We start from the raw sequence: 141,680 nt of genomic DNA on the forward strand, positions 1-141,680 counted from the left end.
GTTAAATGTACCGAGGGTAAAATTGTTTGTGTGGCTGACCCTGCTCCCCCCTCCCCTTCGTCCTTTTCATCCTCCCCATGTGATGAACTCTGCTCTAGCTTTGTGCTCCTGCAGGGTTCAGGTGCTCCTTCACGTGTAGATTCTTCTCCTCCAGGTGAAGACCAGCCGCCATCTTTAAGTTCTCCTCAGTTTCATCAGTCTCCTCGTTTGTTTCTGATGTCTCGTCTGATGTCTTCTCTTCTGCTTTTCTAGTTTTTCTTCTGTATTTTCTTGCAGCATCCTGGTCCTTCTGTTTTCTTCGTTCCTTGGTCGTTTCTCTTCTTCTTCGCTTTCTTTGCAGGTCCATCTAATCAAAGCACTACTTTACCTCCTTGTTATAAACCACACCTTCCTGCTTTAGCAGCTGCTTTCTATCCTCTCCTCCTCCTCCTCCTCCTCCACCTCCTCCTCCTCAGCAGACATCTTTGTTTTTCTGTTACTGACCGGTCGCCGACGTCCTTAGAGTCAGAGGAAGCGGGTAACTTTGACATCGTCCTCGTCCGTCCAGCCTGTAGCAGCTAGCGAGAGGAGCTCGCTCTTAATATCTGAGTCACCTAACAAACCAGCTGGCAGATGATCAGCAGCAACGTCACGAACGCTCCCGTCCGTCTGTTCCAGCATGAAAAGAACCATTCATCCCAAAACTTCGTAATCCAAGAGAAGAGTTTATCTTCACCAGCGCTCACCGCAGAGAATAGAGGTACTACTAAGTTGTTTAACTTTTAACTAACTTTTAAAAGCAGATCAACAACTCCGACAAACCAGAACACTTGCCTTAAATTCATCAAGAGTCCAAGTTCTCACTGTGAGGCTCTGAAATACATCAAGTTTAAAAATGGAACGAGGAGTCCAAGCTCTCCATCGCCTCCACTCCCCACCCTCAGCACACAACTTAGCAGTACTCTACCTCCGCTCCTACCTCTGCACAAGGAACACAACAGAAAACCGTCCTTACCAATTGACCCCACACATTTGTTAGGTTATGCCCCCGGCGTCCCTGCAGAGGCACATATATGATCCCGGCTGCAGTTTTTTCCTCTCGCACTAGAAGCTTCAGCCAGGAAGCAAAAACAAACCTGCTAAATAATAGGAGGCCATGAACGGCCGGGGGGGGGGGGGGGGGGGGGGGGGCTTTAAAAAGGAGGGTCCACTCAGCACTTCTGACTGCAAACGGCAACGGGTGATCCCAGGACACGCGGCCAATCGGGGAGCGGACTTCGCCTGTTGCCATGACGCCCAGCACCGACCGGTATAAAAAGGTGGTGGTGGGTTTGGAAAGTGAAGGAAGGGGTCAGCCCACCTGCCGCTGAGCCTGCAGAAGTGTCGCACGTTCCTCACCCCAACATCCTGACGCACCCCCCCCCCCCCCCCACCACCACCACCACCACCCAGTGGCTGCCTCTTTATCATTATTATTAAAAACGATGGAAGAACACGTGTTCAACCAAAATGTGTTTCATGTTTTAGACTCTTCAGAGTAGCGAGTGTTTGTCCACCATCATGTAGTCTTTAACTGGACAACGACCCAGAACACACCTGCAGACAGTATGAGGGCTGCGTCACCTGGCCGGGTCTCCACGGTCACCTGACCTGAGCCCTGCTGAGGTGGTTTGGGATGAGCAGGAGGTCAGAGTGAAAGAAACGCAGCGAACAGCTCAGCATAGACTGATGGAGAATAATTCCAGGTGACGACGTCATGAAGCTGCTGAGAGCGATGGCAGAGAGCAAAGCTGCATCAGAGCAGCAGAGACGACTGTGATTCAACTCACCATGTGTTCCCTCATTAATATTCACACGAATGAAGGAGGAACAAATGGAGGAACTTATTGAAGTGCTCTGTGATGGTCGGTCTCAGTGCATCAAACTGAGTGAAAGCAGCTGAAGTGACGTCGCTCAGCTTTGTGAAGCCTGAAACTTGACCTCATTTAATTTTGGGCCATTGAGCGACTTCCTCCTGTTCAGCACAAAAGGGCCTGAACCCAACTTTATTTATATTTACATCCAGCATTTCATCATTTCCTCAACACAACAGATGTGATGAAATGAAAGCTTTTGAAAACATGTCGAGCTTCATCATATTTAACTGACAGAAGGTTTGAAGCATGTGTAAACATGTGACATCATCACCTCAGTATTTCTAACAGGAAGCATTTCCTCCTCATGCATGTTCAGTAAATCCTGTTTCATCTGGACAAGTTCTGACTCTCTGGAAGGTTTCCTGATATTTTTAAGATTTTTCCCCAGACTGACTGCAGAGTGGAAGAACTCTTTAACGGATGGTTCTGCATGAAGAATAATAAATGAAGCTTCATCACCAAATATATCCTGGACTTGTTTAAGACATTTGACAGGAGGACGAGAGTCTGAGGAGATCCAGAGCTGCAGCAAAGAAGTCTGAGCTGTAAAAGCCCTGGAGGTGAGAGAAAGTGTGAAAGGACTGAAGCAGAACCTCCACAGCAAACATTTACCATCTACCTGTGATTCACCTTTCAGCCACAAGGAGGCACAACTGCTTTTAATTTGAGTTTCTCCTAAACGTCATGTACTGTGGTTAGAGATAATTCAAATGAGAACAACTAACAAGAGTTAGAAACAACTTTGTACTCACCAAGTGAACAACTGAGATCAATGAAACTGTGACAGTTTAAAAGAAAAGGATGAAAATAGATGCAGCAGATTCATCCTCTTCATCATTCCACGCCATCTTCTCTCTCTTCTCTCTCAATGCAACACCACCAGCAGTTCAGTCAGAGATGCTAATGCAGCCTGGAGCCTGGAGCAGAGCTACAGAGGTCAGGTAGGCTCCTTCACACCATACACCTGGACACACCTGGAGCCACCTGGACAGACCTGGAGCCACCTGGACACACCTGGAGACACCTGGACAGACCTGGAGCCACCTGGACAGACCTGGAGCCACCTGGACACACCTGGAGACACCTGGACAGACCTGGACACACCTGGACACACCTGGAGCCACCTGGACACACCTGGAGACACCTGGAGACACCTGGACACACCTGGACAGACCTGGAGCCACCTGGACACACCTGGAAAAACCTGTAAACCTGTGAACTTTAAATCATGAATGTTTTTCTCACCGCCTCCAGGCGTCTCCGTCAGCTCTCCTCCACCGTGTGACTGTGAACTCTGGAAAGCTTTTATTTTGTTAGTTTGAGCTCGACGTCGCCTCTAAGCAGCATGAAGGGATGAAACGAGACATTTTAAAGGCTCCAGCGGCCTGGAAACATGTCATCATCAACACACATGATGAGCGACGATGACGACTGGTCTGTACTCACATGGCCGACACTTTCAACAGAACTGATGGAAGGTACTGATAAAGCAGTTATATTACTACTCATTATTCTTATTATTCCAAACATCCTGTTGGGTACTTCATCTTTATCGATGAGATGAATTTTGAAATTCATTTTAGTTTGTGACGTCTGTGAAGTAACAGCTGCAATTCCATTATTTATCAATTACTAAATGAATCAGCGATTACTCTGAGAATCAATTGATCAGTTTGAGTCTTTTTTTCTCTGAGTCCAGCTTCTTTAAATGTGAATATTCTCATTCTTCACTCCTCTGCAGCAGCAAACTGAAAGTCTTTGGGTTGAGGACAAAACGAGACAACTGAGGACGTCAACACTGATCGACATTTAATGGACCGAATAACTAATCAATCAATTAACCAAGAAAATGATGGACAGATTGGACGGTGAATGTAACAGAAATACAGAGTGAAGTACAGCAGCAGAGTAAAAGTACTCAGTTACACTAAAAGACGCCGTCGACCTTCATCAGGAAAACAGATAAAAGCCATGAGAGTATTTGAGTGTTTCTGTCTCAGCTGACGCTTTTAGACATTTAACAACTAAACTAAAACAAAAGAACAAACCAAATGTCCTTTAATCTTCTCATCGCCATCAGTGCTTCTTCCAGTGAGAAAGTTTAGAATATGTTTGAGCAGAAATGTTTCCATATTTGTTTAGTCAGTAAAAGCCTGTGATTCAAGACACATGACTCAAACCTTCAGAACTGCAGTTCATAAGAAAATGCACAGTAGCTCAGCCGGTGCTCGTCTCACACTTACACAGTTTAAAGTATTTAAAGTTTAGAGTCCATTATTCCAAAACCAGATTGTCACAAATCAATCCCAGCATCGCAGATAATTGTGACGAATGCCACGCTTCACCTTGTAACTTAACTCATGTGTTTTATTCTTGTTCATTTCTCTCTCGTTTCTGGCAGAATTATTTTGAAACCATGTCAAAAATATTTTCAATCACCATAAAAGTCTCCCCCCATGTCGCCATATTCGGGTTCCCTGAAGACCACAACCGGTTTACCTCTAACCAATTAGATATTTTAGCCTTTACCTCCTTACTGGCAAGACACCATCTTCTTCTTCACTGGAAGTCCCCCACAGCCCCCCCCCCCAGCACCCAGTGGATCAATGACATCATGTCTTTTCTAAAGCTGGAGAAGATCAGATATTCAGATGGAGGGAATTCTGATCAATTTTATAACAAGTGGCTTCCCTTCTTCACATTCTCTCTGCAGTCTGTGCCTTCTGACTGATGGACCCCAACCTCCTCTCCTTCCTGTTCTTCTGATCTTTATCTTTATTATTATTTATTTGTTTTGGTTGTTTTTATTTTATTATTATTAATTTTCTTTTTTTATCATTATTTCTACTTGTACATTGTTTGTTTGCTGCCCATTCATGTTCCTGTTAGGCCGCAAATACAAAAAAAGAAAACTTTCTAGGAGGCGGGCTCTGTGCCTTTTCATTCCTCTTGACGCACAGTGTTTCTATTGTATCAACAGTTTAAACTGTGATGCAGGCGTGATGTGATATTCAATGTAATTATGACATTGGTTTCTGCTCTAATGTGCCTTCCTCCTAATAAAAATATTTTTTTAAAAAAGAACTGCAGTTCATTTTTATTCAGCTATATATTTAAATTATGTCTGATTTGATGTTTTTTTGGACGTGCAGTTGTTCCAGAGGGTAAAACCTGACTGCTGTCTGCTCTGTAGAGGGCGCTGTGGTGCCAGGAGAAGGCAGAGGGCTGCAGAGGAGGAGGAGGAGGAGGAGGAGAAGGAGGAGGAGGAGGCTGTGCAGGCATGTTTAGGCTCAGACTCAGAGGATCGCCCGGCTGTTTGTTCGCTGCTGCAGAGATCAACCTGGAGGAAGACAGGAGGGGGGAGGACGGCTGGCACTGCAATGCAGAACATCAAATGAGGAGGAGGAGGAGGAGGAGGGGGGAGCTGCCGGCTCTGCAGAAAGCAGGTTTTTTCCGGAGGGGGGGGGGGGTTCAGGGATTCCCTGTTGGCCTGGAAAAGATCCAGAAGGAGAAGCAGCGACACGAGAAGATTTAAACCAGATTAACTGAATCTGAATCTGATAAAAATCTGAAGTTCATTAAACACAAAAACTGATAAACAAGATAAATCAGAACCGAAACAGCAAAAAGATCTGAGTCCTCACATAAAAAACACGTTAACGATAATCTGAGATTTATCTTTAAAATAATCAATACTCACTGAACCATAACCATACCATGACCACACCCAGTGCTGGCTTCTGATTGGTTGGAAGGCGGACAAATCAAAAACAGCTGAAGCTGAAGCAGGTGTGTGGCTGCTCGTCCTCAGCTTCATACTGTTACTTCAGGAACACGTTTACATGCGTCATTATTGATCTCACTCTGCTGCAGCGCAGCTTCTCCCTCCACAACACGCTCCAGTCCTCCGTAAAGCTGACCAATCAGAACAGCTCAGTCTGCTCTGATTGGTCACTTCCAACAGGCCTATCATCAGGGATCAGCATCTGAACTCTGAACAGTGGTCAGCACTCACTCGGACCGCCCTGCTGATGAAGGATGCCGTTCATTAACAGATGGAACACGCAGCCTCCGAACACCTGAGCTCACCTGGACACCTTCACACTGACTCAGAGCTCACTGCCTACAGCCTGAGCTTTAATGTGGCTGCGATAGCCACTACTCCCCCAACAGCTGATGAACTACGTCACACTCACAAATTTAGGAAAACGCTGACGACAAACGGACTCATAAAAAATGATTCCACAGCGCTATCGTACAGAACTTATATTTTCCACATGTCACCGTCTGGGGTGACTCTTACAGGTTGGGGGGGGTGGTTGGAGGGACCTCTTGTCTTTGACACCACCCTGCCTCCTGCCAACAGCAGCTGTTGGTTTAATCCCGCCATTTTTAACCAGGAATGTCCCTAAACTTCATCATGTGGATTGAGTCGCCTAAACTTTCCCAAACTGAAATCCAGAGGAGGCAGATCAGTGACGGAACAAATGAAGATACAAAAAGTACAAAGTATAAAATAATTTATTGTTGACATTGGATGTGACTTTTTATAAATCCTCTTTGTGCTGATATAGTTTTCATTCCCATGTGAACAGAGATAAGAAGGAATATCTGTGGTTACAAGTTTTCTCTCAAGCTTTTCCTTCAGTTGTGAATTTCCACACGGTGCATACATGATATTGATGAAGACGTTGTACCATTTCAACATGGAGGTGCTCTTCATGCGCAGACGGCGGTCGTTACGTACATGCCACCGACAGAAGAAGGTCAGAAAGTTTACAGAGAGGGAACCTAAAGTCCTCCGAGATATTTAAGCAGCAAGGCAAATTCAGCTTCAGTCCTTCCTCAAAAAAAAAAACAGTTTGAGACACCAGCGTCATGCGGAGACAACAGACGACCAAAGTGCATCAGTGTCGACGCCGGCGGCGCTCGCAGAACAGCGCGAGGTGCACGCAGCAACGCAAGCGACGGCCGGCCTCTCAGTACAAACAGCATACATGGCAATAATTGCATATTATGACGCTATATTATATCACAGCTACACAGGATACAAAGATACGGAAGTCAAGACGAACTTACATCTCAGATTAGCTTCTTTCTCCTCAGGTGACGTGTTTAAATGACGGCTACATTTCCTCTGAATAGCAGGAACATTCCACCGCTAGCCTTCAGCCGTCGACAGGATATGATCTATATTAAATGATAGTTTCTAGTTTCTGCCAGCGTTCTGTTCATGAACCCGTCGCCTTTCTGTTTGTGCTACATTCAGCCGTTTGTTTCTGCAGACGAGTTCGTGCAGTCACAAATTTGTGCACTCAAACATTTGCAAATGCAGAATTCACGTCGTCACATTGGAAAACCTCATTTCTCTCCACAAATACAAAGACCATAGAGCTTCTACACAAGTTCAGATCTCAGGAGACCATCACATGTTCTGACGTCAGCGAGTCTCAGAGTCGACGTGCCATTAAGAGATAAGATGATTTAAGTTTTAACATGTTTTTACCTTGATTGACAGCCTATCACACTCTGCCACGACGTTACTGCTCATCTGTTCTCAGCTTGTTGGCCACGTTGGATTTTCAGTCTGCGGCAGCTGAAAAGGACGCTGACGAGAAGAAAACCCAAACTCCAGGTTCCAGGTTTCCTCAGAAATCTGTGAGCAACTTCAGAGACAAGTGGAGAAAAGTTTATACAGACTGTGGTGTCGTATGGCTGGGACCAGTGGGTGTTGAGGGGTCCAGTACATGTTGTGGCGACCAGTACGTGTTGTGGGGACCAGTACGTGTTGTGGTGACCAGAACGTGTTGAGGCGACCGGTACGTGTTGTGGGGACCGGTACGTGTTGAGGCGACCGGTACGTGTTGTGGGGACCGGTACGTGTTGTGGGGACCGGTACGTGTTGTGGGGACCGGACCAGTACGTGTTGTGGGGACCAGTACGTGTTGAGGCGACCGGTACGTGTTGAGGGGACCGGTACGTGTTGTGGGGACCAGTACGTGTTGTGGTGACCAGAACGTGTTGAGGCGACTGGTACGTGTTGTGGGGACCAGTACGTGTTGTGGTGACCAGAACGTGTTGAGGCGACCGGTACGTGTTGTGGGGACCGGTACGTGTTGAGGCGACCGGTACGTGTTGTGGGGACCGGTACGTGTTGTGGGGACCGGACCAGTACGTGTTGTGGGGACCAGTACGTGTTGAGGCGACCGGTACGTGTTGAGGCGACCGGTACGTGTTGTGGGGACCGGTACGTGTTGTGGGGACCGGACCAGTACGTGTTGAGGGGACCGGTACGTGTTGTGGGGACCGGTACGTGTTGAGGCGACCGGTACGTGTTGTGGGGACCGGTACGTGTTGAGGCGACCGGTACGTGTTGTGGGGACCGGTACGTGTTGTGGGGACTGGACCAGTACGTGTTGTGGGGACCGGTACGTGTTGAGGGGACCGGTACGTGTTGAGGGGACCGGTACGTGTTGTGGGGACCGGTACGTGTTGAGGCGACCAGAACGTGTTGTGGGGACCGGTACGTGTTGTGGGGACCGGTACGTGTTGTGGGGACCAGAACGTGTTGAGGCGACCGGTACGTGTTGTGGGGACCGGTACATGTTGTGGTTTGTGGTGGAATTAAGTGAGATCATTTGTGTTTAAAATAGAAAATGATGAAGGTTCACTGAGCTAGAGAGCACAGGAACTTTGACCGAGGCACTGATGAAGACACAAATGCTAAAACCAAAGTTAGACCCGGCAAGCCACGTAGACGGAAGGATTTAACCGAGCCAATCACAGCTCTCCTGGGGGATTATTGGCTGTCGTGACTACCAACTAAACGGAGCTTAAATCTGCCCGGTTACAATTTTCAGACGAGCGAACAAACGTCTTCGTCAGTACAACTGACAGCAGAGTGAACGAATGACAGCGGATCAACAACCGCTGCTGCCGGAGAGGAAACAACAGCGACACACGGGTGAACGAATCGAACTCGTGACATCACAAACGGACCAATAGGTTTATACGAAATAAATGAAACTTCATCGGGCTAGTACAGTCTGTGTGTACGAAAGACTGCAGCGTCCAGGTTCAGAAGGTCATATTACTGTTTACTGAGTCCTGTGATGAAAAGTGTCTGTCACATGACACGTTCAGATGAAAAGTTGATATGAACCGTCTCTTTCTGAGTTAAAGAGTACATTAAAACGTTAAAACAAACAAACCACCATCAGAATTTGAACCATCCAACATGTGGGACCTTTCATACTGCAGTAATCAGATTACTGTTGTGTTAACTGGCTCAGAGCTGGAAACAAGCACAGACTGATTTTTATAGAAACTAAAGATCAAACATGAACATCAGAGTCATTGGGCGCCTCGTCTTCACTGTGCTGCATTCAAATCTCACATTCATTCTGGACATAAAGACGCTGAAGTCTGTGCACAGTGTTCAGTGTGCGTGAAGCTCGGGACATTTTGACAGCTTTTCTGTGATAAATTCAAACTTCTCAGAAGAAACTGGTGCTAATGTTGGTTAATCTGGTCAGTTAGCATCTCAAACCACTGACCATCAGCTGAAAGTCTGGTCCACAACGTCCTCCGATGAGTTCACTGACCTCCTGCTTAGACTGAATGCTCATCTTTTGATTGATACACTTCAACCAATCACAGACCAGTGCTTTGATACGATGTCATGCAGCCATCAATGAAAGCGGACCCTTCAATATCTAGAGCTTCTGAATCGCTAAACAGACTTTGTGGACCAGACCTCGTGGAACCGGGCTAAAGCCACTGAATCAACCCTTATTAAGCAGTTTCCTTCATCACAGTGCCGAAGTCCTATTTAAAACAACAACTGTTATTATTGCCAAAGGTCTGAAGGCTCCAAACCTTCCTGAGGACCAAAGGTGCCATCGTGACTGTCGTGACTCTTCCTGTAGTCTCTGATCATCTTATCCTCAGTCCAGTTTGACGTCATTTCGGTCTGTAACGTCTCGCAGAGTGACGCTACGAACGTAACAAAGTGCTTTCATTATCATCGTCGACCACCATCAGCACAGCTTCACGCCGCGGTCCGAAGCTCTTCTCTGACATCCGGAGGCTGAGTTCAATTCCTGCGAACTGACTCCACGTCCCAGTTAGGAGAAGCTGTCCTTATCGGAATCGGGGGAAGGAGGCCGTGAGATGTCGAAGAAGGAGCCTGACGACTTCCTGGATTTGAGAAGGCGCAGCATCTCGGCCAACTGAGCTTCCAGCGCTGCCATGCGGCTGTTCAGAGATCTGATATCTCCTCTTAGTTCTTGTTTTAGCTCTACAAACGAGGCCTGCATGCTCTGCTCCGGTATCGGACAGAAGACCCTCTTCTCGTCAGACTGGACCGGGCTTTGCTCCTGCGGCGTTCTTGTGCCGCCGACGTTGTCCAAACGAAGGTCGCTCTTCGTGATGCCACTGTCACAGGAGTCGGTTTTCTTCAGGGACATCTCGTCGTGAGACTTAGTTCTATCAGGCAGCGTCTCCATTGACTCGGCCTTAGAGACGCTGCTCCACGACTCGGCCTTCACAACCGACTCCTTGAATCGTCCCCAGCCTTTAGCTTTGGGAGGCTCTGCGGATTTGCAGCCGACTAGGTTTCCGTTTTGGGTGGCGGGAGCATGAAGCATGACTCGGCTGGAGGTCCTGGACGAAGAGGATGCGGTGGATGTCGAGGAGGTGGTGGGCGTGGCCGGGCTCTCAGTCACCATGACTATACTGGTGGAGGCCAGGACCTCCGGACCTCTGGGCGGCTTCGGGGGAACAACGCCTTTCTCCACGTCACCCTGAGCGACCCGCTCGCCGGCGAGCCGCGCCTCCCTCTGCTGCCGGAAACGCTGGAAGAGTCGTCGGACCGGATGATCCGGAGGGAGGTTCAGAGGAGCCTCATTCTTCCTCTTCAACATCTCCTCCTCCTCACGTTTCACATCGCTGATCTTCCGGAAGACGATCTGTAAAAAGACAAAACAATCAGAATGGCTTCACCTCGTCAAACAAATATCTTCACTTCTTTGTTAGCAAGAAAACCTGAATTTGTGTTGGAGGAGCAACTTCCTGTGAGCGTTATATTCCACATTAACAAAATAAAATACCTGACTTGATTCTTCTCACAGAACAATAAATGGATACGAGCTGACGCAGAAGCTGAGTAACTTAACCCCATCTGAAAATGTCTCTTGACCTGGAGTGATTTAACTGATCTGGATAAAGAATTTAAAACAGCCTGATTGATGATCAGTGATCAGAGGATTCACTCGCAGGGGTGAAGTCAATCTGTGTGAATCTTTAAAATCAAATTACACACATTCACAGTGATGCAGAAAGACCCGAACCACATCTGAACCAGAACCACCCAGAGCCTCAGGCCATCAATTAAAAGCAGGATCAGCACTCAAAGCTGAAATCGTGTGGATTGAGCATCTTGAAACGAGTCATTTATTATTAAAGAAACATCTCTGTGCTGAACAGCGCTCTGATTCTGGAGTCAGTGGGATCATCCTGTATTTAAATATAGTTTCAGTTTCCTCAAGTATTGATTTGATTAACTTTTAACACACTTATTTTAAGCTCTGAAGTTTTAAAAGTTCAGTCTTCTGGCTCGGTGGTTGGCACACATGCCTCCAGCCTCGACAGTCAGATTGAAAAAGCAGCTTTGCTGGAGATTTTTTAGGTTTTGATGTGTGGACTTTGGTTATCCAGAAACAAGAATGAGCCTCTCGGATCTTATTTCAAGACTCTCACAGCTCAACATCCTGATCTAAAATGTTTTCAATCACGTTTGATTGGACATTTTCACTGTGTTGTATAAGAGTTATAACAACTTCCAGTTTTCTGTAAAGTCAAAAAAACAAACACAGGGTTTCCCCCCCGGAGGCAGCGGTTCATGTCCCGCGTGAAGCAGAACATCACCATCGACTCATTCTAACAAACAGAATATACTTATATACTTCTATAACACACATATGCAGTTGTTTAGGTTTGAAGACGTGTTGGACAGAAAGGTTGGGACTACATATAAACAGCGGCTTCAGTCTCCTGAAGCAGCAGCAGGCGTGTCAGTCGTCCAGGTGTTTTCATATCCTCTCTCCAGGCTGCTTGTGCTGCAGGTGAGGCAGGAAGCGAAGGTCACGTCACAGCTGACCTGTGAATCCATGAGTTCAGTTCGTCAGATGAACAACTTTAACGTACATGAACGTGTCGGGGAGCGTCGGCCACATGTGACCTTCTGAGTCTTCATTCTGCAGCGACAGCGAGCCCCCCTCCCCTCCCAGCGATGTCATCAGTATGTTGAACCCTGAGCCAATCATTGAGCTCCTGACCTGCTGAAATTGGATCATGTGGGCTTGTATCAGAGCGCTCTGAGAGGTGATGAGAACAGAGGAACATAGAACATGAGAGAACTGTTCTACCACAACAACAACACATCAGACAGACTGAGGCTGCTGCATCCAACAGGAAACACATGAACCCTACAGAACGCAGGTACCACAACCTCCAACCTGCAATAACTGATGATTTATTCAGAAGCTCTATAGATCAAATCACCGCTCTGCTTCAGGGGCTTCACTGGCTCCCTGTTAAACAGTTTCTGCTCTTCATCTTTAGTCCTTCCGTAAACCAGCCTCTTTCTGAGCTCGTTCATATCTACACACCCTCTGATCCTCCTCTGCCACCTGACGACCACGAGGTCTCACTCCTTCAGCCGTCCTGCCTGTAACCCTCCTCCACCAGACATTCACAGTGTCGACTGTAACGGCTACAACCACACTGAGCTTTATACAGACGATGACTTTATACCTACTCGTTGTATTAAGGTGTTTTTCAAGAGCTTTTGAAGGCACCATGAATAAAAGAAATCATTATTATTAAAGCTGCATTCAGGGGTCAGTGCGTTTCAGTCAATGTTTCTGCTGTGTCCTCACAGTAGAAACTGTGGTCCACCTGAGACCATCTTCTCCTTCAAACAGCTCCTGATGCTGGACACCAGAAAGCTGTTTCTGAGGGTTCAGCTTCTTTAGAGCCTCTGAGAATCTCTGGTTTCACTTCTACGTTTCAGTTTGTGCTGTTTTATCTTTCAGCTGTGTCAGAGCTGTGTCTGAACTATTTCCTGCTGCTGCTGCTTCACATTAAAAGCTGGCAAAACAGCCAATTAGCAGGAGGCTTTTATTGTGAAATGCAATGTGTTTACTGACGTCTGCATCTGTCAGGACCTGAAACTGTCCACATCAGCCAGTGATTCCACAAACAAAGAAACATGTTTAAAATGTCCTTATTGTCTTGCAGTGAAACTTTCTGAAGACAAAGTGGGGAAAGTGAAACCACATCAGTTCAGGTTTTTATCCAGTTCAAGAGAAGAAGTCTCAGTGTGAGAAGAGAAAGCTCCTGTTTGAGCCGTGATGAGCTCGGCTGCTTTCAACGTGTTGTGATGCAGCTCTCAGCTGAAGTCGGAGGGTTTGGAGGTGAGAGCTGCCGGCAGGTCGTTTCTCTCCTCCGCCGTCATTATTGCACAGCCAAGCAGAACAGGACACGATGGCTTTCACATCGATTTACAGCCGAGAGAGAGGCAGAGGCGGAGAGAGCCGCTCACAGCCAGCGTCACTGCGTTTCATACCGCGGCGTAATTCAAGCGCTCCTCGTTTGTTTTCATCCGAGCAAACAGTCTCTTCATATTAAAACTTAAAGCTTGTAAAGACGCATAGACGCAGTTTCCTCCTGAAACCAGCGACAAACATCTGCAGGAACAGTCATTACGTGTCTACTCGGCCAGCGTGGAGACAGAAATGTTTCAGGAATTTTCTACAGAGACGTGTCAGTGTGTTAAAACCACTAAGACCTGCAAGAAGAAACACCTGATTTACATATTTTGAACCACTGGCAAAGAAAACAGAATTTTAGGGGGACAAACTGGTGATTTTTTGCAGTGTGTGACACAGACTCATGATCCGATCATCAGATCTTGTCTTTGGTTCAGCAGCATCGGTCAGGGGTGTGAAGGTTGCAGTCACACCCGGCCAGGGGCCAAGAGGGGCCATAAACAGTCTGAGAACAGGAGACGTAACCTAAAGTGTACTGCCCACTGACCAATCAGAAGCTTCTGACAGAGAGTTCCTGACTGGTGACTGAGAGCCCAGCGGTGAGTCACAGTTCATCACTTCTTCATTAAAAGCTTGTTAGAGGACTGTTTTTGAACGGTGATGCGTTCACTTACAGACGTACTTACAGACATAAATCCAGAAAAACACAACACGGCTCAGCAGCAGCACGAACTCCATCATCCAACAACCAGCTTCAACACAAACTGAACATTAAAACCTTCATGAAGGAGGATTAGCTGCAGGACTGTGTTAGGTTAGCTAGCTGTACCTAATAAACTGGACACCTAATACACTCAGAACTCCTCTGTTTTACTGTGACACCCAACATTCACTGTGGACGAGGTGACGGGAGTTAGAGGTCAGACAGAGGTCAGCTCTCTGGATGAAAACAGGAAGTGAATTTATGTCCCTCCAGCATGAACAGAGTTTCTGAATCACTGATGGAATCTGTAAATCAGTGCATTGATCGTTGCTGTTCCGATCAATAGATGATCTTATTAAATTGACCTTTCAGGGCTCAAGGACTCCTGCTGATAATGACAGAGAAGAAGAAGAAGAAGAGCAGCAAAATGTAAAGACAGGATAACAAACTGCTGCTGGTGTTGATTTCCTTCTCATCCAGAAGCTTCTTTAAGACGGGGGGGTTATCCAAACCTTCATCAGGTCCTAAAGCTGATGAAGCTATAGCATTAGCATTAAGCTAGCAGTGCTGGTCATGTCTTTATTAGGGTTAGGGTTAGGATCATTTCACAGAGATGTGCTTGGTTTTAACATCAGGTAGTGTTTCACTGTTGCCGCGTGATGATGATGATGATGCAGAGAGCATCTGTCCAGACTGCAGTGAGCTGCAGGAGGTTAACGGGATGGAGGGAACGGCCGCCATGATCAAGAGACCAACCAGCTGCCTTTGCTCAGGTAAGTATAAAGTATTAAATGTTGTGTTTTTTGTCTCCAGTCAAACGTTTGTGTTCTCTCGAGTGTAAATGAGCTGATTTAAGGGTGGAGCTGAGCGTGTTTGGACTGCAGCATCAGTTGAGGTGTGAACGCAGCGTCTGTCATCGTCCACCTACACACTGTTGGCTTAACTCACATCACACCTGCTGTGTGGAGGAGGACGAGCTGAGAACAAAGCAGCCTGCGGTGAAACCTGACGACAACACAGCGACTCTGAGCTCACATGACTCACTAACACACCTTCATGTTCCTCCGTGCTGCTTTTGTCCCTTTGCTCTGATCTGAGGAGCACTGCGGTTTTATTCAGTCAGTTTAAAGTCTCAAATGTACAAAATGTTTTTAATCAATCTGTAACTGAATCCTCGACAGTCACAATGATGAAGGATGTGTGCCGACTCACCCTCTTCCTCAGGTTGTAGGTGAGCACCAGGTTTCTGGCGAAGTGGTTTGCGAAGGCGGAGTAAAACTCCAGAACCTTCTGCAGCGCGTCTCGTTTGATGATGTGGAGGTCGCAGTAGGTCAACGCTCGCACGTTAGCGCAGGACTGAGCCAACGTCATCTCCTTCCAGAACACGTCGCCAAACACGTCACCTTTACCTGCAGACACAGACAGACAGACAGACAGACAGGTTACAGACAGACTGGTTACAGACAGGCAGACAGACAGGTTACAGACAGACAGGTTACAGATAGACAGACAGACAGGTTACAGACAGACAGGTTACAGACAGACAGACAGGCTATAGACAGGTTGCAGACAGACAGACAGACAGGTTACAGACAGACAGACAGACAGGTTGCAGACAGACTGGCAGACAGACAGGTTGCAGACAGACAGGTTACAGACAGACATGTTGCAGACAGACAGGTTGCAGACAGACAGACAGGCTATAGACAGGTTGCAGACAGACAGGTTGCAGACAGACAGACAGACAGACAGGTTGCAGACAGATAGACAGACAGACAGGTTGCAGACAGACAGACAGGCTATAGACAGGTTGCAGACAGACAGGTTGCAGACAGACAGACAGGCTATAGACAGGTTGCAGACAGACAGGTTGCAGACAGACAGACAGACAGGTTGCAGACAGACAGACAGACAGACAGGTTGCAGACAGACAGGTTACAGACAGACATGTTGCAGACAGACAGGTTACAGACAGACATGTTGCAGACAGACAGGTTGCAGACAGACAGGTTACAGACAGACAGACAGACAGGTTGCAGACAGACAGGTTACAGACAGACAGGTTACAGACAGACAGACAGATTACAGACAGACAGGTTACAGACAGACAGGTTGCAGACAGACAGACAGACAGACAGACAGGTTACAGACAGACAGGTTGCAGACAGACAGACAGGTTGGTTACAGACAGATAGGCTACAGACAGATAGACAGGTTGCAGACAGACAGGTTGCAGACAGACAGATGTGAAGGGTCCAGACCTCCACAGACCTCTGGAGCTGTTGTCTGATACAAGCTCACACTCACAGGTGAGTTCAGCTCCTTCAGGTGGAAACAGGTGAGCGTCACTGTGCTGCTCGCTGTCAGCTGATTGGTTCAGACAGCCTGCAGCTGAATGGTAACAGAGACCGAATCCCTCAGAGTGGACTCAGAGCTGCTGCCGACAGACATCCAGGATTTAACCTGAGCCGCATGGCGTCCAGCTGTTTACTCTCAGCGTCTGAGACGTTCTGATTCGCTGGAGAAACACGTTGTTGAACGGACGACAGGTGTTTGAAGCAGCGGAATTTAAAAAGTGACGCTCGGTGGTGAAATAACTGGTTTTAACTGCTTTTCACATGTTCTGTCTAGAATTTAGCTTCAGTGTCTGGAAACAAGAGTAAAATGTGATAAAGCACATAAATAAAGTGTGACGTGTACTGTTCAGGCAGATTAAATATCTGACATCACAGTTTAGTGTCGTGTTCGTCTGTGGATTAAACAGGAGACACACACCTGTGCACACCTGTGTCATTAATGAAGCAGCAGAGCAGAGTGATGCAGACTGCAGCTGCATCAGTCTTAATGTGAAAACAGGAAGTGAGGCTGAGGTGAGCGCTCTTTAAACAACGTGATGTGGAACTGCAGGCGGGGGTGTTCAGTGTTTCTGAGAGACCTGCAGGACAGTCTAAATATTTATCCAGAGAGGAACTGAAGCCGATTCACTCTGTTGATAACAAACCTCGGCTGGTGACTATCTGGGAGCGAAAGCGGAAATCTCAGGGACAGGAGCAGCTCGCTGAGGGTCGGTCAGCCATCTTTGTTTGGCTCCGGGAACAGACGTAAACGCCGCATTCACACCCTACACGTCCTGGATCAGCTGAGAGGGAGGTCACTTTCACTGCTGGTGGTGAAACTGTGCATCCACAGACAATCCAACACGCTGCTCGCTGTGATCATTAAGAAGAAGCTGGTTTCAGATGCTAAGAAGCAGCTAACAGGTAACAGCTGAAGGTAACGTAGACTTTATTTGAGCCGACCACAGCCAGAGGGTTTCCTGTTCTATCACAGGAACGAGACTGTGCTTCACTAAAGACAGAAATCAAACCTCTCCAGCAGCAGAGTGTCTGTTAGCGCTGCAACTAATGCTTATTGTCATTATTGATTACTGTGCTGATCATTTTCTCAATAAATCAATTAATCATTTGTCTCTTAAATATAAAGAAATAGTGAAAACTGTTGGAGAAGCAGGAACCAGAGAATGTTTCACAACGAATGAAGCATTTCATCGATTAGAAAAAACTGTTTCCAACGTTCACTAATGCTCTAACATTAGACTATCAACACACACGTACAACATCCATGCTAATGCTAGCATCTTGACTCAGAAAAATTCATACATTTGGTTTATATATTGACCTGTTGATGGCGCTAGATGAGAAGTCAGAGGATCAAAGGGAAGTTTGAGGAGCGTTAGTTCATCTGACGGACTGACACGAGCTGGATTTCCATCCAAATGTATCGCACATTTAAGAAAAATGGCAAAAGAAAAAGAGCGAACGCTTGTTTTCATGTCAACACTTTGTGAATATCAGCAGCTGGTTCATCCAGATGAGCAGCAGGTGGCGCCACGTCTCAGGTCGGAAGGAGGGAGCAAGGCGAAGGAATGAAAAAAACAAGTCGAAGCTGAAAGAGTGACGAAAAATGTAGAAAGCAGGATGGAAATGTGACATTTCTGTTTCATGTATTAACATGAGGAAGGTTACTGCAGACCTGTGGGAGCAGCTCTTTTTCTTCTGCTTCTTCCTCTTCTTCCTCTTCTTGTTCTTCGTTGAAAACAGCTGATCAGTCAAGTGTTTCCATCCCCTGTTGACTGTGTCAAACACCTCAAAGCGAGCATACAAACTTTTTGTGAAATTGAGGACTTTTTGTCGTCGTTTCCATCATCTTCCTCGTGCGATTCTTCAAAATGCTCATAAAAACACGCTGGAGGAAACACGGCTGTAGAGATATGCAGCTAGTTTGAGGAGAGATTTGGATGTTTTATGCAAACAGCTGAGTTTGTGCTGCCGCCTGCACGCTGACTCACGACGTCGCTGCATCTGAGGAAGCTGCTGAAGAGCTCAGAGGTTCTGTGAATTGCATAATGACTCTGACAGCTGTTCGTTCAGCCGCGCTCCGCCTCGACAGCTTCCTCCATCATCTTCACTCTGTTCGTTTCTGGGCCGGGGATCGCTCTCCCTCCATCAGCCCCAAAAACCAGGCGGCATGATTCAGAAAAACCACTTCATGCGTGAAATGATGCTTTGCTAATGAGAGCCCCGGAGCATAATTCCTACACTCGCTGGCAGTTTTGTTTTGATGTGCTGAAGAAGCAGCGGAGCGTCTTTTTGTCCCGCTCTGTGTTTTCTGCGTGGCAGGTGACTCTGCAGGGTTCAGAGAGCTCAGGTGTTTCCTCCTGAGCGAGGCGGAGGTGTGTCAGCTGGCAGCAGCAAAAACACGTTTTCAGTTCTCCGTCTAAAACACACCAACACTCCACCTGAAGGAGCTTTAAGAAACCTGAGAGAGGTGTCAGAACTGACAGCTTCACTGTCACCATGGCAACCAGACAGTGATCCTGACAACAGCCCAAACCCAAAAAGAAACTTCATCAAAGGTTTGTGTCACACCTGACACATGAACACTGTTAATTAATAATGCACACACACTAAAATCACTGACTTCTGTGTCAGGCGGTCCACCGCTGGAACACCTCAAAGAAAACATGACATGAAGTCCTTCCAAACCTTCCAGGACCAGAAAGTCCAGCACCAGAACTAAACTCACCCAAAATGGCTACCACCTCGTCGTCCTGGATGACCTCCAGTGACCCCGACACCACGAAGCACAGGCTGTCCACGCTCTCTCCGGCGTGGTAGATGAGGTCGCCTGGTGCGCTGTGGACGGTCTGGAACTCCATGGCGAGGGCCCGCAGGCAGCCGTCGCTGGCCAGCCGAAACGCCGGGTGTTCCTTAAACACCTTCCTGTTGAGGTGGACGCAGATGTCTGCTCGCATGTCCTTAGGACAAATCTGCAGCACCTGTGGACACAGAGGTCAAACTGAGGTCACGCTGAGGTCAAACCAAGGTCAAACTGAGGTCACACTTAGGTCACGCTGAGGTCATGATGAGGCAAAACCAAGGTCAAGCTGAGGTCACACTGAGGTCAAACCAAGGTCACACTGAGGTGAAACTGAGGTCACAATACACCAGAGAACTGAATTTATGATATAAGCTGATCACTGATCTGTCATGGATATTTGAAAAAGTCTCTCGTGGTCTACCAGCTGGCAGTCATTCCCTCTGTACGCTACCTTGTCCGTGTCGATGCCTCTGGACATGGACCAAGTGGACACGATGTAGTCCATCACCCGCTCGCTCAGGCCTTTGGGGACCTGGTAGAGTTTGAGGAAGTCTCGTACACTGTTGAGCATCTCGTGGTAGCGGTTGGTGTTGGCGTACATCTGCTGGAAGATGGTGGTGACGTTACCGAAGATGGTGGCGTACAGCAGCGCTGTCAACAGGAAGAAAAGAACTTTTAGACAGATAGACATTTAGATGTCGCACAAATTCGAAATCCAGTGATTGATGCATGATATGTCTATTGATCTGTTTGTAAAATTATACCTAAAAAATCATTTTGTAAGACAACATCATATATTGTGCAAGAAATCATTTACATTTTCCAAATTAAGTTCAGTCTAATGCTCATGTAGTGAGTTCTCATCACAGACTTTCATGTTTTTTTCTGTGAATAAAACTACTTAACTGGAACCTGAAGACCATCAAGTCAAATAAGTTTAAATTAAGTGTTGTATTAATAAAACAAGGAAAGATTTACATTGAACATTTATGTGTAGATCCTGTCATGGTGCTGTTCTCTTTGTTATTGCAGAAACATTTGATTCTTGTGGCAGGTGGTGCAGAGTCGAGCCCTCTCAGGGGCCTTGTCCACCGAAGTGTTTTCTTCCTGAGGCCAGCGTATGTTTTCAAGTGTTTGTAAAGGGACTGCTGTGTATCTACAGCACGCTCCAAATGCCAGACACAGGAGGAGGTGCTGAGCTTCTATTCTGCACTGAGTGTTTTTCTGGTTGCTGAAAGCTGAAAAATGTTCAGTTTGGGGTAAAACACGACATTCACAATCGCTTTTTGATCAAGTGCTGAACAACAAGAGCAGCGATGGAGGAGAAATTCATACTGCTGGTCTCTGAGAATCAATGGGTGTATCTGATGATGTCGCTGCGCTACCACAGTTAATTTAAACACAAGATACTTGTGCTCAAAAAGATGATTCATTCTCAGTGAAGAACCTTGGAGCTCTAATCTGCCTCTATACCTGCCAAAGAGCAGTGATTCCTAACACGTCTCTGGGAGTCATCAGGTGGAAACCTCCCTTCAACGGTGTTTCGCCTACTTAGTCCCACGACACCTCCAGGAGGCTAGGCGGTGAACTCCGGCGTCCCAGAGTCACAATCCAAACAGCACTGCCACGTTCAACTGACCCAGAGATGCTCCAGGTAGTGGCCAGTACCGATGCTACCATTTAACTATTGCTAATGCTAGTGCTAACCGCTAATCCGATGCTACCATTTAGCTAATGTTAAGTGCTAACCGCTACCTGCTAAGAGGAACAGAAGAAGACAACGAAGCTAGATTCACCTATACTGTTAATGTTAACTACTAGCTACCAATGCTAAGATACTATCATACTACCACCGCTTTAGCTATTGTTAGCTGCTACAATACTACCACAGGCCTAGATGCCACATGTAACTGCCGATTGCCACACTACCATCATCTACCACTGCCTCTCACCAACTGCACCAATAAAAGCCCTAACATTCCCTTCAAGAAGCAACAATATCAATATGCACTTAACCCCCCTAGTATGCTGATGCGGCAGCCCACTGCTCCTGTGTGTTTCACTGCATGTTGCATGTGCATGGGCGATGGGTGAAATGCAGAGACTAATTTCCCAGTTTGGGATTAATAAAGTGAATAAAATTAAAAAAAAAAAAAAAATGCTTCATGCACACAGAATGTGCAGTATGTAGATCAATGTGTGCAACAAGTAATCAAAGGTCTGTGATTGTGTTCAACACCAAAGCTTTAGGCACAAATGAAACGCTGCTGATAAGAGCAGGGTGGCGGTGTCACTCCATTCCTGAAGGACGTCTGATTGGAGACACGTCGAACATATTCACACAATTCAACCTTTGACTGAAAAAATGAAAAATCTAGCTGGGCTTTCTGTGCAGAATTAAAATGCTGTCTTTTCTAAACAGTAAGACTATTGTTCAGTCAAAATGTATTTCTTCATACCCTGCCTCGTCATTACTGCAGCAGCTTAACCTTTTTAGTTTTATCTCTGACTCAGATTCGTCATCATTAATCACCAGACTGTAAAGAGTTTTGTGAATCAGACAAAGATGTTTGTTACTTGAATTCCTCGAGTTTGTCAGACCATCAGTTTGGCCCTGAAATACGTCGTCGTTACCCAGAGTCTCAGTCTAAGAGGCTACGTGATTGGTCAGATGTGTCTCTGTGTCCACACAGTAACTGTAAGTGTCTCAGCTCATCAATGCAAACTGCTGCAGATCATCCCTGATTCAGCTCTTCTTGCTCACAGCCTGTCAGCAGTATGGACCCGGGGTCAGCGGATCAATACCGACCCCATCCAGCAGCAGCAGAAACCTGCCGCCGTCCAATCAGCAGCTTAGGACTGGAAGTGTCGGAATCATTCACTGTGACCTTCATAAAGGTCATTGTACAGAGTTAACACACACATTACATGTAACTGCACAGCGCCAACGCAGCGGCGGAGCTGAGCTAACGCAGCAACAGCAGGTCCAGAACCTGAGCCAGGTCTGGAGGTTCACTGCTGAGAAGCTGAACACAAGCTGTTTGTGTTATTTTTATCCTGCTGGACAAAAGAAAATATTCAGAAGCTCAAAGCTACAAACAGACGTTTCAACCCAACACAGATCTACAAACAACAACAGACTTTTAATGTTAGGAGAGGTGGAGGAAGCTCATACACACAGCTGGTGAGTGTTAGCATGACCCACAGAGCCACATTCAGGAGAAACACCAGCTCGAAATAAAACAGAAATTTGCTTTAATGTAAAGAAAATATTAACTGCTAAAACTAACTTGGTGGTTAAATCTCTGTGTGTTAGAAAGCAACACACAATTTAGTGTCTAAGAAAACCATTTATAATGTTAATAATCAGTCTCCTGGTGTCATCACAGAGGTTTGGTCTGGTCCAGACTCTGAGGATGTTCTGGAAAGAAAAGGGACCAGCTATTTCTGTCCTTCCTCTCAGACCCCGTCCCGATGTCACTGAAAGCATTACAACACTCACACTCTCTATGCTAATGACCCAAACTCTCATCCTGGATCCGGGATGCTGGCTGTCATAGCAACCGCTTTCCATCAGCCTCCAGCGGCTCTCGGCCTTTTTGTGTGCCAGGAAGCTGACAGGAGGGGGGTGTGGGGGTTAATCCAATACTGTGCTTCCTTCAGTGTTTCTCATGAATCCAAATAGGAAACCAAAAGGTTTACTCACACTGCATTGCACCATCAATACATTCTCAGTACAGTGGCGCTACAGGAGCCCCAGAGGGACAAACTGTCAGAGCAGGATGAATCCCTGCACTGCAGAGCTCAACCCACAAACAGGAAGTCAAACTGGGTTAGAAGTTTACTCTTACTGGACACTCTGTGACCTCGTGATCTAATTCGAGGAGCGTTTGACTGCTGCTCAACAATCTTATTAATGACTTGTCATTTTGAGTCATCTACAGGTGAGCAGATGAGCAGGACACATAGTTTTCAGCTGTTGGGAGCCTCCGTCTCTTGTTGGAGGTGATGTCTGATGAAGTTTCTCTGGAAGGTTGAGTGTGATCCAGACTGTAGATCCTGATGTGACGCGAGACGACAGCAGCTTCCGATGAAGGAGACAAATTGTCAACATTAAAGCTCTTCATCCTGCAGCTCAGTGAGGAAAAGCTTTTACCTGCAGCTGTTCTGGAAAACCTCCACACTGCCCTCACAGCTAGAAACTGTCTACATACTGTACACTGAACGCTAGCATTTTAATGTTGCTGCTAACAACCAGCTGCCATTGCAGACCCCTGCACAGATGTCTGCTCTGCTAAATGTATGATCAGCTGCAGCTGCACTGACTGCACATGTTAGTAAAAACTGTGTCTGCATGTATCCACCCTGAAGTTCACACGTTCTGGAGAATATCTGTTACTGTAATACTAGTACTTAATAGTATTAGTAACAGAACAGCAGCAGTCATTCTGAGAACAGCCTCTATAACAGCGTCTATCTTGGCTATAGCGGTCACCATGGTTACTATTATTACTCCACCTTGGTTTTGGCCCATATCTTGACACCGTTTGTCAACAGCATGACAGCGGTGTTAGTCCCGCCCACGGTGTCGACTGGATGACTGTTAGTCCCCTGTGGCGCTCACTGGATCTGGGGGGGTTTCCAAGCTGAAAACTACTTCAGGTGGTAAACTGTTGACAGCTGAAGGTTAATTTAAGACTGAAGTCCATAGTTACTTCATGGTTCAGACATGTATTACTGTCTGTGGGGTTAAACTATCACTGTGCAGAGCTGCAGGATCAGTGCAGTCACCTCCAGCTTTCAGGCTGAATCAGGCGTCCTGCTGAGCGGCTGGATGCGTGCAGACCGCAGCAGACAGCAGGGACGACGCGAGTCCAGCCGATCTGACAGTATAGTTAATATTTCAGAGAGGAACTCCACCGCAGCAGGCCGCGGTGTGTCAGGGCTCATCACATCGCAGAGGAGACGACTGCTAACAGAGAGGCCGACCGTCTGTTTGGATCGCGGCAGACATGCTTTTCTAAATCTGTAGAACGGTGAGGAGCTTCACTGGGACCGGACTGCAGGGCCGCGGGTTTTACAGTGAGATCCTGCAGACCAGGAGAGACCGGCACAGGCCAGCAGCAGCAGCAGCCAGCAGTGAAGGTCAAACAATAAACCGCTGACGGTGTCGGGCTCCTGCACACATCTGGACCAGTTTACACACTATAGCATGAGCAGCTGCAAAGCCCCTCCCTCAAACAGCAACTGTCCAATCATAGCTCAGCGACCATATACACCTTGTGAACATAGAGCTGCAGTCAGAGAGATAGTCTTCACACAAAGAGGCTGAAAGCAAAAACACACTGATGTATGAGGACATAGTGTCTATCTGGTCTGACCTCAACGCATAATGTTAGCCACGGCCGGCTAACTAGCTTACTAACAGTAACTGACAGCTACATTTGCAGAGCACATCATTGACTAACTACATTATTTTGTGGGGTTACAAGTTATTCAAGTTACTGTTCACAGCTACAGTTACATCGACTGTGTAATACTGCAACAAGCAGAAGCTAAGCTAAGCAGCCAAAAGGGGTTAGCATGAAATAACAGTCCGATTTTAGATTTCATCATACTTCTAATACTACTCGTCTGTGTAATCAGGGGGATACTTTGATCTGCTCTTGAAAGCCTCATAGCAATACTAACCAATGGTAGGCGGGGCTTAGCTAACAACCAATGAAGTTTGTCTCTTCTGATGAAATGCAGACAGCAGTGTGACCAAACTGTTCTGGGATGCATGAAGGCACAGGAACGACACTGTAGGACCTTTTCTTTTCTCAGTGATACACTGAATTTACTCTGATTAGCTCGCTGACGCTGTCACGTGACACCAACGTGATCCGTGGAATCGTTTTTATTACTTCTCTTCTTTTGCTAAATCTGTTACCATCTGCTGCTTCACCGATCCACTAACAATCAGTCAAAATCTGCTCAAACTGATCACACGACTCAGGAACAATCAACCAGACCGATTCACGATAACGCAGGATGTTTAGCTGTTTGTGTGAGCCGATGGAGGAGGTGTGTTTGTGGTGCAGACGGAGCAGACAGACGGAGCTCACAGCTTCAGATAACAGGGAGGAGGAAGCACAGACTGCCACTGCTCATCATCCTCACAGTGACTGGCAGGAACAAACACCAACAAGTCAGCCATGTTTTCTGTTGCTGCCTTTACATCAGTAACATGAGCTGTCATAATATCCGATGAAAGCTGATTTTCATGTTTAACTCGAGCTCTTTGACACGTTAACCTGCCAACTTTACATGGTGAGGAAACGGCTGATTGCTCCTTTAAATGATGATGGACAGACAGCTGTGATGTTCATGTTCACTGTGGCTGTCAGCAGTGTTTCCAAAGCAAAGATCACATCAGATGTTTGTGTTGACGACCTGTTCACTTTAATAAAAAAATAAAACAGTTAAACACTGAATTTTTCCCTCGTTTGTAAGAAAGTTAAAATTTGAAGTGAAACGCGACAGCCCTGATCTGCACCGTGAGTTCAATCAGACTCAGACGGCTCAACCATCAATAACTGATGATAGTAATTATTAGTCTGATTGCTGACTTATGTACAGAGGGACTGTGGGACGTCACAGTCAATGTGCTGAGAAAAGACAGACGAAGGACAAAGTCTGCGACATGCAAACTTTCTGTGACAGTGAACAACTCCTGCATCTCATTCATATATGTATTCATGCATAGACAACCCCCCAGATTACTCTAACACTGGAAAGAATGAGTCGCTTTGACTGCAGCAGGACGTGTTGAAGTCTGTGTTTGTGCAGAGCGTTAAAGCTGAACTAATCAATACTGTTATACAACCCCGACTCCAGCACAGCTGGGACGCTGCGTGAACATCAGTCAAACCGAATGTGATCACCTGCTGATCCTCTCTGACAGAAACTGACCTGGAAACAGCACAAAGTCGATATATTTACTGTCTGAGCTCATCAGCTTCAGTGATTCCTGTAAATATCTGCTGATTCTGGATCTGATGCAGCAACTAAAGACTGAGAAAGATGGAACGCTCCAAAAACACCTGTTTGGATCATTCCACAGGTAAACAGGCTGATTGGTAACAGGTGAGAGCATCATGATTGAAAGGCTCAGTGGTTCACAGCGAGGATGGAGCGACATGATTGGATAAAGAGATTAATACCTGGACTCAGGAACACTTCTGGAAATGATTGTTAATGACTGATTCTGGTTTTAATGATGTTTTAAACAGACTTGTTGGATCAGGGTGTATTAACGGGGGTGTGAGAGGAGTCTCTGTTAGTCTTGAAGTCTCCCTTGCTGTCATTTCCATGCATTATGTTTCAGTTCAGAGGGGGCTCACCTCTGCTACCTGGTGTGATGCTGCTTTGTTCAGATTAAAAAGTGTGAAAGGAAGCGACTCACATCCGATCATCATCATGGCCACGGCGAAGATCTTCTCTCCGTCCGTGTTGGGCGCAATGTTTCCGAAGCCGATGCTGGTCAGACTGGTCATGGTGAAGTACAGGGAGGTGATGTAGACCGAGTCTTTGCTGGGTCCCCCCTCCCAGCGGCCCGAGCCCGAGGCGTTGAACCTGTAGGGCGTCCCCACCGTCTCCCCCAGCAGGAACAGCCAGCTGTCCATCCTCACCCTGTTGGTGTCCTCGTCGATCACCTCGTAGTCTCCGATGCTGTACCAGATGCAGGCCAGCCAATGAGCCGCCAGGCCGAACACGCACACCAGTAAAACCAGCACGGCGGCCCCGTACTCGATGTAGTGGTCCAGCTTCCTGGCGACCCGACCCAAACGCAGCAGGCGGACCACTTTGAGGGAGCTGAAGAGACTGCTGATCCCCTGCAGAGGAAGAGGAGGAGGAAGAAAGAGATGACAGAGACGTTAACGAGCGTCGGTGAGTTTCAGCAGCAGGTTTTCCCTCTGACAACAGAACCTGATACGAACTATGATCAGTAACCATGACGACGTGTGTGTGACGGTGGATTTAGATTCCACTTTTGTTCTTTTCTCAAGTTTAAGTTTATTTCTAAACTCTGGTTTAATAAAAATCTCATTTCATGATAAAACTGAACTCCTTCATCATATGAAGCCGACATGACAGGAAGTTTCCGTACGACCACCACAGTCCCTCAGTCGCCCCCCGGTGGTTGACTTTATTGATTGATTGATTGATTGACTCCTCCTGGTTGGTCGTTTTGTTGATTGATTGACTGATTGATTGGTTGAGGGAGTCCTCTAACTGGACTGTAAACTGTAGAAGATCACCTGATCAGTGATCAGCTGTTTCCTGTTCTGTGATGAAGGAGCTCCTCTACCACATTCATTAACCTGATGACGACGAAGGTCTTTACATCAAACAGAATCAAAAAGAGAAATGATATCTGATGAGCTCAGTCTTCTCTCACCTGTGTTCATATTCTCAGGACGCAGTTATGAGTTGATTCCTGCTGTATGTGTAGTCTTCTTCACGGCTGTGATATTCATTTGTTTTGGTATTTTATTGCTGTGCTTTTTATTTATTTCCTTCCTCATAACTACTTAAAAATAAAAAAACTATTAAAACTAAAGCTCTACATGTTACTTATTATCTCTTGTTTTGAAGTCAACACATTTTAAAAAAGTAAAAATAAAAAACTACAGAATAAAAAGAGAATTAAAAGCAGAAATGACAAGGAGCTGAGTGGTTATCTGAAAAGAATGCAGCCAATCAGAGGCCAGAATTCTGGTATGAAGTAAAATATGAGTCATACTATGTAATCTGACTGGTTTTTAACTGAGATCAGTGGTTGTATTCAGCAGCTGCTCTTAAATCCCCCTCCTCCATCAGGAAGGATAAAGTCTGAAACATGTATGAAGGATGTATGAAGGATGTATGAAGGATGTATGAAGGATGTATGAAGCTCGTATGAAGGATGTATGAAGGATGTATGAAGCATGTATGAAGGATGTATGAAGGATGTATGAAGGATGTATGAAGCATGTATGAAGCTCGTATGAAGGATGTATGAAGCTCGTATGAAGGATGTATGAAGGATGTATGAAGCTCGTATGAAGGATGTATGAAGGATGTATGAAGGATGTATGTAGCTCGTATGAAGCATGTATGAAGGATGTATGAAGCTTGTATGAAGGATGTATGAAGGATGTATGAAGCATGTATGAAGGATGTATGAAGGATGTATGAAGCATGTATGAAGCTCGTATGAAGGATGTATGAAGCTCGTATGAAGGATGTATGAAGGATGTATGAAGCTCGTATGAAGGATGTATGAAGGATGTATGAAGGATGTATGTAGCTCGTATGAAGCATGTATGAAGGATGTATGAAGGATGTATGAAGGATGTATGAAGGATGTATGAAGGATGTATAAAACATGTATGAAGCTCGTATGAAGCGTGTATGAAGGATGTATGAAGCTCGTATGAAGGATGTATGAAGCTCGTATGAAGCATGTATGAAGGATGTATGAAGGATGTATGTAGCTCGTATGAAGCGTGCAGCAGCTCCACAGACACTTCCTCTCCATGTGTGACGGCTCTGACCACTGCAGCCTCTCATCAGACCACTCAGCCGCCTCTCCAGCTCCTCTCATCAACAACACTGTTTCCTCACTGGGGAAACACCCACAATGCACTGCTCCTCCATCAGCAGCCTTCAGTGCTGAGAGACGCGGAGCCTCGACACTGTGACCGAGGAGAGAATGAAAAGGTTGATTTGGGTTAAATCCAAACACGTCCATCTCCTTTATCAACTTTTCTCTCCTCTGCGGCAGCCCGTCCAGGACAGGACTCATTACTGCGAACACGACATGATCATCTGATGCTTGTGACGTAACGAGCTTTGTTTTCCTCCAGTGATAAAAACTGATTCTTCGATGATGAAAAGCTAAAAATCATTATTTCTTCCTCCGTTTCTTAAGCTAACGAATCGTCCGAACACGCTGAGGAATGACCTTTCAAACCGCTCTGACTGCCGCAGAGGTTACTGATAACAGGACGAGCGTCTCTTCCTCGTCGTCTCCGGTCTGAGAGGATCGACTCCACGCTGAGCTGGACCCAACAAAAACTGTTTCCTCGTGATCTTAAAATAAACCTTTTGGTGAGACGGGAGTCCTGACTGCACTGTAACACGACCTCACCGTCTCTTCATGTCCTGTGAGCTTTGAACCGAGCAATGAAAGAACTCCTCTTCCTCATTCTTCTTCCTCTGCCCTCAGTTCTTGCAGGATTCATTACTGAATCAGAACCTCTGTGAATTCTGTTGTGTGTGAACTGAAACTGTTCTCATTAGATCAGAACTGCAGGTGTGATCTGATCCGGTTCACAGGCTGATCGGGCCGTGTGAGGGTTTATTATCTGTTTCTGTTTCTTCTCAAATATTCAGCTGAAAATATGAAAATCAAGTTCAAACATCTAAATAAAAACTAATCTCAGACAGAACCACAGGTACAACATGACAAACTGAACTCCACTAGAGTCAGTTTGATATGTCTGATTTGGGGGGGCTGGATGAGCCACAGTTAAAGTGGAACTCTTCAGTGTTTGAGCAGCACACAGCAGAAAATATGTTTGGAAAATTATCATAAAACCATCAAGACATGAGGCGATTTTCTCCCAAATATAATTTTAGGCAAAAACAAAAGCAGCAGAAAATCTCTTGTTTGTGATGTGTCTCAGTTCTGGTTCAGGATCGGACCCGGTCTGTACCAGACTGCTGTGTTCTCAGCTCATCTCACAGCAGCTGAAGATAAACTGGATATTAACGAGGATCCTCGGAGCAAAGAGCCCGGCCTGATGGAAAACATATTCGTGCTGCTGCGCTGCAGGTTTTGCATTTTTGACATGTCAGCAGTTCAGCGGTGCTCAGTCAGGCCCGTCCTCTCTGCGTCTACAGGAAGTCATTACATGCTGCGGAGTCACTGGATGAATGTTAAACAGTCCTCTCCATCATGTGGATTTGACTCAGCGTCCACGACCTGCGTTCACGCTACGTTTCTCTTTCATTTCATGCCTCAGCTGCACAGACCGAGTGGCTGATCTTTACAGAGTAACTGAGCTTCACTTCAGCACAGGAAGAGACTTCAAACCTGCTGCAACATCATCTGCCATGCATTACTGCATGTTTTCAGTTCTGTAAATAATGTTCTAATATTAATTATGCATTGAATTTTAATTCATGAAAAAGTCTTATTGTTATTATACAATACAAATAATTACTGTTCATTTGTTTTTGTTCTTGTTTGAGTCACCAAATCCCACGAAAACAAAAATACCTGCAATGTACAGTATCACACTCCTTCTCTCAAGACAAAAAATACCTCATATAGATACTTCAAAGATATGTTTTTTCATTTTTTAATAAGTAATTTCCTAAAACTGCTGCTACAAACAGGAGGAAAAGGTGCATGTGATCGGGGACTATTTTCAGCGGCGGATGAATCCACATTGTGTGTGTGTGTGTGTGCGTGTGTGTGTGTGTGTGCGTGTGTGTGTGTGTGTGACGAGTCAGAATAAACTACAGTGTGTGTGTTCATGGTGATGAAGGAACATGAGTAACACTGACCTACAATCATCAGATGTGATTTGTTATTTGTGGATTTCATAGATTTGTAGATTAAACGCTCATGAATTTGTTGATTTGCTGAATCGATCAGTCTGGTCTGAAATATAGAAACTGCTGAAAGTAACAAGCTCATTATATGAATCCATCCTCAGCCAAAGATCGATTTTTTATACATTTATATACGTATTTTCCGCACTATAAGGCGCACCGGATTAAAACGTGTAACCCTTTCATCCCTCTGATGCAGCTCCTGTAAATAATTAATGAGCATTTATTTAAAATGTATTTTATTTTAGCGCGCTCACAGATGACAGTTTATCCTGCGTAAAGGTGCAGGTGACGGCGCACAGCGCTGAGGGTCAGGAGCAGAAATCACATTAACCACGTTTGATTAATATTTTAATTCCCTATTATTTAGCAAATATCCATATTCTTTCATTGACGTTTCATTCATCTTTCATGACGGCACGCAGAGAGTGGAATACCGCTGTTACTTCGGCCACGCCCCCTGACTACGATAGCCATAATTAACCAATGTTGGTTAACCAATATGCACCAAAGCTTTGATGTGACTTTTAGACAGTTTACAGTTCAGTTTTAAATGTCCAGTTTACATGTTCGCATTTTGAAAGCAATTGAAAGTCTTATTCTTTTATTATTCTTAGTCATATTTTTAATAATGCATCAATAATTCTGCCGAACATCATGTCTGTAAAAAACTCGTCTATCAATGTTGTGGGAGGGGGATTGGTCCTTGCCTTATAACCATCACTAACTGCCAATACTTCATTAATTTGCTGCCAAATGTCAATAAAAACTATTATTAATATGTTGCACAACTAGACAATCAGGAAACAGCTAAAAAAAACGGTTTTAATAACACGAACCCGAATCGAATCGAACCGATTCTTGAGATTTGAATCGGCCCTATAGTGGAACCTGGATGTGTCCTGATGGACATCTGGTGCACCAGAATTCAATTTCAAATGACTCGACGGTCGCTAACATGGTGGGCGTGTGCTGCACTTTGTTTACTTCCTGTTGTTAAAGGAAGCCGTTATTTTTAAAAAACAAAAGCCCACTGACCTCGTCAACATTCTCGAAGGCGTTGATGACATCATAAGGAAGGCAGGACAGCAGGTCGATGACGAACCAGGTCTTGACGTAGTTCATGCGGATGAGCTTTGGGTCGGAGATGACCTCTCCTGCCGGGCCGACGAAGGTGGTGTGGAAGTTTAGGACGATGTCGACAAGGAAGATCACGTCCACGATGCTGTCCACCACCAGCCAGGTGACGTTGTTCTGCTTGGTCTTGAAGGAGACGTTGTAAGGCACCATGATGGCGGTGTAGAAGGTGAGGATGAGGATGACCCAGTCCCATGTGGTCTTGAAGAGGCAGTAGTGCAGGATGATGTGCGGCGGCGTCTTCGGCGTTTCCTGTTTGTACTGAGGCAAGATTTCTGAGCCCAGCTGGAGAACCTGTGCCATGATAAACAGAGCATCAAGCTGCGGTTTGTTCTGTGCTTACAAAGTCATCGTATCCACACAGAGGAAGAAGCAGCAACAGTCATTATTCATACGACCACAGGAGGTCGCTGTAAACAACAATGGAAACGGGTCGTTCTACGTGTTTCAACGATGTTTTAATGTTTTTAAAACATTAGCTTGCTAACAGTTCTGTACTTTGACTTGTTCACCATCTTATTTTAGCATGTTCGCAGGCTAGCATTAGCTAATTAGCTGTAAACACAGCTGAGGCTGCTGGGCATCTCATGAGTCCTGCAGGTATTAAAGGTAGTAAAGTATTGGACACGTTAACAATGATGATGGTGCTGGATGACAATCAGAGGATCAATAAAGTTACTGCAGCTGGTCCTGAGGGGAACAAGAAGGTCTGAACCACATTTCACCACAACACCCTAGTCTGGACCAAAGCAGTGGACAGACAGTCATTACCACTCAGAGCTGCGTCGTTAATGTGGCTAAAAACACATTTGACTTGAAATGAAGCAAAAGAGTTCAATTTTTTGTTTTTTGAATTAAAACTAATTGTGAGAAAAAGAAACAGGGATTTATGTGGAACAGAACTTCTGATCTGTGATCTGAGACTGAGATCTGAGCAGGGTCAACATGAGCTTATTTTACAGAAAACATATTTAACAAAATAACATGTAATTAAACTAAATAAAAATGAAAAGAGAAAGAATAAATAAATTGTATAATATTATATTATTATAAAATGTCACACGCTGTGATGAAACACGCTTGAGGAATCATTTCCTCCACAGTGTCGCTGTTACAGGCCTGGAGAATACGTTGAAACTGCAGAGCTGACTGGTTCTAGTCTGTCCACTGTGTTTAGATCTCAGGTACAGAATAAATGTGATCATGCTGTCAGCTGTGGGACTGAAAATAGAACCAAACAAAGAAATATTACAGGTGATCTCCAGCTGTGTGAAGACACCTTAATCCTCTGATACATCCCGTGTCTGACAAACGAGCTCCAAGAAGAGAAATACTATAACGTGGGAAACAAACGAACGAATCAGAGTTTCAGAGAAACAGTCGACACACAACTCAACCAGATGACTGAACATACGAGTCGAGGGATACAGCACACGTGTTTCCTGAAGACCTGAGCTTCAGTCCACGGGTCAAACATGCTGGCAGACTATGTCACTAGCGATAGTGCTAGCCCGGCTAATGCTAATCAGTCACATGACCCTCGAGAGTAAACCGCCCTGCGCTTGAAGCACATACACAACATTTACCCTGTCAAACGTGATGTGGGGGGGTGAAAGCACACCAGAATGGTTCAGAAGAAAAGGAAAAGAAAACCGGACCTTTCCAAAAGGTCGCTGGAGTGTGTACATTTCTCCACCTCCTCCACCTCAAAACAACAACAAGGTGATGGAGGTGTGGGTGGAGGTGAACAGTGAGGTGTTGGTGGAGGTGAACAGTGGTGTGGGTGGAGGTGTGGGTGGAGGTAAACAGTGGTGTGGGTGGAGGTGTGGGTGGAGGTAAACAGTGGTGTGGGTGGAGGTGAACAGTGAGGTGTGGGTGGACGTGAACAATGAGGTGTGGGTGGAGGTGAACAGTGGTGTGGGTGGAGGTGAACAGTGGGTAGAGGTGAACAGTGGTGTGGGTGGAGGTGAACAGTGATATGGGTGGAGGTGAACAGTGGTGTGGGTGGAGGTGAACAGTGAGGTGTGGGTGGACGTGAACAATGAGGTGTGGGTGGAGGTGAACAGTGGTGTGGGTGGAGGTGAACAGTGGGTAGAGGTCAACAGTGGTGTGGGTGAAGGTGAACAGTGGTGTGGGTGGAGGTGAACAGTGGGTAGAGGTGAACAGTGTTGTGGGTGGAGGTGAACAGTGAGGTGTGGGTGGAGGTGAACAGTGATGTGGGTGGAGGTGAACAGTGAGGTGTGGGTGGAGGTGAACAGTGGTGTGGGTGGAGGTGAACAGTGGGTGGAGGTGAACAGTGGTGTGGGTGGAAGTGAACAGTGAGGTGTGGGTGGACGTGAACAATGAGGTGTGGGTGGAGGTGAACAGTGGTGTGGGTGGAGGTGAACAGTGGGTGGAGGTGAACAGTGAGGTGTGGGTGGAGGTGAACAGTGGTGTGGGTGGAGGTGAACAGTGAGGTGTGGGTAGAGGTGAACAGTCAGGTGTGGGTGGAGGTGTGGGTGGAGGTGAACAGTGGGTGGAGGTGAACAGTGGTGTGGGTGGAGGTGAACAGTGAGGTGTGGGTGGAGGTGAACAGTGGTGTGGGTGGAGGTGAACAGTGGGTAGAGGTGAACAGTGGTGTGGGTGGAGGTGAACAGTGAGGTGTGGGTGGAGGTGAACAGTGGGTGGAGGTGAACAGTCAGGTGTGGGTGGAGGTGAACAGTGGTGTGGGTGGAGGTGTGGGTGGAGGTGAACAGTGAGGTGTGGGTGGAGGTGAACAGTGGGTGGAGGTGAACAGTCAGGTGTGGGTGGAGGTGAACAGTGGTGTGGGTGGAGGTGAACAGTGGTGTGGGTGGAGGTGTGGGTGGAGGTGAACAGTGGTGTGGTTGGAGGTGAACAGTGAACAGTGGGTGGAGGTGTGGGTGGAGGTGAACAGTGCTGTTCCATCTTCACAGTGCAATGAGAACCCATGGTGTATTCTGGTTCGTTCGTCTCATTATGTGAACTAAAGACACTCCAGCTGTCACTTCACTGCAGCTTCACTTCCTCTTCTTAATGTTCCAGATATTTAAATCATCTCTGAACCTTCAATGAAAAGTAAAATGTTTTCTGACAGGAGCTCTGGTGGATCTCCGATGACGGATGAGAGCTCAGGAAGAAACGGGGCCAGATTCCATTTTTAATAACAGGGTGGTGGACCCGGCCTGAAAGCAGGCGGACAGTAAAGAACAGGAGCTGCTTCCATCCATCAGCCCGTCTGAACACTGTAATAACAGGAAGGCAGCCTGTCACAGCTACTTTGAGCTGCTGATGCTGTTGGCTTGGTGTCAGATCAATTCAATCCAAAGTTCTTCTCCTCTAATGACAGAATAAAAACACCAATACTGTAGGTTCACAGTCTTTTTGTTATATCAGTCAATGTGTGGTGTCAGCAGCGGTAAACACCATTACTGCCATCATTTATAAAACATGAGGTTGAGGCCTCTGCTCAGTGTTTGTCCACCGCTGCAGTGCAGCATCACTGTGTACCAGAGCAGATGAAGAATAAACAGATCTGTATCATCCCTGAATCTTTAATCTCTCCTCTCATTTCTGATCATCACAGCTGAGTGCAGACAGCGTTCAGATCGCAGCAACGTCTCGTATCAGCGGTTTGTGTGTCTGAACCCATCAGAGATCATCTGTGAGGGTGTGAAGACCCCCCATCTGTCACTGCTCTGAACGACTGGAAAGTTTCTGTACTTCAGCTCAACAGAGTGAGACGTCTTCTCTATCAGAGGAGCATCAGCTGATCACATGACAGTTTGAGGAGTTGAATTTTCATTCATATCAGATCAATAATTTAAGATGATCAGGATATTTCTGAATCAGGACCTTCAGCATCTGGATCAAGTAGCTCCTCTAAAATAAAGCGTATCAGGTTTAGTCTCCGTTATTTCAGGTCAGGTACATTTAACACTATGAGCGTCTTTGGCAGCTTTTACAGTAACCAGGTTACCACAGGAGATGGAAATGTGCTGTTTGATTGGCTGGTTTGTGGTGAGATCTCACCTCTGCCAGCCGGGAGTGTTTGTGGACGTTCTCTCCTTTATGGACGGCCGGAGCGAGCTGCTGAAGGACTCCTCGGCTGCTGGTCAATGCTCGAGTCAGACGGGCAAATTTACCCCAACCTGCCAACCAGACAGAAGACTGAGAGCTCATGAACATGAAACAGGACAGGCTGAATCCACCTCTGGTGACAAAATGTTCCCGATGATCCAGAAAAAATAACTTTAAATGAACCTGAAGCTTTAAGACCCGTCATGAACTCTGGATTAACCCTCCTGGAAATGTCTCTTCATCAAAACGACTGCTGCTATATTGTGATGCCGAATGTCTCGTTCTCACAGTTTCTAGAAGTTCTTCGCTCCATTTGAGTGTTTAGGTCCACTTTCACATGTCATAGACCAGGCACGTCAAACTCCAACCAAGGAGGAGCACACCAGGCCAACCAATCAACATCAAGGGTTCACTTAGTTATCAGCTGAAGACTGAGATCAGCTGATTAATTGATTCCAGCCTGGTGTGCTCCTCCTTGGTTGGAACGAAAACCTTTATGCCCTTTATGGAATCAGTTTGACGTGCCTGTAATAGACTGAGAGACACAGTATAAGATACTAAACCACATACACATAACACCGTCACTGCTGTTTGATGAGTGTCAAAGAGAGTCTATTATCATTACTCTTGATAAACTGATTAAAAGCTTCTGTGAGTGGCATCTTTCTGAGGGTTAGGAGACTCCGGCCTTTCATTCGTGGCCTTCTCTCAAAGGAAGTGACTCTAACCTGTTTACAGCTCAAACTATGAGACCAATTACTGTTAGAAACTGTATTTTGATGAGCTGGACCAGGGATGAGCCACCTGCTGCCAGATCATGGTGCAGGGAGACATTTAGGGTTGTCCCTCATGAGAGAATCAGTGCAGCTCTGTCCTCTACTGAAGTGTGGGCGTCTTAGTTTGACCTGTGGACGTCAATGAACTCAGAGTGTATTTCTCTTCCATCACTTTACTTCAGTGCTGCTAAAACTGCCGTTTCATGCATCACTGTGAACTATTGTGAAATGTTAAACTTGTTGGGATTGTATACAACAACACTTGGAAATGAAGAGACGTCACTATCTTATTTTATTTATATGATATGATGACAAAATGTATAATTCTTGTTTCTGTTGAAAGCCAATAAAATTCTGTTTAAAGAAAGCAGTTCTTTGCTTTGACTAAGGACACTCGATGTGGACCGACGCGGTGGACAGCCAATAGGAGCGAAGTGTTGGGCACGAGGCATCCCGCCTACCTTTCGAAGAGTCATCCTCAATCGGTTGCTTGAAGGCGGTGATGTCACTGAAGGTGCAGAGAAACAGGACAACTTTGTCCTGCTCGTTCCTGATTGGCGCGATCTTCACGAAAAACCAAACCGGCATCCCTGCAGCACAGAAATCAGCCGTCAGAAGACTAATCTGTCAGGAGGCGAGGGTCAGATCACTGCACTGATACTTCTGGACCGAATCACTAACATTAAATTCATTGTAATGAAACAGTGTTTATAGTGTCAGAAACTCAGCAGGGCAAGAAGACATCATGTGACCAACCAACATGTCCCTGAATATTTAAGGCCAGAGGTGCTGATGAAGTAAAAACATGACGTCTTATGACTGAAGATCTTCACAGGTTTGCACCCACGTAAAATAATGCTTTATTAAGGATTATGACGGATTTTACGTGAACACGAGAAAGTAGAGCCAAAGATAATCTGACCTGAGGAGCTCTGAATGTCGCCGTGCTGCCACCAGTTTGATCGACAGATCTCTGGATCTATAACCGTCTCTGAACTAAATGGGAAAGCCTCCAACCTCTTAGTAACTGGTCCAATCTGATCTCCCTTTGGTCGGTTCAGATGAACTTTACAGCCGCTGTTTCTCATACATTTCTCTCTAGCTGCACATCCCTGCTACCAACAGCACCAACAGTGCTGCTGGTAGCAGGGATGGTACCAAAACTGTGCTCACGTACTCGTGATTGTACTCTTTAAACTGCTCTGATACTTAACACCGCCCTGACGTGGACTTGTCGTCGGTGCAGCGGGGACGTTGAGGAGGAGCTCAGTCTGGAGATGTTTCAGGAAAAGCAATGATGACAAAAGCAGAGCAGAGTGTAAACTCGCTAACTGTCGAGAGGAGAGAAAGGTAGCTCCTTTAACGAGCAGTTTGATAAAACTTCTAAAGAACCAAAACAATACGCAGAATTCAAGCAGTTTGCTAATTCTAGCAGCAGGAAACAGCAACGACTAACCCTGACCAGTATACCAGAGACCCACAAGACGTAAAATGAACAGAAGCCCTGACCCAGCTCTTAATCCTGATGACCAGCCGTGGTCAGCTGATGACCAGCTGATGACCAGCTGATGACCAGCTGATGACCAGCCGTGGTCAGCTGATGAGCAGCCGTGGTCAGCTGTAGATAAAACAGGATTCAGTGACTGGAGTCACTTCATGTAGGAACAAGTTAACTGGATCCTCGTTGCTCTGCTTTTGCCTCGTGGTGATTTTAGAGCCACTGTGACTTGTCTAAATGTCAGGGGCATGTGGACAGCGGTTGAGGGCGGTGGGACGGTCCGGGGCGGCGCACCGGAACATTTCCTTTATCCTCAGATCCCAGTGTTGTCAGGTCTGCACACATGGCAGACCTGTTCTGTTTACTTGCTGCACAGCGGGCGATGTGCTGTGAGCCAAACTGAACTGCGGCGGAAACCACACCCAGCCCGCACGAAGCAGCACCGAGAGCACGCGGCACGTTTGTCCCATCCTGCACAGAGAGCGCTCAGTCATCGGCAGAGAGCAGCATTTCACATCCCGTCAGGTCCTCAGTCGCACTTCAAGACGCCCTGATAACCGAGGATCATTTCAAATAGATCCATTTTATTTTCACAACACAATCACACATGAAGGCACAGCAATAAAAAATGTTTTACAGTTAACCTATGAAGTCACTGTCCAGTGGACCTTGAGATGAACAAAGAAAAGAATTAAAACAATGATGCTAAAAATAATAATGATGAAGATGATGAGCAGCAACAGAGAGAGGAAGAAAGAGCAGAACAGCACCTTCATCGAGTCCATAATAAGTGATTCAGATATCACCCAGGTTCTTCTACAGAGTCTCCAGAAAGAGTCTAATGTTCTTATTGTTTGTGACAGAACTCTAGAACAGGGCTCAAAGTGTCTCCCCTAAAAGTCCTCAGGATCAACATTCAGGATGCATGGTTTGGGTTTGAGAGGAACTTTTGACACATAATCTGACGAATCAAATCAAACAACTTCTCACAAAAGCACATGACCTTTGGAGGCTTAAATGACGCACCCTGGCTGGAGTAATGCGCCCTGGTGGCCAAAGTGCAAACTGCAACAGTTTGCCTCCAGCTGGTGTCAGTTCCTGTCAGCTCTTTAATAAAAGGCATTAAATCCCAACTGTCCACAAGAAGAAGTGTCGTTCAACAACACACTGAAACCCAGACTGCTCCGGATGTCCAGGCCAGCATCCGGTACGGTAGCTCGTGTCGGTGGATGTATGAATGAGAGCAAAGACAGCTGGTGACTGTTCGGCTTTGCGTGCTGCTGTCAGAACTGAAAAACAACGTGCAGAAGAAAAATACAGAAAAGCTGAACTACATTAGTGAACTTGCTGATTCATTAAGCTCATTAAGTTCACACTTCTCTCTGTTACTGAAAGGCCGCCAGCTGTCAGCATGGTGTGTCCCAGTTTAGGACATGAACTGGTTCTCGAGGTCTTGAGGTCCTGAGTTTCTGGGTTTTTGGGTATTCAGGTCAGATGAAACACCTTTAACGCAGAGTATGTGACATATACAGTGCTGTACTCACGGTTTTTCTTGTACATCAGGATCTCAAAAGAGTTCATCTCATAGTTCTCAAAGGTCTGTCGAACCTTCTCGGTCATCTCCTTGTCCGTCAGCTCTCCGTACATGAAGCTGCAGGAGAAAACGCAGTCTGGTACTGACACCCGGGACAACCGCCACTGATCCAGGAACAGCGTATACGCGCACGGCGACGTACCTGCAGGTGCTGCTCTTCTGCATGACCTCGGCCCGATGGTAACCCGACAGTTTGCAGAAGCCGTCGTTGCTGTAGACGATGGGCCAGTCCACGATCTGAGCGTTCCCCAGCACGAAGTTGGTGTCTGAGCGCAGAAACCAGCAGGTTAGACTCGGTCTTACCTGAGTGGAAGAAACCTTTCCTAATGTTCTACCCATGATGAGGCTGCTCAGCCGATTCAGGCTGCAACTGACAATTATGCTCATTGATTAGTTTACCGATTAATTTCTCAAGATTTAGAAAATAAACGTAAATAGAAAATGTTTGATCAAAGATTTCCAGGACAGGTACACTCTCCAGCCAATCACAGGCGATCTCCAGGCTACAGCTGCAGGTGAGTACTTTAATAACAACAGTCTGTGTTCCCAAAGACGACTGAATAACTGGGATTAATAATCATGTTCTAGATATAAAGCAAATGAATCAGAAGTGTCATTTCAGCCATAACCATCCAGCTCCAACACGAGCAAACATCATGAATTCATGGTTTTCTGTCTACAGACCCGTCTATCCGTCTGTCCATATGAGGGGAGGAGTTTTTATTATTTAAGGTGCAGAGTGTTTGTTATTAATATTCAGCCTGGACACCACAGCACACACAGCTAGCAGCCAGTCACAATGTGAGTGTGTGTGTGTGTGTTGTTAAGTCATCATAAGGTAAATCATTAAATGTTAGGCTGAAGGCTGGGATTAAGGTCAGGGTTACATTCAGGTTAGGGTCAGGGGTAAAATGTGTTGATATTCTGTCTCTACAAACTGCTTTTGCTGTTTTTCGCTGTTTGTTGCTGCTTCTCTGATGTCGCCATCACTCTCGCTCTTCTCCTGTTTATTTCAACCAAACCAGAGTTAGTGATGATTGTTGGAACAGTGAACGATGAACCAAGGCGGTTTCGGTGAGTTTTATTTTGTTTCTGTCGGTTTGACTGAAGTGTGTTTATGTTAAATGACTGTTTTTGTGAGTGGAGTCTGGTGGCTTCAGTGACAGTTTATCAGATGTTTGTGGTTAAGCACGAAGGATCATACTCGTTACCAAGAAGCTCCATCTCTGTGGGATCCACCAGTGGCAGAAACTCAGACGCTGGTGGACGTACAGTGATGGTGGGGAGGGGTTGCATTGCAGTGCATTTTGTAGCAGCTGGCTGCAGCACTGTAGATGGGACCAATATATCAACACATTTATTCACTGACTTTCATTTACTTTAATTCCCTGCAAATGATTTACGGCATGCAAACCAGGAGAGCTTAACTTTACATTTTGATGTTTTCTAGCCAAAGATTGGCTGTGAGGATCATGCAAGACAGTTAGGAGGAAGCAGGAAGCTTTTCTTCAGGGAATTACATTTTTCACGTTATAACTTGTGGTTGTGGCTGATTCTGGAGGAGCTTTAGCAGCGAGAGAAAGGAAGCTGAAGAGTGAAAACAGAGTAAACGGTGCAGTGACGTTTACTTATTAACCTTACAAAGTACAAAGTAATCTTCGTCTCTGTCCTGAGTGTTCGTGTCTGTTACAGAGCAGATCCTGTAGATTCACCGGCGTTAAAATGACGCCTCACATTTCATTGGCCACCTCCCGCTGTCACGTTAATCTCATCCGAATGGGCGTTTAGACTGTATTCTATGAAGACAAAGTTCTTGTAACATTAAAAAATTGACAACTTTGGCTTCTACTGTTCAATAAAACAGGATTTGTATAGAAACATTATTGGTATCAGCGTTGTATTAAAACGTACCATGAACATATATTTTATAGCCGTTTGTGTCAAAACATTTCTAACAAAATTTTTTTTAGATGTATTTCATATTTTTTACTCGTGTACTTAAGTTGTCTGCTCTTTTAAATTGCTTTCAGATGTTTTCTGCTAAAATTAAGCACTTTATATTTTTTATTAATAACCCAGAAGAAAGAAGTAAATCATGATCATCAGCGTATCAGTGGATCTTACGGACTTAATAAAAATAAAATAAAATAAGTGAAGACATCACATGAAAGCAGGTTGTTAAGGAGTCAGTTGGTGTCTAACAGGCTGGATTAGTTTAGAGGCAAAAGTCAAACTGCCTCAGATATTTTAACACGATAATACTGCCCAGCTTTGAGTCTTGTAGTTTTCTTAAGAAGGTAAATGTGGCTGACGGACAGTAATTTTACTTATTCAAATGCCAGCCAACATATTTCTAGAGATTCTCTGATCTGGAGACATTTCTGTGATGAGGTGGACGTGTTGTATAGCATTTTATATTTCAAGACTTCTACAACAAAACGTCGAGTTTTACTGTTTTATTGTCTCTTTTGTCCAAAGCTTCTTACAATAATTGAACACTTGATATAACTGAAGCAGCTGGCAGATGGACTGTTTCCTGTATATCAGGGATGTTATTGTTTCTACTATGACATCACGAAGCCTGACACACATTCAGGTATGACTTCATGAATATTTCACATTCATACATTCATTTTTCAAACAAAAGCCTGAGTTGAACCCCAGCAGATGAAACGTAGCTTACAGGCTTTAAAATGCTCCTAAAATTCCTCCAAGGACTTAAACTACATGACTCCACTGAAATATACATGACTGACTTTACTGTTGCACGGGTCAGGATGGAGACAACACAGTCACAGCGGATAAACAAACTGATGTCAGTCACACTGAGACGCATGTTCTCGTGTGAAACAGCTGAATATTCTGTTTCAGATGTCATTCTGTGTATTTTAAACACCAGTTTTCCCTTTTCATTTATTAGTATCAGAAATTTATTAGATTTTTGTATCACAACAGCCTTATGTCACTACTCCAATATAACGTACTTTTATTTATGACTAATAATGGTGAATTATTCACTCCTCCTGACATGTAAAAGCCTTAAAATATGGACGAAACAAAAAACTTGAATCAGCCCAAAGTCCACGTGGAGCTGAGATTTAACACAACACTAACAAATCATCACACCAATTAGGATGTTTCCTAATATTTCCTGACCCGCTGCCCTTCCCTCTAGCGCCACCTTCAGAACAAATGTTCCATTTTCTGACCGTGTGGTGTAATGGAGACTGCAGCCTCTCGGGGACGCTAGCAGTTCTCTAGAGTTTAAAGCTTCATTTAATTAATTGGGGTGATTGGGCTGAGCATCATGATGCCACATTAATTAATTATTCAGCCATAGTTCATCATCGTTACACTGAATTAAACAGCAGCCTGACCGCCGCCAGTCTCACCATCGGGGGTCGATGGTTTAGCCTCTGGGGGAAGCAGCCAGTGTTTCGGGGCTTCTTCTGTATCCAGTGGAAATCTGGACCAAGACTTCCTGTTCTGAATACTGGTCTTTGTTTACTGTCCGATTAGCAACTTGGCTTTCAAGCTCAACAACAACTCGACATGTTGGCGAATCTCTATTAACGGATAAATGCAAATGAATGCAGATAGATTTTTCTAAAAAGCTGCTAAAAAGCTAAATCATCATCAAACGACAGCCAATGGGTTTTGGCTGTTTTGCAGAATTGACCAATCACATTCTAACGTGATGGGTCAACACTACTCAGCCTACCAGAGGAAACCAGAACACTTCAGATCCAAAGTCTTGTCCCCCGCCTACAGATTCTGCTTCATATGCAGAATCAGACTGCTGCTAACTGAACATCGCCGAGCTGCTCGTCATTTACGCCACTGCATGAGCACAAATACGCCTAACAGACAGAAATATGCTTCAGTTATCAAAGGTGTGTGTGTTTTCATGATATACACACATACTCTATGTACAGCTGTCCTGTGAGGACCTAACACTTCCTGTCTCTCTCTCAGGGTTAGCAAGGTGCTTCAAGGCAGCTCAGCCGCCATCTTTGTTTCCAGTGTGAACACAGTGGTGGCAGCTCCCGTGAACATGGAGCGCTCTCTGCCACTGAATTCAAAGGTTTATAACCGTTGAGTTTCTCCAACCTGGCACTGCCGCACACCGTGTAACCATGGCAACCACAGAAACTACAGCGAGGGGAAAAAAAAGCAGGAGCTGATTTTACAAAATGTGAGTTCCCAGATTAAGTGACAGACAGATCAATGAAAAAACAACTTTAGCTCCAAAGTCAGATTATCTGGTCATTTATGCTACTACTTAGCAAAACTTGCATTCAGTGGTATCCATTTAAGATGCAACCCACTCTGCTTAGCTGTGTGATGAGATGATATTAGCTTGATAGCATCAGCCTGTACAGGTAGGTGGGAGCCGGGGCGGCGGCGTTGCGCTCTGCTGCCGCTGATTCAAAACACAGAAAAGTGGCGTTGATGGACGACAGCCACAGAGACGACCAGTCACTGTCTGAAAGCACCTTAACGGTCTGGTTTAAGAGCCATGTAAGCAGCTCCATGAGACTGTACGTATGTTTTAAGATAAATGCTAACACCAGCATGCTAACATGTTCACAGTTACAATGTTAACATGCTGGTGTTTACTGTATAGACCGTTTTAGTTTAGCAGATTAGCACGCTAACAAGTAACAAGTCTAGCTGAAGCTGGTGGGATGTGATTAGATCTGCAGGTATTTTAAAGTGCTGCATAAATTAAAATGTTGACCTGATGATGGCGCTAGATGGAGAGTCAGATTAAGTCAAGTTATTTCAATTCATCCTGAGGGGACCATGAACATCTGAACATTTCATGGCAAACCATCCAATAATTGTTGATTTCAGTTTGAACCTAAGGGGTGGACAGACAGACGGACAGACAGACAGACAGACAGACGGACATCCCTGTCCCCAGCATGGCTAAAAACACAAAGGGCTGTGGTGGTGGAGTGTCTTGTTTCAGGTGAGACAATCCATAAAATCCAGTTTGAGTAACAGATCCATCACTTTGAGGGTTTATCACACTAAAAACTCTGCACAGCAGACCATAATACTCTGAGACAGGATTTCACAACTGTGGGACGTCTATGGTGACAGTAATTTTATCCTCCGTCATAAGCAGTGAATACACCATCCAAGTCACAACATCACCTGACCGGAATGTGCACTTATGTATTTAATTGGCTGAGGTTGAACTTTTCTGCCGGATGATGAGTCCTCTGCACCAGGACCTTCTCGTTAAAACCACTGATGAGACTGAGATTACTGAAGAGCCAGTTTGAACTCCCCCTTGGTGCAGAGTGGCATCAGTGGGGTCATTTGAAGTGTAGACAGGTAGACACACTGCGTCAGAGAGGAGTCACCTTTTCAAGAGTCTGTCTTCTTACTGGCTCGTGCTCTAGTTGTATATTACTCTGGAAAATTAGACTAGTGGCCCCTCTCGGTTTCCCGTAAATCTCCCATATTCTTAATCTCTCTAGACAAAAAACGGTTGGCTGTAACGTTGACGGGCAGCAAAGCGGCCTATCTGATGTGTTTTCAACGTTCTCTGCTAACTCAAAGTCCTGCTGTGTGTAGCACACAGATCTTAGTGGATCACACAGAGGGAAAAGTGACAAATCTACCAAACACAAGCAGAAACATGCTTCATCACTGACTGGATTTAAAGATCTGAAGTTCACTTCAACCAGCCACTTCATGTAGGAACGAGTTAACTGGATCCTTGTTGCTTTGCTGTTTTAGATTCACTGTGACCTGTCTAAATGTCAGAGGGATGTGGACAGTGGTGGGGGGGTGGAACACTTTCCTTATTCTCAGATCCCAGTGTTGACAGGTGCGGTTCTGATGAGTGATCATGACGTGAGAATTTTAGGACCTAAAATGTTGTGACGAGCCAGAAAATGTTGAGAAACTGAGAATCACAGATTTAAGATTGACAAGCCTAAACTGTAAAAAAAAAAAGAAGAAGAAGAAGAAAGAAGATGAAGAATCTACGTGCCATCATGCTTATGTAAAAATCTCAGTGGGGTTTTGTTTACTAGCATTATTTTAGTTAGCACTGTTTAAAGGTTCCTGAATGATAATCTTCAACAAAAACTGATACAGGAAGTTTGATGAACATTTCCTGGACAAACGGCTGCAAACTTGGTGTTAGCTATGATCGGTTTCAGCAGTATGACAGAATCACATTTAATTTAACATTAATACGAGAAATATAATTTTCAGTGAAGTAAAGCTAACAGAAGCTGAGGAGAGAAGGTTGAAGTTTTTCCCTCCATGTTGACGGCTGATGTGATATTCATGGCACAGAGCGATAAAAAGACATTATACAGATACTCTACTTAGGCTTTATATGCGAATCTGAAATACCAGCTAATGATTACTTACATTATTTATAAATCTACTGATTATTTGTTGCTTAATTGGAAAATTTAAAAAAACGCTGACAGCCCAAAATAAATGTATTCAACTCACAATTAAATTAAGCAAATCCTGAGACTGGAACCAGCAAAAGTTTGATTTCTTTACTGGAGAAATGAGCCCCTATTTCAAACAAAGTGTAGGATAGCCAACAAATAGCCTGTAAGACGCAGCACGTTTCCACTTTGTAAAAATGAAGGGAAATATGGGCTCAGCCAACTTTTAAAATGTGAAGATATAATTAAGATGCTATACTAACTAACCATACGCTAGTTTTTGTAAACCTTGGTTAACTAGCTGCCAGCAGAACACAGGGTAGGTAAGGCAGAGCCAGGTACAGCTTTTTGAAAAGGAAGGTGAATATGTGCTGCTGAAAATAAAACAGGTGAGTTTGACATCGCACACAGCAGGTGATTTTCTACCGAGCAGCTGTAGGCTAATCAGGACAAATACCTGTTAGCTTTAAGAAGTGAAGGTAAGCTAATGCTAGCCTACTATGCAGGTAATGAGCAGGACATGTGCGGGTTTTCTGGAATGAAAGAGCCTATCACAGTGGAGCTGTGTGATGATGAAACAACCGAACACAGCCACGAGACATTTCACACAACAAACAGGCTAGCGCCGTTGCAGTCCAAGTCTATAAACCGGACAGAACCGGACCGGACCGGATCCTACCGTTGGACCTGCGGACGATATTCTCCAAGAAAGTGTTCTGAGGGGCCACGAGACCCCGCCGTCCTCCCGCCATTCTGCCGTCCTCCTGCAGCGCGAGGCAGAGCTGCTTCCCGCCGCTCACATATCTGATGCTGCACGAGCCCCGCGCGCTGTAGTGTAGGAGCGCGCTCTCTCTCTCTCTCTCTCTCTCTCTCTCTCTCTCTCTCTCTCCCTCCCTCTCTCAATCTCTCTCTCTCTCTCTCCCTCTCTCTCTCTCTCCCTCTCTCCCTCTCTCTCTCCCTCTCTATCTCTCTCTCTCTCTCCCTCTCTCTCTCTCTCTCTCTCCCTCTCTCTCTCCCCCCACCCCCTCTCTCTCTCTGGCAGGTGGTTGCAGCAGGAGCTTTGAGAGGAGCCACAGTGAGGCTGTCTGTGGTAGAGAGAGCTTAGAACATACTGGGAGAGAAAGAGAGAGAGAGGAAGGGAGAGAGGCAGAGGATGGTAAAGAGACACCTGCAGATGGTGAGAGAGAAATAACTGGTTCATACACATTACATCACTCAGGTGGTTGTAATTAAAGGCTCACTTCACCCAAATTTCTCAGACCGTCTTTGTATATTTCGCCGCCGGCAGCCTGGCTAACGTCCATCCACCAGCCCGTCTGAGGGTCGGCTCACCAAGACAACATTTCACCGAGAGTTGACTTCAGTCCTGCTGTGGATTCACTGGGGGGGTGAAACACAACATTTTTCCAGTTCAGGCAGCAAAGCAAGCAAAGCTAACGCAGGGAGGGTTTAGTTTCGTTAGCGGTTAGCTCACCACGAAGCCCTGCAGGTAGCAACGATTCGAGCTTCTAGAGCCATGAACACAGTCACATCCGGTTTCTTTAATCTGGACAAATACCAAAGTGACAAAGTTTGTGGTTTTCTAGACGTTATGCACCTGATCATTGACTTATTTACCTGAGGGATTTATCTGATCCAGTCTGAGCTCTCATTAACAGGCCAACACAGTACTCAGGTTCCTTTAAGTCAACCTAGTTTTAAGGAAATGAGGAACGTGAGTATCTTATCTTATCTTATCTTATCTTATCTTGAAGCAGCTCAGTGTTTGACAGCTGCAGCTTCACTGTGTGGCTGTTCATTAGTGCTGATCCCATTAATTATTAATCACACCAGTAAAGAACTAAACTGAGATGGCGAGGGCCTTCAGCTGGACGCCACATGGATTGTGGTGTTGTGTAAAACGGTGCAGAATCCTCAATATATTTATATGTATTGAACTGACCATAGACTGAAGTGCAGTCCAGAATAAGGGGGCACTGTGCCCACAAAGACAGCATCAGAAGCACAGGGTTTGAGCTCTCTGCAGCAGAGCTGAATAAAAACTTATTTGTGGTGCGTTTAGCAGATGAGCAGGAAAATAACATTTCTGCGAAACATCCACAGGGACTATTTTATCCTGAAGGTGTAGAAACACTGAAAGAACTTTATGGAACAAGATATTTGGCTTTTTCCACTCATTCCTTTGCAGACTGAAGGATTGATGCTGATGTCTCCTATATTGTATCTAATGATGTTTATCGAGTGAATTATTTTAAAATGCATCCTCAAGCTTCAGCGTCCTGACATCTTGGTGCCAGAGCAACATCCTGCATCTCAACAACAGCAAAACAAAGGAGCTGATGGTGGGCGACAGGAAGCGACATGGACGTCCATCAATGGGACTATGCTGAGAGAGTCAGCAGCTTCAGGTTCTTCAGGGTTCCTCAGGGTTCACATCAGCAACGATCTGACCTGGACTCACTAAAAAAGACATGTTGAGCAGTTTACACCACTCTCTGTAGAGCTTTACAGCGGAGGGTGGTGGAAACGGCTCGGAACATCACCAGGATGGCGCGTCCTTCCATGGAGGACCTCTACACCCAGTGCAGGAACCGGACCATGACCTCACCACAAACTGCTCTGCCTGCTGCTGGATCCACAGCATGAGGTCCTGCACCACCGGACTCAGACACAGCTTCATCCTGCAGGACAAAGACTGAGGAACTCTAAAGCTCCTTAACTCATGACTGGCAGTTTAGTCACACTTTACACAACTGCTACGAGCTGTCGTTACCTGTCTACCTGTTACACATATTTACTACCACTGCTACCACTACTACCACTACTACTACTACTACTACTACCACTACTACTACTACGACTACATGTGGTCTAAGCAGAGCCTGACAGTTTGACTGTCGTCAGGCATTGAAGCAGCTTGTTGTGCGGATTGTTGAGCGGTGTCTCCCTCTGCTGGTCCTGCGGAGTCAGTGCAGGAATACTGACAGATAAACAAGGAGGAAAAGACCCAAATAACAGGCTGGATTGTTAATATTCGTCAGTTTTTGTACATATAGTGTAATATTGTGATCATATTTAATATGTGGTTAGTCTGGGCATGTTTTCATATGAAATGATGATGCTTGTAGTTTGATATATCTGTATTATGTCTGATTTCCAGATACTTTTTGACTTGATTCTGCTTTTATTTATTTTAATGTAAGTTTTACTGTTTAATCTCAGTTTTAATTTGATTTGGGATGTGTTTTATTTTTTTTTAGTTTATTAATTGTGTCGGCGGAAGGATCTGCAGCTTCAGGCGCCGCAGCAGCTGGAGTCGCACTGCCGTCCGACGGTGCGTAAAAAGCCTTCCGCCGCGGTGGTTAGACCTCGCTCAGTCACTGCTTTAAAGCGGCAAAAATCTCCCTCACATGAATCCTTTACATATTTTAACCATGTAAAACGAAGAGGAGGCTCTTCTGTTGCTGTCGGCGATGCGTTAAAGCCGGCAGTGACGGTATATACGGCGGGGGAACGAAGAGAAGAGCGCGACAGCGACACGGACGGAGCCGCGGACAGCGAGCGAACAGCAGCAGAAAAACCTCCAGCTCCTGCTGACATTTTATATCCCGACACAGCGGCCAAAAAACGGTGCGATTGAGAGGTGAGATGCCGGGAATGATGGATAAAGGCTCGGAGTATTTAGGGAAAGGCCGCTCAAACGGCACCAAGAGTCCGTCCAACGCTTCTAACGGACATTTTTCTGACGAAAGCGGCAGCGACGACGAACACGGCGAGTATAGCCTCGAACAGCCTCCAGTCGCTCCGTATGTGCGCGTTTTGATCGTGAACCTTTGAATCTAACGTCTCCTGTGTTTGTGGCTGTTTTGCAGATGTGGGGATGCGGGTCGGAGCCGATTATCAGGCGACCATCCCGGAGTTCGAGCCCGGTGAGATTTTCCTGGCTTCTACCTGAGTGACGGACGGTGGTAGCCTCGGTACATGAAGACTCCTCACAGCTTCAAACCGTGACCGTAGCGCTGCTGGACAGGCTCGGTCAGGCTTCCACTAGACTTCAAAACGAGTGTTTGGAGGTTTGAGGCTGCAGGAGAAACATGAACCGAGGCTACCTCAACCCCTGACTGCTGCGCACGAATTAGTAGTTAATGAAGATTAATGGAGTTGGTTCGTTTGCATTGCTCTTCTTTATTATCACACGGATTAAAATACTCTCTGTGACACAGTGAGAGTGGACAGCTGTGAGCAATAATAATAAGATTATAACTTTTCAACAAGCAAGTAAATATTATCCAATATTTGACTTTCAGTACCGACACTTTTCTTCTTTGTCATTTCTTTTAGATTTTTTGTGAAAGTTTGCTCAGAGTCTGATACAAACTCTGACAGTTAAAACTGGCCAGTGTTTGTTTTTCACCACAAACTGGACTTTAACATGTCTGTAATAATAATCTGAATCCCTTTGATGCTTTGTGACCAGTACATTTGTCTTGTTTGCAACATTTTACAGTGAGAAAACTGTTTGAAATGTAAAAACCTTCCACAGATTTAGTTTTTTTTCTGATCTAAATCTCAGTCAGAAAACAACCAATAAGAAAATGTAACAATGAGTTTTTGAAGGTTATACTTGTTGAGGACAGTCACTATCAGCTCTACAGCCTCTTTAATTAGGCACGATGACATCAGCAGGGTCGTTTTTCACACCTTCGGTCAGCTGAGTGGAGACAAGTTAACCGTCAAGCTGCTGGACGACGACAGTGATGATATTTGTGTTTCTGGGATGTTTGTTCTCGTTCAGGTTCCACTAAATACTCAGATAAAGACAGCGGGGGGATGCTGGTTTGGTCTCCGTATCACACCATCGTTGACTCCAAATGTAAGTCCACTTCCTGTCCTCCACACACAGCTGCAGTCCTCTATCAGGTTCTCAGACCAGCTGATCTGTGCGCTCTTCCTCCACAGTGGATGAGTACATCGCCATCGCCAAAGAGAAACATGGATACAACGTGGAGCAGGTGGGTCCTCAGACTGAGTCCACATCCAGATTCTGCCCCCGTCCGCTAAAACCTCCTCCAGGGTGTGTTGATCTGAAACATCTGCTGGTGTTTCAGTTTGAACGGAGCCGCTTTAAACGTCGATCAGATGTCATTAGGCTGCTTTCACAGGACGTCGTGATGAATGAAACATGTTGCCGATTCTGCGTCACGTGTTTATTACAGCGCTAAACGTGTTCGTTAGACCACCTCCCAGCGTGACGTGTCTGCCTGAAACTTACAGTACTGCAGATTCCCAAAACACTGTTTCATGTTTCTGTGATGGTTAATCCACCAGCATGTGCCCGCTCTTTAATCAAAATGATATCTTTCATGCTAAAATATCGTTATTGTTGTCATCTATGAATTTTCACATTTACTGTTTTACAAAAAAGCAGAAAAAACAGCAAGAACCTCACTAGAGACAGGAGGGAGACCCCCGCTGACCCTCAGGCAGAGGTTAATGCTTCTAGATCAGAATCTGAGAAAGTCTCCAGACTGAACAGACGACTGAAGGAACGAGGCGTGAAGGGAAGAATAGCTGCTAAGAAGCCGTTATTGAGGCCTGCAAACATCCAAAAACAAGAAAACAAGAAAAATACAAACTTTTAGAAGAATCTGAGTAACACGTGTGTGTGTGTGTGTGTGTCTGTGTGTGTGTGTGTGTTTGCGTGTGTGTCTGTATGTGTGTGTGTGTCTCTGTGTGTGTGTGTGTGTGTCTCTGCGTGTGTGTGTCTCTGTGTCTGTGTGTGTGTGTGTGTGTGTGTCTGTGTGTGTGTCTCCAGGCTCTCGGCATGCTCTTCTGGCACAAACACAACATTGAGAAGTCTCTGGCCGACCTGCCGAACTTCACGCCGTTTCCAGACGAGTGGACGGTGGAGGACAAGGTTCTGTTCGAACAGGCCTTCAGCTTCCACGGGAAGAGCTTCCATCGCATCCAGCAGATGGTAAACAGGCCGCCAGAGACCAGTCAGTCCGTCTGTGTGGACAGTGTCATCATGACACTGTAATCACAGAGAGGAAAGTAACTGAGTACATGTACTCACATGGATTCATTTCAATAACTGTTCAAACGATCGAGCAGGTCCAGCAAAGAACCAGAACTTTATTTTCTTCTTTCCTCTCCCATCAATCAATCTGGAGACCCCCTGGAGGGGCTCGATCCATAGGTTGGGAACCACAGCTGTATGTAAGGTAGATGAAATGGTAGCTGGACGCGTTTTCATCGAGCTTCTCTGAATCTGAACCGTCACTGACGCTTACACGGTGGAGCTGCCATGAAGGCATCATGTGGGTTCAGACAGAGAGCAGGGGCTCGAACCGCCGACTGTTAAATGAACCGATCATAGTCAGTCATAGGAGAGGTTTACTGCACAACGAGTACTTTTACTGCTGATGTTTGAGTACATGAAGCTCGTTGGTAGTAAATGTTGACTTTTATTGTGTCTCATTCAGTTACCGGACAAATCCATCTCCAGTCTGGTGAAGTACTACTACTCCTGGAAGAAGACTCGCTCCAGAACGAGTCTGATGGACCGGCAGGCTCGCAAACTGGCCAACAGGAGCAACCAGGACGACAGGTAGGACTCGCCGATCAGTGCAGACACCTGCCGGGGACCAGGACAGACTGTGAGGAGGTCTGAGAGCCTCACCTGCAGAGTCTCACCTCCACACTGACCGGGTTGTCATTCGTGCATGTGAACAGCAGATGGTGCTGAAGCTCTGCTGATGTGTCCCGGTGTTACTGTTCAGTTGGTGTTAGTTGGACTGAGGCTTCAGGTGAGAGGCACCTGCTGCTCTGCTATTGGTCAGATCTCAGCTGGGGCTCCATTTCACACTGAACACTCGAGGGTCTGTAGTTTTTTCATGCTGAAGGAGACGCTGAATGAAGTACTCTGAAAACGTTCTGCAGTAAAAGTACTTGCTTTCTGCAGAGGCTGATGGTGGACACTGCTGTCCCACAATGCAATGCACAAAGGAAGTGGAGGAGCTGATCTTAGCAGAAACAGCCCGTCGTCTCGTGTCTCCTAAAGTCGCAGTGTGACATCTGACAGAACATTTCTTCTGTCAGTCTAAATGTAGATGTGTCGTAGCTGAGGGCGATACAGTCTGACCGGGGGGACACAGCACAGACCCTCAAACTGTCCACCCACTCTTGTCCAAAGGTGTCAGCTTGTTCCAGAAGGGAGGAGTTCTGCAGACAGGACGCCTCGCGTGTCCTCGGGCTGTCCACTGCAGCAGGTCACATGGTTCTGTGTTGTCAGGAGCGACAGGTCTCAAAGCACAGACCTGACGGTGATGATGCAGGCAGGGACGGCGGTCTGCCGAGGACTGCAGGCTGGCAGGACGGACGCTGAACGGCGAGCTTTTACTGTCTGTGGGGAAATTTGATGTTTTCACGTCACACATGACACAGAAATGCAGTAAACATGAGACTCAGAGCTTACAGGAAAAGAACAGAACGAAAAGTCGACTCGATTCAGCTCAAATGTCCGGTGCAGCCCTGCAGACCAGAATCCTTCATCATGTCTGCTTCTTCTTCTGTGGTTTGACAGCAGGTGTCTGTTTTGGGATCTCGACTTGTTGTTGTTGTTGTGAAAAAAATGAATTTTTTGGCTTGTTGTTGCCATAGTGATGAGGAGATGGAGGAGGCCAATCCCATTGAAGCCAATGACAGCGACTACGACCCCAACAAGGAAACCAAGAAAGAGGTACGTGGACACACCTGGACCGTTTCTCTAACATGTTCTCACAAACAGGAAATACACGCTGTCGAATTAATCAGAGGAAAAAACACCAAACAACACCCTTTACAAAAATGTACGTATTAGACACGAAACCCAAAAGAAACGATGAATTAGCAAAGAAATGTCTCAAATACAGCCGTTTATTCCTACGACAGATGAATCCATAATCTTTCAGCTATTTCATCTACAAAATATGAGGATAAAGACTCGAAGCTGCTCGTGACTCTGAGCAGAAGTCAAACCTCCTTGATGAAGGTTCTGATGTTCGCGCTGTTTCACAGACGTGTCGGTTCAGAAATGTGTTGCTGTTATTTTGTCCACCCCCTGTATACCAACGATGGCTGAATAACAGAAGCACGGCAGCGCCACAGTTTACGTCCTCCACGACAATCACAGTGTGTTTGTCGGTAAACGGATCGGCTGCTCTGAAGTCAGCCGACTGACGGTCGACTGAGCAGTAAAGTGACCCGACGCTGCCGCTAGTGACGACCATCGACTTCAGTCCACAGACCAAACTCTTTTCATGTAAAACCGGATCAGTACGGAGGCTCGGAGGGGACAAAGTTACAAAAAAACCTGAATACATCAGCAAACAACACTGGAAATGATTTGAATAATTATGAACTAATTGTAAATCGTACTAATCGATGTAAAATAAAATGTGGGAACATGGAGGAAAAGGAAGCGTTGTGTTAGGAAACCAAGAAGTAAAATAAAAGTTTGAAGTTTGAAGTAAGAGAAACTAATTTATTGTATGAACTGAAACTTTAAACAGTTTATTTGTTGATGTTTTGAGATGTTTGACTTGTCTGATGATCCTCTGAATCTGCAGAACCAGGTGGAGCCGGTGGTACCGGGCGCAAAGGTGGCTTTGGGCCGGCGGGAGCACCAGACCCTGCAACACCGACACCACCAGCGCTCTCGCTGCCGCCCCCCCAAAGGCATGTACCTGACCCAGGAGGACGTGGTGGCTGTGTCCTGCAGCGCCTCCGCGGCCAACACCCTCCTCCGTCAGCTGGACATGGAGCTGGTGTCCCTCAAGAGACAGGTAGGGGGCTCTACAACCTCCTCCACCGTCAGGACTCACATCTCTGGAGGGATCCCGATCCGGTTTTTAGCCTGTGTTTGTTTGCTCTGTGTCCTGCAGCTGCTGAAGATGTGCAGCTGTCAGACAGGCTGGAACTCATCACGAACTGTTCGCTGATGAAGCAGGAAAAAACTGAAACATTATAAAATGGTCCTGGTCCTCCTGCCAGACTGGTTCCTCACACTGAAGCATCGAAACAGAACAAACTGAACCAGGTTCAGCTTCAGTGTTAGCGCTGTTAGTTCTTCATCAGCACATGTTTGTTGAGACTGAAGCTTCAAACAGTCTCACCACGCCGTCCATGTAAAGCTGTTCTGCAGCGTCTGATCCGTCACACTCAGACTTTAGAACTGGTCTCGAGGACGTTGTGGTGACACAGTTTTGTCTTCAGGTGTTCGATAGTGTGAATAAATACACTGAAGACACTCAGATCAGTGCAGCACCAATAAACTGCCACATGGCATGGGCTTAGCATTAGCATGCTAACGTTAGCACGTTGCTGTTAGCACATTTAGCATCAGCATATTGGCATTTCACGTAAAGATCGTCATGTGTATTTATTCTACTGAAGCAGACGTCGTTGACAGTGACTCACCAGACGGAAACCAAACTGAACCCTCCTGGGATGTGGACTGGCTGCTCTGAAATGTTTGAGCCCAGGTGAAAGCCCTCAGGTGTTGCAATGAGTCGTCCTGTGTGATGCCTGTCTGTATTCCTGGTCTGCCTGGGCTGTACTGCCACCTGCTGGTGACACCTGTAGGGAATCAGAGACAAAAGGACACAAGAGTCAGACAAGTGTTTTCTGTGTTTTCTGAGAGTTTTGTGGAAGCTGAGTGTTTCCGTGTCGTTCTTCAGGTGCAGAATGCCAAACAGATGAACAGCGGACTGAAACACATGTTGGAGTCCGGGATCGAAGAGTTCCGGCTGCCTGAGGTACAAACGCTCTGCAGATCCTCCTCTTCCTCTTCACACCTCAACAGTAAACGTGTCTCACATATAATGATGTTTTCCCTCTTTATTCCTGCAGTGTAACCAGAAGGTGAACGCCCGCTGGACCACCGACGAGCAGCTCCTGGCTGTTCAAGGTGAGCTTCATCAGTTTGTAGTAACAGCAGGGGGCCAGGTGACAGGAGCTGAAATCCAGCAAACCACACCTAATGAAGGACTTCCTCGCTGTTTTACCAAACGCAGCTAAAAGAAATAGCAGATAAAACCTCTCTCAGTAGCTCATTTTTCTTCATCTGCTGCGTGTTTTGGTGCCAGTTTCAGAATCGGTTGAAATCTGTGTCGTTCTTCAGGTGTCAGGAAATACGGGAAAGACTTCCAGGCCATCGCCGACGTCATCGGGAACAAGACGGTGGGCCAGGTGAAGAACTTCTTTGTGAACTATCGGCGGCGGTTCAACCTGGACGAGGTGCTGCAGGAGTGGGAGGCCGAACAGGGGACGCGAGCTCCCAACGGAGACAGCGCCACCTCTGGAGAGGAGGGGAAGAACAGCTCCACCACTCCGTCAGGGAAGAGCACCGACGAAGAGGACGAAGAGGTGAGACGTTTCACTTCGTACGCTGTAGATGTGAGCAGACGGTGCAGAGTCTTCGTGTTGGATCTGTTCTTTATGTCATAATAGCTTCACCGTCCTCAGATCAGTTCCAGTCCATCAGTTTCAGATGGATTTGCTTCCTTCAGGCAGACGCTGGTTTCCCTCCAGAGATAAAACACTACAGTCAACATTCAGTTTACCTGCTTTGTTACGTCATCCCATAATAATGCTAAAGCTAATTTTGGTTCCGAAATACTTTAAAAATGACCAAATTCACATCATCCACTTCACAGCGTCCATGTTTGTTTGACACTTTCAGTTTAATCTTTCGTGAGAAAAGCTTCAGTGTGAAACGTTTTCCTGCGTCTGTGATCTGAAAACCTCACACACCCTCATTTCACATCCTGCTGAAGCGATCGCAGCGATCTGAGGATCTGAGACGTGATGTTTATTGCACATGTAGTCAAGTTTGATCAGCAGAGCATCGACCCTCTCAGAGCAGGTGATGCTGAGCTGCCACAGGTGTGTCTGGGACAAAGCAGAGGGTGGTGTTTCCTTCTCAGATTGGCTAATTTGAAGAGTTCTTGGAAGCCTGAAGTGGAAAAACTCTTCCAGATTAGAGCCGACTGACCCTCCAGGCTTTAAGAGACAGTTTTTTATCTGAATATTTCCTGTAATGAGGCAGAATCAATGTGAATGATGCAGACTCACACAGGTAATTATAGCCCCGCCCTCTCCTCTCTGCAGGGTCAGGTGACCTCAGGTGCGTCTCCCGCTGCTTCCTCTGCTTCTTCAGCTCCGATTCCAGTGACGTCCAGCGCCTCCTCCTCCCTCCACCAGCCCCCTCCCCTCCTGCGGCCCTCCCTCCCGGCCACGCCCTCCCTGCACCGTCAGCCCCCGCCCCTCCAACAACAGGCCCGCTTCCTGCAGCCCCGCCCCACCCTGCAGCAGCCTCCGCCTCTCATCCGCCCCTCCAACCCACTGCCCCCTCGCCTTAATCCGCGCCCACCCATGACCCTCTGCGGTAACCCCGGGGGATCAGGTCCAAGCTCCGCCCAGCAGCCGCCCGGCTTGGCCGTCCACCAATCAGAGACGGCCTCGTCTTCGTCCCTCCACTAACGAACGTCGAGTTTGTGTTGAAGAGACAGAAGAAAGAAAATATTCAGTCTGAGGCCGTCTGCTGCGTTCAGGTCCCGTGGGAAACCTGAGCGACTTCATTCTTCACAAGGACGACAGCGATTCTTTCACGGCTTCAGCTTTTCTACTCTCGTCACGCCTGAACATGAAGCTGACAAGCCGAGTTTTTACTATTTGCTGAGCAGTATTTTATGGGTTAAAGTCGGTCTTTCCCACAGGACTTACATGCAGCGTACCTGCTCGGTTTTAAAATCTTCGTTTTGTAAATGTTTGACAAGAAGTCATTCAGTCTTTATTTAAGCAGACATGTGGCGTCCCACAGGGTTCAGTTTTGGGTCTCGCATCAGTTTGGCTCCACTTGGCCATAATGCACTACCTGTAAAACATTTCAGAGCCAGTGATTCACTCTAAGAAGCCGCCAGATACTGAAAGCTGGATGTTGCGTTATTTTCTACAGCCAAATTAATCTGAAAGTGTAAAATTACTTTAAACTTGAATAGTTGTTATTTCTCACATTAAGACATTGATGATTTTATTGATTTCATCTTTTCTGAGTTGTCTTGAAGCTCCACCTTCCAGGTTTCACTACACGTGTTCTTTCTGAGACTCTGCTGCCTTTTGTGTTACTCAACCCTCCCGTCGACTGGTCGGTCCACCACGCTGGATCGTTCTAGAACAGACTGGAAGTGCTGGCTGTGCTGATGTGCAATCTGGAAAACATTAACCTGCTCCCCAGAGGATGACCCTTCAGATTAAAATGAGCCCATGATTTTTCCTGCAGGACAAACTGTTTAGCTGCACCACAGGTAAGACAGGTCAGTCCTCAGGAGCCTGGACTCAGCGGCAGCAGGACTTCACTAAACGCTGGATTCAAGAATCCAGAATCACAAATTTGCCAAAAGGCTTTACAGTTCAACTGCAGGGCCCGAAAGTCTGGATTTGAAGTCTAATGTCAACAGCTCTCATGTGCAGACCAAAAACCGGAAACACGTCCGTCCCTCAATGCTTTGACTTCCGCTCTTTGTCTCTGACTGAAGACATAAATCTTTAAAAACGACTCACAAATATCTGCTCACCGTAGTTTCTATCAGGCAGACAGCAGGAAACACAGCATCTGTTGGGACTACTTTCAGCGGCGGATGAATCCACATTGTGTGCTGTAGTGTGTGTGTGTGTGTGTGTGTGTGTGTGTGTGTGTGTGTGTGAGTGATGAAGGGACAGTGAGGTTCGCTGATGTGTTTTAATGGAGCTCAGAGGAAGAAGATCCATCAGGCTGTGATAACTGTTAGCAGTTAGCAGTTAGCATTCACTGCTAGTTTAAGTCTGAACATGAGATTTGATGACAAGATAAAAAATATCACCAGACTGAACTGGTCCATCCCAGTTTATATGATCTGTTGTCACCAACATGGCGGCGTGTCCATGGTAACAGATGGTAATGAGGTCAGTGTTGAGTACAGTAGCAGTAAACAGGAACGTGTACAATTTGATGTCTGAGTGATTGACAACCTGCTGTCGTCCAATCAGCTGTCAGTAACTCATTCGCTCTGTGACGAACAGCTGCAGCACATCTGCCGTTAAGATGATTTGATGCTTCGCCCTGACGTCCTGCAGTTGGTGACGTCGTCTGTAAAATGTCTCCGTCAGCCAGTGAAAACTTTCCTCGCTCTTCTTTTCTGTCTCCTGCTGTTGGTTTGAGTTTTCAGTCGCTGTCGTTTCTCCACATGTTGAAGATTCATTTTGAAACTAAAAACTTCTGGAGCTCCAGATGTGCCGTCATCTGCCTTTTCATTATTTATTCTTCTTCCTCCTCCTGGTGCTACCACTACGGACTGGGTGTAAAAAATCATTGTGAAAGTGCTCTTAATGCTCCAACATGTACCACGGCGTTAAATGTAACTGGAATCATAGAGTCATAGTCCTTTGAGTTTTAGTAGAACGTGTAAACTGTTGCTGTAAACATGAAGCTGCTGACATGTTTCTCTGAGGTTGTCATTAAAAACCACATTCGTACCATCGGACTGACAGCAGATCTGTCCTCGCTGGTCTTCTGTCTGTGTGGAGTTCAGTTTGTCTTCCCACACTTTCCAACGCTGCTGGATTCAAAAAGCAGATCAAGAGGCTGCAGAGGAGGATCACACTGACTGCAGAGGGGTACCTAATAAAGTGGACACTGAATGCTGTGAAGTTAACTACTTTACTTTCTGCACTACATCTCAGAGGTGAATATTGTACTTTTTACTTCCCTCCTTTCACTCATTTGGCATCATGTGTACTTGTACTTCTGGAGTATATTTTGATGATGTTGTACACATTACTTCATCTTTTAAATATTCCAGGTTACTTTAATATCATATTTCATGAACATGTCATTTACTTTGTGTGAAAATGAATGAATTAACGGACAGCCTGCCTGCTCACTGCAGTGGAGAACAGAATGAAACCATAAACCGGCTCACGGATCGATAATGATCGATCGATGATGAATCCTGCAGTTGTGTACTGAGCTGGCTGTGAGGGGTTTCTGGTCTTCGGCCTCTGATGAAGGTCTCGCTGATGTTTCCTCGTGTTCACATGAAGCTGGCTCAGCGGCAGCAGGTTTCTGATGTTAAGTCACTTCCTGCTCTTCTGGTTTCCTCTTCCGCTGCTGCCGCTTTATCGACCACAGATAATCGATAGTGATCAGCAGCATCGATGCGGCGCGGCTGCAGGCTGCAGGTGTTCGCAGGTGTTCGCGGGGATTTCACTCGTTCGTCAGATCTGCGCGGTGAGAGAACAGGACCCCGGGTCCTGGTCCGTCCCCCGGGTCCTGGTCCGCCCCCCTTCTGTCTGTGCGAAGTGAAAGTGAAGCCGCTTCGCTCCTCAGCGGGAACGTCGGCAGTCTGAAGCTGATCAGAGGGTCAAACTCGAGCTGGTCCAGGTGGAAACGGTCGTTTCAGGTGTTCGGAAGCTGTAAAACGGTCCTCAGGTGAGTTCAGGGTCGGTTTAACAGACAGAAAGCAGCGGTGGGGGGGAATCCCCCCCCAGCGCCCAACACTTTAGCGTTGTTCTCTGCGGCTGCTTCATCGCCCTGATGATGATGATGATGATGATGCTTGTTATCAATAATTTAAAGTATAGCCGCGAACACCTGCACACGCATCATCAGCACGTGCACATGAGTACTTTTACTTTGACACTTGAAGTAATTTTCGCTGACAATACTTCAGTACTTTTACTGCAGTGAGGTGTTAATGCAGTACTTTTACTGCAGTGAGGTGTTAATGCAGTACTTCTAGGTTCTTTCACATGAATGTTAAACTGTGATTAATGCAGGAACTTTAATGAGACTTGATGTTTTACTTCTTCCATGAACTCTGAACTTCAGCTGTGACTGACGTTGTTTTTACAATCTGCATGATGTAAATCTACAAATTAAATGAGTTTGTTTTACCAGAAAAACGTGGAAGTGTGATGTTAATGTGTAGCCCTGAGTACTGCCTGCAGGTCATTACTGCACCAGTACTGCCTCCACCAATCAGAGGGTAGGACTCTATGTAGCCTGTGAGGCAAAGAACAGGGAAACAGGTCATCCAGCTCAGAGTGTGTCTGAGACAAACTGAAATCGTGCAACGTGCAAAGACGAGATGTGGAGAACAAAGCTGAGTAAATAGTTAATATCAGTGAGGGGTGTCTGTCAGGCTCATTTTCCTTTTAGACTTCATAAAACTTTTTAAATTACTGAATTATCATAAAATATATCTACGGGTTTGTTAATGCACAATTTAAAACAGTTTAATCTTGATTAACAAAGAACATCAGGTCTTTACATCACTGTATGATGTGTTCAGTCGCCCTCCTGCAGACTCATGGCAGCAGCAGACACGAAGCTGGGAGGATCGAAGGAGTCCAGTTTGCAGTCTGAGGAGTCTGTGAGGTCTGAGGAGTCCAGGCTATGGTCAGAGGAGTCCAGGATGAGGTCTACAGGCCCCGTGGGGTCCTGGGAGTCGGAACTGACGTCCATCCAGCACTCCCTGAAGTTTGTGTCGACGCTGAAGGAGGAGTTTGTTTGTCCCGTCTGCAGAGGAGTCGTGCTCAACCCTCAGCAGAACTCCTGTGGACACATCTACTGCTTCCGCTGTCTCCAAGGACTGCTGTAGGAGCCAGTCCACCTTAAAACACATGCACACTGACACAGTCCACCTTAAAACACATGCACATTGACACAGTCCACCTTAAAACACATTCACACTGACACAGTCCACCTTAAAACACATTCACACTGACACAGTCCACCTTAAAACACATGCACACTGACACAGTCCACCTTAAAACACACTCACACTGTCAGTCTGAAGCACCTTAAAACACACTCAGACTGACACAGTCCACCTTAAAACACATTCACACTGACACAGTCCACCTTAAAACACATGCGCACTGACACAGTCCACCTTAAAACACACTCACACTGACACAGTCCACCTTAAAACACACTCAGACTGACACAGTCCACCTTAAAACACGTGCACACTGACACAGTCCACCTTAAAACACACTCACACTGACAGTTTGGAGCACCTTAAAGGCAGGTCGTACCTGGCAGGTACCTGAACCCGTGGGACTGGTGTTCAGACTCAGTCCTCTCTGGTGGTTTGGGTCGGTCGTGGTTTCTCTGTGTGAACGTCGGTCTGCTTTGTGTTTCAGGGACAGCTCCTCACCGGCCGGTCCAGTGTGTCCAGTGGACGGAGCTGTGATCAAAGCAGCCGAGGTCAGAACCAGAGAACCTCACAGTCACACAGCAGCGTTCCTCCGTTCAGGGACATTTCAGGGAACTGAAAATACGTTCCAGTGGTTTCATTTTCACTTAAACGACCACTCGTTATGTATTCAGTGGCAGCTCCTTCATGGGCAGATGTCCAAAACATCTTATGATAAACTGGACTGTGTGTTGTGTGTGAGGGTGCAGGATGCTGATCCGGCTCAGCCTATAGTGTCAGAAACATTAGCATTACCTGCAGAGGCCGTGTGTGACCCACCTGTTGTCATAGGTGTGTGGTGCGCTGGCCTCCCATTGGTCCTGACTGGACGTCAGCCTGGAAACACATCGCCGTCTGTCAAAGTCTAAGTCTAAGTTTAAACAGAGTCTAATCAGGAGTTTTATCTCTGCAGGTTTTCCAGGACAACTGCTGCAAACGAGAAATCTCCAATTTAGAAGTGTACTGCACCAACTTCCCAGCATGCACCTCTGTGGTCACATTACAGCATCTGCAGGTTGACTATGACCCGACGGTTCTGTCTGACTCATGTTTAATGGCTTATTGTGTGAATATCACTCTTCACGAGGATACGCCAGCACAGCACCAGCTGGGGGATAAACTCCACGGTGTAACATGCTTATAGCTGGATGAATCTAAACCCCCCCCATCCACCGGACAAACACATATTAAATCACAGCTTTGTGGTTTGAGTCTTCTCTGTGACACTTCGTCCATCTCTTTGTCCTGTGCAGGAGCACCTGAGGTCGTGTCAGTATGAGCAGCTGCAGTGCTGCAATCCAGGCTGCAGGGTGGTGCTACAGAGGAGATATCTGCAGGAACACCTGACCAACACCTGTCCTCACCGCACGGAGCCCTGCCCGCACTGCCAGCAGCCGCACCGGCTCAGCCTCATCCAGGTAACGTCAGCAGGAAAACGCCGATGATGCACAGGTGGTCCAGTCTGCTGCCTGGTGCTCGTAAGGAAACGAGTCCGGGATTCACTCCAACTGATGTTCTGCTTCTGAGAGAAATTCACACTTTAACTCAAAGTTTCCACTAAAGATACAGCCTGACTCATTCTGCTTTCAGTGTGCTGAAAGGTGGAGTCCTGCTGATGTGCTTGTGTCTCTGTAGGATCATGTGCAGAACTCCTGTCCAGAGGTGGAGGTGGACTGTCCCAACAGCTGCTCCCAGAAGGTTCCCAGACACAAGGTGAGCTCAGCGTCATCACGGGGATCGGCCCACTTTGGCTGAGCTTCAGCACCAAAAGACCCAACATGAGTCCGCTCAGGTCCACGTGAGTCTGAGGACAGTTTGGACTCGAAGCAGCTCCAGTTAGGGTCACTCAGACCAGCTGTAGGCTGAGATTCTGTATTTAACCGGGAGCCAATGGAGCTGCTGAAGGACGGGGGTAAGGTGAGAGGAGGGGGTCTTGGTGATGATGCGGGCTGCAGAGTTTTGAACCAGTTGAAGTTTATGGAGGGACTTGTGAGGGACACCGAAAAGGAGTAAATTACAATAATCAAGACGGGAAGTGACGAGGCTGTGGACCAGGACAGCAGTGGTGTGAGGGGGGAGACAGGGACGGAGACGGTTGATGTTGCATAAATGAAAATAGGCAGACCGGGTAGTGAGCTATCGAGGATGACACCCAGACTCTTAACCTGAGGGGAGGGGGGACACTGTGGAGCTGTCAAAATCGAGGAAGAAACTGTCAGTTTTGGATAGTGATGCTTTGGTACCAACCAGAAGAAGTTCTGTTTTGTTACTGTTAAGTTTGAGGAAGTTAGACGTGAACCAAGATTGACGAGAAGAGGTTTGAAAGGAGGCAGAGACTGAGTGTGTCCGAGTTCAGCTGGCAGAGAGTCCACAGCGTGGGACTCGATCAGCCTCAGTCACAAACCGAGACCTGGGAGGAACCAGCAGGACTTCATCCACAGGTCTTAACGGTCCAGAGGACACAGAGGACACAGACCAGACCAGCAGATCACAGATGTATTCAACGGCAGGAGCATTTAGTGAGTCTAACAGAGATGCAGGCAACGTTTTGTCCCACCTGGAGACGGTAGGGGGAACTCCGGCTGATACCCGGGTGCAGAGCATCGCAGGACGTGTACAGCCTGACAAAAGGGACCTTGTGTACAGATGAACTTGAGCCGGAAGAAACGTGACTGAACGACTTGATCATCAGAACAGAAATGTGCATCAGATATTACGTCTTGAGTCCCAGCAGCCTGCGAACGGACTCCAATGAGAATCAAGCTTTCCACGAAGCCGTCCAATAAGATGGACACTTGAACGGATGTTTGCTGATGCTTGTTTGAACTCTTCTCCTGCAGCTGACGGAGCACCAGGAGTCGTGTCCGGAGGTTCACACCGACTGTTTGTATAAGAGGTTCGGCTGCTGCGTGCAGGTGGGTTCACCTGCGGAAGCAGTCAAACACCTGAGTGACGAGACAAACGGCGTGCCGCACACTCTCTGAACACTGAACTCTCTGTGACGTGTCCTGCAGGGTAAGAGGGGGAAAGTAAAGCTGCATGAAGACGCTGCTGTCAGCCATCACATGCTGCTCGTCCTGAGCAGCAACACTCACCTGGAACAACAGGTACGTCCAGCGAGCTCACCTGACGTTCTGGCTCATAACACATAATAAGATATGAAGACGCTCGCTGAGGTCTTTGATTCGTAGACATTAATCCAACAACACTTTCACTCCAGAGTTACAGCACATATGCACTAAAAATAGGTGATGGACTCCTTTCTCACTGCAGGTGGACGACTTTACCTGTTTACCTGTCTGTTTTTTCTTCTGGTTTAACGTTAAAACAAACAGGGACCAGTAGAACGTTCCTTCTTTATATCCTTTATGAGATGATGTCGATGAGATAGTAACCAGATGACAGTTCTTTCTGATATTGGGCAATTTTTATGAGCCAACGACCAGAACATCAGTGCACATCATCAGCAGCAGCACACCTGAACAGGTGAGCGAGTCGACCCAGGTGTCACGTTTCCATCTCTACCAATCAGAGCCGGAGCTGATAAACTACTGCAGATTGTAGCCTTTCCCACTGCAGACAGGGGCCAGATGTTAGTGGGGGCTGGTGGTCAGAAAGAGGCAGAAATGTTTACCTCAGACTGTCTCCTTGGTCAGGTGGAGGTTCTCCAGGAGGAGGCGCTGCTGAGGCAGCAGGAGGTCCAGACGGACAGTTTAGTTTTCGCCGGTTTGCAGAAGGAAATCAGACTCCTGCTGCAGCAAAACAGCAGCCACGAACACCTCGTCTCCACGGCTCAGGTTCAAACACACTCTGCCTTTTACTGTCACCGTCTGTTCATCTACACCTTCATCGTCTTCATCAGCCAGCGTCAGCGAAGAGTTTTCAGCATTACATTTATCTGAACTACTGACACTAAACACAGATTTCAACTTTTAGCTCCAAACTGTTTTCGTCTTTAAAAACTAATTTTATTTCATCCATAGACCAGAAAGTTCGACTGAGGAAGCAGCTGTCAGTAAACCCCGTTACTTTCTGTCTGTCTGTCTGTCTGTCCGTCTGTGTGGTCAGAGGACTCTGAGCAGGCAGGAGGACATCCTGTCCACCATCCAACTGGAAGTCGGGCAGGTGTCTCGGGGTCTCGGCCCCGGCCTGGAGGAGCTGGAGCAGCTGAGGAAGTCTCTGGATTCTGTGATCGAGGAAGTGTCAGCAACCGAGGCCCTCAAGAAACACCTGGGTAACAACACCTGGAAATGTGGCTCCGTGGAGGTGCTGTGAACGAGTGACTCAGCATTTCTGTTGCTATTTTCAGGAGCTTTGGAGGAGAATCTGAAGCACCAGTCGGGTCTCCTGGACCTTCACGCCGGTCAGCTCAGTCGTAACAAGCAGCACCTGCAGGAGCTCGAGGCCACGTCCTACGACGGCAAACTCATCTGGAAGATCAAGGACTTCAGGGACAGGAGGAAAGCCGAGGTCAGAGGTCAGCCGCCTTGTCTGAGCAGCGTGCCGTTCCACACTGGCCGTTGCGGCTACAAAATGGCCGCCAAGGTCTACCTGAACGGGGACGGGGAGGGAAGAGGGACTCACCTGTCCCTGTATGTTGTCCTGATGCCGGGAGACTTCGATGCTCTGCTGCCGTGGCCCTTCAGACAGACCGTGTCTCTGTCTGTACTGGATCAAAGCGGTGCCGGCAACCACCAGAGCCTCAGCTTCAGACCCGATCCGGCGTCCAAAAGCTTCCAACGACCCGGCGCAGAGTCCGTCAGCAACGTCGCTGTCGGGTTTTCATGCTTCATTCCCCTCAACAGGCTGGAAACTCCCCAGAACGCCGTGTACGTCAACGACGACACGCTGTTTGTCAAAGTGAAGGTGGACATGGTCGGTTTAGAGTGGCTGTGAGAGTTCGTCTGCACATCAACATGCGTGGACGATTCTGTTTTACAAGGTCGCCATCTGGTGGTCATTTCAGGAAGTACAACAACACAGACTGATAGTTTCACTGTGGTCGATGTATTTTTTACCAAAACATCATCAAAAAACTGAAAAGAAGTAAAACAAAAATCTCCTCTTGGTGACTTTAAAGGGGAAAGTTTGGCACTTTCTTTCTCTCTGAGAGTCACATGTTCAGGTTGATCCCACTCTGATGTGATTTTTACCAAAGTACTGAACATTTCCTTTAAGCTTCAGGATCATCTCAGGGATCATTTGATGCGCTCTGACTCACAGATACCGACTGTGGTTGCTAATAATTATTTCATGCCCATTATCTTAAGATGGTTAATGACCTGATTATAACTGTGGGGGCTCAGATCAAGTGATTTGAGTCTGATTCAAGATTCAGTGATTCGGTTATTTATGGATGTGATGATTATCTTTATCTCAAGTTAACAATTAAGTCTATGGAGGAAACATTTGCACTGAAAACATTGTTTGTTATTTAAAGGGGATGATGAACAAACAAGCTGCTGAAGTCCAGGAGCTCGTTTCTACTGTTGTTTTACTGTTCGGTTCTTGTTCCACCAGTCGCCCGAATAATGATGACATGTTACATTTCTGCAAACCACAGATGTGTTGAAACTTTAAATTTCCATTTTTTGTCGTGACAGCGACTTGGTTCAGGTCTGGTTATGTTTGGGGGCTAAAACCTCTTTGTTAGGTTTAGGAAAAGATCATGTTTTGGCTTTAAATACCATAAAAACAGCTCGACCAGTCGTCTCGCCGGGCAGCAACCTGAACTATGTCACCTTGATTCCTAATTTAGAAACGTTGATATGAAATGTAAAAATTTAGTGTATCTGTTCACAGAGACGCACAATGGCAACATTTTGTTCTGGCGACTGGTCTGTCTTCTTCTGGGCGTCTTCATTCTGAACTAGTGAGCGTCCTTCAGTCCTCGGTCAATACGTGACAGTGTCCCACACTTCCAGAAGATGAAATGTGAAAACAAAGGTTTTACAGAAGATCCTGACTGATGGATTTGGTATCTTTGGACTTTAATATCTCCATTAGACGTGACGTTTGGACAAAAAGCCTCATTAACTGTCTGCAGTGAGTAACTGTATGTGTGAAGATCTGTTCATCATGACGACTGACGGCAGTTTGATTCTGTTGAGTGTGATCAACCCTCAGGTTTGACGCGAAAAGAAACAGATCCACACACTTCAGGTAAACTCCATCACATCACGTCGCTGCAGAGCCAAGGGACGCGCTGAACCGTCCCTGATGTTACGTTTATCGACGGACAGGAAGTGGGATTAGAGGCGCTCAGTGTTTCTGTCAAAGCAACGACTCAGCAGGAAGGAATAAAGTCTTTTCTCCACTCAAATGTTTCCTGAATCTGTGTGCAGGTTGTACAACACACAGTAATTTATTTCTTAGTATTATTGGTTTATTTATTACTGATGAAAAAACTATATAAATTACACAAGGACGGAAGAAAGAACGAAAAGGTAACGTACAGAGAAGGATTCTTATATAAAATAAACCAAACAAGTAAACGTATGATAACAATAATGAGTTCCTCATCATGTATGTGAGGTGACAACAAACTAAAGGAAAGACAGTAAGAAAAATATATACCTATAATCATGGTGACGTGACAGAAATTCTATATAACCGTTGCTAAAGTAATCGCCTCATTCAGGAACAATCAGGAAGTTAATGAAGTCTATGTTTCCATGTAGCCAGTCTGTTAAATACAAAAGGATAAAAGATCAAACAGCTTTTGTGTCTGTAGTGCAGAACAGAGGCTCTGTGGTGATGTCACAGGAAGAGGAACAACACAGGTAACCACACACACACACACACAGAACAATGATCATGTTCTCATTGGTAAAGTCATGTTTAAGGTATCACAGAGATCCACATCGAGTTCTGCTGTCAGTCAAAGTCAACAACTGACAAGTGACTTCCTGTTCCCTCAAAGCATCGCGAACAAGTTCGCTCTCAGTTTTAATTAATTTTAGTTAAGTTTTAATTTTTCACGTTATAAACACACATACAATAAATCCAGTGAAGTTATTCTGCCTGCTTTAATGAACATAGAGCCAGATCTCTTTACTGTTCCAACGGCCCGCCTGCAGCCCATAGGATCATTTACTGTCTGTTATTTTCTGTATAATGACACAAACGCTGCATTCACGTTCACGCTCACATTAAACAGCGTTAGAAAGTTGAAGAAACAATCACAGCAGGAGGCTCATTAACCGCCGACAGCAGACAAACAGACGTTTTTAAAACTGAGGAAACATTAAGGCAACTCAGCGACGGCGTCTGTCAGTGATCCTCAGATCAATAACACTCCGACAAAACGGTCTGGAAACATCCACTGCAATCAAGCCTTTAATCCAGAACACGGTGATAGAAAGATGTTTTCTCGTGTCCGATTAGCAGCTGATGAGCTCGTCTCTCTGTTTGTCTTCCACAAACACAGATGAGCTTCAGCAACCACAGCAGCCAATAACAAGCCGAGTTCAACAGAAGGGCCTCTTTCTCTTCGTCCATGTGAAGATTGAGCCAATCACAACTGAGTCAGGAGGTGACTGACGCTTCAAATAGCCAATGAAATTCTGAACCTGCCGATCTGCCACTTCAGTGGACTATTTACAGCTCCGGTCACTTTAAATCAATATTCTGCACAATTTAAAGTGATAAATATAGTGAATGACCTACATCTAAAGATATTTAGCCAAACTATAGTTATAGATGACATCACAAAGGAGCTGCACCAGGGAGTCCACCAGGGAGCAGGCTGAGACCCTCCTCCTCAAGTGTTCTCGGCCTGGTTGTTTGTTTCGACCGACACAGCAGCGCTAACTAACCGGACAAACAGCCCAGAGTTTGTTTTAACTGAGCCCAGCAGGATGGAGGTGAAAGCACCTGACGGGACATTAGTCAGAATAAATTTGATGTAAATGGTTGGTGGTTGATGGTCCAGTTCAGCCTCGGTCTGTGTCACTCAGGTGTTGTTCACCGTTCAGATGTTTGATAACTTAGTCACCGTCAGCGTCTGCAGTTTGTAACCACTGTTCTTCTGTAGATCAGACAGCAGCTCCAGACCTGATCCTCCTGGATCAGTCCTGCTCAGATCCAGCTCTCTGAGGTGTGAAGGGTTCAACCTGAGAGCCGAGGCCAGAGACTCACAGCTGCTGTCTGTGAACTCCGACAACCTGACAGAGAAACAGCAGCGTTTTAATCACACCGTGGAAAAAATACTTTAAATCCAGCTTTAGTATCTCCATTAAAATAATCATAACTCTCAAAACAATGCAGATTTCCACACTTTGGTTTGTAAAACTGCTTCCAACAGACTGAGAAACAGGTATCCAGAAATCATGAGTCCAGGCCAGAGTCCAAAAACACAAAAGCTTCGTGGATGACTACAAGCAATGACAAGGAGAAACAGCTGGAATGCCAGGTGGATTTTATTTCCTTTGAACAGACGCAGGCTAGCTGTTTCCCCCTGTTTCCAGTCATTATGCTAAGCTAAGCTAACAAGCTGCTGGCTGTAGCTTCATATTCAACATACAGACATGAGAGTGGAATCAATCTGAACATCTAAATATCAGAGAAAAAAATATTCCTCTACCATAATACTCAGTGTATTCATGGATATTTAGGACTTACTGGCTCCTACTTTAATTGTATTGTACAGTACTTGTACACTACATGTCCAACTTAACTGTACTCAAATTTACTTTACGTTTGTTTAATGACCTTAATGAAGCCATACAACAGGATAACAGTGCTCAACATTACTAGCTAGCATTATATAACAAACATGATATCATATATAATTATATATCACGTAACACTTATGAATGACAGAGGGAAGAAATAATAAAGAATACATTTAAATATATTGTATTATTTATAAATAATAAATAAACTCACCTCAGTATCTCCAAGTGACACTGGGGTTTCCTCAGCCAATCAGAGAGCAGCTTCAGCCCCTGCTCCATCAGCTGGTTGTAGCTCAGGTCGAGCTCTTTGAGAGTCGAGAGGCAGGTGAGGGCGAAGGTCAAAGAGCGGCAGCAGGCTGCTGTTAGCGCACAGCATTTCAGGCTGGAGGAGACATTTAAACACAGTTCTCAGATCAGCCTTCGCTTCGTGTTCTAACTTCCTGTAGATGTAGATTTAATGCTCATCAATGACTTCATCATGTATCTGTCTCTGTGGACACTCGTGAGTGGAAAGTCCTAAACAGATCATGACAGACAACGTAGAAAACCACAGTTATAATAATATAAGTCTGTTTAAGAGAAGTTCATGTTAATTATTATTTCCAAAAAGCTAATTTAATACACATTAAAATGTCCTCATATATATGTACAACTGCATTAGTGTGTTACAAACCATCTATTTAATGTTTGTACATTAGTTATAAATGAATAAATCGATTGACAATGACCTGGAAACTCTCTCTGCACACCTGAGTGTTTGTCAGGTGTGTTGCTGGACAGCATCCCTTTCACTTGTATTCAAAGTGTGGCCTCGATACTCACTTCAGAGTCTCCAGGTGACAAAGCGGCTCCGCCAGGAACTCAGACAGGTTCTCAGCACCGGCGTCTCGGAGCACATTTCTCGTCAGATCCAGAACTCTCAGGTGGGCGGGGTTTGACTTCAGACTGGAGGCCAGTTCGGCACAGCCGCGCTCTGTAAACCGACAGCCAGCCAGTCTGTTGGGGAAAACAGTTTTACCTTACAGGTGGTAACATGCAGCGGCAGCTCCAGACCCCGAACTCTGACCCCGACGCTGAGCTTTTCAAACGACCTCACAGCTCCTCCACCTGCTGCTCCAGAGGAGCCTCCTCTATGTGAGAAAACTCCCACATCCATCAGTTTTCAGCCAGGTCTCAAAGCCCCCGCTGGATGTCTGAGCTCCTCACTGTGAGCCCAGGTCGTCTGTTCTTTCAGTCATGACCCAGACCACCTGACCACAGGTGAGGGGACTGCTGGTTGATCTAACACTCTCTTATAAATACATGAGCATGGTCCCAAGCAGAAGATTTATTATTTTCCAGTAGAGACATATTGTCTCACAATTGGAGGCCCTGATCTTCATCACAACCGCTTCAACCAAACCGCCCCAGTGCACGCCTGAGACCAGCTGACGAGCAGTCCTCAGGTCACCAGACGGGACACTCTTCACACCCAAGTTAATCTCGAGATTCTGTCCTTCAAAGTGACAAACAACGATCAGCCTGAGCGGAGCCAACATCCACCACATCCAGAACGTTCTCACCGCAGCCATCAGCGGCCAAGCGGCTTGAAGCACCAGACCTGGTTCCTTCGGAGGACACTACATGTCCAGGTCCGTCCTTTCCTAAGAGGCTGAGCAGTGTGCTATCACAATAACTGGAACATGTCCTCCAGCTCTTCTGAAGCTGGGATTCACTGTCCCAGGCTGACAGACCACAGACACGGCCCCCGTCCTCCGGATTTTAAAAAGGTCGACAGCCCGACATAATCAGAGCCTTCGTAATCTCAAGGTGAACCTCATCTACCTGTGGCGCCTTGCAACTGTGGACCTTTCTAGGCTTCATCAGTGACAATGGCCAGAAGGCCTCTATCAGGATCTCGACTCTGCCCCCTCCACACAGGGTCCGCCAGCTGGGCTCAGCAGTCCTGCAAAGGGTTCCCTACATACAGTGTGATGAACAACAAACCCTTAGAAGACATGGAGTGAAACACAGTGGCTAGTATTTAAAAACATTTAATCTGGGTTAAATCTTATAATTTGATCCTGATCTTACAAAAACAGGATATGGATCAGATCAACTAATCGGAACCAGAATTTAGATCAGCAGATATTTCAGAACTCCAAGGTGCAGGTCAGGCTATGATGTTGATGCTGAAAACGAGGATGATCCCAGTCTCAGTGGAACTGATTCAGCAGACCTGATCCAGGTGGATTATCTGAGGGATCACCCTTATTTTCCCTCAGGATAATAAGACTTGTTCTAGTCCTTGAAGAGTTACCAAGTCTAAATCAAGTCAAGTCAATAAGACCCAATATCTCAAAGAGAAAATGATTTTAAAGCAATATATGACGTCTTAAAAACTTTAATTCTGGTCCCTCTGAAGACAGAAAAGACGTCTTTTTAATGTTTTCTGGACACTTTTTGCTCAGTGGGAGTGTTTTAATCTAAAGTTTATGGTTGAAGATGTTTTTAACTTTTGAGGTTATAGCATGTCAGTAAGATGTACAGTTAACTTTCTTCTCTTCATTTTAGCCGCACTCAGACTTTTCCACTGGTTCAAACTGAAGCATTAAACAACAGAAAGCAGAGACAAAGCTTAAACTGAAGGATCCAGCAGCATGCCTACTATTTATAGACAGATCAACAGGTGCAGACAATCAGCACAGGTGTGAGTCCTTCAACTAATGAAAGCAGACCGAACAAAGAAGAAGCCACATTAACGAACCAAGAAGTCACAGAAGAGAAGAAAATAGTGCTCCCATACAAGAAAAAAATGTTTTTAGCCAAATGATTGCACAGCGTCAGTCTGACGTTCTGTAACTGTCAGGTCGGAAAAGTCGCTCGCTCGCTCGCTCGCACACACACACACACACACACACACTGCGTCTGATCATTTAATTGATCTTTAGTTTGCAGCTCTGGATCAGTCAGTGCAGTGTTGGTTGTTGTTAATATTACACATTAGTCACTGCATTAGACGAGTCAGTAAAGAGTAAAACTACTAATACAAGCTGATCTTACTTAATTCTAATTTTAAATATTCCATGTCCTGAAAGCGGGGTTATTTACCTTCTCGATGTCTGACTGTGCATTTAAAATGCGTAGTCATGACATTTATATGACGTCCAGAAAAGACGTATTAAAACCTTCATTCTGTCCCCTCTGAAGACAGAAAAGACGTCTTTTTAAGGTATTTTTAACGTTTTCTGGACCAGTTTTTGCTCAGAGGGTTTGTTTCAGCACCCTGCTAAAAACAACTTGGGGAAGGCTGCGTCTCTCCTGGCTGCTCTGCAGAAACGCCGTTCACATTCAGCGCTACGAGCCGCCGGCACTCAGGCCTGGATGGTCGTCTGATTGGATACCTGAGGTTTAGGCTAAGCTACCAACCGCAGATCTACAGTCAGCATTAGTACGAGGACCGTCTCACCTCAGTGTCTCTACTTTACAGTCTGGATCCCTTAGCAGAGCAGCAATCTCCATCACTCCGTCGTCACCCAGGTTGTTCCCTCCCAGGTCCAGTTCCCTCAGCTGGGAGGGGTTCGAAGCCAGAGCTGAGGCCAGAGCTGCGGCACATTCCTTTGGCAGTTTTGTATTGGAGAGGCTTTACCAAAAAATAAACAAAGAAAATGAAATCAAAGTACACCTTTTAGTCCCTATTAAGCAGTTTAACCCCGGGTCCATGTTTCAGTAGCTCCATGACAAACCAGCTGTTTTTACTGGTCTACCAAGTGAATGATTAGCTGCTCATGTTACTGGCTTGAAGTACACAGAAGAGCAAACTGCTCCATCAAAAAATAAAAAAATAGCGTCCCGACAAAGCCTGTCATTTTTCTGTGTTGTGTCTCATCAGCTATCGAGCTAGTCACCAGTCCATCATGGACTCAACCGAGTTTATTAGAAAATAATTAGCAAAGACTAATGTGGCTCACCATTGCTAAACTTACCATAATGTCTCCAGCTTGCAGTCCGGATGCTTCAGAAAGCCACAGAGCTGAGCGACCGCCCCTCCTCCAAAACTGTTTCTGCTCAGGTCCAGGTTTTTCAGGTGAGATGGGTTACAGCTGAGAGCTGAAGCCAGAGGTTCCCCTGCGATCCCGCACTCACGAAGCCTGCAGACGGGAGAGAAACCAGGTTCTCAGCTCTCTGCTCTTGGCTTTGACAGTGAGACCACCAAGAGTTTCGCTTGGTCCCCAGAGGATGGACCCTACATCCCCCTCACACCACCAGTCAAGGCAAAATCCACATAAGAATCTCAGGAGAAGAATGTCAGGAAATGTCAACAGGTGACACACAAAGTTCATCGGTCATTTCAGGTCGTACGGAGTAAAACTTCACCTCAGTGTTTCCAAAGAGCATCTGTTGAGAGCTTCTGAAAGGAGCTGCAGTCCCTCGTCGTGAAATTTGTTCCTGCTGAGGTCGAGCTCTCTGAGGTGGGAGGGGTTCGAAACCAGAGCACTGGCCAAAGACTGGCATCCTTTCTTTGTGACACCACAGTCCTCCAAACTGCACAGAAAGAAACACAAAGAGTGTTCTGGTTTATACACCAGAAGCTCCAGGTCTGATTCTAGGCTGCTTCACTTTGCTCAGATCAGTGTAAACTACACCTGAGCACCACAGCGTTCTCTAGTCGTTACACAATAATCACTCTATGGTTGGAGATGCATGCAGGTGTGCTAAATGTGTTTAGCTTAGCTTAGCACAAAGAACTGAATCCGGGGAAACTGATAGCCTAGCTCCATTTAAAGTGGCAAATTCCACCTTTCAACAACTCCAACAGCTCCACAGTGTGACTCCATCCTGCAGTCAGCTGGCTTTAGCTGACAATAAACCAGACAGACATCAAACCAAAAACCTGCTGTGAGTCCACCAACGGCAGCTAAAGCCATGATCGATCACCTGTTTAATAAAGAAGTTAGATCTTGTAAATGACACAGAGCTGATGGAGCTGGACTAGCTGTTTCCTCCTGGCTTAAAATACGCCAGGACGTCATCGCTGTGCTGGACGCACAGAGACGAAACAGAAAACCATGGTTTATCTAAAAATATTGGATCAGTTTGAAAATGGTTTAAAGATGAGAAATTTGCATGTTCACCATAAGACCCGTAACATTTGAAGGGAAACATCTGTTGTATGTCTTTTAATAGAAGACATACAACCCACCCACCCACCACCCATCCTATAAGTATGACAGATCACAAATGTCCATCTGTAAAATATCAGCCCTGAACTGAAGGGTCTGGATATTCTGACCGGATTCTCTGGAGTCTGCAGTTGGGACTTCTTAGACCGTTGGACAGCGTCTTCACTCCGGAGTCCTGCAGTTTGTTTCTGCTCAGGTCCAGCTCTTCCAGACCAGAAGACTCGAGAACTGATGAAACATACTTGCAGCATCTGTCAGTGAGGTTGCAGTCATGTAGCCTGAAGTAAAAAAACAAAACAATTGTTAACGTCCCGCACGCTCTCCTCCGTCCTCCAGAGCAGTTTGTTAAAGCCGAATACTTACAAAGCCGTCTTTGACACTTTGAGCACGGGCAGCAGCCTCTCCAGGACGTCGTCTGATCTGTGGTACCGCTTCAGGTCAAAGACCTCCAGCTCTTCTTTGGAAACAAGCAGCAGAAAGGCCAGAGCTGACCAGTGTGAAGGGGAGATTTTACTAATATCTCCTGAGCTCTGGTACTTCTGGACTTGCTCTACCAGGGACTGATCGCCCAGCTCGTTTAAACAGTGGAACAGATTGATGCTCTTTTCGGTGTAGGACAGCTTCCGGATCTTCTCGTGAATGTAGGTGATGGTCTGCTGGTTGCTCTGCGGACGTCTTCTTTGAAATCCAAAAACTTTCTGAAGCAGCTCCTGATTCTGGTCCTGCGACAGACCGAGCAGGAAGCGCAGGAACAAGTCCCATTGTCCGTCATCGCTGACCAAAGCCATATCCACCGCGTTCTTGTGGAGGAGGATGATGGGAAGTTCTCCTCTCTCTGATGCCACCGTCACACTCGTCTGGCTGGGAAGCAGATTTTTTCCACCGTCTATGAAGGTCTCTAACACATACAGAGCTGCAAGAAACTCCTGAACGGTCAAATGTATAAAAGAGTAAATCTCTTGTCTGTAAAGACCAAACTCTTTTCTTATGATCTGCGTGCAAACTCCCGAATAAACTGCAGCTTGTTTGAGATTAATTTGACAACTTCCCAAGTCATTTTCATAGAAGATCATGTTCTTCTTCTGCAGCTGTTCAAATGCCAGCTTTCCCAACTTCATGATCAAATCTTTGTCCGTTTCGCCTTCCTGATAATCCTTCTCGTGTTTCCGTTTGGTCTGGATGATCAGGAAGTGCGTGTACATCTCCGTCACGGTCTTGGGTAACTCGCCTCTGTGGCTTTCTGTGAGGAGACTCTGGAGAGCCGTGGCTGAAATCCAGCAGAAGACCGGGATGTGGCACATGATGTACAGGCTCCTCAGCGGCTTCGAACGAAGATGACTGAAGATCTTCCGAGCCACATCCTTGTCGCTGACTTTCCTCTGGAAGTACTCCTCCTTCTGCTCATCGTTAAAGCCTCGGACCTCGGTCACCCTGTCGACGACCTCGGAGGGAATCTTGGTGGCTGCGGCCGGTCTGCTTGTAATCCAGACCGAAGCGTTAGGCAGCAGCTTCCCCCTCATTAAGCTGGTCAGCAGGACGTCTACTGTCGTCTCCGTTGTGAGACTGCGGCACGTCTCATTGTTCTCAAAGTCCAGAGGGAACTTGCTTTCGTCCAGACCGTCGAAGATGAACAAAACGCTCGAGTTGTTGTAATCTGACATTTCTAAATCCCTCACCTCTTCAAAATAGTAAGATATTAACATCGTAAGACTCCACCTCTTATCTTTTATCAGGTTCAACTCTCTGAACGTGAATGGAAATATGAACTGAGTGCTTTGGTTGGCCTTTCCTCCGGCCCAGTCCTGGGTGAACTTCTGCACGGCGACCGTTTTTCCGATGCCAGCGATTCCCTTCGTCAGGACTCTCTGAGGAGGGTTGTCTTCCTTTGATAGCGGATTAAAAATGTCATTGAGGTGGATTTTCTTCTCCTCGCTCGAACACCTTCTACATTCTAAGTCAATCACTTCGTGCTCACTGTTAACCTCCCCACTGCCTCCCTCTGTGATGTAGAGCTCCGTATAGATCCTGTTTAAGGGGGTCGGTGATCCGTCCTCCTTTGTGCCTTGAAACAGATTCTTTGTCGTATTTTCAAGGTAAGATTTAAGGTCAGCTTGGCACCTTTTAATACTTCCTGAAAGATTAATAAAATCATAGTTACATGTCTGCAAATGTGCACTACGTTTTCAGACAAACTCAAACACCACAAAACCAAGAACCAGACCAGAACCACACTGAGTCCAGACTCAGGTCCAGGTGTACTTTGTCAGCTCTCTGGTTATGGTTAAAAAATGAATGAATAAATCTCATTAATTTTAGGTCAATACACCAACAAGAATGTCTGATGCTGGTAAACTGCAGCAGGATTCAGATTATTTAAGGTTCATTCAGAAAGAACAACATCATGTGAAGTACGGGATGGACAGACTAGAAAATTCCCTCTGGGAAATTTTGAAAGGGACACGGGGGGCTACTGCCGGGGGAAACCATCTCTGTTAATTCCCATTTTGTTTCTGTGGCTTTCTCCTTGTCTGTCTCTGTTGATCACCTCAGCTGTCTGTGTTTGCTTCTCTCCTCTGCTTCATGTCTATGTCAACATGAATTAATGAACTGAATCAATAAACATGAATGAATTTAATGGAAATGAACCATCTCTATTATCATCCAAAGTTTCCTTACTAACAGAGCTAATGGCGCTAATGCTAACAGAGCTAATGGAGCTAATGCTAACTGAGCTAACAGAGCTAACACTAACGGAGCTAACAGCTAATGGCGCTAATAGAGCTAATGGCGCTAACGCTAGCAGAGCTAACGGTGCTAACAGAGCTAACGGCGCTAATGCTAATGGCGCTAATAGAGCTAACGGCGCTAATAGAGCTAACGGCATTAACAAGGGTGCGGGGGGATGGGGTTTTCATTATGCATTTGTCTGTGTGTGTGTGTATGTATCTGTCCTTGTGTGTGACTGCGTATATGTGTGTCTTCGTCTGTTTGTGTGTGTGTGTAGAGGCAAGTGGCTCTTGCGTTGCCTCGTGCCACTAATAATAAGAAGATGATGAAGAAGAAGAAGAAACGCGCAGGATACCAATAGTGACTCAGGGCTTTGCGTTGCCCCGTGTCCCTAATAACAGGAAAGAAAAGAAAGACAGCTGACGGTCACTAACTTAGCTGTAATGTCACAGTTTCAGCATCGATTGTGGCGTCTCCACAACCCCTTCATAATAATTCACTTGAGTTGTGTTTTAAAGGTAAAGTGAACTGTTTGGTAAAAAATCAGCTCAACATGTTTCCCATTTTCACGTCACACCTTCGGTTCTGGGAGAAGCAGCGTCGGCCTCTTCTGTCCCGGCTGGAGGCTGAGCTGAAACTGAGAAATGCTAAATGATTAAACGTGTTTCAGTGGTTACAATTGATAAAAGTACATCGTCTACGTAAATAAGGTGTTTATTTGATTAGCCAGTGCAGAGGAGACATTTACCGTAAGTGTTGGTGACGGTGACGTTGAGATGTGCATCCCTGTTGGCGTGAACTCCAGAGAACTGAGGAGTGTTGACGACGCTTCCGTTCTGAGCGCTGATCGTCGTTCCTCCTGCTTCCCTCTGGCTCTCAGCTGACCGACAAAACACAAAATAACCGCTGACTAAGGTGGAACAGTGCCGATTCCATCATAGAGCTGTGGATGTTATGTGTTACCTGACCTCATGTGTCCTTCGAAAGGGGATAAAAGTGCTTCACACTGCTTTGTAGAAAAGATGGCAGGCTAACGGAAACATTATATGATGTTGAAAATAGCTTTGCTGTCCAAAAGCTGCTGGGAAATGCAACTAAATTGGTAGCCTGAGTACAAGCCCCCCCCCAGCACTGACAGCAGGTCAGTGTCCTCCTCTCACTGACAGTGTCTGTACAAAACAGCCACAACATCTTCCAACACGATGCAAACTAATACTGAATCATGTTGAAGAACAAGCGATCTCAGACCAGAAGTGAGGTGCGAAGCCTCAAAGTGTAAAAAGTGTGAGCGTGTGAGCTGCCTGCAGAGGAAACGAGTGTTTGTGCTGCTGAACAGGAAAACTCAAACCACAGAGAGGAAACCGGCTGCTGAGTCACATCTGAAACCTTCCAGCACTCTTCACCCAGTCTAAGAATGAATGAATGAGGAGGTTGCCCGTGGCGACCGTCTGAGCACCAAACATATGCTGGTCAGTTAAGTGGTCAGCAGATAGTGAAGGAGTCGCCTTAAGTCTCACTTCAACACCTGGACGTACCTGCAGCTTGAAGCCTCCAGGTCTCGAACACTGAGGTGGACTTGACAGTGAAGTCCGGACGTCTTTGAACACAACACAAGCTGTCACTCAGAGAATATGTCTCCTGTCTCTACATGCTGATGACACGTTTCTTTCTGTCTCTCAGCTGTTCTCCGTCAGTTAAAGGCAAACCAACCAAAGTGATCAGTGACGTGTTTCTGGGACAAAACGTGGCTGAAGCTTGTCTTTGCGTGGACAGTTTGTGAGGCGTCATTGTGTATTTCTGCTGCAGCCACTCGTGTTTGCTGGAGAGGACAATCAGGAAGTTGGCGCCACCACCAGGAACTGAATCGGCGAGAACGCTGCACAAGTCTGACCCCGACAATCAAGAACTTCCTGTTGAAGGACAGTACTTGCTTGTTCACACATTCATTTGTATGCAAGCTCCCAACAGAACCACAATCTGGGAAATCATTAATCCACAGACTGATGTTTCAGAGGCTTTTCTGACCTGCGCTGATCAGACGGGCTGATTCAAAGTTGTTCATCTGGTTTTTAGCCTCCCGGCCAAACAGGCTGTGTCATGTCAGCCGTGTTACACTTTTTACAGAGTGAATCATTGTTGACTGTCTGCTTCAGACAGAGCTCAACATGTCACTGATTCATTCTCACTGTGACTGTTTCACCTGGAGTTCACGTCCACGAATCAGCCTCTTACCTGTCTGTGACGCTGCTGGAACCACAGCCTGGCTGCTCGTTAGCCAGTTTCCCATCCTGCTCCTTCATCCGCCTTTACGAGTAAAGAATAAACGCCACACAGAAAATGATACGAGGAGCTGAAATAAAGACCTGATTTTATATCACAAAACTTCTTTTTGCATTTCCAAACTTACTTTCAGTTGTCCTGGAAGATCAGTTAACGTGAATGAGAGGAGAAGAAGCTAAAATTCACCTCAGAGTTCACCTAAAGAAGTCAGACCTCAACAGCTGCTCCATTGTCGTTTAATCAGCTGCTGCCCAGATTTGCCTTTGATGATGTCAGACAACAGGAAGTGATTCTGCTTCGTGTTAACACCCATTTTACTCAGCAGACTGTTCGTCAGTGTGCTTCTCTGCTCCATCACCTTTAACTGAACACCCCGAGGACCCTTTCCTTTATTCTCATATTAGAAAAACATTATTAAAAAAACATAATGAAATGATTATCTACTATAAAAAGTGCTGTTCAACATGAACAACGGCTGTTTTCTGGAAGGTTTTTTGCCCTGAGTTTCACCTGTCAGATAACATAAAGGCAAAAGCTCCTTCACCTACTTTGCGTTCTTGATTAAAACAATTTTATACGTTTTCATTTCAAGATGATTCTCCTAAAAAGCAGCAAGAACCGATCACACTGTGAGAAAGGACATTGCTCTTTGCAGTATTTTGAACGCTGGACATCATGTGATCATTTTTTTTTTCTTTTTTAAGTGAAAAACAAGAGTAATTAAGTAAGAGGATTAATAAATAATAAGATAAATCCCATCATGGTGATGGTGGTTGTTGGTGTTTTTAAATTCTGAGGCTTTGCGGCAGATTATATTATGTGATGTCAGCGACCCCTGCTGGTCAGATAGGTGCGGTGCAGTCAGGTGGGGAAGTTTTACTTTGTCCTGTTGTGTTCCCTCAGGAAACATTTCCTAAAAGCTTTGACTTCACCTTCTGCAGCAGTGAGAGGATGGATTGACGGAGCGGAGGAGCTGCAGGATTTCAGCTTTGGATGAGCCAAAGTCATTTTAGCTGCTTCTTTTAAGCAGCACTGCGTTAACTCGCTGCTATTGGTCAAAAGTCAGCGGCCTGTGGGCTGAACTGAAGTTAGCCCAAATGATCAGTAAATCACGGGGGCGTGACATGACACCTGTCAATCAGACTAATTGGTGCTTTTTTGTGTTAGCTTGGGAGGGCTGAGCCCTGTTAGCCCATTTATACCAGCCATCCCTGAATACAGAGATTTTTAAAACCTCTTCTAAAGTTCAGATTTTTCTGTGTATCTGTGTGGACGTAACCAAGCGTTTGGGAAACGATGACAATCTTGATTCATGTTCATTCATTCTTGTTGCCTTTGGCGGACTCCTGATTAGTTTAGGCTTGGTTAGCACTGCTAGGTCATGTGCCAGAAAGGTGTTAAATACCTGCAGACAGCGTTCTTCTCTGGTATTTGACAGAGAGGGAAAATATCTGGTTTCCATTTTCAATGAGGAGGTCGGCCAATATTTAGCTGCAGCTGTTTGTGTTCATTACAGGTGACACACACCTGTATATCGCTCAAATCGTGTGAAAATGAAACGTAGTGTCCTACCTATCATGTTTGTTTTCTGCTGTGGAAGTCTGGATGGTCTGGATTATTATTTGTTGAAGCTGATTGGAGGGAGAGACATCGACTGCTGGGTGAGCGACATTGACTTTTAACAGGAGACATCGGCCACAAGAGTGACCCCACACAGACAGAGCGGGAGGGTGGAGTTTAGCATATGCTGCACCAGTCACACCTATGGGGCCAAATATGTTTCAAATTCACAGTTTGTGCACTCATTTTCATTCACACATTGAGACAAATGTAGAACCGAGCAGAGCTGCAACACCAGCACGACAAAACACGACGGTCAACATCTGATCGACTTTATTTTAGCTGATACAAACACAGGAAAATATCCCCAGTTCGCCCAGTACTGCCGCTGCCCCGTGACGTCTCCATCTTTGACAACACTGTAAACTCAGGGTTCACTTATTCACAGAGCCTTCGACTGCATCTCTTGCCTGGAGCTTGCTCGGGTGCCATCGTGTGACTGCAGTGCACAATGTTGGTGACGTGGTAACAGGAGTTTAGCGTTAATGTCGATGCTTTAGATTAGGTTTAGAGCGGTGGTGGGGAGCCTCCGGCCTCCATTGAACCGGCCCACGAGGTAATTCAGATACACACACACAAAAATTATGACTTTTTCTATAATAAAAATAGCAAAAATAGTAAACTGACATTTCTTTAAGCGATCCATGAGTGCGACGCCAAAGCACCACGGCAACTATCAGCAAAATGTTGTTTCAAGGTGCAAGTATTTAAATCACAGCGCAGCGTGACTGTCAGCAGTGAGCACAGACACTGACGAGGAACCAGACACACAGAAACCAAACCCAAAGCCAGCGTAAAGAGGTTCAGTGAACGTGGTGCTGAAGGTGTGGAGGTGGATCAGTGTGTCGGAGGAGACTCTGTAGAAGGACAGAGTGCCAGCGGGACAGTCCACATACACTGCTACTCTGTTAGAGACAGAGGAGGGAGGGGAGGAGGAGGCAGGGTGGGACAGATGCAGGTCTGTTCTTCTCTTATTGTGATAGGCAGAGTAATCATCAACATTAGAGCACCTCAGAGTCCAGGACTGATCGTTGCGTCCAAACCAGCAGTCAGCAGTGTGTCCTTTCCTTTCGATTCCTCTGTAAGTCACGGATATATAAACCAGCCCTCTCCACTCCACCTCCCAGTAGCAGCGACCAGTCAGACCAGTACGACACAGCAGCTGTTCCCAGAAGTCAAACCTGTCTTCATGTGGCGAGTACTCCTGCTTCTCGGCCACTGCCGTCACCGTCCTGTTGTCGTCAGACAGTTCCAGGTTTCTGTGAACTGTGTTTGTGTCCACTGTGAGTTCACAGGCATCTGATGGAAGGAAGAAGATTCAAGACAGCAGCAGTTACCATCCAACTCACCTGACGGCTTTATTCGTCGCCTCATGAACAGACTGACTGTTAATCAGATCAAAACTTCAGAACCGTAGAACCGTTTGACTGTTTTCATGAATCAAAGTGAACACACACTCACATTTCCTCAGACCAGGTTTCAGCCTCTGCTCTCCACCATGTTCCATCCTGGACGAAGAAACAGAGTCAGAATAAACCCTCAGAGGCTTCTTCATCAATGATCTTCATAGACCATCACTCAGATCCACCATTAAACAAAACAGCTCATGATGCATTTCCATTTAACGAAGTAGGAACAACACCACAGAGACATGTGAGCTCACTGCTGCTCTGTGCGTTCACCACTGAAACACTGGCATGGCTGACATGAGATGACACCTTTGTCAAAGGGATACACATCAGCATCGAAATCCCAAAACTTTCTCTATGCACAGATGACACTTTAGTTTATATATCTGAACCTCTAAGTTCACAGAATACTAACTAACACTAAGCTTTGGCTCACAACTCACTCATCACGCAGCAGATAAGAGCAGCATTCATGTTGAAGTGGCCAAACTAAAGTATTAAATACCTGGACTTTACTATATCACAAGACTAACAATACGGTACATAAGGAAAATTATAATCAATGAACTGATAAGACATCTGCAGACCTTAAAGCTGGAGTTGGTTAAGTTGGAGAAACTAGATTTTTAAACTATACAAACAAAAAATCCAATCCCCTCCCTTCATTGGTACCATTGTGTTTCAGCACTCCCTATTATTTGTGTATTTTTCTCTCCATTTTATACTATAGCTATGATTGTATTACATCCCTTAACCCTCAACATCAGGGAATTATTTTATTCTAATTCATTTCGTTTTGTTTTTCGAGTCCATCTGAGGAGCCTGTACTCCCCATGAGAGACTGGAGTGGCTGCAGAGGCAGGAACTCTGTGAATACTGGCTGCACGACGACATTACCGACACCACTGTGGACTTACCTGGACGCCAACGTATCAGGGCTGACTGGGACACTGTGGCATGTGGGAAATCAGAGGGAGGAGGTTTTTAATAATAACAGCTGGTGCAAGGATGCAGTGAAAACATATTAACATGGCTCCAGTATCCTGGAATCAGTTTCATATCGACGGCAGACCATATTACTCCTGGAGATAAATCTCGTCTTAAGCGTCGTAAGCCCTCGGCTGCGGAACAGAACACTGCCGATGCTCCATCCTCCTGACGACCTGATGAACTCAACGCCTTTTTTTCATCTTTTTTTTCCAAAACATCCACAATCGTCCCAGTCGTCCCATTTCCAAACCCGTTACGCAGACATCTGTTGTCATGAAGTGCTATAAGAGACTCATTCTGTTGTTCGTCAAACCAATCAAAGACCCCCTTCTGGACCCCTTACCGGTCATCTACGGAGCCAACCGCTACATGAACTATGCTGTCAGCCTTAGCCTCCACCTCATACTTCAGTAAGTGGACACACCCTCTGTTAGTGGACTTCATTTCAGCCTGCAGTGCTTTCCTCCCCAACTGCCTGCAAACCAAGCTGCTGCAGCTGCAGGTACCCTGACCAGCCCCGATCTGCCAGTGGACTGGATTAGTAAGCAACCCTAACCCATTTCATGTTTCCTCACAGATACAGCAAAGGTCAAGCTGCATGTGAGCTTTCTATTGTGTTGACGCTAATGTTCATTAACATAAGTGGCATTCTTTTGCCATAAAAATGGTCAATGCCATAAAATAACACACTAAAGGAGAAAGATTTGGAACCCACAGGTTTATGCTGATTTCTCCTTGTTGCATTTAGTTTTGCCATTATCTGAAGTTATACGTTAAAAACAAGTGCAGTTGCCAGGATTTCCCAGGATTGTGTGCTTCTGGCTCCAGGGTAAAAATATTTTCCCTACTTTACTGTGCTGGACAACCTCCATGACACTGAGCAGTGGTGAGGATGAATAACCTGGTTTTAGTTGCTGGTTTAAGTGTTCATTCTTTTCCAGATAGTACCTTTTAACCACGGGAGAACCGTCTTCTGACAATTTTTGGTTTTAATGACTTTTTGAAATTTATTTATAATGACTTCATGGAGGATATGACTAACCAGCTGTTAGCAGTTCGACTGTGTGAGCTCTTGTTGTCTGCTCATACCTGAGAGTGTCCAGTCCAGCAGACAGCAGCATCACTCCTGAGTCTCCTGGATGATTGTAGCTCAGGTCCAGCTCTCTCAGATGAGAGGGGTTGGATCTCAGGGCTAAGGCCAGAGAAGTACAGCCTTCCTTTGTGATCATACAGCCTGACAAGCTGGAGACACACACACACACACACACACACACACAAGATTTTTTTCTTAAGCAAATCTGTGGGTGTCCTTTTGCTTGTTCATGTGAATTATCTGAGCAGAATTAGCAAAGTGTTAGCGTTCGCATCAGTCCTGTGTGAGTGACAATCAAACCTGTCATCAACAGACCGAGTTGTCGGTTGGCAGTCAGTGTTTCCTACAGATTATCCTACATATGTTTGGTATCATCAGTGACATCATCCTCTATGCCCAGCAACATTTAAATGGCCTTCTTTTAAAGAAAAGCTGAATCCTGACCTTAGAGTCTCCAGTGTACAGCGTGGACTCCTCAGTCCAGCAGACAGCAGCCTCACTCCTGGATCCTGCAGGTCGTTGTTCCTCAGGTCCAGCTCTCTCAGACTACAGGACTGGGAGCTGAGGACTGAGGACAGAGCTTCACAGCTTCTCCATGACAGATTACAGTGACCAAGCCTAAAGGAGAATTAGTAACAAAGACAAACAATGATACTGTCTCTGACATCCAAAATGCTAGAGTCATCATATTTCTGTGGTTGTCCTCACTGTGTTGATGAGACGTACATTCAAGTACTGGAGTCTTAGATAGAAAAAATGTAACCTGATCTGCAGGATCCTTTCATGAATTACACTCTAAGTTATTTACTTATTGTCTTGCACTGCTGCATTAATCTGTGGAGATACAGTGATCCTGAAAACAATTTGACAGATTCATGTGATCAACAAATCAATTAATTGACTCCAGTTACGATCTGCAGTTCTCTGTGCACCTACAGAGCTTTGTTGGAGGCTTTGACCACCGGCAGCAGCCTCAGGAGAGCCTCCTCTGAAGCAGAATATTTCTTCAGGTCAAACACGTCCAGATCTTTTTCTGATGACAGCAAGATGAAGCCCAGAGCCGACCACTGAGCAGGAGACAGTTTATCTGTGGAGAGACTTCCTGAACTCAGGTACTGCTGGATCTGATCCACTAGAGAACGATCGTTCAGCTCATTCAGGCAGTGGAACAGATTGATGCTTCTCTCCGGAGACAGACTCTCACTGATCTTCTTCTTGATGTACTCGACCTTTTCCTGACTGCAGGAGCTGATTCTTTTGTCTTTCACCAGACCTCGTAGAAGAGTCTGATTGGGCTGCAGAGAAAGACCCAGGAGGAATCGTAGGAACAAGTCCATGTGTCCATTTGGACTCTGTAAGGCCTTGTCCACAGCACTTTGGTAGAAATGTTTACGCCACTGGGATGCTGGTTGTTCTTCTACTAGCAGATTGACTCGAGAGTTGATGAAGGTCAGATGGACATGAAGAGCAGCCAGAAACTCCTGAACACTCAGATGGACGAAGCAGAACACCTTGTCCTGGTACAGTCCTCTCTCCTCTTTAAAGATCTGTGTGAACACTCCTGAGTACACCGAGGCTGCTCTGATATTGAAGCCACATCCTTTCAGGTCTGATTCGTAGAAGATCAGGTTTCCTTTCTGCAGCTGCTCAAAAGCCAGTTTTCCCAGAGACTCGATCATCTTCTTGCTCGCTGCATTCCAGTGTGGATCTGAATCAGCTTTTCCATCATACTTCACATTCTTCAGTTTGGAATGAACCACCAGGAAGAGAATGTACATCTCGGTCAGGGTCTTGGGCAGCTCTCCTCCCTCTCTGGTCTTCATCACATCCTCCAGGACTGTGGCAGTGATCCAGCAGAAGACCGGGATGTGGCACATGATGTGGAGGCTTCGTGATGTCTTGATGTGGGAGATGATCCTGTTGGCCTGCTCCTCATCTTGAAATCTCTTCCTGAAGTACTCCTCCTTCTGTCGGTCAGTGAACCCTCTGACCTCTGTCACCATGTCGACAAAATCCGAATGGATCTGATTGGCTGCGGCAGGTCGTGTGGTAATCCACAGGCGAGCAGAGGGAAGCAGATTTCTGTTGATGAGGTTTGTCAGCAGCACGTCCACCAAGGTGGACTCTGTCACGTCGATGTCTGCGTCCTGGTTTCTGTTGGTAGAGCAGTCCAGCTGAATGTGGCTCTCGTCAAGTCCGTCCAAAACAAACAGGAGTTTGAACTGGCTCTTGTCATAGTTGGTGTTTCCTGATGACTGCAGAGTTGTAAAGATGTTATTCAGAGCTTCTTCCTCGATGTCTCTGGTCTCCCAGATACATTTATGAATGAGCTCTGCCAAAGATAATTTTTTTCCCGCCCATAAATTCAGCTGACGGAAGGTGAAGGGGAAGATGAGATGCACATCTTGATTGGCTCTCCCTTCAGCCACGTCCAACACAAACTTGCGCATCAGAAATGTTTTGCCAATTCCTGCAATTCCGCTGGTTAGCACCGTTCTTATGGGTTTGTATCTTCCAGAAGGGGGTTTGAATATGTCACTGGGTTTAATTGGCTTCTCTGTTTCTGCTGGACCCCCCCCCTCCTCGATGTGTCGGACCTCATGCTGCTTGTTGATGTGTATGTCAGCCCCGGCTGTGATGTACAGCTCTGTGTAGATATCTTCCAGACGTTGCTCATCCTTCTTCTTCGCCCATCCCTCTTGTGCACACATGAACTTGTCCTGGAGGTTAGACTGAAGCTTTTTTTGGTAATATGAGATGTGTCGTCGCTCCGGTTCTAGAACAGTCCCATCTGTGTGACATGAATAGAAACACAACATAAAATTAGGCTGCATGTCAGCAGACGCCTCATTTCTCACGAGCCTCAGTTGTTTTTTTGCAACAGGTTTGTTTCTGAAGAGAAATTTAACTGCAGTTCATCAGAATTTTGCAGTTACAGCTGGAGCAAGTTGTCCATGGACAGTGTTCAAGTATTGTAATTGTGTCACAGCAAGCTGTCTTAACTGTTTGAACAAATTCAACAAGTTCTAAACATTTACGCCCCGGACCTGCCCAGTACGACCACAGCACTGGACTGGTGACCACTGAGTAGCTGCTGGTTGAAATGACACAAACCATCAGTTTGACTATTTTCTCCCTCAGTCCATATGTGCTCTCACAGCTGTTATCTAGTTAATTACTGCAAATCACAACCAAAGCTTTACATCACCTCAGTGAGTACATGTATGTTGTCCATGGTACATCAGACATTAGGGCTGAGCATTCAGAGCAACCAAAGGGTGGATGGGGTCATCCTGACCCTAAACTGTCACAACAATCCCACTTCAGCTTATCGTCATCTAATGACACCTTCAACCACAAACTAAAGAACCTTCAGACCTGCAGATACTCTGATGCTCATTCAGTTGTAATAGAGTCATAATGTCTCATACTGACAGTAGAACTTACTCACACTTTATTTTTTAAAACTTCAAACCACATTTGGTATTTCAGGGCTTCCATACCTTCACTCTGAGAGGAGGAGGGTCCTCCGTTCTCTGCAGTCTCTCCAACATCATTTACATCCACTGACACAGAGAGAGGGAGATCATTACTTATTATTTATCATGAAGTTAATCAGTGCTTGTTTATGACTTTTCACTTTCAGGTGGTTTTTAAAATGTCTGTGTTGTGTACTGTAGGTAGTACAGTAGGTTATCAGATATTCTGGACTGTGTACAGGTGGTGCTCAGCAGGTAGTGCTCAGCCCAATGAGAAGTCGACACCCTTTATTTTACTACATGACACACAGAACGGAGCGACGTGGAGCAGATCTGAGTCCATCCTGAACAATCGTAGAGCCTGTGGACAGACACACTAATTATTGTCTGATACGTAAACTCCCCGTCTACAGCCTGAAGGATACGACTGCTTAATTTCACGTCCATCAACATATCAGCCTCATGTACACGACATTAGGCCATCGGGACATCTGATTGGTTATTAACTCAAGGCATAGAATAGCATACTGCAGAGAATAAAGAATAAACTAGACAATTCCGGTGCCGCCAAAATTTTGAGCGTGGCACGAGGGGGCTGCTGGTCTTATTAACTGAATCAGTAAACATTAATGAATTTAATGGAAATGAACCATCTCTATTATCATCCAAAGATTCCTTTTACTAACAGAGCTAACGGTGCTAATGCTAATGGCGCTAACAGAGCTAACGGTGCTAACAGAGCTAACACTAACGGAGCTAACAGCTAACAGCGCTAATAGCGCTAACGGCGCTGACGCTAACAGAGCTAACGGTGCTAATGCTAACAGCGCTAATAGAGCTAACAGCGTTGTGCCTGTCTATGTATATGAGGCTGTCTGTGTGTATTTAACTGTATTTGTGTGTGACTGTGTCTGTGTGTGTCTTTGTCTGTTTGTGTGTGTGTGTCTGCTTGAACTACACATTTATCAAATTGTCCAAAGTATTTTGAACAAGCAGCCCAACCAGTTCCTACATGGAGATGTGTCTGGTATATGTGTGTCTGAATGTGTATGTGTGTGCGTGTCTAAGTTCTGCCCCACCTGCTGATAATTACCTCTCTATCTCTCCCACTTTTTACCTGTTCCTGAACAGCTACTTTTTCGCTGTCGGTTTCTTCCGAACAACTTGCGATTGTGACAAAACCGTAGCTGCTATCAAAAAAACGATTACACTGTGAGATGCGGACAAGTCAGGGCCAGATGTACGTGTGTTTTATGCCCAGATATTCTTTAGAAAAATGACTAAATGGTCGATTTAAAAAGACACTGTCCAGCAGGCTGCGACTCAGAAAACAGGAGATTGTATGGGTTTAAATGGAGCAGCAGAGCAGGGCAGCTGGTGCAAGATCCCTCTTTATTTAAATTTGGTGGGGGCTAAACCTTTAAAATTGAACTTTGACGAGAGAAGAAAGGTTTGTCTACAAAAGGATCCAAAAATGATGTGTCTCCTATTCACCGTTTGGATTTTACGGCAATTTTAGAAAAAAATTTCAGGCGATTTCTCACTGGCTCTTTCACTCTAAGTGATGATGTCATCCACTCTAGAGGGAGAAATTCTGAGCATTTTTTGAGAAACTTTATGATCTTCAGATGGTCATAGCTCGAAAACCGTAAGAGATATCAAAAAATGTGCGGAGGTTCATTTTGAGCCAACAAAATTATCTACGTTTTAAAGTTTGAATGAAGTCTCTAGGAGAAAGTATGGCGAAGCAGCGGACAATTGAAAAAGACTGAAATTTGAGGACATTTCCCATTCATTTCTTCGGGGAAATTCTTCGCAGTTTTTTGCGTATAACTTTATATTAACTATATATATATATATATTAACTAACTATAATTATGGATGAAAGAGCTATAAAAGTCATAACACACCATTCCCGATCAAGCTGCACGTTTTAATATATAGTTTGCGATGGTTTTCTCAAAGCTGCGGGACTAGTTACGCGCCGAAGCTCTGGCGGACGATGAAAAATGGGAAGAAAAAATGCGCTGGACAACAATAGCCACTCGCCTCTATAGCTCAAAGAGCCTCTATAGAGCTATAGAGGCGAGTGGCTCTTGCGTTGCCTCATGCCACTAAATAAAAGAGAATGAAATCAGGTAGATCATCATGGCGCCTCCGTCCTCTCCAATAGAAAACCTTCTCATAATAATGACATCAGGCCTCCATTTGTGTTTCCCTGCACTTCTGGACACAGAGACCGCCTTTCTTTACACGTATTGTTTTGTCAGCCCACCGTTTCTATCAGAAGATACAAATAAAAGAAAAGAGAGTGACTGACCTCCTGGTGCTGATGTGCTATCTGACAGACTCTGCACCAGATCATTCCTGGGGATCTTCTCTAAAATCTTTTTGGTCACCGTCAGAGCTCCGTGAAGTCCGTAAGCGTTCTTCATCAGATCCACTGCGGCCCGTCGGTCCGCCACCTCCAGTTTGCACGCTCTGATGGGTTCATAGCCGACCAGGGTGTCGGTCTGCCGCAGGTACCATCGGAAGCTGTCGAATTCATCCACACTTAAGTCCTGCAGAGTGTTCAAAAGGTCCTCTGATGTCATCGTGGCTAAAACCAGGCGGTATCGTCAACCTGCAGGCAAACTGTCACACAAACACATCAGAGCAGTGAGAGGAGTCCTGACTGACCACGACAGAAGCCTGACCGTCATCAGCGAAGCACTCGGACCTGCACTCACCTGTGTGAAACTGCAGAGGCGTGGGGAGGTGAGTCTGAGGCAGGTGTCGCAGGTCCAGCTCACAGATTAGAACCAGGGATCTGAGGAAAGGTGTCAGGCACACTGTTCTGTATGAAGGATTCAGCCCTGTTCAGGTTTCAGCTGATACTTTTGTTGTGGGGTTTGGACTTCAGTCTTCCTATCGTAGACACTTTTGCTCTTTCTTTTCTGTATTCTTTTCATTCTATTGTTCTTGTGTCTGATTGGTGTTTTGTGCTTATTTGTAACATGTGAAGCCTTTTGTCACTGCTTCAAACACAGAAAGTCTCACGTACCGATAAATCGCAATATATTTGACATCTTTCTTACTCATTCCCTTATTGTGTCTTTTATTAATAATACGAGAGTAACAGTCATTGTTTCTGTGATGAAGGTCTGACTCATGCAGCTGACCCATTTAACACAAGTCAGCACTTGTTGCCTGTTTTCCCCTTCAAGTCAAACTGGCTCATGTCCACAGTGACTAAAGTTTCCCTTTCTCTTTCAGACAGAAGTGTTCGCATCATGGCACATTTCTCACTGGGACTGTTTTCTTCATATTCTAAAGCAGAAATCATTAAAACATGAGCGGGCAGAAATCATTAAAACCAGAATCAGGCTGTGAACTCACCACGCTGTGAGGCTGCTGAAGCGTCGGACAAAGGAAAGTTTCAATTCTGCACCCGTTCACGTACAATCCTTTGAGGTGAGACATAAAAAACAGACACAATTTAAAAAAAAGTCATAAAAGAGGCTGAAAACAGAAGAAAAAAACAGCTTCGCATAAAAGTGACTCACAATTAAAGACCGAGCTGGTGATGAATGAATCGGAAACTGTTTCCTTATGTGTTCTTCTGGTCTGCTGCTGGCATCATCAGTTCACATGAGATGACAGGAAGTAATCCTGCACAGAACAGGAAGTAAATTATTATTAACGTTATTATTAGTCGTACGATTATTATTACCTGGTTTCCTCTCAAAGTGATGAGAAGACAAACAGTCGGTGTCAGTTCAGACACGCAGAAAATAAGATAAATAAAATGAAAATAACTTGAGTGACTCAGAAGAAGTAAAAGCAGAGTTAAAGTGAAAGCAAAAGGAGAAAGAGAAGAAAAGAAGTGGAACAAACAGTATTGGAGAGGACACAGGTCCGGGGAACACTTTACTGTCGACCACAGAAGAAGAGCTGAGTCATCACTTTCACAACCAGACGGAGACGCCTTCCTCTGGAACGTCCTCAGACCGAAGGAACCACAGACACTGAACATGTATTTCACCTGTTATCTGACACACACGATGTTCAGTGAAACACAGCACGAGGTCACATTAAAAACACGCTGCAGTTTGAGGAGAGGAACGTTGCTGATGTGGAACCTGCAGGAGGCTAACTGCAGGAGGCCAACTGCATGAACTGAATTCAGAGGTCAAACCTGGTCTGACTAACAGAGGCAGAGTTTTATTTTGGAGGTGAAACATGTCGGCTTCCTCTCCTCATCCACAGCTGGTCTGTGTGCAGTTATAAAAAGCCTGACGTTGCTGGACTGTAACTGGACTCCTGCAGGCTGCAGGGCGAGCTGCTCACGACCATCACCACTATTCTTAGACCTTTTGTTTCCTGACGGCCGTCGGCCATCGCACTGACGACATGTGGAAGGTCAAACGTGAGTATTTGCACTGCATGTCTGCTTTTCACTGAGGAAACTAACTCATGATGACGGCCTTGAACACACAGTGATGAGTGCACAGCTTTGTGTTATAACACCAACATTAACACTGTCTGTCTGTGCTGTGCTTCCAGGCTGTAACGCCATCACATTCTGTCACTGTTGAGGTTTTAATACGGTGTTGAATCTCGCTGTGAGGTGACGTCCGTTCACACTTTTTACGATGGACTCATCCATCAAATACTTTAGAATTAAACATTTTGTTAAAATTCACACTCAGACGTTTCGTTGTGTTTCATCTTCACGTCCAGATTTTTGAGCTCTATAAAAATGACATTTAATTGATGACATGTAACTTTAGAACGTTTTGCTTTTGTTGCAGCTCCAGTTGATTTTCCCATGGAGACGAGGTACCGGCCCATTTTGGAGGTAATCATCACGATCCAGCGTGAAACAGCGCGAGTTAGAAATGACTTCCTGGCTACAGTTTCTCTACCTGAAGCTAACTGAAGTCTGTAAAATGTAAAACCAGAATCTCTCTGTCTTTACTTCCTGAAGTGTTCCTGAGTCCAGGTATTAATCTTTTTATCCAATCATGTCGCTCCATCCTCGCTGTGAACCACTGAGCCTTTCAATCATGATACTATCACCTGTTACCAATCAGTCTGTTTACCTGTGGAATGATCCAAACAGGTGTTTTTGGAGCGTTCCACATCTTTCCCAGTCTTTAGTTGCTCCTGTCACAACGTGTTTGAAACGTGTTGCTGCATCAGATTCAGAATCAGCAGATATTTACAGAAATCAATGAAGCTGATGAGCTCAAACAGTAAATATATTGACTTTGTGCTGTTTCCAGGTCAGTTTGTGTCAGAGAGGATCACATTCAGTTTGAGTGATGTTTCACGCAGCGTCTCTCTGGGATCAGGGTTGTCACTGCATCGTTGTTCTCTCTCAGAGAAAGAGGCATCAGTGAATTTTCTGGATCAGTTCATCTTAAAATGATTTTCTAAAATCATTTAATCAGAAACTCGTGATTAAATAAATTTCAGTATTGAGTTGAGCCCCTTCGCTGCTGACGTCTCCTCTGAATATTAACAGGGATCATCTGAAGTGTCAGATGCTTCATTTAGAGCACATCTCTGAAGTCTGAACAGTCACTGTGTGATTTGGTTTTCTGAGAATGAAACTGAAAGTTGTTTTTTTTCCACAAAGAGACAATTATGTCACCAGAGTAATTTAATAATAATGAGTAAATTATTTCTGGCCATAATTTCTAGAACAGCTACTAAGTGGAACTTGTGGTGAGAGTCCAAAGTCAAGAATGAACTTTAACTCCTACAATCTGTTTCGCCCTGCTGAAGACTCACAGTGTTCAAGTGACCAACAGCAAAGTTTCCACACCTGTCTGCCTATCCTGACTTCCTGTCTCCTCTGTGACAACTTCCTGTGTGTTCAGAGCCTGGTTCCTCCTGACCCCATGTCCCAGTTCCACCTGAAGAGGGGTTCCCCTGAGGAGGAGTTCCCTGACCTGTGCAGGAACTCTACCTGGATGGGACGGATCCTCACACCGGCCATGTACCGCCGGCAGTTCCACCGCTGCACGCACAGCGGAGTCATCTTCGATGATGTCATCCGCCCCGGCCTCGAGGAGCCAGGTGATGTCAGCATGATGTCAGCGTGATGTCAGCATGATGTCAGCGTGATGTCAGCGTGATGTCAGCATGATGTCAGCGTGATGTCAGGGTCTGGCTGGTTGTCAGAGAATTACAGTCAGATTAAAATCAGGAAAAGGAAGTCATGAACCTTGAAGGAGAAATTGGTAATTAGTCTCTATGTGTGTGAATATTCTCAAAATGAAAAATCAACATCTTACTTCTCGTTTCTCATAATTTGAATTATAGAATATAATATAAACATGTGTCTCCGAACATGACTGAAGAACATTCATATCTTTGGTTGTTGCTCAGTTTTATTCTCTGTATTTAAGACCTGCTGACTGTCTGATTTCCTGTTTTACATTTTGGGAGTAAGGCGACCGTTTAGTTTACATTTGGATGCATCTTAGATACATCACGGTGGATGATGCATGTTGGCTGAATATCTTGTGTGGATTTCAGCTGTTATGTGTTCCTCTCGTGGCCTCAGTCAGAAAACCAACTGTATTGAAGTGAACAGGAAAAAACTGAAATACAAAGCCAACATATTTTCCTTTGATTTGGGAGGATTGTAAATATCAGTCTGTGATGTGTGTGGATGAAGGTGACTGGTCGGGTCCTGTATCCGTGGGGTGTGTCGCGGGCGACGCCCAGTCCTACATCCTGTTCTGTGACTTCTTCGACCGAGTCATCGAGGCGCATCACGAACACAAGATCACCAACCAGACGCCAGAGAGCGACTTCAACTACGACAACCTGAAGGTAGCCGCTCAGACCGCCGGCCGTTTACTCACGTTGATGTTATGACCAAATAATTATTGTTAATAACAAACCCAGAGAATCCTCACTGTGGCTTCACACCAAACCTGCAGGTGTGTCCATGCACAGCGTCTAAAAAGAGTCTAGGCGGAAAGATGACCAGTAGCTCCAAATCAAAGGCTGCTTCCCATTTCAGCACGGCCATGAAATGTTTGTCATCTGGCCAAATCTGCAAGGGTCCACAAAGACCATCCGCATGACCCCGAGAACTGTGCACAGCAACACACACCTGCAGACGTCCATGAACTCAGATGTCGTAGAATCAGTGGTCTGTATGAGAAAAATGTGTTTCATCTCACTCCTTTTGTTTCCAGTGAAGCCGAGAAAGCAGCCTGCAGGAACAAGATTCATCGTTTAACGCTCGAAAACATGAATCATCATCATCATCATCACCATCATCATCATCACCATCATCATCATCATCATTTTCAGTCTGAATAAAACTCCAACAGTCAGACCGACAGCTGACGCAAACTCAGAGACAAAAAATTGTCAAAAACTCTTTCGTTCAATGCTTCATGTGTATTTGTGTGTGTGTGTGTGTGTGTGTGTGTAGGGGGGTGATGACTTGGACAGGTCGTACGCTGTACGCTGTGACGTGAGCATTGTTCGCGCTGTTGAAGACTTCTGTTTCCCGACACACTGCAGCCGTGGCGAGCGCAGACAGCTCCTCACACTGGCCAGGAGAGGTACTGCATGTCGGGTCCTGACAGGCTCAGCCTCTGGTTTATGGCCTGTGGTAGTAAACCAGCTGATGTCTCCTCTTTGCTCTCAGCTCTGCGGCGGCTGGACGAGGAGGAGCTGCCGGGTCAGCTCCTCTTACTGGAGGAACTGAACCAGGAGCAGCAGAGGGAGCTGAACCTGAACCCTCCATCTTCCTCTCAGCTTCGTACCGGGGTGGCCCGAGATTGGCCCGACGCCAGGGCAGTCTGGTCAGTCTGCGACAGTTTGGCTTCTTCCCATGAGCCTTTTTGATCCAGCAACCTCTCTGACTAGAGAAGGTCTCAGGTGATGGAGCAGCTCGGCCACTAGTTTTTAAGGCTGGAGGTTTGGCTGTCTGCCCACATTTTGGGGGGGAAACAGTCTGAACATATTTCAGAGCTGCAACAGAACCTCAGAGACCAGTGATTCAAATCCTTCTCTCAGACATCAAATGTCACACCTGCCAACTGTGAAGTGCTTCTCTCAGCCTCTGGTGTAAATATGGAGATATAAGTGAAATATTTCAGGCAGATTCTCCTGTCAAACATGTCCCATGATTCTTTGGTGCAGGGTGAGTAAAGATGGCAGCCTAGTGGTCTGGGTCAACATGGAGGATCACCTCAGACTTGTATCCGTACGAGATGACGCCAACATTGCAGAGGCCTTTAAATGCATCTGCATCAACCTGCAGAAGGTCAGTGATGGGTCTGACTCTCATTCAAATTAATAAGCTGAGAAAATGGCATTATAAAACTCTACCAGACCATAATTTACTCTATTCAAATCTTCAATGAATACACTTTCTAACGGCCAGTGTTTCAGGGCTTCTGGTGCAGCCAGCAGACATCCACATAAGAGATGTTCGAACACTTCCTGTTATATTCTGTGTACAGAGATTATCACGTAACTCACCCAAAACAGACCGAATTAATCAGAACAAACACGAGGAAGGAAATATTCTGCACTAATGTAAAAAAAAAACTGTTTATTATCACAGTAAATGTGAGAATGTTTGTCTTTCTTCACACTGGTAATAGTTTCCTGTGGAGTTGGACCAAAAATACATTACTAATAAATAATATATGCCAATATTATCTTACTGCATTGGTCAACATGCTAACCACTGACGTGAAACTCAGTAGAGAAATCCCAAACTAAGTCTGTGAAGTTTGTAGGATCTTTGCCTCCTCCAGAGGGAAAAGGACTTTCTGACTCCTGCAGTGGAAAAGTGTTTGATGACCTTTGAGTCTCTGACTGTTTGTTCCTCCCCAGCTGGAGGACTTGTACAGAGACCTCAGACACCCGTTCATATGGAAGCAGCAGCTGGGGTGGGTGACCAGCTCTCCGGCGGATGTGGGTACAGGTCTGAGGATCAGAGTCCACCTCAGACTGCAACACCTTCCCAAACACAAACGGCTGCAGGACGTCCTGAAAAGACTGAGGATCCGCATGGACGAAACAGGTATGGGGGCAGGCCTGAGCCTGAGGTCTCAAAGGTACCCACAGGTCTCACCAGGTACAGTCAGGTTTCACAAGGTACCCTGAGGTCTCAAAGGTACCCACAGGTCTCACCAGGTACAGTCAGGTTTCACAAGGTACCCTGAGGTCTCAAAGGTACCCACAGGTCTCACCAGGTACAGTCAGGTCTCAGCCAGTACCCTGAGGTCTCACCAAGGACCCTAATGAGGTTTTGCCTATAGAGTCGCAGGTCAGTGTTTCTACACTGTGTTCAGGTCTCAGAAGTCTGTCATTGACGTCTGGTGAGTTACTGTTACTACGAGTTACTTCATGCTGAATGAGTACATTTATTTGTATATGAATTACAGTATTAGGCTTATTAAAACTAACCACCACAGCACAGAACACATTTAATGAGTGAGGAGATGATTTAAACTCACATCAGGTGCCAACAGTGTGATTCAGTGTGATTTTCAAACTTACCTTTTCATGTCCCAGAATCCCCGGCGCTGTATCACGTGAGCAACGCGGCGACCTTCGGTTTGAGCGAGGTGGTTCTGACCCAGCTGGTGGTGGATGGGGTCAAACTGCTCATCGCCATGGAGAGGAGGCTGGAGGGGGGCCGAGACATCGATGAACTCGTTCCTACGCAGAAGTAGACCTGGATGATGACCGGCTGGAGCGAGGATGAGGACAGACGTACCGACCAATCAGATGGAAGTGTATAACTCTGTCCGTCACGCTGAGAGCCTCTGTTAAATTATTGAGTCTGGTTGCTGTTAGGGTTAGGGTTAGGGATTCTGCCTGAATCCAAAAGCTTTTAGAGTCACTGGACTCAAACATTCAGCATCTTTTCTAACAGCTCATGTTTTTAAAATCTTCATCTGTCTCTTTTAGTTCTCAGGAGATAATTCAAGATTCTGTGATTGTGATTTCATCATCAGATAGTATTGTTTAACACATCTCATTTGCTTACAATCATTTTACTTAAGAACTAACAGAATTTGCTTAAATCTTTAATTTACATGTGTGTGTTTGTTGGATCAAACAGATTACAGATTTCATCGTGCTGCCATTAGTTCGGAAGGAAACAAGCATTAAATGGAAATATTACAGGACTCATAGTGAAGCATTCAGAGGCTTTAGTCACTGAGACAAACACTTTGACTCCTTCAACGTCCTCATCGTATTACTGACTCCACAGTCAAAGTAATGAGTCACACAGGAGAAATTCAATTAGCAGAACATGAACATGAAGCTGTTAGCGCTCCTGTTCAACATTAGCATCACGCTGTCAGACAACAAGCTACACAGGAACATTAGTGCTAGCATTAGTGCTAATTGTTCGCTCTGTCTCAAAACTCTCATTTCCTGCTGCTCACATCAACGCACGACATGCAAACTGTTAGCATGTGAACATACACGCGTTAGCAACAAAGCTAAGGCCCTCTGCAAGTCTGCTTAGCATGCTAGCTAATCAGCTAGCAACATTTAGCTAGCTATCTTAACTAAACACATGAAAAATTAATGTAAGAGCGGCGGAGTTAAACTGAGTGTAAACTCACTAACAGGCAGCGATGGAGGAACTCAGATCTTTTGTTTTAGGACTGAAGCAACACTGAGAAACATCTGGAACACATTCAGAAGACTTCAGAATAATATAAATACTATTACTGCATTCACGTGTTCATTAATGTTACAGCTGGTGAAGGCGAGGCTTTAAGCACTTTTTAAGTACTACATATTACACCCAATAAATTAATTAAGTCTCCTCTATAATGATCTATGTTAGAACACGGCACTTCTAAATACTCGATTCTGATTAGTCAATCGCTAAAATTGAGCGGTGTTTATTTCTCACCTGCTCAGGAATTCCTACCAGTCAGAGACTAAAGGGTCAATCCCTTAATGTACCAAGATCAAGAACAAATCAGCAGCTGGTTTGAGAGGCAACATATGGAGCATTTTCAGGACATTACTTTAAATTTGTTTGGAGAGGACAAAACACTTGACGTGTGGCTGGAGAATGACATGTCCCCAGCAAAAAAGACGAGAAAAGTAAAGAACAACGCTGAACCAACAGGAGAAGCGATATTAAGGCACAAGAGACTCGAGGACACAGAGACTGACCAGACCGAAGAGGACAGACATGAAAATACTGGCTTACTAGTAACATAAGTTATCAAATCAATGTAATGGAGTAAAAGGTACAGTATTTCCCTCTAGTGGAGTATAAGCATCAAGTGAGTATATGAATTAACTGAATACTGTGCTAAAGTACTTGAGTAACTGCAGCCGACTGATTTACTTTCCTCCGCTGAGCAGAACACACGCAGTTTTTAACGTTAGCTCAGATTTCTGCTCCACCGCTCATCATGTTCTGACATCACAGGTTAGAGCAGGCATGTCAAACTCATTCCATAAAGGGCCGTGTGGCTGCAGGTTTTTGTTCTAACCAAGGAGGAGCACACCAGGCTGGAATCAATTAATCAGCTGATCTCAGTCTTCCGCTGATAACTAAGTGAACCCTTGATGTAGATTGGTTGGCCTGGTGTGCTCCTCCTTGGTTGGAACAAAAACCTGCAGCCACACGGCCCTTTATGGAATGAGTTTGACATGCCTGGGTTAGAGTCTGTCGTGGTTTTATTTCACCTTGTCCTCAAAATGTGCCCAAAATAGTTCCCCAAACTATTTTACAAGTGAAATAAACAGTGTGTCACTCATTTCATGTCACTAAGTCGATGTATTAGCAGTAAATCTGGATTTTAATTGTATTGAGAAACAGTAACTTTGCTGCCTCTTTGTCAACAGGAGACGTCGTAGCCGTCAGAAATGTCCGATGTCTCCTCCTCAGGATTTAAATGTGATGTTTCTGGTAGTTATAATCCCAACATATGAGGTGTGCATGGCAAAGACTCATGGGACTTTTTGTTGGCTCAATGCTTGGTGAAGATCCATCCTAACAGTCTGCTCTGGGCTCGTCTTTGAGGTGGACTCACCTGCTGGGGGGTCAGACTGAGAGCTGAGTGACGGATTTGAACAGGTCACATCATTAACATCTGTCAGAGTTGTCAGCACTTCTGGAGCACCGTATCTAACACCATCCAGCTGCACGGGTTCATCCTACAGAGCCGACAGCCGCGATCATAAATGACACAAAATGCTGAAAATGTTGAATTGGTGTGGTTTTTATTTAAAATGAATCCCTCGTGGCTACACTGGACTTCTGCTACGTTCCTGTTAATGATGAATCGGTTGGTCACCTGGTACGAGTTACGATCTAAGAGCTGAGGTGAAGGTTATTTTCAAGTAAGAGGCTCAGATTTACAGTCTGTCCCTCTCTGGTCCCGTCAGACAAGGACATAAGATTTGCATTGGTCGTTCCCTTCCTGGTTTTAAGTGCTACGACACACAGTACAAAGTGTTCTCGGGTTCCAGTAATGACGGGGAGCCGTTACGCAGTGAACCCTCAGGACCTCGACACTGTAGAGACAAGCAGAGCGAGTTACTGGCTCTATGGATGTACAGCCGAAGATTAACAGGAATTCAACATATACAGAAAAACTAAAAACGAAAGAAAAACCACAAACTGCTCGTTTCCTCCGGTAGAACTCAAAGCATCACAAATACAAAGCAGTACATTCAGAAGGCATTGAGTGGTGCAATACAGAGTTCAGTCCATCCACCAGGAGAGACACAGGTTTAAAAGGGTTTTCATCATCTCACTGACCAGAAACTCTATTCCTGCTGGAACTGTCCTTTAAAGGACAACTCCGGTGATTTTCTACATCTCTTTTCCTGTCAACGGGAAAAGACTAAAACCGACAAATGTCTCGTACTAACAAGCATCATGATTTCCTGGAAGGTGCACGTCTCCGCTGTGTTGTTCAGGTTTTATCTCACGACTGAAAGCTTTGAAAACAAGAATAAAAGAACAGTTTCAGTGGTGGAAATCAAATAAAGAACATACACAGTGTGGACCAAATAAAAACAGACTGTACACAAACCACGACTGATCAATACTGTACCTGCACATATTCACCTGGACAGGTGTCATTTTATACAGCAATAATAATCATAATTCAGCAAAAATAAAGACACATTCTGTTCTGTCAGCTGTAAATGTGTAAAAAGATTACAGGAGCTTTACAGTTTGTTGAGCACTGACATCATTACCTCCAGTATTATTGCAATAGTACTAACATCAGCCCGCAGGAGAGTAACAGGGTTTACTGCTCAGGAGGTCAGAGGTCACAGGCACGGTGAGGACATTCCACTACCTGATTGGTCACCACATTTTCTGACTCATTACCTCAGCTGTAAACTGTGCAACTCAAAGCACGGAAACTAAAACTGACACGAGAAGAGGAAGAAAATCTGCTGCAAACTTCACGGTCTGTCAGGAAATCAACCAGGCTGCTGGACGACGTTTTAAATGTTGTTTCTAACACTTCACTCATGCTAGCTCAGACCAGACTGATGCTATGCTAACATTAGCTCAAGAGGAACCTCATTTAAACCTGTGGTCATTATTCCCTTCTAGTCTTCTGTCACCGATGAACATGTTAGCCTGCTAACGTGTTAAGCTGCGTTCAGGTGCACACTTTTTTTTGCAGTTGGTTTAAGCAGCTAACGGCCGAACATTTTCACCCGCTCCTTTAGCCTTTAGCTAACTTTACATGCCATGGTGCCTCCTCCACATTCACTGTGAAGACATCATCTGTCAGCTAGCATTAGCCAACTGGTTAGCAAGATAATTAGCTGGCTCTGTTGAGGCAACAAATTGAAATAATACTAACTAATAATACACCATCAGCGAGCAAAGATCGAATGGTGACGGGTAACGGTTGGGTGAATATCGTAGTGATGTAGGCAGCTAGGTGTTCTGTTGTAGCAGGAGAGCCGCACAGGTAGAGCAGAGGTAACGCTTCACTCCAGAGACCCGATTACTGTTAGCAGTTATCAGGCTAAAGCAAATATGCACTGAAATAATATTAGAAGATTACATGCAGCTTGGTCACTTTCCATATTTCCCCCGACAGACTGCTGCATACAGCGACTTTCCTGTTCTGGTCCATGCATAAAGTGCTTAGTCCCCCCAACACATGTGGTTTAAGACTCATCAGCTTTCTGGACCTGATGACATAAACCAGGCTGTTACTGTGACATGCTTGCAATTTTCTTTTAATGCCGTTATCTCAAGATCACAAGTTCATTATTTTGTTGATGAAATGAGTCAACGAACCTGCTAGAAAACCAAAGCACGTTTCCTCTTTTTGCTTTTAACGTTTGTCAGACATCAGGATGACAGAACGTACACACGACATCCTGATCAAAGAGTACGATTATTGATCACTGCATCAGACCGCCAGGTCTTTCTGTTAGAGATAACATTCAGACCAGATCGTTCAGCTCAGGGTTAACATACATACGAGGTTAGCCTGCAGCACACCTGTCCCTGTGCTGCAGGTTAGTCTACCGCTCACACAGCAGCCTGTTTTCCTTTTTGTGATAAATCATCTCATCACATCGAGAAAATCACTTTTTGTTTTCTTGAGATAAGAAAATAATTAAATCATGCATTAAAAAATAATTGCAAGCACGTTCTTCCATCGATGTTTCAAAACTCAGTTTCCAGAAGTGCCGTAAACAGTGACAGACTAACATGAAGTCTCACTCCGGAGGGATTTTAACGTTAGCATGACGCTCTCGCTGTCTGTTCTGATGAATCACTGAACCACGACCTGCTCGATATCTGCGCTTTAATATTTGGTTTCACTGGCAAACATTTAGTGATTACATTAAATAGTTAGTGTGTCGAGTATAATAAGGTGTTTCCTCTGAGCCGTACCGCAGTCGGGGAGGAATAGTGCTGAACACAAGATGGCCGCCGTCACTTGGCGGGGCATCATTTTGTGAGGAAGAGGAGCAGAGATATCCTCCTCGCAGTGTTTAAGGATACTGATGATCGTGGGAAACGGCTCACAGCCTGAGCTCGTTGGCCACTTTGGAGGCGATGTTTTTGAAGGCGATGGACGTGCCAGAGATCCTTTTGAACCGCACGCCGTTTAGCGAGAGGCGGGGCAGCTTGCACACCTCCATCTCCCACTGGACCAGAGTGTCCTGCCGGGCGTCGCCGTGCACACAGAACAGCGAGTAGCGCTCGCGCTGCTCGTAGTCACAGTTGTTGGCGTCCAGAACCCTCCGGATCTCCTTCATCATGTCCCCTGCCTCCATGGAGGATGTGGTCTTCATGCTCCAGGTGAAGCGCAGGGAACGAGGCTTGGAGTCCCGGCCGTCCTCTTTGGGCTCACCTGATAAACTCCTGGAGGAAACAGACCCAACAAACCAGCAGCATGAACAGAGCGAGCAGACACAGAGCAGCTGTCGCCATGGCGACCGTCCATGTTTCTGTTTCTGCTTCAGTAAATATTCATGACTAAAGAAGCAATGATGGAGTTTAAGAGACTTCATTAACGGTTAACACTCATCAGGACTGCGTGAACGTGGTTTGCTGAGGTTTGACCAACAGTGACCAGACCGCCCACCTCATCAGATTTTGGTTGAAATGCTGCTGAATTCTGATTGGCTCACTGAAGCACATGACTTCCGCTCCACGACCTCCTGAGCTTTCACTGACCTTCGGACAAACTTGGAGGTGATCTTGCCGATGAGGGAGGTGGAGGTTCCCCGGCGGGGCGAGGCCAGCGACGCGGTGGTGTGCTGCGACACGCTCGGCGAGGCCGGCGGGCCGTTGTAGGTGGCGGGTCGTCGGTCTCGAAGCTGAGCGCCGTGGAAGGTGGAGCGGCTGGAGGAGCCTCGGGGGAAGCGGGTTCGGTCCGGCGTGGTGCTGCTGCTGCTGGTGACGCTGAAGGCTGAGGGTGATGACGGAGGCTGCTGGGGGGAGCTGTGGTGGGAGGAGAGGACGCTGTTTATACTGTGATAGAAAAATGAAATGTTTCACCGCTGCGAGGAGACATGAAATGAACTGACTCACCTCTGGTACTCGGCGTTGTCGTCGATGGGAGGCAGGCAGGACTTCATGGGATGTCCTGACGCTGACATGGACTTGACGTGCCGGGGGCGTGTCGAGGACGCGGTTACCCCTAGCGATGGGGAGGGGGATGCTGCAGGTACCTCAGGTAGACTGAAACAGACACAGATTAGTTAATGATGTGGACAACAGCATCATGTGATCAATGAAAACTCCCAGAATTCCCCTCACCTGCTGTCCTTCCCGTTGGAGACAGCAGCCGAGTGGCGCTCAGCACTCGTCCTCTCATTAACATACGTGTTCCTCCGAGTTATGCTCTGCAACACAGACAGTCTGAACCAATCAGCTTCATTCCACTGACCAACCCGACAACAGCGGCCCTCAGAGGCTGCAGAGCTCATTACAGCAACAACAGACCTCTTGATGATGCAGCTGTTCAGTTTGACCAGTCCTGGAGCTAAACGTGCAATGTTTGTCCTGAGGGTGGCGCTAGAGAAACTGTTTTAGAATCATTAAAATGTAGCTACAGGGATCATCCTCGAGGAGCAGGAATGCGATCAGAACATTTACTGATGATCCAGAGATGAGTTAGTGAGTTCTGTGAGATATAATAACACAGAACAAAGATTATTTTCGGTTTTATTGGCTGAACTCCAGTGAGGCTCAGAGTTCTGCTAAAATGACAGACGGAGCTGCTCTGCTAACAGCAGCTAATGCTACGTGGTGTTAGCCTGGTTGCTAATGCAGTGACGTTTTCTGAACATGGAAACTATTCAACAGTGAACAGATCAAAATCGTGTCACTGCAGAGATGAGGGTCAAAAAGCTTTGATTATATGTTGTATGTGTGATTTAGCCTTTAACCCTAGTTTAAACCTGGCCTCTGTACCAGGACCTGGTTTAGACCAGAATCTGAATCCTCTCACCCCTGAGGCTGTGGCTGACCTCCTGCGGTCTGGAGCTCCCATGGGTGAAGCCGGCTCGTCCTTCCTGTCGCTTTCTACACTGTTGGCATGACAACGCTTGGTGTAGGAGACAGGTGGGGGGATAGAGGGCGCCACTGAGACACAACACAGACAGCATTCAAAGACTTGATCCAGATCTAATTCTCATGTAAGCAGATCTTGATGTGTGGGTATGAATGCAGTGAACAAAGCAAACAGTCTTCAGTCTGCGCAGGAACTCACCATGGTCACTGAAACGTCGCTGCTTCTGATTGGCCGATACGGTGCGAGAGTGGGCAGGGGACTGACTGGAGCCGTTGAGGTCACTGCTGGGTCGTGACCTTTGAACCAGGTTACTGCTGGACAAAGACTCACTGCCTTCAAACTGGTGGAAATAAACACAACAGAGGGTCTTGGGTAGAACACGGACTCATCTACAGACTGGGAGATGCTGGGTTTTTCATCCTTTGTTGGAGCTAGGCTAACAGTTTCCCCCTGGATGCAGTCTTTGTGCTAAGCTAGGCTAAACATGTCCTGACCTGCATTGTACACAGATGAATCTGACAAATCAGGACGATTTCACTGAACAGAGTAACGAACCTCAGCAGATTTCCTCCCCAGCAGCAGGTATATTGCCGTCACCTCGTTGTATTTCTGACCCTCCAGCGCCTTCATCACCTCCTCCTGAGAGAAGCCCATCGTCCCCATCAGCTCTGATTGGTTGGATAACACACACAGTACACTCACCTTGGATGTGTGTAAAACAAGACTGACACTCTGCAGCGAGGCTCTACTTGGAAACACTGGTGCTTGGAGCTAAATGCTAACATGCTGCTAACACACTCATGATTAGCGGGTGTAATGTTTACCATGTTCACCATCGTTTAACGTGTTAGCATGCTGACATTCGTTAATGTCATCAGTTCTGCAGGTATGTGGTCATAAATATGTGGAGACAGTGAGATGTGGTGAAACCTGATGATGGTGTTGATGAAAAGTCAGAGGATCAATAAAGTTATTACAATTCATCAGTTTCAGCTTCTTCCAGATAATAAAATTACATCATCAAACAGGAGGATTGTGGGACGCACAGAGCAAAACTGTCATCCCATAATCCTCTGTGTCTGTGTGTCTGTGTCTGTCTGTGTGTCTTTGTGTCTGTGTGTGTGTGTGTGTGTGTGTGTGTCTGTCTGTGTGTCTTTGTGTCTGTGTGTCTGTGTGTGTGTGTGTGTCTGTCTGTGTGTCTTTGTGTCTGTGTGTGTGTGTGTGTGTGTGTGTGTGTCTGTCTGTGTGTCTTTGTGTGTGTGTGTGTGTCTCTGAGTGTGTGTGTGTGCCTGACCGATGCGTTTGAGGTCACTGAAGTCTTGTTCTGGTTCGCTGTATGATTTCAGCTCCTTGTCCTCATAGCCGACATTCATCCAACGATCCTTCATGATTTGCTGAGAAACAAACGACATGAACATTAAACATTCAGGGATGAAGAACATGAAGGAACAAAGTGAACAGCAGCAGCACAGAGTGCAAAAACACTCGGAGAACATGAGTATTGAGAAGAGGGTGAACTGGATGATGAATCCATTCTTAGCCAACCACAGCACTCCTCTCATAGCTCTGGATCAGCTGAGCCAATCAGACTCAAGATTCTACCTCATGTTGAAAATGATCACGTATGAGTTTTACATGTTGTTGTTGTTCACAGGTGTGCAGGTTTCAGGTTGCTGGTTCTAATCCCTGAAGCTGGTTTTACCTGCAGGCTGCCTCGTTTCCCCGGGTTCAGAACCAGAAGCTTCTTCAGCAGGTTCTCACAGTCAGTCGACATGTAGAAAGGAATCCGGTACTTTCCTCTGAGAACACGCTCCCTCAGCTCCTACACACACACACACACGCACACACACACACACACACACAGGCATGTTAGCATGTCTGATGTTAGCATGTTCACTGTCAGTAACCTGTAGCTGGTCATGGTCATTCCAAGTTGTTTTCTGTCATAAAGAGCTTTTAACATCCTCTGACTTCTGTTGATTACTAGCTAGTGAGCTAACTGGTGTTCCTCAGCTACTGTCAGCTAACAAAAGTTAGCTCACTAATGCCAGAAAATGTGCGTTTCTATCTCACGGTTACAAAACGTTAGCTCAAGAATGACAGTCAGTTTGTTAGCGAGTCGAGTGCATTAGAGATAAATGTCTGACACAGATGCTAGCAGCTAGCTTGTATCTGTGAGGACCATTAGCCTCCTGTAACAGCTGCAACAGTCGTCTGTGAGTTCATCAACAGAAAGTTAATCAGAAACGATTCTGATAATCAATTACCTGTTCAAGTTCTTTTTTTTATGTAAAAAATTAAAACATTCTCTTCTTTAAGCTTCTAAAATGTAAAAACTGCTGTTATTTGTCTTAATATTACACTAAACTGAATATTTGGGGTTTTGACTGACTTGATTCTGACAAAGCTCGAGTTGAGATTAGTTTTGATCCTCCAGTTAATCAGGGACACGCAGCTTCTGTACATACTGGATAAACCTCTAAGGTTCGGTTTTTGTTGAGGTTTGGTGTCAGTCTGTGGTCCTGAGGCTGTGTTTCTGTTATTTTGTCCACACTCTGAGGTACCTTCAGGTTCTGTCCGTCGAACGGCAGCGAGCCGCTGACCAGCGTGTACAGAATCACTCCCAGACTCCAGACGTCCACCTCCGGCCCGTCGTACTTCTTCCCCTGCAGGGTTACAGGACTACATTACCCAGCAGCCCACTGCAGCTTCACCAGATGATGCAATCATTCCTGAACTTCATTCTCAGAAAGTTTTCCATATAAACCAATAAAGCTTTACTTTATTTCACTTCTTCCACTTTAACAATTACGTCACATTTCTCATCGTTCTTTCAAAGTTTGACCTTTTTTAAACTTTATTTGTACTGTTTTTATTAAAACATGAAATAAAGTAAATTTAATTTAATTGAGTGTTTGCTGTTTGTTCAGAGTTTCCGTCCACATTTAAACACAGAAAACACGCGACACACCAACAATAACAGAAAGATTTCTTCTCAGACTGACGTTTGATTCATGTTAATATTTTCAGTCACATGAATTTTACCTTCTCTCTTCCCTCTATTCTTCCTTACTTCACTGAATCCCTCTCATCTTTTTTCCCCTTCCTCCCCTCATTTATCTCATCTTCTTCCTTTCTGTCTTCCTTCTTTCAGATGTTAAATATGTCAAATGAGCACAGATGTCTGTCTCGTCGATGTGACGTGACGATGTCAATCAGTCGCAGTGTGGCGTGTTGTTACGCAGGTGTGGTGGGAGGGGCCGAGCGTTCACCTGGAAGAGTTCAGGAGCGGCGTAGGGAGGAGATCCACAGAAGGTGTCCAGCTTACTGCCCAGTGTGAACTCGTTACTGAAGCCGAAGTCGGCTATTTTAATGTTCATGTCAGCGTCCAGCAGAAGGTTCTCGGCCTGAGACACAAAGAGTTTTAACTTTGACTGATGGAACAAACACAAGACCGAGCACAAAGCAGTGGAACACACACAAAGACCAACCAGCTGTGAATAATCTCTGTTCACACTTTGATGTGTGTGTGTGTGTGTGTACCTTTAGGTCTCTGTGCACGATCCTCTTCTGGTGACAGTACTCCACTGCTGACACAATCTGACAGAAATGCACAGTTCAAACATTTGTCCTGAAGGTGGCACCAGAGAGCAGCTCATGCTGTTACATTAATCAGAGGGTTTATCCTGTACGGTGGCCTGGTGGGACATCTGAGTCTCAGCTTGTTAGGCTCAGTTCAGAGTCAGTCTAAGATAAATGAATGAATTAAATATACTGTCCTGTACTCGGTGGAGTAACTTCCACAGACCGTTAGCCTCCTGCAGAGCTTTTGTTTAGCTGTTATGATGTTTCAGAGATGAGAAAACATTTTGGATTTCCACCTGAAGCACAAACACTTCCAGCCCCAGAAACATACATGAAAAATACTGAAGTCGCTTGTTAACATGTTAACAGGAAGCAACTGAAGGTTAGCCTTAACTTTAGCATCACTAGCATTATCACTTGGTGTTAGACCTGTGCACTGTTAGCATGCTAACATGCGAATGCTAACATGCTAAATCTAACAATTACCACGGTGATAGGAAGTTATTACATTTTAAGTAAATATAGGATGAGTGAGAGTGTAGACCTGCCGGAGGCACCAGAGGAAACATCAGGGGACTGTGAAGGTAAAGGGATTCATCCTCTGAGGATCAGGATCATCTATACAACTCTCAGGTTCAGCAGCTGGTTCATCATAACACGATGATGGACCGACTGTCACTGCAGACCACTATAGACTGAGCTCTACTACAGTTTACAGATGTTATGAGTCATAACTTTATTTAAACATAAAGGCAGAAATCAGGAAAAACAGCTAAGAGATAAAATCAGTGGAGAATAAAATGAATAAATTTAGTTAAGGCCAAGCAGCTGATACAGGCAGCAGCAGTGTTTGATGACCACAGACGATTAGCTGCTGCGCTAATGGACCATAATGAAAGAGATGTGTTTTATTAGCGGTTACGCTAACGCACACTGAATTAAACTGTGGTGGGCGTTGTGGTCTGGTCTGGGCCTTAGGAACAGCATCCTGCTACAACACTTCACCAGACAGAAAACCACAACACTGATTTTCAGCAAAAATTTTCAGAAGGTCGCGGCGAGCAGAGATGGTGTAATGTGACAAAACAAAGAATCTTGCAACAACATTATTATGTAATATTACGATTTGGTAAATTTGATCAGTTATTTACATAATCAATACGTGTTTATGTTCAATAAAATAGTTTATTGTTTTATTATGACCAGAAAGCATCACACAAACATGGTGAGAACTGAATTTATTTTGTTGTACAGTGCTTTGGAGACCAGCTGCTTCTACCTGTCGCTTAGCAACACCCGTAATGACACATGATCCACGACTCTACATCAGGAAGTTTCCTTGTGGAACAGCACCTTCAAGTGTGCAGGAATGGAACGGCAAACCATCCCGTGTTTAATTCACAACCAATCAGGAAGAAGCGGAACATGAAGGGTTTAAAAATTGATGCGATCAATCAGCGGCAATCTGAAGATTAAACTACTTTATACTAGAAAGTTGAGAGTTTCATTCTTCTTAAATGTTTAAGTGACTGAAGGCTGATCAAAGGAAGAAAACAAACCACAAGATCACGTCCCACTATCTGTATGTAATAAAGGCATAAAATGGCCAAAAACTAAATTATAAAGAGAAAGTTATTGTTCACTCGTCAGAGTGAATGAGAGAATTTTGAAATCACTGTACGACCCAGCGAGTGGTCCAAACGTTCACAGAGACCTGAATGCAGCACTAAGCATCTGACGAGGACACTGTGGATCATGGGACTCTGAGGACCGGACTGTGCCCGAGATATGAAATAATCTCACCTGGCGAAACTTGGCTCTGGCCTCCTTCTCCTTCATTCGTCCGTGAGCAACCAGATAGTCAAAGACTTCACCTGAAACACAGACAGACAGGTGAGAAGAGGTGTCTCACCTCTAGTTTTACAATAAAACCTCTGGATGACTTAATGATGAGGCTTAGTTGGAGAACATTGTTCCTATCTCCATCACTGTTCATGCTAACAATCAAAGGCAGACTGTGAGGTGTCCGGGTCTTACCTCCGCTGGCGTACTCCATCACCAGGTACAGAGTTTTCTCTGTCTCGATCACCTCAAACAACTTCACTGAAAAACAAAAGAAGAAACATTATGATTGCCAAATACTGAGCTCTACCACTGACAAATGCTGAGCACTACTACCACCACCAGACACTGAGCTCAATCACTGCCAAACACTGAAGCTCTACAGCTGCCAAATACTGAGCTCTACCACTGCCAAATACTGAGCACTACAACCACCACCAGACACTGAGCTCTACTACTATCAAACACTATAGCTCTACAGCTGCCAAATACTGAGCTCTACCACTGCCAAAAACTGAGCTCAGCCACGATGAACTGCCAAATACTGAGCTCTACCACTGACAAATACTGAGCTCGACTACTATGAACTGCCAAATACTGAGCACTACTACCACCACCAAATGCAGAAGTTCTACTACTACAAAACACTGAAGCTCTAAGTTGCCAAATACTGAGCCCTACCACTGTGACTTGCCAATAGTGAGCTGTACCACTGCCAAAAACTGAGCTCTGCTGTTGCCAAATACTGAGCACAACCTCCACCACCAGACACTGAGCCCTACTACTACCAAACACTGAAGCTCTACAGCTGCCAAATACTGAGCTCTACCACTGCCAAAAACTGAGCTCAGCCACGATGAACTGCCAAATACTGAGGTTGACTACTATGAAACACTGAAGCTCTACAGCTGCCAAATACTGAGCTCTACCACTGCCAAATACTGAGCTCAGCCAAGATGAACCGCCAAATACTGAGCTCTACAACTGACAAATACTGAGCTCGACTACTATGAACTGCCAAAAATTGAGCTCTACCACTGCCAAAAACTGAGGTCTGCTGTTGCCAAATACTGAGGTTGACTACTATGACTTGCCAAATAGTGAGCTGTACCACTGCCAAATAATGAGCTCTGCTGCTGCCAAATTCTGAGCACTACTACCATCACCAAACGCAGAAGTTCTACTACTACCAAACACTGAAGCTCTAAGTTGCCAAATACTGAGCTCAACCACTATGAATTGCCAAATATTGAGCTCTACCACTAACAAATACTGAGGTTGACTACTATAAATTGCCAAATAGTGAGCTGTACCACTGCAAAATAATGAGCTCTGCTGTTGCCAAATAGTGAGCTCTACCACTGCCAAAAACTGAGCTCAACCACTATGAATTGCCAAATACTGAGCTTTACCACTGACAAATCCTGAGCTCTACCACTGACAAATACTGAGATCTGCTGTTGCCAAATACTAAGCACTACTACCACCACCAAACGCAGAAGTTCTACTACTACCAAACACTGAAGCTCTACAGCTTCCACATACTGAGCTCTACTGCTGACAAATACTGAGCACAACTGCAATGAACTGCCAAATACTGAGCTCTACCACTGACAAACGCTGATCTACTGATGCTTAAAACTGATCTCTACCACTGCCAAATACTGAGCTAGACTACTATGAACTGCTCAGTATTTACTGAGCTCTACCACTGACAAATACTGAGCTCTGCTGTTGCCAAATACTGAGCACTACTACCACCACCAGACACTGAGCTCTACTACTACCAAATACTGAAGCTCCACAGCTGCCAAATACTGAGCTGTACCACTGCCAAATACTGAGCTCAGCCACAATGAACTGCCAAATACTGAAGAACACGGCTCTGTGATGATTGGCTCAGAGTTATCAATAAACCAATGAAGTAAGGTCTGTGCATGTTTACCTGTTGGAGGTTTAGCAAATCAGAAGAAAGTTCTTTGTCTCGAAAAAAAACCTCAAAAACTGTATTTGTTGGAAAACATTTTGACACTGCTGCCTTTTTTGTGATGTTAGTTTTTGTTGAGGTGTGTCTCCTTATCATTGCCACAAGTACAACAATCATCATCATCATCATCATTTTTAACTTCACTGTTTGCTTTAAGATAGTTTCAAGGACAAAACTGAGCTCTTTGTTGTCTTTTATTTCTGTGAAGAGCAGCAGGGAGACTGTTACATGTTGTCTAAAGTTTTCTATTAGATGTTTATCACACTGAGAAATTAGGTGGAGGAGGACAAAGGAGAGGAAGAGGAGGGGAAAGTGCAGACTCACCGATGTTTGGGTGGTTGAGGATCTTCATCACACTGACCTCCCTGAAGAGCTGAAGAGAAACATATTTTGACCGACGTCATCTCGACTTTTATTCATTCACAGTTTTCTGCAGCACAGACTCCAACAGGATCCAAGTCATTCATTAAAAAGACTTCCTGGTCCTCAGATAGTTATATACGAGTGTCCAATTAAGGAAGTTGATGCATCGTTATTTTATTTGGGGTGAAATTAGGGAGACATGTTGAGTTGGCAGAGGTCTGCAGAGTTTTAGAGTCTCACAGTTGAATGAAAACACTTTGATTGGGTTCGTAAACGTGCGGTCAGCTGTGTGAGTACAGACGTGCTGCTGATCAAAGTGTTGACTTTAAACTCGAGTCTAGGATCAAACCGATCCTCAACACTGTTATTCACTGTCTTCCTGTGGACCATCAGGTCATCAGCGTGTTTGAGAAGCTCAAAGAAATCGGTTTAGTTAGTGATGACGCTGACACCTGTCAGGACAGGTAGATCCACGTCAGCTGACATGCAGGAGCGATACCTGCTGCACCTTTAAAGAGCTGAAGAACCAAATCTGAAAGTACTGTTAGTACTGAAGACAGACAGGCAGAGAGACAGACAGGCAGGTAGACAGGCAGGTAGACAGGCAGGTAGACAGGCAGACAGACAGACAGACGGGCAGACAGACAGACGGACAGACGGACAGACAGGCAGACAGACAGGCAGGCAGACAGACAGACAGACAGACAGGTAGACAGGCAGACAGGCAGGCAGGTAGACAGACAGGCAGACGGACAGGTAGACAGACAGGCAGACGGACAGGTAGACAGGCAGACTGACAGGCAGACAGACAGACGGACAGACAGGCAGACAGACAGACGGACAGACAGGCAGGCAGACAGAAAGGTAGACAGACAGACGGACAGACGGACAGACAGGCAGACAGACAGACGGACAGACAGGCAGGCAGACAGAAAGGTAGACAGACAGGCAGACAGACGGACGGACAGACGGACGGACAGACAGACAGACAGACAGACAGACAGACAGACAGACAGACAGACAGACAGACAGACTGTACCTTCTGCAGGCTGGTGGGGTTCAGCTGAGTCTTGTCGATGATTTTGATGGCGACCTGCAGGAGACGACGTGTGTTAAATGTTGACAGTGAGGAGAAATTCAGCTTCTTATTCTACCTTTAGTTTTTACTGTTGACGTTGACTGAAGGCTTCTGAAGCTCTATGAGACTGTGTTGATCTATCATGTGTGGTCCTGGTAGAGCAGGGCCGTTCTGGCACTGAGGACCCCCTCACGCAGGGGTCCCGCCGGGTCTGGCTGCAACACGTTTTTGTTCTGTTTTTTCCGCCTGATTTTGTTGACTTGCTCAGATTTTGCTTATTTGATCATTTTTCCTTGATATTTGTGTTCCTGCTGTGAGAAAGGAGGCTTCATAGATCAGTGGCTCCTTTTTGTCTGTTTTAATTGCGTTAATTGTTGATGTACGATCGGGAGTCTGCACAGGGTGTTTTATCTTGAAAATCTACAGTTCCTGTCTCTGACTTCCTGTCTGGCTCGATCTGCTCGGTGCAGATTGACGTGTCGTCCATCAGATTTGACTGAGTGATGGCGAGCAGACAGAGCAGCAGTCTGATCACCTGCGTGCACCTGTCCCCGTCACCTCACCTCACATCTCCCCCGACGACGCGCCTCATCCTCCAGAAAAGGTCGACCTGTTGAAGACTCGAGACTCTGTGCTCGGTTCTCACCTCTCGGCCGGTCAGTGTGTGTCTGGCCAGTTTGACTTTGGCGAAGTTGCCCTTGCCGATGGTCTTCAGCAGGCGGTAGTTGCCAACGTGCGGCTGTTCGTCTGCGACGGACGTCACAGAGCTGCGACATGGCGGCAGACTGTGGCGGCTCGATGATTTGGTGGGCGGGGCCGGTGGCTCCGGGAGGCCGTCTGAAGTCTTTGGCTGAAAGAGACAGACACATGAACAGATTTCTGATCATTATTTCAACGTGTTGAAGCGAGTCACACTGAGCTGAACGGTACACTGGAGCACTGCCTGTCCACTCCAGAGGAGTCCTGTCCTCAAAGAAGGAGCCAGGATGCTGACCGACTCCAGCGTTGGCCCGTGCAGTCTGCCACAGAGAAGTGCACTTGTTTACTGTTCTGCATCCCATGTACGCAGATGATTCACTTCTTTACAACTCAGCAAAAATGACTGTCTGAGGGTTAATGCAGGATGTGGAAAATCATTTCCTGGTGGTTTGAAGTTATAAACTGACCTGGACCGTAGGATTCATCTTACATCTGCTCATTACAGGATGTTTTCCACATCATCGTAGATACAGACAGTGAGATGAGGTGAAACACATCATATAGCTGATCAGATCTGCAGTCTGGACCAGCAGAGTCCCTCTCAGTGAGGTCAGACCTGGTAAACAGGGACAGTTCTGGGTCGACGTGTGATGTTGAGGATGAGGTTTACTCAAAGGAACATGTTGGGAAACACATGTCACATATTTGCTTTCTTATTGATCGTCCGACGTTCTGATTGGTCCCACTCAAGTCTGTGTTGTAAATATGAAGCGTCAGCCTGCAGCTTGTTAGCTTAGCATAACGACTGGAAACTGGGGGAAACAGCTAGCATGGCTCTGTCCAAAGATAACAGACTCCACCTACCAGCTCCTCTAACGCTCACTGTCTGAAAGGTAAAAAAACAGGTCATCATTTTGGGGGTTTTGTGTTGAATATCGCCGTGGTTTCAGTCCGGGACAATAATATCAGAGTGAACTGTATGATCTGCTGCTGGCCGGCGGCTGTCAGAGGAACCGGAGCTGACAGAAACCAGTTTGACGGCGTCTGACCCAGCTGGAGGAGTCGACACCGAGGAGACAAATGCCTCTACTCTTACACCGCGACCGCCCCACCGCTGAAACTCAACACCGCCCGAACAACAGTCAGTTACATCACGTCACATTCACTCCATCTCCAACGGACAGTTTGGTGTTAAAGGACCGGTCACATACAGCTAATAAGCTATGCTAACTTCATCTGTTTTGGACCCTCCGGCTCTGCTGTTAGCCGACGGAGCAAAGCTGGGTGTCAAAGCAGCTGGTACACTGAAGTGATGAACTGCTCCGTCCCCGCAGTTCCAGATTTCATCACAGATTGACAGATATTTTATTTCCTCCTGTCTGATCTCATGAACTAACTGCTGTCTAAATGTGACCAGTTCTTCCTCATGAAGCAGAGAGCAGCAGCCCAAAACAGGAACCTCTTCTTATTTATGGTTCAGTTTACAGATGGCAGCAGCCGGAGAGGTCTGCCTCTGGTTTGTGGGTCCAGCTCCGGACGCAGAGCCTGATGGAACCACAGAGACTGTTTGCTGTTGGTTAAATGTCATTTTTGAAAGGAAAATACAAAAACCAGATACTCTGTGACCAAAAATAACATCGGATTCAGAAAGTCTATCAAAAGGAAGCAGACTGAGTAGAAACCAGAACTTCCAGGTTCTGTTGCAGCCGTAAGAAAACCTCATTCAGAACGCGTCGTGTCTCTGTGTTTCGTGTCTGAGTGACGAGTGGAGACCGCCGTTTAAAATAAAGTGAGAGTGCAGCAGCCGTCCGGGTGTTTGCACATCGCAGACGTTCGTTTGTTAGTTCTGCTCAGACTGTTGTAATAAGTGTGACGACATGATGGAAAGGATCCTGCAGAGACCTTTTGGCTAAAGAGTAAGATCTTTTTAGTTTAACCAGAAACAGCAGCTATCTCTCTCACCAAAGCCCCCAGACTCCATTCACAGAAACAGTCATTTTATCATCGCTTCACTCAGACAGAAACAAAATTAAACTCACTAAAAGCTTCCTGGTTCATCTTTCACTGATCCAACAATCATCACATCAGACTATTTGTTGACCTGTGAAGGTTAGGGTTCGTCAGCAAACCTGGAGATACATGTTATTCTTTCGACAGCAACATTACATAATGTTTGTTCCTCAAAGCAGAAGCGACAAATTTCATTCTGATTCGTGACACATGAAACGACCTTTAGGACAAATTCTGAGCCTTAAACTGAGTCGCCGTGATCAGAGCTAGCATTGGTTAGCCACTGTGCTAACCAGGACGTGTCTGGAGGATCCCGACGGTGCGCCTTTGACCCGGCCACATCGCCGCCCCCTCCTCCACGGGGAGGTCAGAGGTCAGAGTTCAGGGTGTGTCAGCGGGGACTTCAGCCTCTGTGTGGCCTCATGTCTCAAGCCTTTGTGTTGCCGTGGTGATGGAGAAGGCCTCCAGCAGCTGATTTCACAGCGATTCATCACTGAGGAGAATCGGTGCGTCTGCTCGTACTGGACACAGTGACCGGGGTCAGAGGTCACACCACCTTCAGGGGGGTCGAGGAGTTTTCACAGGAGTCCCTTCTGGATTTTAAATGTGACTTTTGGAAGACAGAGTCCCGAACATCCCCGCGCTCCTGATATCACAAGCTGCAATGTATTCTGGGAAAAATCAATAGTAAACAGACAGCAGGAGCCGGCTGGAGCTGCTGCATGTGACGGAGGTAAAACATCCAAAGACATGACCGGAAGAGCTTCTCCAGCTACACTGAAGCTCGTTTCACTCAAACTGCTTCCACGTTTAATGAGTTCATTAACAGGAAATGTGAAAATCTGCAGCTACAGTTGAACAGTTTCAGTCATTTTATCAGTGAGGATGTGCTGAAACTGAAAATCTTTAGGTTTTTATCTGTTGGTCAAAATAAAGAAATGTAAAGACATCAGCTATCAAGAAATTAACGAGCACATTAATCAGCACAGAAAGTGCTGTTAGAACCTGCACGAGGAACCCAGAGAAGCCTGAGAACCCTGCTAGCATTCCTGCATTAGCATGACAATAAGGAGGCTGCGTTTACCCAGCATTCCTTCAAGGTCCATCGACCTCTCCTTCATCCAGCGCCGCCGTTCACATGAGCCTCGAACGCTCATCAAAACATCCCAATATCCTCAGTGTCTGACCGCTGACCTGAGAGAAACACAGACGCTGCAAACAACCTGCGCTTGTCCCATCGTTTACCTCCACAGGTGAACAAAGTTTAATCCATTGAGTCCAAAAAGTCTCTGCAGGAAAACGTCCTGACAGATCCTCACTGTTCACTCACAAACGTAGCAGCTGTTAGCTACCTGCTACCTGAAGCTGCACACCATAAAGAATTAGTCCCACATCTGACTCTGGATCAGCAGGGCAGGAAGTATTTTACTTCAGTAAAAGTACTAATACCACAGTGCACTACACTGTAAAAGGCCTGCATTCAGAACTGTACTGACGTAAAAGTACTCTTTCTGCAGATGAGATGATTGTGTACAACATCATAATACAGTAAATGTACTCAGTTACTTTCTACCACTGACCTCAGCTGAGGAGGAGCTACGCTGCTTGAGTTAGCATTAAAGGCTAAAGTTAGCCAGATTTACAAGGTCTGCTTATTGAAGTCCAAACAGGAAATGAACCATCATGAGAGCAGTTCAGGATGAGTGGAAAATAACGGACGAGACGCTGACTCATCAGATGCTGGATGTGGCTAATGCTAGCGACATTAGCTTATCACAAGTGGTTCCTTACAGTGCTGTGGACTGTCTGCTTTCAGCAGCCACCAGAGTAAAAGAGGACAAACTGACACTGATCAGAGACACTTTGGAGCTCCGGCTGATGAATCACAATCAATTTGTGCCAAGACAAAGTCAAATATGACGAAATATCATCAAATATTATTAAAAATGATTAAAAAAAAACAAAAACAATGCCAACATTTTCACTGGGACTATTTCTTCTGCAGAAAGTAGTTCCAGTGAACTCTGCCCTCAGCGTGGATCATCCACAGTAACAGAATAAAAATAAAACCACATCTGTCTCCATGGATACGAGTCTGCATCACCAGCGAGGTGTCCTGGTCAACTTAGTCTGAGTTTTTGATTTTGACTCACATTTGTCTGAGAATACAACATGAGCTGAAGTGACGAAGGTCTTAAAGAGGAGCGCCACCGAAGGGCCTCGAGTGACGTCACTTGAGTCAGCGTCGGCGAGAGACTGACACTGGAACAGATATTCAGAAAGATGACCTGACCTCAGCTCTGCTGCAGGCTATGTTAGCCGCTACTAGCATAACACCCCAATCTCCTACAGAGGAAGAGCTGCATTGTGGGTAACTATGCCATGCGATGACAGGAAGAGGAAGGTGTGAATCTGGCCTGCCTCAGTGCTCCAATGGTCATGACAGGAGATACTCACTGATCCTTTAACATCTGGAGTAACACTGAGGGAGGATGTCGCCTCTTCGTCACCTCAGCCTGAACACACCTGCTGCCGAGGTGCCTCTGAGCAAGGCACTGACCTGCTGAACCCCCAGAGCCCGGATCAATCAATGATCGGACTGTCTGATCAAACTGTCACACCTTCACCTCCATCGGTCAGCCTCAATAACAAAACTGAAGTATTTCAACTCCATCATGACAAAACGAAGCAGGCCTGCGCGCAGTTAGACTCTCAGTGAATAATAAAACCTTCAAACTCATCAATAATCAAACTCCTGCATTAATCCTACAAACTCCATCAATAATCAATAATCGAAGCAGAGCACTGATTGGACGGGACGTACCTGATCGGACTCTCTCTCGCTCACCGTGGTCAGAGGCATCCTGCCGGACATCTTCCTGCTTTCCTCCGCTGCTTTCTGCTGCTTCAGTCCGGAAGAAGCATGTCCTCCGCCGGCTGCTCTACAGCATCTCTCCCCGGGAACCAGGCCACCTCAGCGGGGCTCAGCTGGGACGCTCCGCCGGCCGGAGGGAGAGAGAGGCCGGGGCGGCGGCTACAGGAAGGCCCGGTGTTTGCGTCGGTGCGGGAGAGAGACCCGCATGGAGACAAAAAGAGAGAGAGAGAGACAGAGAGAGAGACAGACAGAGACAGACAGACAGAGACAGAGACAGAGAGAGGGAAGTGTGGAAGTAAAAATGTTTCCCGCAGCTTCCGGTGCTTGATCAGGTCAAACAGCAGCACTGCGGAGCGACACAAAAAACAGAACGACTATGACGTCAAAGCCCCGCCTACCCATCATCCTCATCTTCATCACCGTCATCCTAAAAATATCCCAGCATCCTCAGCTGCTTCCTCTGAAACCCACCGCGCTTTGGGGACTTTATTAATCTCACCCGGAAGTCTTTTATTTTGGAACATTTTTAATGAATGAATGAATCAGCTGGAGGACTTCCTTCATTTACCTGCTGACTTGATCCAGGTGCAGTCTGATGGAAGACCAGCAGAGGGAAACACTTAGAATATCTTTCTTTAACTGACATTAAATTAAAGACAGAGTCAAAGGATGGTGCTGGAGGAAGTATTCAGACCTTTACTACAGTAAAAGTACTTACACCACAATGTAAAAATACTAAGCTAAAAGTCCTGCATTGAATGTTGCTACCCTAAAAAGTGTCAGTGTAATCAGTAAATGTACTTGAAGTATTACAGTAAAAGTACTGAGTGCAGTCAAATGTCCCTGTGACTGTTCTCCTGTTCTATCTGATCTCATCAGATTACTGTGACTCATCTATCTACTCACTATCAGACTGTAACTAATGATTCTTTTCATTCTGGATCAATCAGCTGATTATTTCCTCCATTAATCGATCGATCGATCGGTTTGGAAACATTGTGAAAATAGTGAGAAATGTGGTGACGATGAGGCCAAAGTGACGCCTTCACAGTGTTTGTTTAGTCCAAAGCTCCACATTATTACAAACACATTCAGATCATTCAGATCATTCAGAGGAAAAGCAGCAGATCAAACATCAACAATCACTGAAACTGCATCAATAGACGATCAGTAATTTTCTCTTAATCCTCATTCAGTTTGCAGCAATAATTAAAAAATAAATGATTACTATTATTATTGTATTGTTGTTATTATCTGCTTGTTGGAGGAAGTTAGAGAACTTCCTGCTCTGGTGTGATATTATATCTTTATATTCACTTCTGTTTATACTGAATACTTTCCCCAGTACATCATGTTCCTGTATTGTTGCTATATTTTCACACAGGTACAGGTTATTACTGTGACGTCACTTCTCTTCTTGTAAAGGTGACTTTAGTTTTAACTAGACAATTCCGGCGCCGCCGAAATCTTGACAGTGGCACGAGGGGCTGCTGGTGTTATCTATACCAGTGGTCCTGGAGCACCACTGCCCTGCATGTTTTAGATGCATCCCTGCTCCAGCACACCTGATTCAAATGAATGGCTCGTTATCAGGCCTCAGCAGAGCCCAGTAACGAGCTGAGCATCTGAATCAGGTGTGTGTGTAACCGACAGTTACACCTGTTGACAGTTAATTCTCCCCTCGAGGAACAGCTACTTTTTCGCTGTCGGTTCCTCCCAAACAACTTGCGATTGTGAGAAAACGGTAGCTGCTATCAAAAACCGATTAGACTGTGAGAAGTGTAGAAGTCTGGGCCAGATGTACGTGTGTTTGGTGTTGAGATATGTTTTAGAAAAATTAGTAAATGGTCAATTTAAAAAGACAGACTGCGGCAGGCTGCGAGACACAAAACTGGAGATTGTATTGGCTTACATGGAGCAGCAGAGCAGGGCAGCTGGTGCAAAATCCCTCTTTATTTAAATTTGGTGGGGGCTAACCCTTTAAAATTGAAATCAGAGGCGAGGAGAGACGTTTGTCTACAAAAGGATCCAAAAATGATGTGTCTCCTATTCACCGTTTGGATTTTATGGCAATTAAAAAAAACTTTAGGCGATTTCTCACTGGCTCTCGCACTCTAACTGATGACATCATCCACTCTAGGGGGAGAAATTCTGAGCATTTTTTGAGAAACTTTATGGTCTTCAGATGCTCAGGGATTGAAAACCATAAGAGATATCAAAAAGTGAGCCAGGTTAATTTTGAGTCGACAAAATTATCTACGTTTTAAAGTTTGAATGAAGTCTCTAGGAGAAAGTATGGCGAAGCAGCGGAAACTTGAGTTTTTTGTGAATAGCTTTGTGAATTATTAACGAATCCCGTCATACAGGAGCACACCATTCCTGATTGAGCCGCACGTTTTGATATATAGTTTGCGAGGGTTTTCTCAAAGCTGCGGGACGAGTTACGCGCCGAAATTCTGGCGCATTGCCTCGTGCCACTAATAAGCAGTCTGGACACTTTGTGCTCTGCTGCCATCTGCTGGTGTCTGTTCACACTGACTAAACCAGGAGGACGTTTAACGTCACTGATGTTTCTGTCTGAACGCAACATCAACACACTTGGAAGGTTTGTTTGGTCAGCCCGTCAGCGTCAGGTACAGGTGAGAGGAAGCAGCTGAGAATCACCTGCCGGAGGTAAACCTCCTCTGGACCTGAAGATGTAAACATGATGGTCAGTCGCTTACGTCAGCCTGACTGATGCACCTGAGTGATCAGCTGGCACACCTGGCGTTAATAAGCTGCTCCTGATGATCTTCCACTGACACCTGAAAGCTCAGATCAGCAGATGTGCTGTTCTGATTGGAGGAACTTAAACAGCTGTTTTCAAGGTTAAAGACGTTTTCAGTGTTAAACATGTCCAAGCTTTGACCTGCTACACATCACTTCCGCTTTAGCTAAAAACATCTGGGCATGCTAACACTTAAAAGGCCTTCAGGCTAACAGGTTAGCTTTTATTAGCATGTTAGATTTGCTTTTACACAGCGTTTAGCAGTGCTAACCAGCGATAAAACACCAGTTAACCAAGCCACTGTGTGTTGACAAATGTTAGCATAATACGCTTAGCAATTAGCAGCAGCATAATTACTCTGAACACCCACCACAGTTGGACTCATTGATGCTTGAGGACAATTTCTGAATAAAACATCAGGGTCGACTCAAGTGACACACAGTGACATCACTCATAATGAATCCAATGAGGAGACACGATGTCAGACTGCTGTGTTGTGTCGCTGAGGCCAGCGAACAGTCGAAACATCTCAGAGTCAAGAAAACGAAGGACACCGACCTGTGTGTTGTAGGAGTTTGGTTTAATATTGTACTGAAAAATAAATTAACGAAAATAACTTTAAAATGCAACAGAAGACAAAAAAGAAAGAAAGAAAAAAGATCCAGATTATAAACATTCTTTGCCAGCAGGGGGTGGAATCGCAGTGCTCATGTCAGATTAAATTTACAAATATATATAAAAAAGGAATTTATTAGACATATCCACAAATCACGAAAGCATTCCTTTACATCCAGTGCGCTGAATCTGGTCTACCAGCCAAACGTTGTTCTTCCAGCTACAAAAGTCTAGAAAATTTATATTTATATATGTATATATTTCATACACATGCCCTGTGTGTGGGTGAGGCTGTAAAAAACTCAACTGTACAAAAACAAAAAGCACACCCTGGTGATGTTGTGGATGGAATGATGATTAAAGAAGAATGATCCAGGAAAACGACGATGTGGTGACGCGGACCTCCGGACGAGGCCGACGTTTGGAATGAACCGTTCATTCATCCGACCGACGGATTCTGGCTTTAAAACGAGAAACTGGAGCCGTTTTCAGTGTTTGTTTCAGGAGGGCGATGCCACAGCTGCAGTGATTGTTACCGTGTTGCTAAATGGCTTCTGGTGCTTTAAAATCAGGAGGTGATTCAGTCCTTCAGGGTTGTCGACAGGAGGAGGAGGAGGAGGAAGAGGAGGAGGAGGAATAACACTGGACTTAAATAATTATCTACAGGTCTCAGCTGAACTGGACTGGAGGAAGAAAAGTCTGGCACTCAGATCCTCATCGCCAACTACCAGGTCAAATATGGAAATGTCTGACATCCCAGAATAATCCAGAGACATCGAATGATTTAAGGAGGAGCTCAGTATTTTGGTGAATACGCACATTTAGATGGATATCAAGCTCATGTTTGTGCGTTCAGTACAGAACTGGGCGGTGGCGGAAGGATAACTGCTGTTTGTCAAGAAATAGTTCCTAAATATCTGAGCTCTGGACTTCAGATCCCAAAACAATGAACATTTAAAGTAAAAGAAGCACGAAACAATACTGGAGTCATGATCGCGTCATTACTGATCATCTCGAAATAAAAAATAACTAAGAATCAAGTCGTGATCTGGTCTGAAATGACCAACAGACGCTCAGCAGCACATCTGTCTGCACGACGGCCTTTCGACATGCGGCCAGCTGACGCTTAACGGACACTTCAGGGTCGGCGGGTTTCAGGGGAGTTTAGCATTTTACGAACAGTTCTACTTTCTCAAAATCAGACAAACTCGTGACGTGTTGTTGGAGCGGCGGCCGTCTGCTGGAGGCGTGTTGGCGTCTGGTTCCTGTGGATTTATCTGCAGGAGGTGGATTCACGTCAAGTCTGAAACATTTAACTAAACTTTCTGTATTTAAGCAGAAAACATGGAGTCATGCTGAATCACACTTCCTGCTAACTGCTCCCACAGCTGTGAGAACCCCACCGATCACAGGTGAGTGATGCTAAGCTAACAAACCTGACGCAGAAAATCTAAATGTTATTTCCTGTTCAGTATCCAACATCATGTGACCTCACAGACGTTTCCACGCCGTGAAAATACTGGCTTTAAATCAGCGTCTGGACACAGCGGGAACACGTTCGCACGCAGACGTCATGTGACCGGATCACATGACGCACAGCTGAGGGTCCACCGTCTCTGCTCTGAAGCACTTCAACAGTCACGACGCTTTGTTAGTTTGTGGTAAATATTCTGAATGGAAGACTCGCTCACGTGCTCAGCTGTTCCCGGAGCTTTCCGACACTTCCCGCGCTGAGGTCACATGACGCTGAAGAAGACTGCGGGAACGGTCGAAAGCTCCGGGAAGAGCGGAGTGAATATCTAGCACAGATGCGTGGTGCAGTTTTCCTGCAGTCTGACAGATTTTTGGTCATTTCAACAGATCGTTAAGTCGACTGAGACGCTCGGCGCGGCGAGTCGCCGCACGGGAACGTCGACATCTGAGTGAGAAGAACTGGACGACTCCCTGAAACCGAACTGTTCTGACTGCGTCAGCTCAGCTTCCCGCCTGTTGGTCCGCCTCGGTCTGAGAGCGTCTGCGAGTAAAGCTGTAAACTTTGGTTGTGAAACACCTGACGGAGACGACAGGAAGGGGGGGGGGGGACCTGTGGTCGTGCTCTTCATTCATACATTCACATAAATGGGAATCGTTAATGTCGAGTTGTCACCTGCGATGACGTTCAGTGATAAAACAATGGCTCCTCCCACCAATAAATACCTTAACCCCGCCCACTGACAAATAATAAAATACATCACACTGCTTCGTCCGGGTCTACAGCGAGTCCTTAAACCTACAGCCAGCGCGGCGAGGAACCATCGGCTACGCTCAGAACAAAAACCGATTACACGTCTCGACCGTCCTAAAAACGTTGTTTCAAAACCGAGCGGCGGGAGAGGGGGGGGGGGTGGCGTGCTGCTAGTTTTTCTTCTTGACGTTGTTGTTGGAGGCGAGCCGGGGCCGCGGCGCCGGGATCAGGGTTCCCAACGGGACTCGACTCCGCGCCACTTCGAAGAGTTTGGAGAAAACCTGGAGGAAGAGGAGGAGAGCGAGGAGGTCAGGCTGAGAGAGTGCCGGGCCTTAAATACTCAAACACACACACTCTGCCGGCAGATCGCCCCCGTGTGGTCGGACCAGACATAGAGACACCGTCAACAATCATCTGCATTGATCACTTTGACTCCTCAGCGCTCACCTTTCGAGGAGTCCTCTGGAAGCATTGAGAGAGGAAGGATGAGAGGAAGAGGAGGGAGAAAAAGAAAGTGTTGGCACTGAGTCTGAACCGTCAGTGAAAAGTTTCCTTTAGTCCAGAATGAAGCTGAACAAACGAGGTCTGAACTTTTTCAACATCAGCTCATATTTTCACCACATGAGAGTCAGTCACCTGCAGATCATCCAGGTACAGATGATGCATACAGGTGTTTTTAGAGGAGCTCACACTCTACATTCCTCATTTCTTAAGTACATTTTGCAGCATCACTGCTAAATGCAGCTAACGTGCTGCACCTTTAAATGAAGCCACCAGAGAGGTGGAGACAGACAGACAGACAGACGGACAGACGTGCAGACCAGAGGACAGGACGGACGCCCTCTCACCTGTTCCCACAGGGTTTCGGCCACCTGGTCGATGACTCCTCCCACCTCGCGGAACTCTCCGGAGTATTTGACGTAAGCCCAGACGCAGAGCGCCGTCAGAGTGACGCCCATCACCAGATTACACAGCGTGGCCACGGAGTTGATGCCCACGAAGCCCGTGACCAGCGACACCACGTACATGACGAACATGACGGCGAACAGCGTGGCGGGCGTCCGCGCGGCGTAGAAGATGTTCTTGCCGTCGTTGTGCTTGCTGAAGTTGGCGTAGGCCTCATCGAGCTCCGCCTCCAGCTGCTCCTGGTAGCGCCGGCAGAAATCCTCGCCGCCCATCTTCTTGACGGAGCGGAAGTGGCGCACCGACACCTGCCGCAGCTCCACGTGACGCCGCTCCAGCTCCGCCGGGGAAATGTAGGGTTTGTCACCGCCGCAGACCTGCCAGACGATGCACGACGAGTTAACTCAACAACATCTTAATACAAAGAAAACATCAATGATTCATTTTATCAGTCCTGGATCTGACTCGCCACGACAGCGGGCGCAAACATCAGTGGACAGGAAGTGATGCGTTACCTGCTCCATGCTTTTGTTGTATACATCTTTGGCTCCTGCTACAGCTGCAAGGTTATTAGCTTCAGCTGTTGCCTAGGTAACAGATGACAACACATGCATTCAACATGGAGAAGTGGAGTTAACACACACGGGATCTGACGTGTCGCTCAAACAGCATCACTGACGCCGGCTCTTTAACTTTAAACTGTCCAGCAGGCGGCGCTGTTTCGCCGTGAGATTATGTGAAGTACACTGACCTGCAGCATTGACTTGGGGTGAGGAAGCTCCTCTCCCTGGTAGATCTTCATGTAGGCCTGAAAAACAACAACTGAAGTGAACTCTGAAACATTCAGACAGACGACGTCCAAAACACGGAAAAACAGACTGCAGGCGTTTTAATACAGTCTGAGAAGTTCAACCACATAGTCCTGAGAGTTAGGACCACTCGCTACAGGAACAGCTTTGTTCCTGCTGCAGTTTCTCTTTTAAATAGGAGGTCTGTCCTATTTTAACGTGGTCTTAACTTGCTTACTTATTTCTTTACTTATTGTTTTACTGTCCCTCGTATCATGCTCTTATGTTTTCTTAGCATGCTCCTAACAGGTCTTATATTGGCATTTTTAGTGATATTTAATGACTTATTTATTTTATTTATTTATTTAGTCTTTTAGCCATGATCAGTGAGCTGCTGGGAGTACCTGTCAATGTCTGCTGTTAATCTGTCTTCTGTATGTGTCCTGTGTTTCTAAATGTTGTGCATAATGTTTGAGATGGACCTCTCCAGAACAAATCTACCTACAGGTATCAGTAAAGTTACCTTGACCACAAAAAAGGTGAACAGCCGCCTTTTCTGACTGAGAGCTCAGTGAAGCTGCAAAACTATGAAAAACAATCGACTCACTGACCTTTCCTCTGGCTTTCAACCAGGATTTAAACATTTATACTCAACAAAATATTAAATATCATTCTCTCTCCTAATAAACTGAAACCTTTTCCTCAATAATGGCATTAATTTACAAAAAACTGTTCAGAACAGTTAAAGGAAATAACACTTTGTGTGAAATCAGCCAGAAAATCTTCCTGACCCACTAAATGAAGAGTCTCGTCAGGCGGATGATATGAACTCACTTTAAAGTAGTGCAGCAGGTCTCTGCAGGTGATCTTCACTCCTCCGATCTCTTTTTCCACCAGGTTTTCTGGAGACAGCAGCTTCGGGACGAGGTTCACCAGCTCCTTCTTGAAGTCCTCGTCGATATCTGAGACACACACCGAGCCCACGTCATCACAGCGGACTGCGTCAACACAAGCTTAGTGAAGTCTGTAGACCTCAGCCTTCACTCAAAGACTCATTTTCAGCTCATACAGGAGGACCAGCAGAGTGATGATGATAATAAATAATAAGAAAATATGGGCAGGAACAATGTTTAGCAAAACAATAATGTGGCGTTCATGAAAACAGGACGTTCTGACTCTGTAGGTGCTGGTTCCTGAACGTTATCTCTAAACTGTTACAGAACAAACTGTTGAGTTTTTAGCCATTTTTTTGCGAGTTTTTTGCGTCCGTGCTGGCGTTTCACCTCTGAGCCGTCCGTCAAAGTGAGGGTTGGTGGCCACCTTGAGGCCGGGGTGGGGCAGCAGGAAGCAGCTGATGTTGGAGAAGCAGGAGTGGATGTGTTTCCTGACATTCTGCAGCTCCTCGTGTTGGTTCTGCTTCACCTGCACACAGACGTCGGCACATTCACGTCAGCGTGGAGACGTTAACATCAGAGACAGAAGCTTCAGCCCGAGCGGTGAGACCAACCTGCAGCCGTTTCTCCAGGAAGCTCTGTCCTCCCTCCAGACCGTATGGATGCTCGTAGGGGTAACTCCAGTCTCTGATCAGGAACATCAGAGTCTGAACGCAGAGAAACATTCAGAGGTTACTGATCCAGGACCCGTAACTGATCACAAGTCGTTAAGGAACAAGACAAAGCCTTTTGTTCCAATATATACATATATATATATATTTATATTTCAGTTTTTCCTGCACAAACTCAAGATGATGAGCTTCTTTCAAACAGCTCGACCCAAGAAGTGGAACACGATGCTGTGTTAATGTCTCTGTGAATATTGAGTGAAAACGGTTTCACACCTGGAAGGGTTTCTCGTAGACTTCCTCCAGGGCCAGTCGTCCGTACTCAGTGAAGAGCTGAGGAGAGGAAACAACCTCATCAAAACATCACAACGCATCATAAAGCTCAATTAGTATACGAGCGTGTGTCTGATCCATGAAAGCTTTTCCATTTCCTGCTCCAGACGCTCTGCATGAAAAGCCTCTAATGCTGCAGAGAGAAGCTTCGGCCCGACTCATGTCTCACTGAGGCTTTTTACCTGAACCATCTCAGAAACAATCTGAACCGTGAGGGCATCATCCAGACCAGAAACGCTGCAGCGACAGAAGATCATAAAGGTTATCAGAGGCCGTTTGACTGACAGCTGCTCTGAGGCGCAGGGACGAGCAGCCGGGACCAAAGATAGAAGAAAACTTCCCACGGTCAAACACTCCTGGCAGCCTCTCAGCCTGAGCTGCCTTCTGCCTCATATGGCCGCCCGCTGGCTTTAGTTCAGAGGTTAATCCCGACATGAACACATGGAAACACCTGATATGGAGCTCCTCGCTCTCATCCTCAAAAGAAGATGAGCTTCAAGCAGAAGAGCTGCTGTAAATGTGCTGGATTAGGAATCAGCACGAAGCCGCTCTGCCGGGTCGTTCAGACGCCTCCTGATCAGGAGAGGACGGTAAGAAGTGACTGAAGGTTCAGGGGGGGGGGGTCATAATCGAACAGAGTGACTGAAACTGGAGCGTAACGTCACCAAACTGTTTAAGCTCAATGACAAAACTCTGAACAGGTGCTCATTAATGAGTCTGTGAGGATCTCACCGTTCTTCTCTGACTAACACCAACATTAACAACCTCAGTTCTAAAATCAGTGTTTCCCATTCACTGATTAATGTAGCGTGTTGATTAGACCCGTCCCTGACCCCCCTGAGGTGAAGTCCTCCTCTACGTCCTAACACCATCATGCAGGGAGGAGGGACCGTTGGTGACGCCTGAAGCAGAGTCGATCTGGAGTTCATGAATGATTCACACATCTTAACAAGTCTTCAATTAGCTGTGAGCAAGCAGCAGTTTAAGAAGCCTCGTTAGTGAAATAACTGTTATGATTTTCTCTACTTGTGATGGTACCGGAGCTTAGAGCGGCCAAAAAGGGTGAAAGACTGTTTTTTGACAATGTTAAGCAATGGAGCTGTTTATACTGTTCAGTTATTTTTTTAATATTTGTTAAACAGTATTATTTAGTGATGAAATGAAAGACTTGGCTTCCACTTTACTTTCATTTTCACAGCTGATTACTTTTTTGCATGGCATTGTGGGAGAATCGTCTCCCCAACAGAGAACCTGATGAGGATCAGTGTCTTCTGCTGCTCAGGTCGCAGCCACCAGGGGGCGAGCAAACATCAAATGTTAGAATGATAATGTGCATTTCCCATAATTTAGCTTATGTTTTTATATTAAGTTCACCCTGCAGATTGAATGAGGAATCATTTTTATTCAAAAATGCTCACATGAGCCATGAAAGCCGTCTGCATGCTGTTACTGACCTGGAGGTGCTGGAGGTCGTCCTCCTGGACATTCTGGGACAGGTTGTACACCTGAGACACAACAACAAACCAAGACGTCAACCCGTTGGTCACCTGGTGCCATCATACTAAGACTGTTATTACTTTAAAACCCCGAACACACAGGAAACCAATCCTGACGCATCTCATCTGAAACTTGTTTGACACAGTTCTGAAGCATCAAACTGAGGAACGAGTCATTCACACTGATGCCATCAGTCCTGTCATTAAACTGACCTGGACAGAGCTGGTCATGGTGCTCAGGGCGAACAGCGTGGCACAGTCTTTGATGGTCGACTGGCTGTCGAACGCCCCCTGTGTGTCGATAAGTAGAACTGCAACCTGCAAGAACAAAACACTCGTACAGTTTTAAATCCAACTAGATTATGTTGTGTGATCAGCTGGGATTAGCCTGGACACACACTACACTGTGCTACAGGAAGCTGAAACATGGTTTTAAAGGAGGAATTCAAAGAGCTCAGAGGATGCTGGCTGTGAACGCTGCCTCAGCCTGTAAACTGACCTTGCAGCCGTCTGGTTTCTCCACCACAAACACTTCACTCCAGGCCAGGATGCCTGTGGTCTCCCTCTCGCAGCCGCCTCGCCAGGTGAAGCCGGTCAGAGGCTCCTCCTCCCCGCCGACCCACGAACCGGACGACTGGACGGAGACAAGAGGAGGGTGGAGAGGTCATCACGCTGTTACAGCTCAACACGACAAAGCGAACCTCAGAGAGCAGACTGAAACGACGTGGAAAGCACGTCATGTGCTTCATGTGATGAATCACACCAAACACCGTCGGTGTGATGGTTGAGATGGAGCGTTAGCAGGTTTGACAAACAGGATATCAGGGAGGGGTGGACGCTCTGGGGTTTTAAGCCTTTGAAAGGTTTTAAAAAGCTGCTTTTCACTGACAGTAAGAGCACAGCACACAGGTTTTCAGACTAGTTAAATAAAATAGAGGAGCTCCATTTTCACTCTTCAGACTTGGTGCAAATGAAGCAACGTGTAACTTCTTCAATTCACACATACGACACATGAATTCTGTGTTAAAGGAACAATGAGTAAGCACTGGCCACGTGCCATTCCAAACCAACAGGGGGCAGCATATCACCAGAGTAACTGCTAACTGCTGCTCACTGTACGCTCTGCTAAGCTGCCCGTAGCTAGTTATCTCCGCTAGCTGCACAGCTAGTGGCTCCATCAGCTGAGAGCCTGGAGCCTCGGGGGTTATCGTCGGTGTTTAAACCGCAGGCAACAGAACCGGGTTCAGCAGCCTCCAAAGGGGGCCAGTTTGACACCAGCGAGAACAGTGCTGAGGTGATCCGACCAGGATGCTGACTCCGGGGTCGATGGAGACGCAGTTTGTTCTGGATGTCTTACACTGTTCTCCTTTAAGTCAAACATGGAAAAGTTCAGTACGATCCTTTTAGGAGCTTTGAAGCGTCCTATCCCACGTTTGACCTCAAGCTTTGAGACCTGTGCAGGAGGTGTATGAAATGGAACTGTGCCGCGACCTGACCTGCGTGGGCGGGGCTTATTCTACGCATAAAGATGGCCTTTATGTGTGAAATAAGCAGCGGTGAGCTCCGCAGAGGCCCAGCCACAGAGCCGGCATTGTGCCGGCGTGAAATCCTCTTTACAGCGCGATGAATCCCTCCAGAATGTTCCTCGGTGCTTACCGTAGATTAACGGGGCCAAAAGGTCGACTCACAACACAAACGCTCACTTTTCTACACTGTCAGACACTTTAACTGATGCAGGAGTTCATACCAACAAATCTGATGGGAACTTATTTGTTTCCAGCCAGAACAGTTCCAGTGAAAGGATGAATGATTTGCTCCCCACTGATGAACTTCAACCACATTATATCACATATGTTCCTGAAAACAACAACAACACACAGTATCTGTTGTCCGTTACCGGCTCATCACGACCGTGCACCAGCCTACCTCAGTCTAGGACTTCATATACCTAATATTCTATTTTATTACTTTATTTCAACGTCTTCACCGCCATCCAAGGTTAAAACATTTTACGTTTTACTGTCTTCTACGACAGAATTTACAATCAGCTGATCCGATGTGGCTTTGCGTGACGTTTCAGAGGAAAGGTTTCCTCGTTTCCTCTCTCCTCGTTTGGTTTCCTGTGTCTCTCTGTGAATCCTCGCCGGGAGGGACTGAGACAAAGGACGATTTGGATGTTCCTGTTTTTACATTTTGTTTGAACGAGCTGAGAACGAACTTCATTGTCAACGACTGCTTCACTGCAGCTGCTGCACATGTGACAAAGAAGTTAACGCAGCATCAGTCTGATAGCAGCCTCTCATTAAAATATCACATGGGTCATTTGACATAAACTTGCTATGATGTAAAACACATTGTGCAACCAAATTTATGACAGACAGACAGACACAGACACAGACAGACACACACAGACACAGAGAAGACACCACAGGGGCCGTCACATGTGTGAGTGCTGGAATAAGATTCATAATAAGAATTTATCCTTTAAGGTGACACATTGCCAATTCCTATTATTTATTATTGATGACATCATAACATTACTGAGCTTTTCAACAGATCCATCTCCATGACAACTGAGGCAACTCCATCAACGGATGAAGACTGTGCAATACAGCTAAAAGCTCCAGAAAAGAAACTAGTAAGTGGACCTTTAGTTCTGATCATTTCATCAAACCACCTTTTTCAAGGTCAAGAACTGTACTGAGTTTGACGCAGTATTCTACAGTCCAGCGGCGTACCTGTTTGTACATGAAGCGCAGCATGAAGTCCAGCAGGAAGGACTTGCCCTTGCGGAAAGCTCCGGCCACGGAGACGACGACCACGTGGAGATCCTGCACCTCCTCCTGCAGCAGCAGCCGCTCCAGCGCCTCCTCTTGCAGCGAGAACGAGTGCTCCTCCTCATCCGCCACCACGATCTGCACCGGCCTGGCCACGCCCACTTCTTCCTCCTCCAGCAGGTCGTCTTCCTCCTCTTCACGCCTCATCTGGGATGTGTCTGATTGAAACCCATGGCCGCCTGAGAGGGAAAGTTGAAGGGTCAGAAAAAACACTTCCTGACGGAAATGTTGAAGCTCAACCTCCTACAGCTGATTGGATGATCACATGACTTGCTGGGCTGTTATTGGCTGTTGCTTCTGAACTTGTTATGTGTATGTTATGTCTCCTAAACTCCACCTAAAGGCACTTCTGAATAAATCTGAGGCTGAAGCTGGTTCAGCATATTGAAGTGAGTCCAGGTGATGAAGGTATGTGTCAGTAAACACAAAATTCAACAGGAAACAACCTACAGGGTGATGCATTCTTTCACATACTTTCATCAGACAAACACGGCCGGCCGCCTCTGTACTTTGCATTATTTTGCAGTATTTTGCATTATTTTGCAGTATTTTGCATTATTTTGCAGTATGTTTACTATAACATTTGGCTGAGACTTTAACACACTTACACCCACAGTCACTGAAATTGGACAATAACACTTGAAATAATCCAGAAGAAGAAGTTGAAAACATACCGCAGGTCCTTCATTCCACCGCTGGCAGACTGTACAACTCTACTGTACAGTTATTATGTGCAATAAGCTCTAAATACCTGGAGTCATCTACCTCCTCTGTGACTGTGAACATCTATAACCCACTCCTCTTGCACTAGAAGGTATTTTATACTCTGTGCAGTTATATTATTGCTAAGCAATAATAGCTCTGATGATCAGTGACAGAAAAAGTTTCCTGACCTCGTACAGTCAGTGAAGTTTCACAGGAGCTCAGCCAAGAGGAAGGCTGAAGCGAACCACTGCCATTATGGGATGGCAGGGCTGGCTGGATTTACAGTAAATAGACAGAGCCATGGGTCAGTGTTGTTCTGGAGTCAGTTATAACCGGCGGACTTTGAGCTCTCCTTGTATGGCAGCAGTTACACCTCACTGATCTGCAGCTCTGGTTACATGGCGTCTGGATATTACAGGAAGACATTATTATTAGTATAAACTATATTTGACTATTTTTTGCCTTCATCTGATAGGTCAGAGTAAGTGGTTCTGTCATCTGTAGCTCACTGATCTGAAATCAGGTGAAACAAGCTGCAGAGACCCGTGTAAATGCTGCCGTGTTTTCACTGCCCGAGGACGATAAAGCCGCCGTGTGTCCATTTTGGGGATTGTTTCCGTGACCTTGTGGCTACGTGACGGCGCTCACTCGAGCGCTGTCTTGTGATCGCGCAGCTAACCGAGCAGGCTGGAGCAGCCTGCGGCCTCGTGGGAAGAAGAGTCTTCATTCAGGTCAGTGTTGAGCCGGTCGGCCATGTGAGAGCTCCGCAGGCAGCGACACAACAACACTGATCTGCTTTCACCACGTCCAGCAAGCAGCCGGCAGGGTAAATCCACCACATCTTCCCGAGGAACACTTCAATAATGTACAGGTCGACATAAAAACTGGCTTTGGGACGACTTTTGAACGACGTGTGCTTTAACTGAGGCTTTTAAGGAGAGCAGTGAGCTGGATAATTCACTGTCCCAGTGCTTCCTCTGTACAGCACATCGGCTGCCTGAGGACAAACACGTCTCCAGTGAACACAGAAACGCAGCACGAAGCTGAAACAGTCCGACAGAAATAGATAAATATATAATAAATATATAGATTTATCTTAAGCTGTCATGAAAAACATCAAATATTATCTTGTTCAAGTTTTTAAATGTGAGAATTTGAAATCACTGAACTGAATTGGGACCAAAGTCTGGTGCAAAGTCTTGTATTTACAGAAAGTTTGAGGCCACATCGTCAGATTAGATTATTTATCGTGATATTTTTGGCCACAGTAATGACTGGAGTCACCTGAACACAGCCGGGGCTCAGGCTAGCCTCCAGTAACTGATCAGAGTGAATTATGTCATTTACAACATTTCACTGAGTTTGATTTAATTTCTGGATATTTAAATGTTGCCGTAATACATCTTTGAACATTGCACTCATCCCTTTAACATCATCATCATCATCATGAGGAAGAAGTGTTGCCTAAAAAGAAGCCAAAACTTTAAAAAACTAACTGTATGAACTGAGCGTCTTTTTCTCTTTTTATAAACGCTCCCCAGACTGATTACAGCTGATAGTGCCCGCCTCTCCGACCACTCGTGTTGACTTCTGATCGTGAAGTGGAGATTTTATTTGCCTCTTGGTAAACAGGTGATTATTGATGAGCTGATCACCTTATTATTGTCATTCATTAATTATATCACAGACCAATTAATCAAAGAGAGCAGGAGGGAACAGAACAGAGGCCGAACAAGCGGACACTTAGAGTAACTCGTTTTATACTTTAGACAGACAGACAGACAGACAGGCAGACAGACATTTCCCTGTTTTGTCGTCTCTGTGTGAACAGAGATGTTTGGTGAAAACAACCTGAAAACTGATGATAAACTATGATAAACTGATGATAAACTGATGATAAACTGATGATAAACTGGATCATCGGATCATGTTTGTCTTGTATTCCTGCCTGCTGCAGTGAGCTTTCACATTATTAGCTCACTAATACGACTCACTGCAGCAGTGAATAAGCACAGTCGTTTCACACGGGTCGACTTCCTCATAGCAGAACATAGCAGAGGAACCTGGTCTGAGATCTGCCAGCTGACAGTCCTGTTCAGCACTCAGTCACTTTAAAAACTGTCTGGTCTGGCTGCATTCACAACAGACAGGTACGCTGCACGGCACTGCTGACCTACTGGCCTGAGGACATGTTTGTTAGACCCCAGGAGATGCTCTCAGGTCGGGTGTGAGGCATAAGAGACTTAATGAAACATAAGAACACAGAGCCGAGGATTGTTAAGTTCAAGAATGAGCAACATTCCTCACAACGTTTCCTTTAACGCAGAAACTGCTAGCTGTGCAGCAGTGACACACAGCAGAGTTCAAATGTGAATCTGTATTAGGAGAATAATAATCCAGAACTGTTTCAGATCACTCTTAGTGGGACCCACAAACACTGGATCTGACAGCCAGTCCTACTGCGTCCTTATGTAAGACGAGAAATTATACAACCAAATTCCATTCAAAACGCTGCAGGTTTAATGTTAATGTGCTTCTTTGTAAAAGTACTTGCCTTCTTGGAAAACTACAAAAACAGTATTCAAGTATTCCAGTTTTGATTCAGCACACAACGACGTATCCAGAACCATCAGTGTGTATCAGTAATTATTCAGTCAACATAATGTGCAGTTTGGAGAGCTCGAGACTTCAAAGTGTGAATCTGGAGTAAGAGGATAATTAAAAGTCACGTATACAGGACAAGAATTACACAACAATCAGTGCCGTGGACACGGAAATATTGTTTCTTTACTGATTATACTGATGAACTGACAAGACTGTCACCATATGACACACAGGAATGTGTTTCTGCTGACATGTAGGGAATTATTTCTTACAGAGAGTTGGCCCTAATATTTTCCCAAAGGAGTGCAGGGAGACTCAGACTCAAACATTATGTAACTGCTAAAGTATGATAAGGTTGTCTGACATTCAATTAATGTGTGTTTGTATTGATTACTGACAGAGGCTGATCAGGCGACTTATCAGTGAACTAAACTGTGTTTGTAGCAGCAGCGTGCAGTAAATTGTTGCCCTTTGTGTTCATGTTTTTTAACTTCTTTCCTAAACACGATGTGCTTGATGGTGTTATTAACGACTCCTGATGAAACGTGAAAGCTCATCATTCTCGTTATTTTATAGCTTCTCTTTTTTAGGTAACGTTAACAATTATTCACTCAAAAACAGCAGATATTTCTCTACATAACACCTCCTCTTTCTGTCTGCTGCTGTGTTTGCAGTATATGTAGTGATAAGAGACTAGTAGTCTCACCTTGAGAGGTTTCTTATCAGTTTTTTAACGTTGAACATGTAAAAAGTGTTTTTTCACTGCTCTAATGATCTCAGTCTAAAACAGTTGCAGATTAATTTTAATCACAGTTTATACAGCCCATTTATAGATTATATTGTCTCATTGATATATAACGAGATGCTCAGATTTAAAACAAATAAATCAGACAGAATTGTATGGGAAATTCAAACATACACTGGCTCCTAATTGTTGATTGCATCCTGTAATATGTGATAATCACTTATTGTTAATGCGCCTTTGGCTTGGTGCCCTACATTTTGGACATGCCCAAAGCAAGTTGCTATTTACCAAAGGCCAAAGTGGCCTTGCCCTAAAACGGACTTAGTTCCAGGCCTGTGTATATAACGTTATCTCCGGATTTGCCCCACTTTGTCTGAGCACACTGTGTGCAGGTCTGCACGGTGCAGCTGCAACAACACGAGCAGCAGCACTTTCCTGTAACTAAAACTCCATTGACCCGTGTTAAAGATCCAGTCGAACATATCCCAGCACTGACTGTAATCCAGCTCAAACTAACAGACAACTTTCCCGTCTTCACGTTGACAAAGCACGGACAGGAAAAAGGCACGTTTCATCATCAGCCAGCTTCCCAGCAGCTAGCAGCTAGCAGCTAGCCCAGAAACTAACCCACTGTAAGCAGCCTGGCAGCTTTCATGGGTGAGATAATGACTAATCACTGAGCACTTAGCTGCAGGTGGTGTAGAAGATACAAATGCCATAATGACAGGATAATATAGAGTTAGCTGGACGGCCAGCAGCTCAGTGAGGGGGGGGGGGGGGGGGGGTCTCCCTGTCCCAAACACCGTGCCGGGCAGCCTGTCACAGCACGCTGCCTTTTCTCTCGAAAGCAGATGTATTACACGCCAAAACACACGCAAAACTTCCTGCTAGCTGCGGTCATACAGCAACGGTGCTTAACGTTATCCAGAAATAATAATAACTGACTCGTTGTTCCCTGTGGCTTTACCATCGGAGCTTCACTAACGTCACACGACCAAATCAAAGCCGAACTGTAAATATATGACGATTAATTCCAACATTGAGCTGATTTACGGGGCAACAGTTAGTGTCATGAATACTAGCAAACAAAAATGGAAATTTCGCTTAACTGGCCGACTTTTTAAATGGAATTCGGTGTTATCGGTGTTGTCATTAAACTAACATTTGGAGCTCAAAGCCAAATGTTGTAAGGTTAAAAGCCGGTTCTGTTAAACCACCATTATCCACCGCACAGTGTGCTAGCCTAGCTGAAATTACACAGCAACTGAAGTTAGCTTGCTGCACACGGTTAGCGACGATAGAAAACAGGCTACAGGCGTTAGCTGCAAACTACCAGCTGTTGACCAAGCCGTTAAACAGCTTTCAGAAACAACAGAACAATGAAGAATCAGCTAGAAGAGGCTAGCAACTGTTAGCTGTTCCGCTAACAACAAACACATTCAGATGAAGGTGAGGACAGCTGGACGGCTTTAACAAAACGCCTAACGCTGGGCGCTTCGTGACAATACACTACGCACAGCGGGAATAAATCGATGTTTAAACCCTACCCACGGCCACTGTCACTGATAACTTAACAAAGCAACGTGTTTCAGTGACATTTTACCGCTCTGACACAGCGGGACGCGCTAATTTGCAGCAGGATGCGAAACGACAGGAGATGCGATTATTCGACGAAGCGGAGCGCTCCCTGCAGTGTCATTTCATTACATGTACCGTCTACGAAACACACAAATGGCGGTGGAGACCACATAATAAAAAAAATCCCCTGTCATCTCTCGCGTCGGTGAAACTAATCAACCCTCGGTGTATGTTTAATTACCTTCTTTGAAGATGCTGTTTTTGTGATTCCGCTGCTTCAACCTGCTCTCCTCCGCCGCCATCTTTCCTGACCTGCTGATAGCGGCAGCCTGCCCTGACGTCACAGAACTCAACGCAGCGGTGGTTTCCGCGGGGTCCTAAGTACCGCCACTGGTCCCGCCCCCTGCTGAAGCTAGCTCCTGTTGTGCTAGCCTCTGAGCGGAGCGTCTTTCCTCTGACTTTATGAGAAAGTGAATAAGTGAATGCTAACACTGTAGTGAGTCTACTGTTTTTGTTAAAATGGACAGAGGCAGAGGAAAGCAAAGCGATGACAATAATAATGATAACTGCTACAATAACAACAGACACATGAATAATAATAAAATAGTATATGTATGGGGTACCTGTATGATAGTATATGTTTAATTTAATTGTATTCACTTTATTGATCCCAAACTGGGAAATTCTTCTCTGCATTTCACCCATCACTGCTTTTCACACACATGCACATGCAACATGCAGTGAAACACACAGGAGCAGTGGGCTGCCGCATCAGGCGCCCGGGGAGCATATAGGGGGGTTAAGTGCCTTGCTCAGGGGCACATCAGCCGGCTAATGGAGGGAGAGGGGATACTCCACCACACCCAAATTCTTCTGCCAGTCCAGTGGGGGAATCGAACTGGCGACCTTCCGATCACCGCTTCTCCAACCTCTCGGCCATGGCTGTATATATGAATGCAGGATACTAATAATTTGTACACAATAATAATAGAAATATGACAGAAGTAGGTCACACCATGATCCACAATGCAGAAAGCACAAAGACTCCAGAGAAGAAGTCAAGTTAGTAACATGCATTAGTGGGACATGAATGTACACAGGTGGAGAGGAGGACTTGAACAGCTCAGTCAATCATGTCCTCAGACAGTGTAAGCCTACAGCAGCATAACTAGGAACCGGTCCAAGTCAAGCCTGAGCCAGCCCTGACTACCTAAAGCAGAAGTAGAGATTGTTAAATGTTCAGTTTCAAGGTTTCAGAACAGGTTTGAGTCCACATGAATATGAAAACCACCTTCAATAGTGACTTTATCTGCTTTAAGAACTAGACTCAATGAATCCAGATATAAGTTCAGAATCAGGACCAGGAGCACGG

The 141,680-nt window shown here is 45.8% G+C and overlaps 8 protein-coding genes across 9 annotated transcripts; 3 read left to right on the top strand and 5 right to left on the bottom strand.

Annotated features, from left to right (window-relative positions):
- Nucleotides 1-10,021: 10,021 nt before the first annotated feature.
- kcnh1b (potassium voltage-gated channel, subfamily H (eag-related), member 1b) lies at nt 10,022-47,221 on the bottom strand. Its single transcript, XM_041933118.1, has 11 exons — nt 47,149-47,221; nt 40,184-40,307; nt 39,992-40,098; nt 37,411-37,539; nt 36,126-36,244; nt 31,998-32,390; nt 26,758-27,187; nt 19,762-19,961; nt 19,236-19,488; nt 15,363-15,559; nt 10,022-10,864 (listed from the first exon to the last, which is right to left on the bottom strand). The coding sequence occupies exons 1-11, from the start codon at nt 47,219-47,221 to the stop codon at nt 10,022-10,024; spliced, it is 2,868 nt and encodes a 955-aa protein (XP_041789052.1).
- A 2,828-nt stretch (nt 47,222-50,049) lies between these two features.
- On the top strand, nt 50,050-60,061 carry rcor3 (REST corepressor 3). Its single transcript, XM_041933230.1, has 12 exons — nt 50,050-50,241; nt 50,342-50,398; nt 51,265-51,342; nt 51,429-51,481; nt 52,285-52,446; nt 52,955-53,079; nt 54,132-54,210; nt 55,079-55,294; nt 56,189-56,266; nt 56,361-56,418; nt 56,632-56,876; nt 57,621-60,061. Exons 1-12 carry the CDS (start codon nt 50,118-50,120, stop codon nt 57,990-57,992), a joined length of 1,647 nt encoding a protein of 548 aa, XP_041789164.1. The 5' UTR covers nt 50,050-50,117; the 3' UTR covers nt 57,993-60,061.
- Nucleotides 60,062-60,640: 579 nt separating this feature from the next.
- traf5 (Tnf receptor-associated factor 5) lies at nt 60,641-67,720 on the top strand. Its single transcript, XM_041932996.1, has 11 exons — nt 60,641-60,978; nt 61,841-62,145; nt 62,697-62,760; nt 63,162-63,263; nt 63,502-63,666; nt 63,884-63,961; nt 65,089-65,163; nt 65,263-65,355; nt 65,905-66,045; nt 66,317-66,482; nt 66,558-67,720. Exons 2-11 carry the CDS (start codon nt 61,859-61,861, stop codon nt 67,142-67,144), a joined length of 1,758 nt encoding a protein of 585 aa, XP_041788930.1. The 5' UTR covers nt 60,641-60,978; nt 61,841-61,858; the 3' UTR covers nt 67,145-67,720.
- An 827-nt stretch (nt 67,721-68,547) lies between these two features.
- On the bottom strand, nt 68,548-81,352 carry LOC121603784 (NACHT, LRR and PYD domains-containing protein 12-like). The gene is made up of 12 exons (XM_041932993.1): nt 81,223-81,352; nt 81,048-81,119; nt 79,564-79,695; nt 79,393-79,452; nt 76,452-78,219; nt 76,199-76,366; nt 75,283-75,450; nt 74,892-75,056; nt 74,375-74,548; nt 71,749-71,922; nt 71,138-71,308; nt 68,548-70,413 (listed from the first exon to the last, which is right to left on the bottom strand). Exons 2-12 carry the CDS (start codon nt 81,100-81,102, stop codon nt 70,221-70,223), a joined length of 3,228 nt encoding a protein of 1,075 aa, XP_041788927.1. The 5' UTR covers nt 81,103-81,119; nt 81,223-81,352; the 3' UTR covers nt 68,548-70,220.
- Nucleotides 81,353-82,983: 1,631 nt separating this feature from the next.
- Nucleotides 82,984-93,409, bottom strand: LOC121603785 (NACHT, LRR and PYD domains-containing protein 12-like). 2 transcript variants are annotated; one of them, XM_041932994.1, is made up of 10 exons: nt 93,232-93,409; nt 93,065-93,132; nt 92,416-92,495; nt 92,007-92,320; nt 89,711-89,773; nt 87,144-88,998; nt 86,652-86,825; nt 86,204-86,356; nt 84,177-84,223; nt 82,984-84,014 (listed from the first exon to the last, which is right to left on the bottom strand). In XM_041932994.1, the coding sequence occupies exons 4-10, from the start codon at nt 92,278-92,280 to the stop codon at nt 83,428-83,430; spliced, it is 3,153 nt and encodes a 1,050-aa protein (XP_041788928.1). In that variant the 5' UTR covers nt 92,281-92,320; nt 92,416-92,495; nt 93,065-93,132; nt 93,232-93,409; the 3' UTR covers nt 82,984-83,427. The 2 variants fall into 2 exon arrangements, with proteins under 2 accessions (XP_041788928.1, XP_041788929.1); XM_041932995.1 differs by lacking the exons at nt 92,007-92,320; nt 92,416-92,495; nt 93,065-93,132; nt 93,232-93,409 and adding an exon at nt 89,996-90,040.
- zgc:172076 lies at nt 93,288-101,159 on the top strand. The gene is made up of 9 exons (XM_041932997.1): nt 93,288-94,094; nt 94,480-94,526; nt 95,554-95,752; nt 96,357-96,514; nt 97,128-97,260; nt 97,347-97,503; nt 97,844-97,967; nt 98,546-98,735; nt 99,230-101,159. The coding sequence occupies exons 1-9, from the start codon at nt 94,079-94,081 to the stop codon at nt 99,388-99,390; spliced, it is 1,185 nt and encodes a 394-aa protein (XP_041788931.1). The 5' UTR covers nt 93,288-94,078; the 3' UTR covers nt 99,391-101,159.
- A 3,081-nt stretch (nt 101,160-104,240) lies between these two features.
- Nucleotides 104,241-121,488, bottom strand: mark1 (MAP/microtubule affinity-regulating kinase 1). The gene is made up of 18 exons (XM_041966866.1): nt 121,102-121,488; nt 116,215-116,418; nt 115,530-115,583; nt 114,452-114,500; nt 112,336-112,401; nt 112,102-112,172; nt 110,257-110,313; nt 109,986-110,120; nt 109,278-109,379; nt 108,416-108,535; nt 108,008-108,107; nt 107,269-107,381; nt 106,912-107,053; nt 106,651-106,784; nt 105,957-106,042; nt 105,729-105,878; nt 105,372-105,638; nt 104,241-105,056 (listed from the first exon to the last, which is right to left on the bottom strand). The coding sequence occupies exons 1-18, from the start codon at nt 121,150-121,152 to the stop codon at nt 104,714-104,716; spliced, it is 2,244 nt and encodes a 747-aa protein (XP_041822800.1). The 5' UTR covers nt 121,153-121,488; the 3' UTR covers nt 104,241-104,713.
- A 2,992-nt stretch (nt 121,489-124,480) lies between these two features.
- LOC121604068 (atlastin-2-like) lies at nt 124,481-140,642 on the bottom strand. The gene is made up of 13 exons (XM_041933468.1): nt 140,550-140,642; nt 134,578-134,855; nt 132,339-132,473; nt 132,053-132,157; nt 131,798-131,848; nt 130,287-130,343; nt 129,957-130,049; nt 129,733-129,871; nt 129,284-129,411; nt 128,413-128,469; nt 128,177-128,248; nt 127,607-128,038; nt 124,481-127,039 (listed from the first exon to the last, which is right to left on the bottom strand). Exons 1-13 carry the CDS (start codon nt 140,608-140,610, stop codon nt 126,929-126,931), a joined length of 1,719 nt encoding a protein of 572 aa, XP_041789402.1. The 5' UTR covers nt 140,611-140,642; the 3' UTR covers nt 124,481-126,928.
- Between the last annotated feature and the right edge of the window lie 1,038 nt (nt 140,643-141,680).

Source organism: Chelmon rostratus, chromosome 3, assembly GCF_017976325.1.
Source record: "Chelmon rostratus isolate fCheRos1 chromosome 3, fCheRos1.pri, whole genome shotgun sequence".
In the NCBI taxonomy this organism is placed as follows: domain Eukaryota; kingdom Metazoa; phylum Chordata; class Actinopteri; order Chaetodontiformes; family Chaetodontidae; genus Chelmon; species Chelmon rostratus.

Coding starts and splice junctions, on each gene's coding strand:
- traf5 (XM_041932996.1), top strand. CDS start 61,859: ATGGCAGCAGCAGACACGAAGCTGGGAGGATCGAAGGAGTCCAGTTTG. Junction 62,761..63,161: donor CTGTGATCAAAGCAGCCGAG/GTCAGAACCAGA, acceptor TTATCTCTGCAG/GTTTTCCAGGACAACTGCTG. Junction 65,164..65,262: donor GGTTCGGCTGCTGCGTGCAG/GTGGGTTCACCT, acceptor CGTGTCCTGCAG/GGTAAGAGGGGGAAAGTAAA.
- rcor3 (XM_041933230.1), top strand. CDS start 50,118: ATGCCGGGAATGATGGATAAAGGCTCGGAGTATTTAGGGAAAGGCCGC. Junction 52,447..52,954: donor TCCATCGCATCCAGCAGATG/GTAAACAGGCCG, acceptor TGTCTCATTCAG/TTACCGGACAAATCCATCTC. Junction 55,295..56,188: donor TGGTGTCCCTCAAGAGACAG/GTAGGGGGCTCT, acceptor GTCGTTCTTCAG/GTGCAGAATGCCAAACAGAT.
- LOC121604068 (XM_041933468.1), bottom strand. CDS start 140,610: ATGGCGGCGGAGGAGAGCAGGTTGAAGCAGCGGAATCACAAAAACAGC. Junction 131,849..132,052: donor CCATGACCAGCTCTGTCCAG/GTCAGTTTAATG, acceptor GTTGTGTCTCAG/GTGTACAACCTGTCCCAGAA. Junction 130,344..131,797: donor ACGACCTCCAGCACCTCCAG/GTCAGTAACAGC, acceptor TCCTCTCCTCAG/CTCTTCACTGAGTACGGACG.
- LOC121603785 (XM_041932994.1), bottom strand. CDS start 92,280: ATGACATCAGAGGACCTTTTGAACACTCTGCAGGACTTAAGTGTGGAT. Junction 89,774..92,006: donor TAGCACATCAGCACCAGGAG/GTCAGTCACTCT, acceptor TCTCTGTGTCAG/TGGATGTAAATGATGTTGGA. Junction 86,357..86,651: donor TGTACACTGGAGACTCTAAG/GTCAGGATTCAG, acceptor GTGTGTCTCCAG/CTTGTCAGGCTGTATGATCA.
- mark1 (XM_041966866.1), bottom strand. CDS start 121,152: ATGTCCGGCAGGATGCCTCTGACCACGGTGAGCGAGAGAGAGTCCGAT. Junction 114,501..115,529: donor ACCCCACCAGCCTGCAGAAG/GTACAGTCTGTC, acceptor GTTTCTCTTCAG/CTCTTCAGGGAGGTCAGTGT. Junction 112,402..114,451: donor CCTCAACCACCCAAACATCG/GTGAGTCTGCAC, acceptor TTTGTTTTTCAG/TGAAGTTGTTTGAGGTGATC.
- zgc:172076 (XM_041932997.1), top strand. Junction 94,527..95,553: donor GGTACCGGCCCATTTTGGAG/GTAATCATCACG, acceptor CTGTGTGTTCAG/AGCCTGGTTCCTCCTGACCC. Junction 97,968..98,545: donor TCTGCATCAACCTGCAGAAG/GTCAGTGATGGG, acceptor GTTCCTCCCCAG/CTGGAGGACTTGTACAGAGA.
- LOC121603784 (XM_041932993.1), bottom strand. CDS start 81,102: ATGGGAAACTGGCTAACGAGCAGCCAGGCTGTGGTTCCAGCAGCGTCA. Junction 76,367..76,451: donor AAAGTGTCAAAGACGGCTTT/GTAAGTATTCGG, acceptor TTTTTACTTCAG/GCTACATGACTGCAACCTCA. Junction 71,309..71,748: donor TGTCACCTGGAGACTCTGAA/GTGAGTATCGAG, acceptor TGTCTCCTCCAG/CCTGAAATGCTGTGCGCTAA.
- kcnh1b (XM_041933118.1), bottom strand. CDS start 47,221: ATGGCGGGAGGACGGCGGGGTCTCGTGGCCCCTCAGAACACTTTCTTG. Junction 37,540..39,991: donor CCTGATGTACAAGAAAAACC/GTGAGTACAGCA, acceptor TCTGTGCTGCAG/GGATGCCGGTTTGGTTTTTC. Junction 15,560..19,235: donor CGAGGTGGTAGCCATTTTGG/GTGAGTTTAGTT, acceptor CTGTGTCTGCAG/GTAAAGGTGACGTGTTTGGC.